General features: G+C 32.7%; 8 protein-coding genes, 1 long non-coding RNA gene and 5 pseudogenes across 14 annotated transcripts; 6 read left to right on the top strand and 8 right to left on the bottom strand.

The window, feature by feature from the left end:
* Window positions 1-6,316: 6,316 nt before the first annotated feature.
* On the top strand, window positions 6,317-14,429 carry LOC100810288 (DNA-directed RNA polymerase II subunit RPB2). Its single transcript, XM_003547434.5, has 25 exons — window positions 6,317-6,777; window positions 7,004-7,225; window positions 7,333-7,623; window positions 7,733-7,930; window positions 8,552-8,616; window positions 8,707-8,793; window positions 8,874-8,994; window positions 9,086-9,130; window positions 9,206-9,343; window positions 9,440-9,512; window positions 9,706-9,782; window positions 9,884-9,991; window positions 10,074-10,190; window positions 10,391-10,546; window positions 10,628-10,732; window positions 10,846-10,971; window positions 11,053-11,130; window positions 11,229-11,324; window positions 11,413-11,528; window positions 11,616-11,685; window positions 11,795-11,848; window positions 11,926-12,069; window positions 12,521-12,820; window positions 13,222-13,644; window positions 13,734-14,429. Exons 1-25 carry the CDS (start codon window positions 6,523-6,525, stop codon window positions 13,848-13,850), a joined length of 3,582 nt encoding a protein of 1,193 aa, XP_003547482.1. The 5' UTR covers window positions 6,317-6,522; the 3' UTR covers window positions 13,851-14,429.
* Window positions 14,430-27,155: 12,726 nt separating this feature from the next.
* LOC121173527 (peroxidase 59-like) lies at window positions 27,156-31,510 on the bottom strand (annotated as a pseudogene).
* Window positions 31,511-31,986: 476 nt separating this feature from the next.
* LOC100787291 (glycylpeptide N-tetradecanoyltransferase 1) lies at window positions 31,987-33,900 on the bottom strand. Of its 2 annotated transcripts, none has more exons than XM_003546419.4 (2): window positions 33,679-33,900; window positions 31,987-33,575 (listed from the first exon to the last, which is right to left on the bottom strand). In XM_003546419.4, the coding sequence occupies exon 2, from the start codon at window positions 33,422-33,424 to the stop codon at window positions 32,123-32,125; it is 1,302 nt and encodes a 433-aa protein (XP_003546467.1). In that variant the 5' UTR covers window positions 33,425-33,575; window positions 33,679-33,900; the 3' UTR covers window positions 31,987-32,122. The 2 variants fall into 2 exon arrangements, with proteins under 2 accessions (XP_003546467.1, XP_003546466.1); XM_003546418.4 differs by having other exon boundaries at window positions 31,987-33,452.
* Window positions 33,901-36,417: 2,517 nt separating this feature from the next.
* Window positions 36,418-40,358, top strand: LOC100786735 (eukaryotic initiation factor 4A-15-like). Of its 2 annotated transcripts, NM_001377520.1 has the most exons (6): window positions 36,418-36,591; window positions 37,519-37,588; window positions 37,735-37,841; window positions 38,036-38,466; window positions 38,837-39,517; window positions 39,977-40,358. In NM_001377520.1, exons 2-5 carry the CDS (start codon window positions 37,521-37,523, stop codon window positions 39,470-39,472), a joined length of 1,242 nt encoding a protein of 413 aa, NP_001364449.1. In that variant the 5' UTR covers window positions 36,418-36,591; window positions 37,519-37,520; the 3' UTR covers window positions 39,473-39,517; window positions 39,977-40,358. The 2 variants fall into 2 exon arrangements, with proteins under 2 accessions (NP_001364449.1, NP_001242064.2); NM_001255135.3 differs by lacking the exon at window positions 39,977-40,358 and having other exon boundaries at window positions 38,837-39,736.
* Window positions 40,359-41,534: 1,176 nt separating this feature from the next.
* Window positions 41,535-43,122, top strand: LOC121173591 (uncharacterized). Its single transcript, XR_005888707.1, has 3 exons — window positions 41,535-42,006; window positions 42,321-42,374; window positions 42,486-43,122. It is a non-coding gene; the product is annotated as an uncharacterized lncRNA (long non-coding RNA).
* Window positions 43,123-45,641: 2,519 nt separating this feature from the next.
* Window positions 45,642-57,555, top strand: LOC100785693 (glutamic acid-rich protein). 4 transcript variants are annotated; one of them, XM_003546416.5, is made up of 9 exons: window positions 45,642-45,839; window positions 45,929-46,070; window positions 54,231-54,360; window positions 54,449-54,562; window positions 54,667-54,720; window positions 55,117-55,163; window positions 56,076-56,186; window positions 57,175-57,229; window positions 57,367-57,555. In XM_003546416.5, exons 2-9 carry the CDS (start codon window positions 45,963-45,965, stop codon window positions 57,381-57,383), a joined length of 636 nt encoding a protein of 211 aa, XP_003546464.2. In that variant the 5' UTR covers window positions 45,642-45,839; window positions 45,929-45,962; the 3' UTR covers window positions 57,384-57,555. The 4 variants fall into 4 exon arrangements, 2 of the variants coding, with proteins under 2 accessions (XP_003546464.2, XP_040866019.1); XR_005888861.1 differs by lacking the exon at window positions 57,367-57,555 and adding an exon at window positions 55,679-55,939 and having other exon boundaries at window positions 45,666-45,839; window positions 57,175-57,205; XR_005888862.1 differs by lacking the exons at window positions 45,642-45,839; window positions 45,929-46,070; window positions 57,367-57,555 and adding exons at window positions 53,555-54,148; window positions 55,679-55,939 and having other exon boundaries at window positions 57,175-57,205.
* On the bottom strand, window positions 46,703-47,793 carry LOC121173631 (protein E6-like; annotated as a pseudogene).
* Window positions 47,930-48,863, bottom strand: LOC100809220 (casein kinase 1-like protein 12). Its single transcript, XM_041010086.1, has 4 exons — window positions 48,669-48,863; window positions 48,490-48,553; window positions 48,324-48,407; window positions 47,930-48,239 (listed from the first exon to the last, which is right to left on the bottom strand). The coding sequence occupies exons 1-4, from the start codon at window positions 48,688-48,690 to the stop codon at window positions 48,179-48,181; spliced, it is 231 nt and encodes a 76-aa protein (XP_040866020.1). The 5' UTR covers window positions 48,691-48,863; the 3' UTR covers window positions 47,930-48,178.
* A 214-nt stretch (window positions 57,556-57,769) lies between the features above and the next one.
* On the bottom strand, window positions 57,770-59,686 carry LOC100808682 (dnaJ homolog subfamily B member 1-like; annotated as a pseudogene).
* Window positions 59,687-65,392: 5,706 nt separating this feature from the next.
* LOC100784627 (casein kinase 1-like protein 1) lies at window positions 65,393-77,613 on the bottom strand. The gene is made up of 14 exons (XM_003546414.5): window positions 76,165-77,613; window positions 76,000-76,040; window positions 71,228-71,297; window positions 70,950-71,098; window positions 70,663-70,758; window positions 70,508-70,578; window positions 67,854-67,915; window positions 67,676-67,739; window positions 67,509-67,593; window positions 67,298-67,424; window positions 67,078-67,160; window positions 66,918-66,981; window positions 66,260-66,402; window positions 65,393-66,184 (listed from the first exon to the last, which is right to left on the bottom strand). The coding sequence occupies exons 1-14, from the start codon at window positions 76,238-76,240 to the stop codon at window positions 65,945-65,947; spliced, it is 1,371 nt and encodes a 456-aa protein (XP_003546462.1). The 5' UTR covers window positions 76,241-77,613; the 3' UTR covers window positions 65,393-65,944.
* A 6,763-nt stretch (window positions 77,614-84,376) lies between these two features.
* Window positions 84,377-88,136, top strand: LOC100808158 (UTP--glucose-1-phosphate uridylyltransferase-like; annotated as a pseudogene).
* A 5,248-nt stretch (window positions 88,137-93,384) lies between these two features.
* LOC112999582 (protein DETOXIFICATION 21-like) lies at window positions 93,385-97,377 on the top strand (annotated as a pseudogene).
* A 4,595-nt stretch (window positions 97,378-101,972) lies between these two features.
* Window positions 101,973-106,101, bottom strand: LOC100784098 (IQ domain-containing protein IQM1). The gene is made up of 9 exons (XM_003546413.5): window positions 105,828-106,101; window positions 104,881-105,390; window positions 104,415-104,529; window positions 104,263-104,328; window positions 104,054-104,142; window positions 103,855-103,942; window positions 103,529-103,759; window positions 103,042-103,143; window positions 101,973-102,937 (listed from the first exon to the last, which is right to left on the bottom strand). The coding sequence occupies exons 2-9, from the start codon at window positions 105,330-105,332 to the stop codon at window positions 102,497-102,499; spliced, it is 1,584 nt and encodes a 527-aa protein (XP_003546461.1). The 5' UTR covers window positions 105,333-105,390; window positions 105,828-106,101; the 3' UTR covers window positions 101,973-102,496.
* Window positions 106,102-139,606: 33,505 nt separating this feature from the next.
* Window positions 139,607-140,095, bottom strand: LOC121173526 (secreted RxLR effector protein 161-like). Its single transcript, XM_041009574.1, has one exon. The coding sequence runs from the start codon at window positions 140,093-140,095 to the stop codon at window positions 139,607-139,609; it is 489 nt and encodes a 162-aa protein (XP_040865508.1).
* Between the last annotated feature and the right edge of the window lie 4,084 nt (window positions 140,096-144,179).

Genomic DNA, 144,179 nt, shown 5'->3' with positions numbered 1-144,179 from the left:
CTCTGATATACATATTATGCTTTGATACATCATCTTACTATGATACATGTTTTGCATTTTAAGAAAATTTCTTGTACATAGTTTACTTACACATGCTCTAATATACCCCTTTGATAAATCATCTAGGTCCACTATCTTGCATTTGTATGTGTTCATGGAATTAGGGTGACTCTTTGGTTTATGCTATATATTTAACGTATTACGTATATTGAAAATTTTTATAATGTTTACCATAAAAAGGAGATTATTTAAATCAAAGATATACGAAGCTTTAACCCTTAAAAAATTTCGATGATAACAAAGCCTATTAAAATTTATGAATCAAATAACAATATGTTACATGTGTAGTTATATTTCTTAATAAAAATGCTTTTATAATTGCTTTCAAGAATTGCTTTAAAACTTAACTAGGTTTTCTAAAATAAACCTAATTCATCCAAAGCATGTGAACTTTCATATTCTTTTGTTTTCAAAGCTTTTATTTGAACTTAAGTTTCAAATTGCCACCTATGTGAGTTGCTTAACAAAAACATGTGAACTTGTGAAAACTTGAATATGCTTACTGAAAAAGGATTTGGCTAGGGTGGGAGACCTTGGCATGTCTCCCACCATGAGAAACTACGTTTTCACCATTAGATATATTCATTTTAAAATGAATGGTTGAGGCCTATTCTTATTTTTTTATTTTCTTTTTTTCCTTTTCTTTACACTTTTAGCAATTTATCCTAAAACCCTAATGCCTCATCTTCTCACTGACTGCTTAATCTTGGTCCTCTTCATGGCAGAAAGACTCTCATTTCACCACCTTGTCGGCTTGCTTGCATTCGCTCTCTGTCAACATTGCGACATGCCATTTTTTATGCTAGCCTCACTCTTGCTTATTGGAGATCACATCTCCCTTCAACACACTGTTTTTTACGAAATGATGGGTAAAGGGCGGGAACTTGTGTGGATCTGGTGTCATGGTGGTTTTGGGTGTGGGTCCACAGCTAATTCAGGTTGGTGGTTTGTGATAGGTTGGGTTTGTGATGGTGGTTCCCAGTTGTGGTTCATGTGGTTTAAGTGGGTCCATGGTGGTGATTTGTGGTTCAAATGGTTTAAATGCATTTTTTGCATTTAAAGGGGAGCTAAAGTGATTCTTGGGTTTCGCTGAACTGATTTGGTGAATGGAATTTATAGATGCGAATAACAAGAAAAAAAAATGCAGAAGAGAAAAAGAAAGGGGGAGGAAGTACCTCCTCCGATGGAGAAAGGGAGAAAAAAGAGAAAAGATAAAGAAAAATTGAATTGTCGTCGCCAAAAACCACCTCTAGTGATGGTGCGAGAGGTGGTCCATGATGGTTTACGGTGCTTGTTGTAGTTCAAGGATTGATGTTTCAACGATAACCATTGATTTTGTGATACCATTGATTCAACATGTTTTATCCTTGTGAGGGTCAATATATAGGATGATACCATTGATTCAGTGAGACATATTAGGGATGAATTGTTACGTTGGAGATTAGTGAACATATTATAAGCATTTCGTTGATAATAATATAAGTTTGGCATGTGATTGACTAGTCCTTAGCTTGTGACATGATTAATACTTGGGAATTCGACGTTTGGTAATTATAATTTGGGACTTAGAATTAGGGATGTTTGCAGATTGAATTAGATCAATTTTAAAGAGAAAAACCATTCAATCCAATCATTTCAGTTTTATTAATTTATCATTCAATCGATTTAGTTAAAACTTTTAATCTAATCCGATCCAATTTAAAATGGTTTGGATTGGATCAATTTTCAATTTGAATCCCACTTTCAACTTTTTTTTAGAAAATACTCAATAAAAGGTAAGATATATAATAAAAAAATAATTTAAAATATCAAATATTTTATTTATATGTCATTATATAACTAATAATAGAGTATTTACGCATCTTAACTCAAATAATTAGTACAACTATATTCAATTAAATATATTTTTCAAAAATAGATATAAGTTATATGATAATTTTATAAATGTAAAAGAAATAAAAAAATAGTAATAAGTGATATTATAAATTTATGAATAAAAAATATACATATGTATAAGTTCATTTTGAATTGTTTTCTAAAATTAAATCCAAAATCCTATCCGATTCAATAAAGAATTTTGGATTTCCAATTTTTTGATCCGTTCAATTTTCAGTTTATTTGATTTTCAATTATTTGGATCGATTTTTTAGGGCCATATTGGATTGGATTGATTTATGAACACTTATACTTAGAATTCAACCTAAAATTTAAGAAGATCCAAAACCTTTCATATTTCTATCCCCAAATTGATTGAAAGTTTTTAAATTGTTCTCTTGTTAGATCATACCAAATATTACTTCAAAAGATCATATGTATTTTTAACTATTTAATTATTACAATAATACAACTTATATAAGTTTAGGGAATTCAACAAATGACTTACTAACACAACACATTAATTCGATAATATTATCATTACCAAATCAATAATTTATCCAAGTTTTTTTTCTATTATCATATTTCTTGAACAAAATATTTATTATCTTTGTTAATAATTGTTCTAAAAACTCAATTCACCACTTCTAATTTATCTTGAATAATGGCTTCCACACCTTTTTGTTTACAATACTTCACACCTAATGTATCTTCTATTAAAAATGCATTAATTCTCCATTTGCCAATCCATAATAAGATTTTATGCTAAAATCTTGTCATTTCTACTTTTTTTCTCTCTAAAAAAAACTTCTTACAAATATTATTTGGGTCACTATAACATTGATGCGGAGTATTTAGAACAATCTATTTTTTAATATGAAAATTTGTAACTTATGATTATTTTTCCACAATTTTTTTAATCCTTTTTGGTTGTTTTCATAATTTTTTATTATATAAAAGTTAACTTGGTGTTATATTCAAATATAATTAATTATTTTAAAATCACTTTTCAACACACCTATCCAAATAAAAATTGATTCTGATTATAATAATTATAACCCCAACGTGTTACTAAAGTTATCACTTCATTTTAGATCCAATTAAACTCTTAATCAATTCTAAATTAATTTTTTCACATCACGGTAATTAATGGCAACACAAAAATATAAATAACTGAACATGCATAAACCTATTTTACATAACATACGTCCATATCCTAAGAGATGTGAGATGACATCTACATCATGCCTATCTAGATATATATACATGCTAGGAAGTAAAAAGTATCTCTAAGAGTAAGTGGAGTGTGTGTCATACACTCATTAGTGTAGCCTCTACCATATATAAAACAACAAAAGGAAAAGGGAATACAAAACTCACTCTCTAACACTAGCTTACTAACAAACCCCTATAAATCACAAGTATCACTAGTCCTGTGAGGAATCCCAAAGAAGGTATGTCCAAGCATACACATCATCTCCTTGAAAGTCACAATAATATCAAGGAGATGGGTCATAATAATAGTATCATTGGGAACATAATGTATCAAAAGTAACTTGTCATAACGAAATAATGACACATTAGGAAGCAACATTCATCCTTGCTCAGGGCCCTAGATAGTAGGGCATAATTCCAAAGAGAAAAGGTCACAAGGTCGAGTTTCTGTCATATGCTCTCATGAACACCACGATCATCGTAGTCACACACACTGACAAACAATGCAAGGATAAGCTAACCAAACAAACAAAACATATATAAAATGAAAATCCATGCAATACATAAATTTAAGAAATTCTCATATTAAACAAATAAGAAAACATATTTTTACAAGTCAAACAACAAATACAAGCTTATTTTGGCAATTTAGTAATTGTTTAACAACTTCCAATTTTTGCTTCTCACAACGACTTAAATCATTATTGTATGTGGTGGTTAAAGATTTTAACTCTTGGTCTCTCACATGGACTTATAAATTATTACATCTTTCATTATAGCTTTTTATAAGGACATAAAAACAAAGGTTACCCTCTCAAAGGGTCAATAGGAAATATTGTACAATTTCATCCAAAGAACGACATGTCCTCTCACAAGACAAGGTCCTTTTAGTAGGACTCTATGAATGTGCCAAATCACTAGTACCTCTAGAGAACGACAAGTTCTCTCATAAAACAAGGTCCGCTCAATAGGACTCTATGGGACATGTCCTTTCATCGGACAAGGTCCTCTCAGCAGGACTCAAGAAATCCCTAAATGGATTTTCGGAGGGTGACAAGTCCTTTCATAGGACAAGGTCCTCTCAATATGACTCTACGGGAACCACATGTCTCTTCAATATCTTAAAGTTTCAATTTTCACTTCTTCTTATTTATAATACAACCACATCATCGCATACTCATCAAATTCATAACCCATCAGCAACAACATAACTTTCATACAATTTACACAATTATTAAGTCAATGAAGTATTTTATTCACAAAGATTTATATTTATGTTAAGTTTATTATGATATATATTATATTCAACAAGAAAATATTTCAATTTACTCACATACATATATAGATCAAGTTTGGAAATCATTTACATCAAAATAGTCGACTCTGTTGATAGAACTATGCAAATTCATTTTAAAATTTACTTTGCAGTGGCAGTTAAAAGATACTAACATTTTATACCTTAAATGATTTTTGTTTAGCTCATGCTATATCTTGATGGAAATATAACTAAGCCTATTTTCAGAATAGAAAATTTTAATTATCAAACAAAAATCTACAAAAATTATAAAAAAATCAAAGAAGTGAGTGTTTCACAGTATTGACAAACAAAACATTCAACAAGATTAGTGTATAAATCCAATTCTTTGAAATATTTATGCAACTAAATTTACGTCAAAGTAAACATACACGAGTCTAGGTTTTAAATTCTTTGAAATCTCTTAATAACATAAGATTCTATTTATAACAATTTTTCTTTTAAAAACTATTTGAGAAGTCGACGCAAGCTAAAATTAGTGCACATCAAGCATCTTGTTAAAATTATATAAATTGAAAAATTTATGAAAATGAGCATATTTTTACATTTAAAGAAAGCTCAGGATGTGTAAATTTTAAATATAATCAAACTCATTCCAATCCCATGTCCATAAAATTTTGAAAATGCAAATCAAGCAACATAACTTATTCAACATTTTTCTAGCAACAAGACCAACTTGCATAGGATATAACTCACTCATTTCTTAGTGTTTTAATATGAATCTTGAGTCCTTTCAATTGGGTTTTGACTCAACTTTCCAATGAGACAAAAATCAACACAAAAAGATAACTAGAACTCAATGCTCAAGCAACATCACAAGCTATCAACAAGCTTTTGTATCAACTCAAAACTCAAAAAATCACAACTTATCACCAAAACTCTAATTTACATAATGAGTATCATTCAATTCCAGTATAGAAACATCCCATAAACACAACAAAAAAATAGCTTTCCTTACCGGTCTTTAGCACAAACAGAAGCAATGAGGGTTTTAAGAACTTTCTCTTCCAAACTTATACCTTCACCATTTTCCACCACCAAAAATAATTTTTAAAGCCACCAAGATTACAAACTCAGAATAAATTGAAGAAAAGAAAAGAAAAAAAAGATGAAGAAAAGAAAGAAAGAAGGAAAACTGAAGAAAAAATGGAAAAAAAATGAATCACTCTCACCTTTACTATGAGCTTTTCCTCCAAGAACTTAGGAAACAAGTGAGAAATTAAAAAAAAAAAAGGATGAGAGACTTAGACATTATGATGGTTACAAAGAGGCTGGTGCGTGTGTGAGTTATTATTATTTTTTTGTATTATTTGACTTGGGTAAAACTTGTAATAGTAAAAAAAATAAGGATAAATGTAGATACTTCTGTAGGAAAAAGAAAAACAACTTAGCTTTTCCTCCAATGAAATGGGACGTGCAGGACCAGACATAACGAGAAAAATCAGATCCAAATTTGTGACTTCATGTACTTGTGTATTTGCAAAGCCATTATAGTCAATTTTATCGATAAAATGAGTTTGCATATGATCTTTATAGCATATTTTTGTAAATTTTCTTGAAAGAAATTCACACAAAAGCAGGTATATATATATATATATATTTTTTTTTTTTCATGAGAAAATTTTAATTTAATTTCTCTTTTTAAATTATTCAAACCTTATTAGTGATTAATAAACATTAAAATAATTTAATTTTGACAGCTCTTCAAAACAAGCTCTAAAAAGAAAATCATTTACTTGTTTTAAGTTTTGTTTTTGACTGGAATAATATTATTTCCCTTTCTCACCGCCTTGTGAGAAACTCCAAGTCCATTGGCCGCTCCTCTCGCCTATATATAGCACTCCCTCCCCACACCACATCTCATTTTTCCGACACAATTATTTGGGTACTCCTCCCTGCTAGGGTTTCACTCTTAGCACAGTCACACTTTTGAAGTGTTTTTCTCTCTCAAAATCCCAACACGCACAACAAAACAACACAAAATTCAATTCAAAACCTTAATTCAAACCTAATTAACGTAACGTAAACCTCTCTCGAGCGAGTCTCTCGAAGAAGCCATGGATTTGGAAGAGGAGCAGGAGTACGACGAGCAAATGATGGAGGAAGACGACGACGAGGAAGAGATCACACAGGAAGACGCGTGGGCCGTTATCTCCGCGTACTTCGAAGAGAAGGGCCTCGTTCGCCAGCAACTCGATTCCTTCGACGAGTTCATCCAAAACACCATGCAGGAAATCGTCGACGAGTCCGCGGACATCGAAATTCGACCCGAGTCGCAGCACAATCCCGGTCACCAATCCGATTTCGCCGAAGTATGCACCTTTTTTGTCTCTTTTTTCTGTTCCATTTTGCACTCTTTGTTAGGTTAACAATTAACAATATCGGAGATATAAGGTTGGTCCACGGGTGAAGGGAAGAGGGGAGAGGTTGCGGGCTTGAATCCCACTAACAAAAACTAACAATACTAACAAGTAACATTTGCCAATGATAAAAAACAATTAACAATAACGATTACTTGATTTGATTCAATTTGCGCAGACCATTTACAAAATCAGCTTCGGTCAGATTTACTTGAGTAAGCCTATGATGACGGAATCTGATGGTGAAACCGCCACGTTGTTCCCCAAGGCTGCTAGGTTAAGGAACCTTACTTATTCTGCTCCTTTGTATGTTGATGTCTCCAAAAGGGTCGTCAAGAAGGGGCACGACGGGGAAGAGGTCACCGAGACTCAGGATTTAACCAAAGTTTTCATTGGCAAGGTATCTGTCTGTCTGTCTAAGTTTAATGTTGTTATTCAATGCTTAGGCTCAATGACTTGATTAGTTAGTGATTATTTACTCTCTTTTTTTGTTATTGTTATTGGTAGGTTCCTATAATGCTTCGGTCTAGTTATTGCACGTTGTACCAGAATTCGGAGAAGGATTTGACTGAGCTTGGGGAGTGTCCTTATGATCAAGGCGGGTATTTCATTATTAATGGGAGTGAGAAGGTTCTGATTGCTCAGGAGAAGATGAGCACCAACCATGTCTATGTGTTCAAGAAGAGGCAGCCCAACAAGTACGCCTATGTGGCCGAAGTTCGGTCCATGGCAGAGTCACAGAACAGACCTCCTAGTACTATGTTCGTGCGCATGCTCTCTCGGACTAGCTCCAAAGGGGTAATGCTAATTGTGCAATGTAGACTTTTTTGGGCAAGTTATTTTTTGCGGTTGTGTGTTTTATTTATTTTATGCTATGTCTGAGATTTATGGATTTTTACCCTTTCAGGGTTCTTCAGGACAATATATACGTGCCACTCTTCCTTACATTCGAACTGAAATTCCCATCATTATTGTGTTTCGAGCATTGGGTTTTGTTGCCGATAAAGATATTCTAGAGCATATATGTTATGACTTCTCAGATACTCTAATGATGGAGCTGCTACGTCCTTCCCTGGAAGAAGCGTTTGTAATTCAAAATCAACAGGTGGGTTATGCTAGTTTTATTCTTGATTGCAGCCACAGTGGTACTTTCTTATCTAGTCTATAATTTACTATAATTCCTAATGAGATCATTATACAGTCCCATCCCATTTCAGTCTCTGACTTGTTATTCCCTTGCTCAGGAGATCAAATAGTCTTTTCTTCATGAATTGCAATATTTTTTGTAACCCAGCTCAGTGAAGTTTTCACTACTTCACTCTGCGTGTTCTACTTTTAGATTCTTTCCTTTTATATGTAGCAATATGTTTCTCTTCCTTACTGCACTCCCTTTCCATATGCCATCATCTTATTTTGCAGTGGAATGGTTATTTTTAATTTCAGATGATTGAAAACTTATATTATTAGTGAAATATGGTATCATTTTATACACTTTTTTAATACTCTACTAGTTGAAAACAGACACTTTTTGCCTTGTCACGATTGCGTTATCTTTTATAATAATAATGGCTGTGATTGGGGAGGTAGATTTTAGGTCCAGTTAAAGGTAAAACAGTCTAAAAAATGTATACACAAAAGATGGGTATCACCTTTATTATAAGTATAGAAGATGTATTTAGCATTAGGTAATTTTGTTTTATTTCTAATAAATTTATCTTAACTGCAGGTTGCACTTGACTACATTGGGAAAAGAGGAGCAACTGTAGGTGTAACCAAGGAAAAGAGAATTAAGTGAGTTGAGTTGAATTTCTATACAACCTGAGTATTATTTGCGTGACACCCTTTATTGAGTAAGGGTTACACTTGTGTGATACTCTGCAGGTATGCTAAGGAGATCCTTCAAAAGGAGATGCTCCCTCATGTTGGCGTTGGAGAATATTGTGAGACCAAGAAAGCCTACTATTTTGGGTAATTTTATTCTTTTTCAGATCCTGTATTTTCATTTTGATGACTTAGTGAGTATTTATTATATTAACATTACCCCACAGATATATCATTCATCGGCTACTGCTGTGTGCACTTGGGCGGAGGGCTGAGGATGATAGGGATCATTATGGAAACAAGAGGCTGGATCTGGCTGGTCCTTTACTTGGTGGTCTTTTTAGAATGGTTTGTTTATGATATTACCCAATTTCATTTGTCTTTTTATGTAGTAACTTTCTGATTAGTGAATTCCTGGCTATTGAAACTTGTGATGCAGCTATTCAGAAAGCTAACGAGAGATGTCAGGGGATATGTACAGAAGGTTTGTTCTGACTTCAAGTTACATCTATTACTCATTTTGCATTGCCTAAACCTATGTACCCCATGAATGGTGCAGTGTGTTGATAATGGGAAAGATGTTAATCTGCAATTTGCTATCAAAGCAAAAACCATCACAAGTGGACTTAAATACTCACTTGCCACTGGTAATTGGGGGCAAGCAAATGCTGCAGGGACTAGAGCTGGTGTGTCACAGGTGTGAATATAAATTATTACATTATGATTCAAGTAACCATTTTGCTATGTCTTGTATAGAAGAAATAAGACTGATCTTTTCGATCTTCTGCTTCAGGTGCTGAATCGTTTAACTTATGCATCCACTTTATCTCACTTGCGAAGATTGAATTCCCCAATAGGTCGTGAAGGTAAACTTTCTTGGCTATCCAAGCATGATCCAGCCTTCAATCTCTCCCTCCCCACTTGTACATTGCTTGCATAAATTAATATCATTAATGCAATATGGTAATGTGTTCTCAATTATTTCTTTAGATTAGCACTATTGCTTGTTTGCCTAAGTTGTAATTTTTATTGTTTCCTTCCTTCCCCTTTTTATTCCAGGGAAGTTGGCCAAACCAAGACAGCTGCATAATTCACAATGGGGAATGATGTGTCCAGCAGAAACACCTGAAGGACAAGTGTGTATTTTGCTTTCCAAGCATACTCCTATATTACTACTTGTTATGAAGAACTCATCTTTCTCTCTGGTATTTATGAGTGTGATTGGGCTATTATATAGGCCTGTGGACTGGTGAAGAATCTGGCATTGATGGTCTACATAACAGTTGGTTCAGCAGCATATCCTATTCTGGAGTTTTTGGAAGAATGGGGCACAGAAAATTTCGAGGTTAATGGCTTTCCTGCATGAAGTTAATTTGTTTCTCTATATATGTTTCTTGTTTAAATTTGTTTATTCTCCTTCCACATAGGAAATCTCTCCTGCAGTAATTCCCCAAGCCACAAAAATTTTTGTAAATGGTTGCTGGATGGGGATCCATCGTGACCCTGATATGTTGGTGAGAACATTGAGAAAGCTGAGACGTCGGGTAACTATCATTTCACTTTTGATTTTTTTACAGTCTTTTTTTTTTCAATGCATCTGTCAGCAAATAGCAACCCCCTTGCCCGAATTAAAAAAAGATAGCATGATATAGTAGATAAGAAATGATAATGGTAGCATTATTTTCAATGTTATTATAGTTGCTTAGACATTTTGCTGTGATGTTTTAATTGTGGTGTGGTGCAGGTTGATGTGAACACTGAAGTTGGGGTTGTCAGAGATATCATTCTTAAAGAATTGCGTATATATACAGATTATGGTCGTTGCAGTCGTCCTTTATTCATCGTGGATAAGCAAAGGCTTCTCATAAAGAAGAAGGATATTCATGCCTTACAACAGAGGGTGAGTCAATGGTAACTGCAGTATATCTTAGGAGCTGATATTATTTCAGTAATTGCTTAACTCATTATTCAATTGCTTCAGGAATCCCCCGAAGATGGCGGATGGCATGATCTAGTGTCCAAGGGCTTTATAGAATATATTGACACGGAAGAAGAAGAGACTACAATGATTTCCATGACCATTAATGTTAGTTCTATAATTCTTGATTTGGGAAGTGTATACCCTTTATATATAGGTTCCTAAATGCAAATTAAGAGGCTATAAAGCAACAAAAAATGATTATTGAATAAATGTTACAGGATCTTGTACAAGCTAGGATCAATCCAGAAGATGCGTATGCTGGTACTTACACTCATTGTGAAATCCACCCATCACTGATTTTGGGTGTATGTGCTTCCATCATACCATTTCCTGATCACAATCAGGTAAATATGGTGTTTTTTTTGTGTACTCATTCTGATTAATACACATTATCCATCTCACTTACCTTTGGCTGGTGAAATCAGTCCCCACGTAATACTTATCAGTCCGCAATGGGAAAGCAAGCAATGGGAATATATGTTACCAACTACCAGTTTCGAATGGTATTGTTTGCTTCTTTTTAATGATTAATGTGTGCCTGTTTTTCTGTTTGTGTATTTTACTTGACACTGGATTTTAATGTTTTTGCTCCATTACTTAGGATACCTTGGCCTATGTTTTATATTATCCACAAAAGCCACTGGTCACTACAAGAGCCATGGAGCATCTTCATTTCCGTCAACTCCCAGCTGGAATTGTAAATTCTTGCTTCCTTTATTTATATAATTTTATCATTATGTTGATAATTAAAATATTCTAATACATTTACCACCCATGTGTCTTAGAATGCCATTGTAGCCATTGCCTGTTACTCTGGTTATAATCAAGAAGATTCCGTCATCATGAACCAATCGTCAATAGACCGTGGATTCTTTCGGTCTCTGTTTTTCCGTTCATATAGGTATGTCTGCCAATAATTAGATATTTTCTCCTTTTGATTGCCATGTTTGTGATTTTTATGATATGCTGTATTCTTAACTTTTTATAGAGATGAAGAGAAGAAGATGGGAACCCTGGTCAAAGAAGATTTTGGCCGTCCTGATAGAGCTAACACCATGGTGAGAAATTTGGGTTTGGTAGCAAATAACTATTCTTGCTTAACAATTTTTATTTGGAAAAGAGTATTGGTTTCTTGTTGGTGGTTTCTTACCAAGTTTCATTTTTCAGGGAATGAGACATGGTTCTTATGATAAGCTGGATGATGATGGTCTTGCCCCACCAGTAAGCATATCTGAATTTATGCCTTTTTGATCTATCCTCAAGGAATTTCACAAGAACTAATTATTATTATGAAATAGGGCACACGAGTATCTGGTGAGGATGTTATCATTGGAAAGACCACCCCAATATCTCAGGAGGAGGCACAGGGACAAGCTTTACGTTACACAAGGCGTGATCACAGCATAAGCTTACGTCACAGTGAAACTGGAATTGTTGATCAAGTAAGTTTATCATATTCATTTACTTTAATGTGTGGCCCGGCCCAATAAGGATAACACCTTAAGGGTCTACTCCTGTAGGAAGAGTTAGTTAGAGTAGTTAAATATGTATATAAACAGTTTGCTAGATAGTCAGTTAGTGAATAATCAGATTGTAACCTTGAGCAATTGGCTCAGCTGAAGGGAAAGACCCTTTGTGGAGTCTTGTCTCCTGAGTGCATTCCTTAACTCTCTTATAACCTGGGTGCCTACATACACACATGTTGAGTTTGAGCCTATGTTGTGAATGATTAATGAGTGGGAGGTTTTAAATTCTAATTATTAAATAAGAATTGCTTGACAAAATTAATTTAAAATGTCTATATGTGAAGAGTGTATTAATGTATTCTAGAATCCTGAATTCTTAGCATTACTTCTTTCATTACCGGATTATAATATTTTTTCTATTTTGTAGGTTTTGCTGACCACAAATGCTGATGGATTGAGATTTGTGAAAGTAAGAGTGAGATCTGTTCGTATACCACAGATTGGTGATAAATTCAGTAGTAGACATGGTCAGAAGGGGACAGTTGGTATGACTTATACACAAGAAGACATGCCCTGGACTGTGGAAGGCATTACCCCTGATATTATTGTCAATCCACATGCTATTCCTTCTCGAATGACAATTGGTCAGCTTATTGAGTGTATCATGGGGAAGGTGGCAGCCCACATGGGAAAAGAAGGAGATGCAACTCCTTTTACAGATGTTACTGTAAGTAGCATTCTTCCATCCAATTTTTTTTTTCATGTAACAACAAATACTTGCTAGAAATTAGAAATGCTTATGCACCTAGTTAACATAAGAATAACTAGTTGACAATATGCGCTCTTGTGGTATGTATTGTGAGTAAGCTGTTATGGCTATGAAAAATTGTCTGCCCAGAAGTGAGCCAAGCAATTTGCTATTCACTATTGAACTATGAAACCTAATATGTAGACCAAGTGTTTGTTGTGGTGGGTAAATTGTATCTTTCTTATAAAAGACTTGGTCAAAATGATTCCCCAACTTAACCTGTTGGAAAAATTCTTGTTTTGTAGGTTTATCTCAAGACACATGTGATTGAATATATATTGTCTATGTTTAAAATTCTATCTTTTGTTACTGTAATCCAGGTGGACAATATCAGTAAAGCTCTACACAAATGTGGGTACCAAATGCGTGGTTTTGAGACTATGTACAATGGTCATACAGGGAGACGTCTAAGTGCAATGATTTTCCTTGGCCCTACATATTACCAAAGACTGAAGCATATGGTTGACGACAAGATCCATTCTCGTGGAAGGGGTCCTGTGCAGATCCTCACTAGGCAACCTGCTGAGGGACGCTCACGAGATGGAGGTCTCCGATTTGGAGAGATGGAACGAGATTGCATGATAGCTCATGGAGCTGCTCACTTCTTAAAGGAAAGGTTGTTTGATCAAAGTGATGCATACAGGGTCCATGTATGTGAGCGTTGTGGGTTGATAGCTATTGCAAATCTCAAGAAGAATTCTTTTGAGTGCAGGGGATGCAAGAACAAAACTGACATTGTTCAGGTGAATGATCATTTATCTTTTCTGGTAACACAGTCAAACTCCAAGCTTTTCCATGTGCTGAATTCTTTTGCTTTTGATTGTCCGTGTAGGTTTACATTCCTTATGCTTGTAAGCTCCTCTTCCAAGAGTTAATGGCTATGGCAATAGCTCCAAGAATGCTTACAAAGGAGGTCAAAACTACAAACCAAAAGAAGAAGGGAGCCTGATAAACATGTTTGACCAAAGCCACTTGTCTTATATTCTGATTAAAAGCTCTCGAGAATATGGAACAAACATGGTATCTAAATATACAAATTTGATTTGATAATGTTTTTCAAGTCTCAAATTACAGGAACCTTTCAAGTGTTGGGTAATTCACAAGCAAAAATAGCTTTGATACCTTCATTATTGATGTTTCCCGCTGCGTTTTCTCTATTCAAGGGTGCTCATTCCAAGCGACTAATGTTACCGACCGAGCATTGTATATATAATGGAAGTTTTTCAATTCCGAGAGCTTGTTTCTTATTCACTAAGCAGAGATGGGTTAGCAGAAGTTTCTGTCGCGTAATTCTAGTGAGCCCCGTCTTAAATGCTGTGAAAGGTCTTATACCCAATCAACCGAGAATTCCAGCTCCAATTTTGGAAATCCTTTTGTTGGTTTAGGGGGAGGTCACCCGAATTGGATTATTTAAATTTAGTTGCAATGCTTGAGAGCTATGGTATATGGTACTTGTAACTCGAGACTCTGGCAATTTTAAGTTCAATTCTTGTACAATATAGTGAAATGAGAGAATTTATTTGACAAAGTTGATTTGTGAGTTTTCCATTTACCATCGAATCCGGTTCCATATCAACAACATTTTTGTTTTTGTACGAAGTTTAGTTATAAACCATGTCAACAGTTTGGTTTCGTACCAATAGCAGCAGTCAGCATATGCTCTTCATTGACTTCGTTATCTCAATGGCAATCCTGGCTAAGGAGTTTTCATTTGTGCCACTTCTTCCTTATCCTTCACGCAGCCTATGTGGACGCTGATTGGGATAATTGCTTAGATACACAAAAATGCACTATCTTCGATAATTGGCCAACCATTTGTATCACGTAAATGAAAAAGCAAGTAATCGTATTACGCTTCTGTTGAAGCTAAGTATGGAGCATTAGCCTCAGTTGGGGGTATTTCATCCTGAGGGGGGAATATTGCAGCTAATTTCGATGTATTACGGTTAGTTACTGAGTAACTTATTAGTCTTAGATCAGTTAGTTACTGAGCTAATTTCAACAGGTGGCCCCTCTGCGGAGGGAACAAATGAATTTGATAGGAAAAACATGTTAAGAATTGAGTTTGAGGAGGGAGATCGATCGGAGCCGAAGTGTTTCTAGGATGAAAATAAAATGGAAACAGTAATGCTATACAGTACAAAATATATAATATAATGAAGAAGATTACTATTTACCTAATTGCTCTTGATCCCTACTAACAATCCTAAATTTCAAATTTATTCTCACCCAAAAAGCAAAATGGAATTACAACTTCATGGCTTTAGGCGGGTGCAAAAACTGTTACACAATGGAATAACGATTTTATTGTGTAACAGTTTTTGCATCCCTTATAGCAACAATTGTGATTTCGTTTTTTGGGTGAGGGAATAAATATACAATAAAATTAAGATTCTATTGTGCAAGAAAGCTAAATATGACATGTACAACGGAAATACAATTAGGTTTCACAATGAACAACAGATGCATATTTTCATTTTTTTTATAGAAAAAAAATGCACAATAAGATTGAGATTTTACTGTACAATTTTTTTTTTTTTGTAAAACAAAAAGTACAACTGAAGTATGATCTATTGTACAATGTGCAACAGAATCATACTCCCGTTGAACATTTATTTTTTGTTTTTCTAATGGGTACATAGATAGGCTCCACATAAAGCAAAAACTTGTGTATTATATGAAATTTCATATAAATGTCTATTACATACTGCAAATTGAGATACATATCCATTAAATTAATTGGATACACATTAAATGTTTAAAATTATTTCAATCTTTAGAACGGTCTATAACATATTGAGATCCTCTAACTGATTGAAATTGTATTGAGTTGAAAGCTTGAATGCATCTCATGTAAGGCATTTGTCATGAACAAACATTGTAACCTCATCAAATATATATGTATTTCAATCCATTGACCTACACAATCAACATAACAAAATTCGGTTATTTCCAAAAAAAAAAATTGGTTGTTGCATAATTTGTAACAGACAAAATCATAATTCCATTGTGTTACACAAACATAAAAAAAGAATTATAATTTCATTATGTTTTCAAAAATGAAAAAAAAAATACCTTCAACAGCATAAGTGCAGAGAGTGGAGAGAGGGGAGAAAAAGAGGAAATGAATGAATGAAAGAAGAGAGAGAAGGATAAAAAAATGAAGAAAAAGGAGGAAAGAGTGGTGGGATGGGGATGGGGTGGAGTGAAATGTTTAAAGGTATTTTAATAATTGCTCTTGTCTGGTAGGGCCAAGAATAATTTTGTAGGAACCAATAGTAGCACCCTAAAATGAACGGGGTTGTGTTTGGATACATGTTTCACTCACATTGAACTTAGAAATTACATGTTCCAAAACAAAAACGCCAAAGAAATAAGGTTGTTGCTTTTCCGTTGGGTCAAAGGAGAGGCGAACACGCAATTTGTTTAAAAAACTACAAATTCCAAGTTTTACGCGCAAAAATGGGTATCAACAATGCAAGTCAACTTAGAGGTCTTTGTGCAAAGACCCAAATCCCTAAACCAGTCGAAGTCCATGGCTAGCACTCACTTTCTTTCCCACATGCAACTACTTGCAACCACTTTCAAGACACCAATGTTAGATTTATTTTGTTTAACCACTAATAACACTTTCTCATGCTCGACATTATGCACTATATTGGCAAATGAATATGAACCAACAAAATCATTTTCTACAATAGTGTATAAGACTTTGTTGATTTTTTTTTGTACATATGAGATTGGTAGATTAGGTAAAATTAGATTATTTGTAAATCAAGACACTTATGTCAGTACTAATTTGTTTAATTGATAATAAAATCCTCTCAAGCTTAATGTATTAATATTATGCAATGTAACAACAAATAAATATGCACTAACAAATCCATTTTTTATGATAATATGTAAGAATTTGTGAATTAAGAAAAGATAAATCATTGATTAAATTGTAATTTGAGTCTTCCTTTAATTTTAGATTCGCGATTTTGGTTTCTATTTTTTTTTTTTTTACAATTTTAGTGTAACATCCCAATATCTTAGATTGGGAAGTTCAGAGTAAAAATAGCTTGTTTGTTTTGCTATGCAATATAGTAGCACTATCTTTAGTGCAATAATTAATATAAAAGAATTGACCATCATTGGATAGTCAAATGACCTAGATTTTAAGTATTAAGTTTAGGAAAACATGGTTTAGATGTAAAAAAATCCTTGGTCAACCCAACAATCAACAAAAGTAAACTATAGTCTAAAAAATCATAGTAAGAAAATTTCTCATCAATGACAGTTTTGTAAATAAGGATTTTTTAGACTAAAACGAAAGATTTATACTAATTAATGAAAGTTTAGGACATTAATGTATCTAGATGTGAGAAACTATCAGTTTAGTTAATAAGGGAAGAGGAAAATTAATTCCTCACTTATTCTAATCATTTTTTTAGTTAAGTCTAATTAAGGGAGTTAATAAATGAAGTAATTACTCTAGGATCAATTTAGAAGTAAGAACTTAACTAAGGACTAAGTTGGGGGTTTAGAGTCATTAAGGGTAGTGTATTAGAAAAACCTTAGAATGACTAAAGTGTGGGCCCTCCTTATAAAGCATGAAGGACCCTATAAAAAGAGAAGAAAGACTCATTCTTCCCTCTCCATTTCTGCTGTTTCTAGAGAGGGAGAGAGTTTCTCTTTCTTCTTCTTCTTCCTTGCTTGGTTGTGGCGTTGTGAAGTGAATTGAAGAGCTTTAGGTGATTTTTTCAAACCATTTCTCATGCTCTTCTTCATTCTTTTTTTCTTTACTCACTAGAGCCCACATGTTATTCTCTTAGTTCATTTTCCATGTTATGCTCAAGGAGGTGCTCAAGGACTCAACCCACTCCATACTCATTTCTTTGCTTCTTTGTATCAACCAAGAGGTAAGGGAGGAGTACTTGGTTACTTAGAACCTATGTTTTGATTGTGAGAAGTAATCTTCATTTATGTTGAGTTTTTGTATGTGAATATGTGAAAATTCAAATTTTGTGTTGTATTTGTGAATTATGGGCATATCAATGAGTTCCTTGACACCAAAAACCTAGGAAGGCATATATGATATGTCTCATTTGGATTTGTATAGCATTTGAAAATAAAATTTTAAGTTAGGGAAAGTTATGTATGCATACTCCTCTGTTTTGGAAAATTTTGAAGTTGGGGCCGAAATCTATGTTTAAGGACCTCACAATTCAACTCAATAGGTCTAAAAACCTAGGGTTAGACATAAAATACACTCCATTTGAGTTAGTATAGCTTATAGAATCATGATTTCAAGTTTTGCTCTTTATCGGTAAAATCCACTCTGTTTTGCATGAACTGACCTATGGGCTTGGTTTCTATAGATTTTGACCATGGAAAAGAGTTTCTTATGCTTAAAAACATAGAGTTTGATATAAATTTTGGGTAAAACGGATTTGTACAATTCTTGGAAATTAGAAAACATATTTTGTGAACTTTATTGATAAGTGCATGGAAGTTCGGGTATTAGGGTCAAATAAGAGTAGTTTCAGGAAATTTTGAGTCCAAAAATGACTTCCTTACATTTAAAAACCTTGAGATACATATATGGTTTGTCCTAAATGGATTTCTACATCAACGAAAAAATGGATTTCAAAGAGGGCAATGATGTACATTTCCAAATGAGAATGAGGCATGAATGTAGAAAATGCATGGAATAAATATGTGAATTGTAGAGTGTGATGTTTACTTTGATTGAGACTTTATAATGTGAAATTATGAGAATTGTTATGTTATATGTTATAAGACCAAGTGAGTGTGACCACTTGGCAAAGCATCTTGCTTGTTATAAATGTGATTTTATTAATAATGTTGGATTATGAACTGTCACGCTTTGGGATTGGATTCGAGGGTGTTCGATCCTCGAAAAAATTTACTTTGAATTCATGTAATGGTTTAGTGATTTGATATATAGTGGTGTGTGGTTTTGTAAAGTTTACTATTCCGCTTGAATGGACATATTAATGGTGACCTTAGAGATGGAAGGGGATTAATTTCATTCTTCTCTTGATACGTTTATGTATGTTTGTGTGCATGACAAAGGATACTTGCATAAGGTAGCCAGATTGTGTTAGATTTAGAGGGATAGTTGTGTCGGGAGTTGGGACATGACCTTATATACAGTGGGAAACACTCTTTATCATTTATTCACATGTACTAATGCGACCATCATTTGAGAATCGATGCTTCTCATCATGAAGGATGAGTGATGATTCGTTAAGAGAAGGTGGATGACATACAGTAAATACACTGGGGGATGGTTCGAACGATTCAAAGGAACCTAGGGGGATGTTGAATGGTGATAAACTGACTAAGGGAAATTTTAGTTAGTTCAGGGGACTCGCGGTTTACTAGAGCATATCTGTATCCATGATCGGTGAGAGCGCCATGTCTTATATTGACATGTGACATGTGATTCCAGTCATCATCCATATGTTGCGTAAGACCATGAAGGCTTGGGAGGCTTAGTGGCAATATTGGGCCCAAGACAAGGAATGTGTGAGAGTAGAATTACGGAATAGAATGTCATGAGTGATGTATACTAGGAAAACCACAAGTGGTGGTTGGTTAGATCATGCGTGGGACTTAATGTTCATGTTTGTGGCTTTTAAAGGATGGGGTACTCACTCCCTTATTACCATTTTTAGGATCCGATGTTGAGCACAACGTCGACTCCCTTTTTCTTCATTAATGCCATCGAGACATGGTGGGAGCATGATGATACACTTCATGTGGATCCCTTCAATGGTTTCCTCCGTTGTCGTGGTGTGTCAATGGATGCACTAGAGTATAGGCCTTGTATAGTTGATTTTTATGTTTGGTGGACCCAATCCACGTCATCTTACTATTGTTTTGGCATACCTCGTCATTCCATCTAAGTCTCATTCACTGCTTGTGGAGGATGCGATGTCCTCTGTAAAACTCCACTTTTCGTAAATAAATTAAAAAAAGTTTTTTATTTAAAAACTAATAGAGTTTTTAAAAAATGATGAAGTTTTTATAATTAAATAAATAAGGAGAAATAGCGTTATTAATTAAAATAATAATTTGAAGGAAAAAAAGATATTTTATTTATTCATTTGATAGGAAATAAAATAGAGTTCTTGTTTATAAAATAATAAATATAAAAAATAGAGTAAATAATAGGTTGTGAGTACCCTAGCTATAAATAGAAACATGTTAGGTTAGTTTTCAGACTGACAATAGGTCTTTACACTTTCTCTTCCTCTCAATTTCGTTTTCCCTTCTTCCTCTTCCAAAATCCTCTTTTTTTCCCGCATACACCCAAATCTATCTCAGTAAAATAACGATCTCAGGTTTGCTAACCGTTGGATCATTGTGAAATTTGAGAACATGGTTTGAAACCAATTTTTGAACATTCGCACCGTTGGAATTTATTAAAAAAATGTCTGAGAGGAGAGAAATGCCCTTTGCATCATAGCTTCTTCTTTTCCCATAGAGACCCAAACTTGTTTCAGTAAAATTATGATCTCAGACTCGTTAACCGTTGGATCTTTGTGAGATTCGGATACCGGATTCAAAATTCATTTCCTCACATTTTCACCGTTGTGATTTTTAAATTAATATTTGAGGAGGTAGAAATACTCATCGCATATAGACAGTGGAATGAAGGCTTCAATCTCTTCTCCTTCTCTTTAACGCTTGAAAATCCTAGCAGAGCAACCAAAGGAAAAGCTTGAGGAATCTCAAGAAACCGCTAGAGATGCTGCTATTGCTGCTGCAATACACACGTGAGCCCGCTTAGAGGTAAGAGATGTGTTTATCGCAATCGGGGGTTAGAATGAACATGTGTAGGAATCCTTAGAGGATTAAATTGGGATTTATTTTTGGATGTTTATTGAATTATAATTTTCCTTTACGATTATAAATACGACATTGTTGTGTTTGATGGACCAATTGATGTTCTGATGCGAATTGGTTGATAAAATTGAATGCTCTTGGTGTTTATGTGTTTTTGACCTATGATTTTGATTCATTGATTTTAATATGATTGTGTGAAATTGTTTGAGGGATTTTACTCCCTATGTTGTGAGAAGCATTTTTGTATAAATTGTTATATTGAGATTATGAAATTGGGATTCAAATTGTGAGTATGTGACAAATTAAACCTGTGATGAATGGTGAAATACATGTGTATCAAGTTGTGAGCTATGAATTATGCAATCACACAATTTTAAGACCCTTTAAGGGTGACGAGTTTTTACACAATGAGTATTGTGATGGGATCCACTATGGGAATCCGACGAGTTTAATCACTTTGAGGCGCAACGAGTTAAAATTATTTTGAAAACAATTGAGTAGTTGTGTGTATTGCATAGTTCATAGGTAAAATGTATGATTCATGAGGTGTGATAACATGTTAAATTAGGATTATATCATTGTGATTGAGACTGAGTGTATGTGATATATTGAGTATGTATTGACTTGTAATATATATGTGCATTGAGATATTGTGTGCACTGAGTTGTGAGCTATGAACCATACAATCACACGACTATAACACCCTTTAAGGGCGACGAGTTAATGCACGACGAGTATTGTGATGGAAACCATTATGGGATTCTGACGAGTTTAATCACAAGCGCGATGAGATAAAATTATTTTGAGAACAATTGAGTCGTGTGTTTTGTACAGTTCATAGATAGAGTCTGTGTGCTAAAATATTCTCTGGGTTGGACCTGAATCAGGAGGGAAAGACCCTGACAGACTCTTCGAAGTCTAGGCCTTGAGGGTGAATACACCCGGTTTGAGTGCTCCTTCAAGCCCATGTCGATCCCACATGGTTGGAGCATTCTCGCAAAACAACGTGACCCTGACTGGTCTCCCTATGATTTTACCTAGTGAGAGTGACCTAACTTTCTAGTGTGTGATTTGTCTTGTCATGTACTCCTAGGCGCCTAACGAGATTTTTCAGTAACATGGTACCACATTGCATATAGGATTGAGTTTTAGTATATTTGTTGCATAATGCTTGTGTATTGATCGATATTGATTGATTTAGTGATATTGTGTTTCGATCCTTGAGTACATGAATGATGTGAAAATGAATAAGACGTGTTGTGTTGTGATGTGATGTTATGCGGCAAAGTGGTGGAATGACGTGAGTTATGTTTAAGTAAATCGTATTTCGTTTATATGATATGTATATCTACATGTTGTCTTGTTTCTCTCTATTAGTTAGGAATGTGATAACTTACTCCCCATGTGTTGTTTGTGTTTGGATCCTGTGATGATCTTGAACTTTGTGTTCATGGGAGCAGATGACTAGGTGAATTGCTTTAAGGAACCTTGTGTTGAAGGACTTTGGGACACAACGCTCTGTTAGAATGTGGCATTGGGATATAGGTTTCTATATTAATTGCATGAAGTCTTGAACGACCTTGTTTTGAGCCGAGATGATTTTATCATTTATTGGAAAAGTTATATTATGATGTTATAAAAGTGAATGTGAGCCTTTTACCCTTTTGAAATGTTTTTATTTAAATGTGTTTTAAATTTTTTTAATTAATTCTGATTTCTTATTTTTTTATTATTAGTACATATATGTGTGGGGTAGATGGTGTCACATCCTCTGCCGGATTTTATTCTTCATCTGAGGACATTGAGGCTACTTTCTCTACTATGATATCTCCACGATTGGTGTTACCTGAGTCCTGGATACCACCTAGAGTAGACTTGGTGAATCTTGTGTTTGAGGATGAAGGACGAGGATACATCTATTGAGGAGGAAGATCTCGTCATAGAGTCGAATTTGATGAAGGGGGACTCTTTTGATGAGTTTTACCAAGAGACCTCTTTTTTCTTCTAACTGTACTTCTTTTTGGGTACAACTAACTTAGGTTTGAGTATAGGTGATTGCTCTTATATGTATTTTAGGATGGGTAGACCTAGGCTTAAATCTTTTGTACCTATTTAGTCATTACTTACTTTATATTACTTTACTTGTTACTTTGGGTTGTATATGCTACTTACTGATTTCATTGAGACACTTATGTTTTGCTACTCTTTATGACACATGAAACTTATCTATCTATCTTTGGTGACCATGGAGGTTCACCTATTTACCATTACTTATTACTTGAGTATGTATGATTTATATATGTCACAAATATTTGTGTCTACTCACTGACTTGTGGTTTTTAACATGATAAGCAATTACTATGGTTTATTGTGCATGTTTTAAAAGCAAAAATGATTTTTAAGAAATTGGAATAGAAAGTTCATATTTTTGACAAAAATTTCCTTTATCTTTAGAAAGTTTATTATGCACGATAATCTTTTAAGTTAATAATAAAGAGAACTTTCATTAAGGAAATGAATAAGTTATTTTGAAAATCTATATTTAAGGATGTTATATTTAGTCCCTACATTTTAGAAATTATACAATTTTGTTTCAAACCTTAATTTTGCATATATTTATTTCTTTTATTTTATATTTTAATTATTTAAATTATTTCTTAAAAATACCTTAAATAAATATGTTAGGTCTAAGGTTCAATGAGACAAAAATAAAAAAATGTATGCAAAATTAAATATTAGACTAAAATTACATATTTTAAAATTTAGGGACTAAAATTGTGAAGAAGAAAAAAAGTGGACTAACATTACAAATCAAGAATTAGAGGGATCCAAAATTACAATTTAACCTAAATTATTTGTAAATTAAGATACCATCCAGTTTTAATTTGTTTAACCATTAGCAAAACTGTCATGTTTATTGTTTTAGCACTATGCACTATAGTCGCAAATAAATATGCTATAACAAAATTGTTTTCTATGATAATGTAGGATACTTTTGTAGTTAGGTAAAACCAGCTTATGTGCTTTTGCTAAGATCAAGTATAAAATGTAAATGCAGAAAAGAAAATAAAGTCTCTGCAAGTATAAGAGTTTATGCATTTAGAATCAATCCTAATGTACCATTTCATAATTATTATTTTTTAAATTAAATAATTTTTACATTCAAAAGGTAGAAATCAATGAAAGTTTAAAAAATAATCATTAAAATCAAATCCGTGATGAATTCATACCATAGTTAATTAAAAGTTCAAAGTAGCGAGATTTTAAATTTGAAGTGGTTTCAAGTTTTTAGTATTTGACATGCATGTAATATTTGATGTCATTAATGTGAAATTTACGGTTTGCTATAAATATTCAAGTACATACACATTAAAATATTCATTATGAATTTTATTATATATTATATTGTATAAAAACAATAGCATATAAAATATATTTTAAAATAGAAAAAATGTAAGTACATAAATATAACATTAAAAAATTCATATATTTATATATAAGTATGGACTATAACTTTCAATCAGTTTTTATGTTTAAGGATTTGACTACCATCTATATTTAATCAATATAGTATTTAATATTTTTGCTAATCAATATAACAAAATTATTACATGAAATAGTGGGCTCAAATCCCACATTGAACTTTTTCCCTTTTAATTTTCAAAACTTATTTTTTAGTGTCAAGTAAACATGTTAGTTTCATATCATCTCTAATGAAATTCATGTCTCATATCGTTAGAAATTTGAAGAAAATTAAGTATTAGGCCAAATTTCATTAATTTTTAAAATAATAAGAACTTAATTTGAGCAATTCAAACTAAAGGAACTAATTAAAATCGCCATTTTGATAAACTACAGGGGCCAATAACACAATTAAGCCATGATGTTTTAAGTATTTCATAGGCATTTGCTTATAATATAATGTGGCCTACATTAAATGATTTTGACCCAAACAAGCAATAACATTGAACCTATATTATCAATTAAATGTTTAATAATATAATATTGGACTACATTAAATATATTTTTATTTTTCTAATATTTGGCATGTAATGTTTCCTGACATTCGACCTGTTAATATTCAATTGATCAATATGATTACAAGAAACATTTGGTTTTAGAGTTCATTGATATATCTTAAGCTTGTAATCTAGGAGATATGTCAAGAGGAAACATTCAAATTAGTCTTTTTGTTTGTGATTCTAGCCTTTTTAATTAACTATTTGTTTTATATTTATCTCTTTTTTGCTACATTTTGATGTTTTACTCATATACATGTATTAAAATTATAAACTTAATTTTCTAGGTCTTCCATCTTCGCAAGAACCAAATATAAAGGTAAAAGAGATAGATTATACATGTGTTAGAGACTACGATTGTAATTTTTATCCTCCCCATCTGAATTGTAATTTTTATCAGGGTACTTGTTATTGTTATTGGGAGAAAAAGTATGAAAATTAAAATAAAAGAAAATAAATTCTATGAAGGAAAAAAAAAAGTTAATTGTTTTTAGCAATCATCTAGTTTTTGATTTCATCCCTATCATTATAATATCTATATTATTCAAAAAGATACTAAATTTTATTAACAAGCATCTGATTTTTTATTTCATCGTCGTCATATCTTAAGATTTTCAATCTAGGAGATATGTTAAAGGTTTGATTCAAATTAGTGATTTTGTTTGCCATTCTTGCCATACAAGCTTGTCATAGTATTTGATCTATATTTATTTGTTCCATGTTACATGTGATGTTTTACTCATATATACTCATATTAAAAGCATACACTAACTTTTCATGTCTTTCATCCTCGCAGTCACGAGAATCAAATGCAAAGGCGGTAGAGGTAGCTTACAGTAAATGTGTTAGAAATTATGATTGCAATCCCTACCCTCCTTATTTGGATTGTATGAGAGTTTCAGTTGGTTGTTATCAAGACACTTATTATTGTTATTGGGAATGATTTGAGGTTGTAAGAATCAAGACTCCAACAATATGGTCTTTGCCAGAATAATAGTGTGATCATACATGATTCATGTTTAAAATGTATAAAAGTAAAAAATAAAACAAAGATTCCCTTTTTCATTTTATGTGAACATTGAGTCTTGGGCAAGCAAATTAATAAAGTTATAAATACATGAAAACTGTTGTGGAACAAACATTTTTTTAATTTGTGTGTGATTTTTAGCCGTTTTCTTAATACGAATTCAACTATTCAATAATAGGTAATATGTTGTGGTAGAATTTTGTTTTATAGCAAATATAAGAATAAAAAAATTACATCATACTCCTTCTGATCGTTCTTATAAAGAAATAAAAGGCAATTCCTCCACAAAACAAATTCAATCACTTTTTTTTTTTTACCAACTTCTCAAGATAACTATATTGAAACAAAATAAAATAGCTACCGTAACCCGAAAGCAAAAAAAAAAAATTGTATTCTGTTGGCCTTATATTATTTATTATTTCAATAAAATATCAACCACCTTATGTACAGTAATAGAAAATACAATTTTGAATAATTGGAGTCTGCGTTTGAACTCCCACACAACCGTCAACAAAAATTTCCACTTGGCATCCTGGGATTGGGTGTGTTTGCTTGTATGAAGAAAGGAGAGTAAAAAGTGCTAATTGGAGTACAATCCAAACAGTCAATAAGCAATGAATCCAACGGTGTTGATCTTTCGAGGGAAAAAAATTTACACTATTAATTTTATATTTTACCATTAAAATTTTAATAATATATTAAAATCATCCTTCTATTTATTTAATTAGAAAAAAAAATTGAACAAAAATACTTTTAACTGTTATTTTTTAACAAATAGCTATTTTTCTTTGATAAGAGCATTTTCTTAAAAATAATTTATTAGCTGATAAACTTATATAATTATATACTACAAAAATATATAATTAAAATAACAATTTGTGCAACTTGTTGATGGGAACAAGCAAACACAATAGTCATCTCTATGGGAAACTTTTATTCATCACAACAACTTGATAAAACAAATAAAAGTATGTGTGCTTTAGATTAATCTAATGGCTCATAAAACTTATGTTTGATGGACAACGTACTTGTGATAATAATTCACCCTAAAAGTCTTCTAATTAATAACTAATATCGACTAATAAAAAACTTGTAGAAACAAATAAGTAATTCATCACAATAGTAAAATCTACTATGCCAACTTTGTTAAAGCAAATAGCAGTAGACACTAGCAACTACACCCAACCCAACACAGATCAGTTCATCACATAAAACACAATAATTATATAATAATGTAAAAGTTTAAGTGTATTTAAATTAATTAAATTCATTAAGAAATTAACTGAACTTTCTTTCTAAATTTATTTATGTAAAACACAGCAAACCATGAAATACACATCAAGCACGCACAAACCCTTTCAAGCTACATACATAATTCTTGTATCTGTCTAATATTTATGATCTTCATATCATTATATTAAGAATTAATTAACTACTCTGCAGTTCCTCCGAATCTCACCCTCATAACCAGTTAGAGGATTTATATTCCCCATCTTGATCATGGCATAGGCAAATTCTACAAAGAAAACTCTCTCATTAACACTATAAAATTGGACCAAAGGCTTAGTAGTTGCCGTGGCATTTTCACTGGAAAAGAGAATCTGGTCAGAGCTAAGAAGACCCTTCCCATCGAGCAAGTTCTTGAAGTAGTGGTTAACAAATAGATCCACTGACCCTTGGTCTAGCACACTGGTTGTGTTCCCATCACCGTTTTGTAAGCACAAATTTTGCAACTCACTCAGCATAGTGGTTTCTATTGTACTGTCTGGTGCTTGTGTCCCTGAGAAGTTGAACAATCTAACACTGAAAAAAGTGCACTTCCTCGTCAAATAGTGTGGAAACCTGATACATATAAATAGATAAATAGATATTAGTAATAATATATTGAATTATAAGAAGCAAGCAACAAATGTACTAACATTTTGCTAGACTATAGAGTAGCTTATCATGTTGAGCAACAATTATACAATTTTGTTAGCGTCTTATAAGATAATTATCACTAACAAATTCTTCCTTTAAATATCAATTAAGTTGAAATAATTTCGTACTTAAATCAGCATGACGATTAATAGGGAGAAATCATTGCCAAGAGGGTTTTTTTTTTTTTAATGAATGATCAATATTTTATCATTGAACATACAAGGAGAACAGAATCTCTGGCAGCTATGGCTAATATATCAGCACAGGACACAACTCCACTACATGCACGCTCCACTGAACTTTTGATTGTATCTATAACTTCAAATCCTCTAGCATAATTCAAATTAGGAGTAGCAAATTTCTCGCTATCTTGGCCTCCATCCAGCAGAACTGAACCATCACAACCCTGAGACCCAAATATATTAATTAGATAAACAATAAAGTAAAAGAAGAGAAAAAGGTTGACAATTCCTATTACATAAATTAATTAGTACTATATTATATCCATCCAAATGTTTTCTAGCGGAATGACCAAGTTTTAAACAATTCAATATTGATTATATCAATCCACTGATGAGTGTTATTCACTTCTTCCAAGACACTATTATTAGTTATAAGTTATTAAAAATTACAAAATTATGAGTGAGAATAATTACATAAGAAGTGAAATTCAGAAAAAAAAAAATGTGATTTCTAATCATTTTCGTTTAATAAATCAAAAGGGTGTATTCAAAAGTTCGTTGCTAATATTCTCTGGGTCCTTAACAAAAAAATCAATGAATAGGCAAATAACTGCCACATGGACTTACATTTACAAAGAAATCATGGAAGTGAAGCCGAAGCAAAGAAGCACCCATTCGCATCTCATATTTTAGAGCTTTTTGAACCTCGCTTCTAACTATTCTATAAAGATCTGGGCATGTAGTCTTATAAAAATCTGGGGTCAATTCACAAGCCAAAATGAAGAAATTCACAAGCCAGAAATATGCATTAGAGGACCTATATACATCGTCACTTTTGTTGTTATCAACTCAAGATGTGTGTAGCGAACACACCAAACAATGGCTTTATTTATAGCCAAGAAATGAGACAGCAAAAAAAAAAATATCGATTATTTACGCAACTTAATCTGCTGCTTAGTGCTTCTGCAGCAATCTTACCGTATTCAAATTAATATTTCATTGTAAGAAAGATAATAGGCAGATGTTTGAATACTACACATGACATGTTCATTTGAAAGTGGTTGGTGTCATTCTACTCCTGAAAAATGTATGCCTCCTATTCAAGTTTGAGAACGAAGAAAAAAAAGTCAAAATCACTCTCTCCTATGGAGCACTACAAAGTTGTGCACGCATTAAGAATTTATAACTTTTATTTTTTTTCTGGAATCTACTCAATCAAAACACAAGTGCTAAATAATTGTTCTTGTTCCTAATTATTCTTACTTGTGGAAGGGAATGAGTTATCAGTTGTCCTGGTGTCAGGGGCATAAGCTTTTTTATAGAAGGGTAAGAAAGTTGATAATGTAAAAAATGTTTATACTGAAGCTTGGTTGCTGGACCATCAAATTAATTGCAGACTTATCCTTACCTTCTCAATTTAATAAACACAGCACTCCAATGCCGTTGAAATTAATAATTCAGAGGTATGCAAACAAGAGACCACCTCTATTGTTGGTCCTAGATCTCCACGTTTTCTTGATTCTTTCAAGTTAAATTCAGTTTGTTCCCTATTGTTTAGGTGCATATATTATGATTGTGAACCATGTATATCATGTTTGTGTTACAGTTTGCACATATTTTAAACAATATGCCTTTCTTAAGGATAAAAGCTTATGTGTCTATCTATATTAAAGTAAAAATTATCATAAACAATATTGATTAAACCAACTTACTTTTTAGTTAACTTTTTTTTTTTCTCTATGTTCTAACCGATCACAAAGCTAAGAAAAAACCAGTCCCTGGCTAACACGTGAGCATGTTAGATCAGAAAATGCTTATCCCTGCTGTATTTTCATTAAAATAAACAAATAAATAAAATAAAAAAGTGTTTGGATTTATGTTTTAAAACCACATCTAACAAGAAAATCGCATTACACAACCTAAAATAACGCAGAAGCTACAATACCATGTGTCAAAACAACCCGGTCGATATTGACATTTGAAGCGATGTCCCTTGCATAGAAAGCCAACTTAACTGATGGGTCTTAATGCACAGAAATAGTGATAAAATGGATATAACAGTGTAATATAAGTAATGAAACTGCAATGGTATTGCTGTGAGATACACAATTGCAGGAAGATAAGAGCAGAAAGAAAGAAAGAATAACAAACTGGTAGTAACAACCAATTTCCAAGCACGCAGTGCTCCCAAATCACCTTGAGGTGACCCCACCAAGTCCTAACTGAATTCCCCTCCCCTTTATTCCCTTCCAGCAATAGCTATCTATAGTCACTCTCATACGATCACAGCCACTTCATCATCTTTCATTTCTTTTGTCTTTTTCCTAGTATAAACTCTCCACACCCTTGGCCTAGGCCCCACTTCACTAATCACATTTCTATCATTAACCGTTCCCTAAGAATGAAGTCTATTATAAAACAATGGTAGATGGTGTTATATCCCATGCTAAAACATTCAATGAATTAACCACACACACACACACACAAATCTATTTACAAAGGTATCCACAACTATTAAACCTTAAATTGGATGAAATGAGAGATCATATGAACTCATCAGCAACAGAACATATGCAGTCAAACAACAACAAAAACTTGACAGGATAAATTTTGTAAGAATTTTGAACTACTTGGAAATTTGGGAAGGAAAAAGAGCAAAAAGGAAATCAAAGCAGTAGATAATATCAACTTTAGAATTATGTAGTGCAAGCTTGTTAGCAGAAAGTCTGCCATACAATGAGATCTCACACACCCTGCAAACCTAATATGTTAACTGACAATATATGAAACAAGAAATAATCTTGAAACAAGCACCTAATAAAACAAAAGAAAACAAATCAATGGTTTTGCCAATTACATAGCAAAACCAAACTGTATAATGTCAAACTACAGGAGCACAAGCCCACCCCTCTCCTTTATTTTATCCAAGAACACTCAAGTTTCTTTTTTTCCTTTCTTTACATTGGGGGTTGCAAACACAAACTAAATAATTCACAGGTAGTTCTTACTGAACTCTACACAAGCTAAAACCAAACACAAGTGCCAAAATCACAATAAAAGGAAAGAAGACAATACACATTCTTTATAAGTCAGTTAAACAAGGTATGAAAAACACATTATCTTCATGACAACTGGTTTCTGCTCTTGCCTAATATAGTCATAGAACTGAAATAGGGATTCAGTCAGCAGCTTCATGTTGGGATGGTTTCAGTGGCTGTTGGTGGTGGCAAAGCTGAGAAGGATGATGGTTGGCATTTCAATGTCTTTTTTTTTAAAACTCGTGTATTTCTTTTGGCAGGCGGCTTATGGTTATCACAATTATGCCCCCATCTGGTGGGTGGCTTTCTCTTATTTTCACAAGTTTCATTCGCACAAAAATTGATGTGGTTAGTTGAGTAAGCTCAAAAACATAGATTTTCCCCCCTGTTTTCTGAGTACAAATTTTTTAAAATAAAACAAAGTGAAACAATGTGATTTGCATGCAATTATTTGTGACAGAAAATGTTTACCCAAAGTACAAACCAATCACGAGACATGTGAGAAAGTTAGGTCGGCTCTGGCTAACATGTGAGTGAATTAGGTCAGAAAATGCTTACCCCATTACCCCTGATAGCCAGTTAGTCCTGTATCTTCATAAAAACTAGCCCTTGCATAGAAAGCTAACTTAACCGATCCTTAAATGAAGTCTACTATTAAACAAAAGTAGATGGTAATATATCTCATGGGAAAACATTCAATTAACCACTAAAAATTTCTATATAGATAGACATCCACACCTACTAAACCTCGAATTGGATCAAATGGAAGATTATATGAGCAAATGCAGACAGACAGCCATAGTCATCAGCAAAATAATAATAAACGACCAAACAGCAATAAAAACTTGACAGGATGAATTTTGTCAGAATTGTGAACTACTTTTACATACAATCATGCATAGAGAGAGAGAGAGAGAGAGAGAGAGAATTCAGAAGGAAATAGAGCAAAAAGGAAACTGAAGTAGCAGACCATAACAACTTCAGAATTTTGCAGTATAAGCACATTAGCAGAAAGTCTGCCATAAGATGGGCTCTCACATACCCTGAAAACCTAATATGTTAATTGGCAATATTTGAAAGGAACACAAAACAATGTTGAAACAACAAGCTAATAGACAAAACAAATGAATGTTTTTTCCAATTACATACTGAAACCAAAACTGAATAGTATCAAACTACAAGAGCACAAGTCCAAGTCCAGATGGTTTCAAGGCACTACGAATCCTATAATTGTACAAGTAGTAATGGAGCTGTCCATCTCCCGGTCCAAACTTGAGCTCTTTGAGGAAACTCTCATTGTGCATTACATCCAATGCATTGAAAACATCAAAATCCTTTTGCTTTGCTACAATCAGCACATCATTCATCAACTGAGTCAGTGGAGTTTTGGTGGAGACATTATAATAAGAATAAGCAGCTTTCAAAATTGAGTAATTTTGATTTCCAAGGATGGAAGAAGGGAGAGTATAGAAGCTGCAGAAGTCTGTGATCTCATGATTCTCTGGACTCTCCACCAAGAAACTATCCACCACATTCTCATTGGGAAGAAGCCAATGTTCAACATCATTTTCATCAAAATCAGGTGCAACAACAAACTGGCTCAAGTAGTTCCTAAGCAGCCGAGTAACAGCAGGGACATCCCGAAGCTCCATTTTCCTGAATCCAGGAGTAACCGTTGAATCAGGCAATTTGTAAAGTTTTATAGTGCGGCTCATCGTCATCCTAGCCCCAAGCCTTGAAAATCCAACATCAATTAGCTTCTTCGGATTCAACGATCGGTGCCAATACTGACAAGTTGTGATCGGCGTTGGAAGAACAACTCCTGCCGTATAAGCCGCCTGCCAAATATTCTCCAAATGAACCCTCCTGGTGACTTCCTTGATCATAACAGGCGCAAGTCTCTTTGACCTGAGCTTCTTATGAACACACAAGAAATTGATCTCAGCCATCTTCACAACCTCCTCATTAACCCTGATCCTGGCGGGGATGCCACTGATGAAAGCAACCAACTTCTTCGATGTCTTGGCTCTCACGCCAATGTGCCAACTCTGGTAATAGCCAGGAACCCGCAAAGCCCAACTTAGAAATTCCTTGGAATAGTTGAACCTGAACATGTTCTCATCATCCTCAACATAGTTATTCTTGAGCAGGACATAAACTTCATCACAGATTTCCTCAGAGTCCATGTCACATGTTGTCCACTCATAAGCATTAGGAAGGTTGTAAGGCTCCTGCTTGACCTCAGATAAAGGAGTTGGGGGCTCAATCGGGCCCTCGGGCAAACTGGAGTCCCCAACATCCTTGTATTGCCCCACAGGCTGAGTTTCCCAGAACTTGTGTCTCTTACCAAGAGACATTGAATCTTGGAAACTTTGAACAATGGTTTCCAATGTCGCGTTATTGGAAACCGCCGAGTCTCCGTCAACAAGATCTGGTTTTGCATTTGGAGACCCAGATTGAACACTGCTATCACCCATTATCAGTTATATAAAAAAAAACCCAACTCTGCAGAAATATCAAATCAAAAAAATAAAAATAAAACACAACCCTGGCAGTGAAAACGAGATTAACTGAAATTCAAATTCGAATCCAAATTGAAACAGAGAAACAAGAGAGGATCTCGATCCACTGGAAACAGAAGATGAAACAATAATGCAATCAGTGGCTAATTAAAATCAAGTTATGAAAGGTGAAACAGGTTAGAGAGTGGATGAAAATAAGATTAACTCACTGTGCCGGGCGAAAAAAAATGATTTCGATCTAAGGAGTGGCGAGGGTGAATTGGAATAAGGGTTACTTGGTGGGCTAGCGAAAGTATCTATGCGATGAAGAAAGGGGATTCCGAGATGCGTGTGGAAAGAAGCATTGGGGAAGACGAAGGTGCGGCACGAGTGTTTTTATTATCGGCTACTTCTCCCTCGCGACGGGTTAACCAATGACTCATTCTTGGGCTATGATGAATTATTGAATTTAGGCTTAAATATTTAATGGTCTCAAATATATAAGAATAAAATAATTAATTTATATTAATTAAAAAAAATTATTATTCACATTAAATACATTAATTTTAATTAAAAATTAATTTATTTTTAACTTTTTGTTTATTGAAATTTGATATTAAGAATAAAAATAAGATAAAAACTTGATTTAAGTGTTTATTTTTTGTTTATATTTTTTATTTTTATTTTCAAATTTTCAAAAATTATAAAACATGTATTGAAAAGAAAGTAGTCTAAGGTAACACTTCATTTTTACTTCTTCAAAAAATGTTAATTTTTTATTTTCAGTTCTGGGTTTATTTTTGAAAATATTTTTAGAGAAAATATTTTTAATTTTTAAACAAATTTATTTTCACTCTTATTTTATATAAGTTAGTTGAAATTTTTTTATATTTGAAACAAAAAAAATATATTTTTTCTTATATTTATGATAGAAGGGAGTATCTTTTTAGGGCCAAGTGGAATTTTTAGACAACAATATTTTTTTTTAATTCCTTACTCTAACTCTTTCATTAACGCAAAACACCTCAACAAACCATCACATCTCCACTTTTGATAGCCCTGAGGTATGCTTCAGGCTAGATTGTGTATTTGGATAGAAGGTTGCAAATATATGCTTGAGGCAAACTTACATATGTAGAAACATCACTACCTTTATTTTTACTTTCAACTTACTTTTATTTGTTAGATTTGCATAAAACCACGTGCATTGCATTTCCAACTTAAATCCAAACACACACTCATCTAAGCACAAGCAAACATGAAACCTTACGTAAAATATGCAAAAACCCACATTTAATGTGCAAATCAAATGCGAACCAACCAAACAAGTGTCCAAGGATGGGAAACACATAAATGAAGAGCTTCAAAAAGCGATCATTATAGAGCATAGGCATGAGTGAGAGCGGTCCAAACAAAAGAGTTTACGATTTGGACATGTGCGAAAGAGATGGCGAGAGTAGCCTCACTCGTGATGATTATCTTCTTTTGCGAGATTATAGTTTTGTGGCATGTTGCACCATATCTCAGCCCATGTCTCCTCGCATAGTTTATCTTCCTTTGTGATGATCAGATAAAAAACATAACAGAGTGAGAAATAACCTTGTTTATGAAAATGTCATCGCTAGAAATTGTCAATGATGACAAACGATGATCGGCGACAATAATGGCCTAGAAAGGAGTCATGGGAGGAGTAATCTTGTAAATAGGATGTAATATATGTTCCATAGGATGAGATTAATCTAATGGTTCAAAGTTATGATTCATTTTGGATCACCTATCTAGATGGTCCCACCTTAGACTTTTCCATATTTTGGTTACATGAGTGAATGTATAATTATTCAATATAGAAAGTTATTATTTTTTAGATCAATTGGATAACTAATATAGAAAATGAATTTCTACCTTTATTTTAGAGATAGTCATTCATTTTTTTTTTACATTGAATGTGATGCTAATTGATGTGAAAATGATTTTCTGTCATAGCTATGGTCACTCAATGTTTATTTTTAAAAAGATAGTATTACAATTAATGATTATCTCAATAATATAAAAGAAGTTTTGATAAAAGTACAACAATTTTGACAATAATTTGTAAACAAATGCCACATCAGGTTAAAAATAAATAAATTTTAATAAAAAAATAAGCAAAACAAGTTCCCATATTTGTAACATCGTTAGTTTCCTTAATGCTTGATTTACTATTTTAAATTGAATTTTAACTTAATTTTCAAGGGAATTGTTTTAGTTTATTTCATGTAAATACAAAATAAAAATCTAAATTTATATCTTATGTGTTTGGTTGTGTTGATAGACTTAGGTTGTTTAAGACCTTTTGGATTTGGGCTTTGAGTTAAGAAAGTGTGTTAGGAATTTTTAGATAAAACATAAACCTTCGTAAAAGAAAAAAAACAAAATCTGAAAGATTCTCTTCCTTCCTCAAGCCACACTCTTGAGTTATGGTTGCTTGGTGGGACACCAATCTAATTCTATTGGAATTAGTGAAGGCTAATGCTGAATATAAGAAAACTTCTACTATTAATTTATGTATTAGTTAATTTTAATTTACATATAAACTTATTTAATTTTTTTTATCTTATTCTAGAAGTATTTACAAAAAAAGTTTATCCAAACATACTAATATATGTAGACAGATCTTTCTAAATTTATAAAATAAAAAATAATATATTTAATATCTTAAAAGTATAAAATATTATATATATATATATATAATTTTTTTTAATAAGTAGGAGGATTTATAAAAAAAAATTGTACTAATAAATATACACTTATTTTTCTTACCATGGGCCGGAGCCCAAGAACGGTGGATTCTCAAATCTCATGGCGGTTTGACCCATGCCCGTTGACTGGGTGTAAAGTAAGTAAGTGGAGGGGGTAGGGGCAAGGGCAAAATGGGAATCGCAAGAAAAAAGAGCACACTCCGAAAGCCAAAAAGGAGAGGGTCGTGTGTTGCTATAATCTTTCGATTCGTTTGTTCTAACAGTTCCCACTCACTTTCGCAAAAACGCATTGTGTTTCTCTCTTTCCGCGGCGTAGATCTGAGCAGTTTGGGAAACCCTAACTGCTCTCACCACTCTCTTTGCTTTTTTTCCTCTCCGATCAACGACCTCTTTCGTCGCCCTAAGGTTCCTCTCTCTCTTCTTCCATCTTCTCTGATTCGATGCTACCTCTCGCTCTCCTTCACCCTGTTATTTTTTCGTATTCAACCGATGTAGTTGTTATCGCTATTTTACGATTGGATCTGCTTACGCCCCTCTGGTTTGCTAGCTTTTGTTCGTTTTGAATCCTATGAACCTTTAGGAAGTTACTTTTAGTATCGTTTTTTTTATGCTCTCGATAACGATGATATCATACGGAGATTTAGATTTATTTCCTTTTCGCTCGTGATATCTAGTTTATTTTCGTTGATCTTAGGTTTTTTTCTGACAGTTCTTTTACGCTAATTTTTTTGTTCCTTTAGTTTTTTTTTGTACTGATCTGTTTAGCGTGTGTTTTGGCTCGCTTGGAGTTTAAAAACTTGATTTTATTAGAAGTGAGATAGAGTGAAGCGCTATAAATAATTATTTGGAAGTGGTTTCGTTGTAATGGAATGTCTTTCGACATATGATATAAATTACTTTTTGATGTGTTGTTAACAGAAAGGGTATGAGCTATGTCTTGAGTTAGATTGAAAATAATTTGATGTTAAAAAAATTGGTGGTAAAAAAATTACTTTAACACTTGTTTGAGCGGTATTAAATTGAATCAGTTCTGGAGTAAAACTACAATATGTTGAAAACGTTATTGAGTGTTATATCGAGTTATTAGTGTATTTTTGTCAATTTACAGACAAACTACCGGATTTTTGTTCCGTAATGGCCAAAGCACAACAAAATTTGTTGCCTCTTTGGCTGCAGTGAGAGAATAATGTTCACGTGCAAACATGTATTTGCCTTTGCCATACATGTTGGCCGCATTTTATGTGGTGCATTTGAGCTGCAAATGGACTTTGGATTGGCTGGACACCAAAATAAAAACTTGCCTTTGTAATACTATTTCTTTTCATCTTGCAGTCATGGCAGGACTTGCACCCGAGGGATCACAGTTTGATGCTCGTCAATATGATACCAAGATGAATGAGTTGTAAGATCTTCCACTTATTTTTTGTTTTATTTTTGTTTATTGTTCTTCAAAGTAGTTGTGCAGAATTTTGTTTCATTAACATTTTAGTTAATTGTTTTTCATGTTTCAGTCTAATATGTTTGATTTTGAAAACTTGATGGCTGCAGGCTTACATCTGATGGACAGGATTTTTTCACATCTTATGATGAGGTTTATGACAGTTTTGATGCTATGGGCTTGCAAGAGAATCTCCTGAGAGGCATTTATGCATATGGTAGATTTAACTTTCTTTATGTCCTCTATTACTTTTTTAATTTTGTTTTTCAAACCAAGAGTTATTTTGTATTTTATCGTGATGACAATTGTATTTTTTGTTATTTGTTATGTTTTTATTGGACTGTGAAATTTCATTTTTTATTGGTATCAATCTTTAACTATACATTTAAACTTGTTTGATTTGTGTTTTAGGTTTTGAGAAGCCATCAGCTATTCAGCAGAGAGGAATAGTTCCTTTCTGCAAGGGACTTGATGTTATACAACAGGCCCAGTCTGGAACTGGGAAGACAGCAACTTTCTGCTCTGGAATTCTGCAGCAACTTGACTATAGTGTGACTGAATGCCAAGCCTTGGTTTTAGCACCTACTAGGGAGCTTGCTCAGCAAATTGAAAAGGTTATGCGAGCACTTGGAGATTATCTTGGTGTGAAGGTGCACGCATGTGTGGGAGGTACCAGTGTTCGTGAAGACCAACGCATTCTATCGAGTGGTGTTCATGTTGTTGTTGGTACTCCTGGTCGTGTATTTGATATGCTGCGCAGACAGTCACTTCGGCCAGACTACATCAAGATGTTTGTATTGGATGAGGCTGATGAAATGCTTTCCCGTGGTTTTAAAGATCAGGTTCTTTCTAAATCATATTCCTTTTGTTAATGAAGAATTACTGATTGGATTTCTTGTTTATGATATGTAATGCCCCACGTTTCTGTATTTTTGTACATTGATGATAAACTCATGCCTTCTATACATGTTCCTTGAATTTCTTAGTTAACTTTATTTTATTTCCTTATTTGTATTTTTTTAACTTCATCTTTTAGTTGAGATGTATGCTTGTCATGCATGTGAAATTCTTATATTATCAGCAGTAGAACTAAAATGTGAGAGTAAGTTCCTTTGAATTATCCTGGAGATTTTATTTATTATTGGCCTATTTGTTTAGTTTCCCAAACAAATTTATTCATAAGTGCTTTAACCTTAATTTCATTTTTATCAGATCTATGATATATTCCAGTTGCTTCCATCTAAGATTCAAGTGGGAGTTTTCTCTGCTACAATGCCTCCTGAGGCACTTGAGATCACAAGGAAGTTCATGAACAAACCTGTGAGGATCCTTGTGAAGCGTGATGAGCTCACCTTGGAGGGTATCAAGCAATTTCATGTCAATGTTGAGAAAGAGGAATGGAAGCTTGACACACTATGTGATCTTTATGAGACATTGGCAATTACTCAGAGTGTCATTTTTGTGAACACCAGAAGAAAGGTTGATTGGCTGACTGACAAGATGCGAAGCCGAGACCACACAGTCTCAGCAACCCATGGAGACATGGACCAAAATACCAGGGACATTATTATGCGTGAATTCCGTTCTGGGTCGTCCCGTGTTTTAATAACTACTGATCTTTTGGCCCGTGGTATTGATGTCCAGCAAGTGTCTCTAGTTATAAATTATGATCTCCCAACACAGCCTGAGAACTATCTCCATCGTATTGGTCGTAGTGGAAGGTTTGGTAGGAAAGGTGTTGCCATTAACTTTGTCACAAGGGATGATGAAAAAATGCTGTTTGACATCCAGAAGTTTTACAATGTGATTATTGAGGAGCTGCCTTCAAATGTTGCTGAACTCCTTTGATGAGTTTTTTTGTTCCATCATATTAGAGGAAAGTTGGTTTCTGAGGTAAGTGTTATGTAATGTTTCTTGTTCCTTTTTGCCCCTTTTGTTGTATTTCTGCTCTTAAACCTTGTTTGACCTTCTTAATAGGTGTAGTTATTTAATTTACATATCAGTCGTCTGAATGTCCCAAGTGATGAGTACTTGCAATGTGGAGTCACATTATTTTCTGAATTGATGTATTGGTAGTTGTTGCACCTTTCTAACAAGCAAGGTTTTTTTTCATACACGTTTTGCTTATTCTAACATAAGTAGGGATAATTTGATTTATTATTTTTTTTCAAATGTATTCAAAGGGTTACATATTATTATGCTTTTTAAAGTTATTTTTCTTGGTTGTTTCGTTTTCTCAATTTGAAAATGGTATTTAATAAAATGAAACCGGACATTGGTAGCGTGATTCTAGTGATTTTTTTTTATCCCCATTTGAAATAGCTATCAACTTACATTATTCGATGTTCCAAGGATTGGATGATCATTGTGTGAGGGAAGATATTCGGGTTGTGGTTCTCTACTCATAAAACAGCTATATGGATTGCAATAATCGTAGATTTCGCTGAATCATCAGTCGGAGGTTGTTTTTTCTGGTTTGTCTGTCACAATGTTGTAAGCATTGATGGAGCACCTAGTTAACTTATTTATGAGCAGGATGTTATTGAAATTGTAAGATTTTAAAATCATAATGTTTGACTCTTTTGACCAACTTTTCAAGTAACTTGAAATATTGAATTTTGTGTTGAGTATTGGAAGTAAGTCAGTGACGGTAATTTCTGTTGCCATTAAACTTATATGTAATTACCTCTTAGAGGCCTGTTTTGTCGAGGCAGAAAATTACTTTGGGTTATTATGTCGCTGCTTCCAGTTGTATTCAATGCGTGATGAGTAAAGAGCCTGAGATGTGTCCATTTTGTGAGCTTTGTCCTGCGTCCAAAGTTATTTTAGCTATGCCAACTGTACTTTAAAAAAAGGTTTTATATTTGTGATTAACGTATTTACTAAGCAAAGAACTAAGCACGGAGGTCATAAGTGGTCTTTGAGCATCGCCAAAATAAAATCGAATTTAAAGTTAATAATTAAAGATCAAGAATAACAAGGAAATCGAAGGGAATAATAGCAAGAGCTTATTCATTAACCGACATTCAAAAGATCCTAAAACACCTTTTGAATGCTCATTATTCAGCAGCCACTATGGCTTTTTCAGTTGATATTTAAGAATACCACAAACAGAATAATAGTCTTAGATGTTTGGTTTATCTTATTTATTCTAAAGATAATAGGAAAGTGTAAATAAAATAATAAATAACACATGGATTATAATAATTTTTTTAATTCCTTAATTAATGTCTCAGGTACATTGGGTGGGTTGATTTTATCTCAAAATTCGTATACAACAAACAACTGCATTCATCACCTTCCCCTTCCCAACGTCTAAATTACTCCAATCATAAACGAACAACCGCACCCCAAATCAAGCAACGAAAAACTCAAATAATAATAAAAACAGAAGGCAAGACAATATTCCAAAGTCCCTAACTAGTTACTAAGAGTAGGCTTGTTTGAATTGCTGCAACTAAAGAATTCACCATTGGTGTCAAGAGAGGTTACTACTGGTATGATTGTCATTGGGTAGAAAAGTCACAGCCAGATTGATTGACAGCAGGGAGATTTTTCACCATAGGAATGATTAAACTGTTGTTGAAGACAAGGTTTCTGGAAAGAAAAATGGCACCGATGGACAGTGACTCCCCCATGAAGGCATGAAAAAAGGCCTCGTTAAGCTCTAGAGAGAAAGCAAGAGACATGACTGAATTCATATGTCAATGTACACAGCTGAGTGTAAATCCTAGGATTTCCTAATTACCATAAATATATCTAACTTTCTTTTTGGTACCCTTGACAATGGTGTGGAGTATTAATTAATTTTACTTATAATTAATCTTCGTCGACAAACCTAACTGATTACTTTTAGTAGAATCTTTCCTCCTAATCATATTTTTTTCATCTACAAAGCTCGAATCAAGACTTTGCTTAAGAGGATCGAACCTAGTACAACTTGCCCCAAGGACTTGTTAGCAAAGATATCTAACTATATCCAACAATTGCCTAATTACCATAATTAAAGATATCTATATAAATACTATTATGTTGGAATAGTTGCTTTTTTAAATCTCTGTGAAAAAACCTTAAACATCAATTAATTTGGAATAGAGAGAGTCAACTATATAGTGAAGCAGCCCCTGTAAATTGCTTAATTAAAGATGTCCTTATATGGTGTTCAGACACTTGGAAGAGTGTTATATTTCTAGTTTCTACTAGTGTATTCATACTTATTGTTGTCATTGTTTTCTTAGTTGAGTTGAGTCATTTGTTGTACAGCTTTTCATTTTTTCTTCCTTTAGCAATTTTTCTCATAATTTTTCATTTGACTGCAGTTATGCATTGCCGTTCCTTGCCACATGTTCAAGTTGTGAGCTGTTATAGGAATTATGTTTCAGGTAAAGGCTTATTGCCATATTCTCTTTTTGTCCATTTAAGTTATCTATTTTTAAGCTTCAATTGTTCAAGTATAAAATTTGCACAAATTTTCGTAGAACGATAAACTTCACTCCATATAAGAAATGAAAAAGTTGGAGTGAGAGTTTAATTCCTGTTATATGGCTAAGTGAAAGATATTGTTCTCTAGACAAATTTGTGTTATCTTAAGCATAGTTAATAACTTAACTATGTTTAAGATAACTTGATAATTATGATATCTGTATTTTTAGTTCACTTAACATGATAATGACAAATGTCTTTTCCTTCTATCTAGGTTCCTTTGGTCTTGATCACTAATTACCTCCAAAATAAATACAGAAACTCAATGGTATGCCTCTAAAGTGTCCTATTTAAGAATTTTGGTCTATTAATAAGGTATCTTATAAATTATAACCTTCATGTTTATTTATTCGTTTTCATTGTTATTTTGTGCATGCAGGTTGGAAATATGATTTTTTGGTTCATATTTTGTATTCTTGGTCAACCAATGAGCGTACTATTATACTACCATGACTTGATGAGTAGAAAAAGGAGAAGTTGACTAAGGTAGCATAACAACTGTTCATGTGGATGAGCTTGTGCGTTTTCTGAGTAAAATCGATGTTGCTATGTTGCCTTCTGGGTTAGGCATTTCCATGTGATTTGCTGAGTCTTTCGAGCTTAATTTATCTTGATCTATGTATTTATTTAACTTACTTGCTTTGGCGCTTTTATCAATATGAAAGCAATTTTGGAAGCAAACTAACAAATTGTCTAACGCTGACTGCTAAGGTAACACACACTGGTTTCTGATAGTTAGTTGAGTGATAGCTGTAAATGCCAAAGTTGGGTTTAACTGTATCTCTGCTTTCTGGAAGTTCAACCTATGAATGATGGCTATCATGCAATATGAAACTTGTTATTGGATTAATAGCATGTTGTTTGGATATAAAGGTAGAAGTGCTTTTGAGAACTTTTGAAAGTCTAGATATTGGGAAAAAAAATATATATTTCTTGTAGAAAAACTCTCAAAAGCACGTATGATTTGTATCCAATCAGACAATTTGTTTTAGCTGATTCTTTAATCATTTAAGGCAGTTCCATGAGATCACTTACTCCTTATCAAACATGGTTTGGAATTCATTGATTTATTGATGGCGGTGTGGCTGACATTTTGAGAGAAACTAGATTTTGTAACTGTGCACCTGTAAGTATTTTTCTGTGGTGATATCAATTTATTTGATATTAATTTTAACTTTTAAAAATCTACTATATCAAGTCATTTTTTTTAAGATTAAAGAGCAGTACTGTTGCATTTTTTCATATCACAAGTTGCAAGACTCATTTGGTAACGTGAAAATTAAAAGATAATATTAATGTCAAGTGAATATTCAATTAATAAAATTGATAGTCTAATCTTAAGGTCATGATTCTTTTTACCTGCTTTTATCGAAAGTTTCACATTGGTATTTTGTAAATATATAATATTAAAAGATATTTCTATTTTATACAATTTTTTTTTTTTGAAAAAACAAACCCCTAGTTCTACAAACTAACCAAATCATACATTACAAAATTATCATTATCTCATTATTCTAATAGATAACATTTTAATATCCTAATTTCGGCTTCTAAAACTTCAATTTTCTATGTCATTTTCATTTGATACATCTTCCATATAAAAAATATTAACATCAAATGACATACCTTGTACTTAGAGCATCCGTAGAAGAGTTTGCCAAGATTCGTTTCCTCACAACAATACCACAATGGCAAATCTTCTTCGTATCACTTCCCTAATAATAGAGATTATTTACCTCTAGAAACTAAACTTGTGAAACAACTTCGTTCGTGATTGTGGGTTAATGGCTCAATGCAAGTAGCTTTAGACTCGACATCTACATCAATTATGGAGACAGGAGAGATGAGGCTGGAAGAATAACAAGATGTACAGAGGAAAAATAGAGGTGAAAGAATATGGACAAAGATGATTGAATTTAGAGTAGTGATACATTGATCACTCTCTATTATAAACATCTAATTAACACCGTTTTTTTTTCTTCCTATCCCATTATTCTTTTTTATAAAAATGTTTGTGTTATCTAATACCTAAAGAAAGAGAAGAAAAAAAAGAAAAAAAAATATAACTATGATAGAATTTATAATATAATAGAAAGATAAAAATAAAAAAATAAAAATATTAGAGAAGTGTTTAAAATAAAGAATATTGAGTATCATTATTTTTTTTATCAGCAAAAGTAAAAGTATTATTGAGAAGGAGGATGGGGGCAAAGGTACAAGTGGTAGCCACCCAAATACAAAAGATCAACATATACACTTCCAATCCTCTAAGGCTCTAACCCAAAGTCCCTCAACTAAAAAACTGCTAATTAAAAAATCACGGCTTCATAAATTATCCCCTGTAACTAGGGGTGGGTAAGCGGGCCGGCCCGCCCACGTAAGGCCCGTCCGTATAAGTCCGCATTGGTAGTGAACCGGGTCAGTCCGTCCCACTTCTTACTCGGAACAAATAAATTGGCCCCCGCCCCGCGGACCCCGTGGGTCAAACGGGCCGGTCCGCGGGCCTAGTTTAAAAGAATTTCAATTTTAATAAAAATATAATACAATCAAATTAAGTTAAATACAAATGTAAATAAAATCTCAATAATTAGTCAATTACATCAATAAAATAAATAATGTCTTAACAAAAGAAAATCCAAGCAATAAATTTAAAATATGAAATTTAAACATCTCCAACAACAAATGATTTCATATTTGAAGTAGCTTGAGCCTTCTCCATCTCCATATCTTCATCTTCTTTTCCTAAAACTCGAAATAATAATAAATATTAGAATAAAGTCAAGTTAAGTGATTAAAAGACAATAATTATTACATATTATTTACTTACCTTGCATATCAAGGCTTGTACGTTGTCAACAAGAAGCCAAGTTCAATATTTGTTAAGCACAGTGAGAAGACAAAATGTTCTTAGCCTGCTACAATGATGATATGAACTATTTTTTATAATAAAAATATATTGAAATATCTTTAAAAATATTTATTTAACAATTATTTTTGGCTGAAATGATAAGAATTGATATTTTTATTATTTATAACTTTCAGATATGAAAATGATAGATTAAAAGAGAAAAAGATTTGAGAAAATATCAAAAAGGAAGATTTTGAGCAGATTATCACTTATCTATTTTTATCTTAATTTTTTATTTCTGTTATTTTTTATTTTTCTTATCTTATCCTTTTTTATCTTTATCATCTTTTAATTTAAATATTTTATTTTTATCTTTATATCTTTATCTTATATAATATATTTCTTAGAAGAAATGTTTAAAGTGAAAAAGAGAAAATCAAACCTAATATAATTGGGTCAAAATCACATAAATTAAATCTAATGCGGATTGTGGACAATCCGCGGATCCCGCGGACCAAACCCGCATAGTCCGCGAATTAAGTGGGACGGGTCCAAAAATATGACATAACTATGGACCATTTGAAAAAATTGATCCGTAACCCGCGCGAACCACGAGCCCCGCGGATCAGTGCATGAATCTGAGCCCGATTACCCACCCCTACCTGTAACAGCCGAAATCAACATATACATTTCCAATCCCTGCTCATTTATTATTTTTGCTTCAATTTCTTCGAGCGAGTAAAAAAAAAAGAAAAGAAGAGCAGTGTAAGAAATTAGAAAGGGCGAAAGGCGCACTTTATCTGAAAGCAAAAACCCTACCTAGGGTCAACCGTGACGCCATAATCGCTCTTGCGCGTTTGAACGCCTTCAACATCTTTGCAACGGGTAGCACATACCTTGCATTTCAAACCCTAGCCTAGATGGTTCTCTGCTTCAGTTCCTAATCGGTAATAATTCTCTTTTGGCTATTGCAGGATCAGGTGCTCTGATGGTCGGAACCTGAGGGAGATGTCAGGCAGAGGGCGGGGACGGGGGGGACGGGGAGGATGGGGATGGGGAAGAGGAGGTGGATTTAATACATTTGCCTCTCAAGTTCCATTTGATCTTTTTCCCGAGGTACCTATCTTCATCCCTCAAATTCTCCCTTCTCTGTTTCATTCCCACATTAATATAGTAGTTGCACAATTTATTCTCACAAATTTTCCACCTACAAGTAATTTGCATCAGCCCTCCTACAAGTAAGCCACAAGATTATCTCAATTTAGTAGGACATATTATGTACTCTCTATGAAGATGCTCAAATCTAGCTTGTTCTACCTTATTTGCATATAACTAGATAGTAATGCACCAAATTACAGTTTCGAGTCACCGGATTTGTATTTTTAGCAAATTCAGCTGCTGGTAAAACTGAACTGCCCAATTCAGATAAGTTAAAAAGGGAAAATACTTCAATGAAATGAATGAATGAACCCACTTGAACAGTTGGTCTCGGAAAGGGTGTATACCACTCAACTTCAGTATACAATGTTCAAATTAAAAATGGTATCCATCTGAATTTCAGGGTAGATAGAGTAGTTAAGGAAAAATGGGATTTTTGAAACTATTCTCTTGTAATTGCTGTTTGTCTGTGTGCCTAGTCTACCCTCGTATTGTGCTGCTTTGAAAGACAAAGAAACAAACGGACAAAAAAGGTATAACTTACCAAAAAAAGGGGAACATAAAAGAAATAAAAATGAGAGCAAGACACATACAAGCTTACTTCACAATATTTTACAACTTATTAATATGTTATAAGCAAAAATTACTCATGCTCTCGCAATGGTATTTCCAGATCATAACAGCGACACTGCAATCCGGAAGCAAGACTTAATAGAAGTACTACTAAGTAAAAAATAAAATAAAAGCCCTTCATAGTTAACATATCCTTTAACTTTGTGTTTTCTTGAATCTAAAGCACAATAAAAACATTAAACACCCATAGTGGATACTCAAAATTAAGTATGGTGAATTCTTCACTTTGCCAGTGATCCAAGCTCATGGCTCAAAGTTCTCATGTTCATCTTCAAACTCCTCCTGGTTCTGGTATCCATTGTAGTTGACACCTCTGTTGTTGTACCAATTGTTAGTGTTTACTTCCCTAGACGAGTCACCATAGTTTGTTGGATTGTACATCTCCATGCCAACGTCATAAAAGTACTTTCCACCCTCCAAAAACCTTGTGTCACTTATTCCTTGCCTCTCACCATTGTACCTGCTAACAGCATTGCTGTTGTAAGTATTGTACCTGTTATTGTGAGCATTGTAATTTTTGTTGTTGTTGTTGTTGTAGGAGTATTTTTCATTGGCAGCATCGTTGTTGTAGTTGTTCTGATAGGAGTTGTGATACTTGTTGTTGTATCCTTCTTCTGTGTACTTTGTGTCACTTAACTCATATTGGTTACCCTCATAAGAATCCTTGTTGTAATACTTGTTGTTGTAACTGGTTTCGGAGAACCTTGTGTTATAGGCATCATTGTTGTAGTTCTTGTTGTTGGAGTTCTCAAACTCGGTCTTGTAGGGGTGGTAAGAAGTCGGGGTGGTGGAGGGGACTTGGTTAGACTCATCATGATGACCATATAGGCCATAGTCTCGGGAATGAAAGGTGGTTGTTGCTCTGGCTTGTTTACTTCTGGTGCTTCTTTGTTGGGAAGTTCTGTCACTTTGACATTGTCTTTGTCGAAATGGGTGACTTTGCTGAAGAACTGGCTGTCTCTAACAGTGATTTGAAGAGCAAACAAAAGCGTAGTGAGGAAAGGAAATAAATGTAGTTTGATGAGGGAGCCATTAGTAACAGAAGAGAGGGGAAGGTGGTCTATACTGATGAGAAGCTGTGATTGCCTAACTATCTTTATATAGAGGTTCTTAAACCCTTGGTTTTCTTTTCTCCTTTCAAAATTTTCCCACTTATTAGGTGTAAATGGGACGAAGTTGGATGGTTGTGGTCCTCTGAAAGAAACCATGTATTTGGATCCCATCCATATAGGATGTCATCAAGTAACTGCTAGATGATTTTGTTGTATCTTGATTCTTGAGGTGGCAATTTGTTGATAAACAAGTCGCAAAATATTCTTAAGGACAGAGACAAAAGAGATGGACTCTATGTCAGATTAATTTCACACCTTCACAAATAAACAAGTTGCAAAATATTCTTTTGAGGTAAGCATAATCTGGCCTATCATCAAACCTTAATGTGCGGCAGTAATGGAAGTATGATGCAAATTCTGTTGGATAACCTCGACACTAGGCCTGGAATAATCAATAAGTTATCAGTATAGTTCAAGAAATAGTGCAAAATATGGATTCAAGGAGGCCAATAATAACAGTATCCACCTCAATTGAGGTAGAAACCTTTTTTCACTGATTCTCTCGTACTTGTGTTTCTTTGTTCCTGCTTTAAGTCCTTGCCAAGGGAGACTACATATAAAATGAATATCAGGTCAAAGGCATTCAGCATGGTACTTGAAGATAACAATGCAAGGTAGACAGCAATAATCACCTTCCTCTCAAGAAATACATCAAGACATAACCAAGAGACTCCAAATCATCTCTTCGGCTTTGCTCTGTGCATTGATCATAAAAGAAGGACCAAGCAACGTGTATCTGTTAGATGACACAACTTTGCCTTTTTGCTACACATTAATAAATTCCAGGTAAGAATCATACAGCCATACATACCAATGCCAAGGTGGGTATTCATACTCGCGTATCTAGCAGTCCCAGTTAAATTCTTATTTTCCCTGCAGTTTAATGATCAGATAGAATGTCACACTTACAAATTAAAGTAATATTAAAACAGCACTAGCCAAGTCTGGGGAAGGTTACATAAACATAAAATCAGGGTGACATGAATGCAACATCACTAACAAGAATCACAACATTATCCTTTAAATCACAAAACAAGGATGATATGGCAATGCAAAAAAGCATTCTACACAATCAAATTTCATACACTTCTGACAACCTTATCCTATAAATCACAAAACTAGGATGATATGGCAATGCAAAAAAGTATTCTACACATAATCAAATTTAATACACTTCTCACAACCTTATCCTATAAATCACAAAACTAGGATGATATGGCAATGCAAAAAAGTATTCTACACATAATCAAATTTAATACACTTCTCACAACCTTATTCTATAAATCACAAAACTAGGATGCTATGGCAATGCAAAAAAGCATTCTACACATCAAATTTGATACACTTCTCATCACCTACCAATCAGGTGAATACATTTCTTCTGAATAGAAAATTATACAATGGAATCAGTGCAAAATTAAAACTAGTCTGCAAATAATAAATAATGCAGGATTCTGCATCAATCATATATATATATATATATACATATACATACCATGTTTTGGAAACTTGGCAGATTCTGCATCGAAAGGAAGAATCATAATTTCAGTAAAGGACAAGAAACGGATTATAATTTTCAGGACTCTAGGTAGATTATTTTATTATTAGGAGACAGAGTATTCTTAAGTATTAGTTTAATATCTAAGTGTGTTCAGTAACTTTCTTTGAAGAAATAATTGCTTATTTCTATCAGCTTCGTGAGAGAATCTTTGAAAAAAATGTGATTATTTCAAAGAAATAAACTGTTTCCAAACACCCACTGTCTCTTTAATGCGTCATGATTAGAAAATTAGTGCATAAAGAATATATTTGCCCATACCTTTCAGAGGTAGGAATGCTACAAAGATGCAACTTCACAATCAAGTTACCTACTACACAGATTCAGAGGCGAGTCCTTTCAGGTGTTTTAATATAAATCTTGTGTTAGAAAACTTTAAAGTTAAGATATGGTATCCTTTAATCTCTTCCAATCCCCTTGATTTTCATGCTTTATTATTTCTTAATTCCTGTTTACATTTGTTTCCGTTAACAGCCATACACAAGACACAGTTTCTAGCTCTCTTAGAAGCATCAAACTATATTAACCTTCTTACCCATGGAAGACACTAAATTTCACTTATAGGCATAGTGGATAACCAAGCACAACATAGCTGGTTTTAAGAAGTCTTGGTACAACAACCAAAGCATCTTCCTAACAAGTGAGGTGCACTATATGGATCAAATGATGTTATTGTGTTTTGTCCATAACCAATTCTGCAATTTTCATAGAGAACATTTGATTCTAGATCTTTTATAATAGTTTCAGCAGGAGTCTATCTAGGTCTACCTCAACCCCTTATTATTGGGCCATCCTCCAAATGATCAACTTATTAGGGCTTCTAATTTTATTGGTCTTCTTATCACATGTCCAGACCATCTTAGGCAACAATTCTACCATATTTTCCTCAGTAGATGCCACTCCAATTTTCCCTCTAATATATTTATTCATGAGACATGACTGATCTTACCCTTTCTTGTATAAGCAACCATCCAAGCCTTCCAAGGCATAATTCTCATCTTTGTAGCCAGAATTTATAGCCAGAAACATAAATCTTTCAGAAAGTTGATTTCAAAATTAATCAGTTTTTATTTGATATAGAATTTTCCTGATTTCCCTGTCCTCTTTTCCTTGTATTTTATATAAAACTTGAAAGAGGAATCACCAAATCTTAGCCAAAAAATAATATTTGATTTTGATAATTGATACTAATATAATTTCAAACCAAATTCAAAACAAGGAATTATTTAAGTTAGAAACCAATGCAAATTCACGTAGATTAAGAACAACTCTAAACTTCTTTCAAGTTTCCATCAAAACCTTAGTCATTGTCTCTGCTAGCATCCAAATCTCAGTTTTTCAGCTGCTAAAGGCACAAAATCCAGAAAGAGTACCGTATATAAATATACTGGCAATTCAAATCATCATCATACCAATTAAAGACACTTGATGTGTGAAAATCTAACAAATATTAGTCAATTGGAACATGATTGGGTTATCAACTTTTACTGCCACCAAAATGTTTGATAATGCAGACATATAATTTTGCTCTGAAGAAATCATATGAATACACCCTCCCTTAGGCATCTAAATTTGCTAAACTTTTCCATGAAGATGAGGATGAACACTAAAATGACATTGACAACATGAAACAACATGAAAAGTAACAACAACCACCACCCTAAACATGAAAAGTTACAATTACAATGTCAAAATTAAGTCATATCAATTCCACTAGGCAACAAGGTCTAACAAAAGGAATGACTTAGATTAGTATCTGAATCCTTGTACCTGTAAGGAATGTGTTGATGGGTTGAACTATCTCTATATTTCTTTGCCAAACCAAAATCAATACAGTAAACCTACATGTAGATTCAAATGGATTAAATACATAAAAAATGAAAATACAATACATCAAAAGCTAACAAGTAAACAGGATCAGCCACCTGGTTTACCTGCCAACCCAAGCTCATGAGGAAATTGTCTGGTTTGATATCCCGATGAAGAAATGATTTAGAATGAACAAACTCAACACGGTTGATCTGACCAAAAATCAAAATACAAGTAGTTACTATTAGTTTATTAGTTAGCCAACTAGGTATTTCTAATCGGTTGCATAAACAGGACCTAGAGGACCTATATAAGACATTAATTAATAGTATCATCTAAATGAAATAGTTAATAGGGATTTTCTCTCATTCATTCACTCAAGAGATGGGGAAGGCCGGTCTACCATGTGATCAGCAAGCATGAGAACTGTCTTTAGTGAGAGCTTTCTACTGCAGAAGTTAAATAGATCTTCAAGACTAGGTCCAAGCAGATCCATCACTAGAACATTGTAATCTCCCTCCACTCCAAACCATCTAACATCTGGAATTCCAGCTGCCAATACCAAATTTGTATAGGCATTGTTATATAAGTATAAATAAGATCAATTACTAAAAGTAGGTGTCATTGCACAACGTGAAAATAAAAGAAAGACAAAAAAATTAATATGACAAGAGACATTACTTCCTCCCTGGAGAACTCTGTACAACTTGGACTCATATAGCAACTGAGGATGCTTTGTCTTGACATTTTCCTAATAAAAAGGGCAGAAAGCAGCAAAGAACAGGAATGAGAGGGAAAAGAAGATCAAGAAAATAAGCTCTGGAGCACTCAAAGATATACAAAATCTAGTAATTACCTAAGAACAACAAAGTCCTAAATGACCAGCAAAATCCTAGCAGTGACCATGTCAGGATTAAAGTTATGCACGCTATATATATAGGATTAAAATTGCTCTACGTTAACAGTAAATCCCACAGGCTGCATAAGTATTAAACTAAATTTTACGTACACATACCTTTTGTACTTTTTTATTTTATAGGATTTACTTTCACAGACCAAGAATTGTGACTAATCATCGAATTGTTCCACACAATACACACTTTCTAGACAAAGTAAATGCTTCAAAAATAACAATTGAGGGGAAAACCAGTAAAAACTCCAATATAAAGAAAGCAGGATCTAAAAGGCTTAATTTGTAAATGATTGTGATATGATTATGAATTATTATCTTCAATACTGAGCACAAAAGGGACCATTTATAAACCTCTTCAAAATTTAGTCTGCTAAAAGAAAATTATTTCTTAATGACCATTGGATACAAAATTTCCTAAGAGTTAATATCAGTACATAAGGAATGTTTCAAGCTGTAACCAACCCCCTATCCCAAAGTTTTGGACTATCAGCCTATCAAATTGAACTCTTCCATTGATCTCGCAAAAAGTATGCTAGAAAGATCAATTAATATGCATTTTGGTATCATGAAGCAGTTACATCACATGCATAATCATTTTACGGATAACTAATGAAAAAATTCACTATGAAATGAATAAAATATGTCACAAAGTAGAGTCATGCAGATCATAGAAGGTAATGAGCAATGCTGGCCATGAAAATCCCATAATAATAATAATAATAATAATAGTCTACAATCTGAATTCTGAACCACCCAATAATTAAAAAATAAAAATCCATTTCTTATTTGAAAAGATTACTATAAGCATAAAACACTAGCTTTTGAGTTTTGACAGTCATTAACATGATAGGAACAGTGCACCAGTTGAAGCATCTTCATTCCTATGCCTACAAAATGTTATAACATGCTGGACAAACCTACAATCACTTTAATCATTTCCAATTTTGTGCATGACAGCAAAATTCTGGCTCACACACCATAAAGATTGGTAACTAAACAGTGAAAAATGTCTCTCATAAGAACCCCTTATGCATCCACCTTGTCCCCTCCCAAAAAGAAGCATACAACATTAGGCTCAGTGAATGAAGACACAGTCACAGACACCCAGAATAGAAGCACACACAAACCTCGATCAATGACATTAAGAACACCAGGGCAAAATCCAACCTGAACCCAATTTTGACAACCCCTTGCAGAAACTTACTTCACATGTGAAACCCCATTTCCCAAACCAGTTTCATATAACTCATGGCTACTAAGAGTGATAAATTGCCCTCTCCTTCAGACTTTAATAGATACAAATAACAAAAGTATTCTAATTCTAATATAATACAAAACCTAATTGGTTAAAAGCACTTACAAGCTTAATTGCAACCTCTTCATTAGTTTGAATATTAGTACCTGCAAAATAAATAAATAAATAAATAAAACGTTCATCACCATCACCATCATCCTCAATACAAAAACCCGTTGAGAAATAAAAAAGAATAATAATTATAACAACAGAAGGACAATAAATCAACCTGAATAGATCTCTCCAAACGATCCGCTACCAATCTTACCGATAAAGTTTACATATTTTTATATTTATGAAAATAAAAAATATATTTAATTCTTTTTTCAATTAAATATCATGTCTCTCAATTCAGTCGATCAAATATATTATACCATTATCATCATTACAGTAATAATAACCCTTATCATCATCAAACCAGAAGGGTATAACCGTAATAATAATTTAGATAAAGACGTGTTCTACGGGGCTATCAAGCCAATATTAAATTACTACCGTGTTTGTTTTACGGAACATTTGAAAAACCTAATTAAACTTTTAACTATATTTGAGATTTATTTATTTTCGGGTGCAAGGGGCTAAAGCCCCAACCCTCCAAAGAACAAAGATCCAAAGTGAGTGGAGATGTCAGGCAGAGGGCGGGGACGGGGAGGATGGGGACGAGGAGGTGGATTTAATACATTTGCCTCTCAAGTTCCATTTGATCTTTTTCCTGAGGCATCTATCTTCATCCCTCAAATTCTCCATTCTCTGTTTCATTCCCAAATCACACTCTAATAAGTTTCATCGCTTGTTGCAGGCTGTTACTTTGCCTGATGTTAACCTTGATGATATTCATGATGATACCAAAAAGTTGCTTCGTTGGGATAGTCACCTTCAAAATTATTGGGAAGCCTCTCCTTATTTTCTCGAGGACAAAACCTCCAAGAGTAACCATTCTCTCATTGTCTTTTTTTTTTTCGCTGTCTTTTAAACCTTCAATACAAGATACTATTATTTTTCTTGTTTTGTCATCAGAGAGACAAAGTATGCACATAGCTAAATTCTCGGACAGGAAGAAGAATGATTTCACTCGTGACTCTCTCTCACAAGTTTTAATGTTCAATGATTTCCCTCAGGAGTTAGTTCAAGGTATTAATAATGGAACGGCCTGTCAAGGCAGTGGTTATGTTTTTTAGTTATGCATTTTGTGGTTCCCTTTGACAAATGATTTAAACTTAAATTGGTGTTTTCAGGTGCATCTAAGCGTGCGTCGAGAAGAAAAAAGTTTCGATGGAACCCAGAGTCAGGTTTAATCATTTCATATGACCTTTCCCCTTTTATGTGGTATTAGCTTTGGTTAAATTTCTATTGTGAGTACGTTTTGAGATTAGCACAAAATAAGCTTAATCTTCCTAAATAACTTCCACTCTTTTGAAAGAAATTTATGAAATTCTCATTACTTAAAAGTTGCATAATATGCTGTTTTATTGGGCAGTATATGTGCATATGGATGCAACATTCCATTCTAGTTTGTAATATTTTTGTATAAATGATTGATAGCTTCAGATACTGAAACTAATTTTTATTTGATTGTTGAACTTGGTATTTTATCCATGTGTACAAAGTGGATCATTGTATACTTATAATAATGATGATCAGCTTTAGATTTGTCTTTCTGATTAATTAAGATGCTTTTGTGACAGAGATGAAGAAACTTGATTTCTTTGAACAACAAGAGAAAACAAACCAGGTAGAGCATCTATGTTTGAAACTTCTTCCTTTATGTGTGTGTGATAACAAGACACTAACACTTCCATTCATTTCATTATGGAACATATTTATTAAATACAATTCAATTTGATTTAAATTACTAAGTTCAATATTTATTGTTACTGTATGGGGATAGGGTTTTAAGTTGTGGCAGATGTCCTGGTTGCAATGAAGGTAGATGTTATCTGCAATTGCTGCCACATGCAGTTGTGGCCACCACAACATAGATAGGACTTTCTGTACACTTTAAGGTTCTTTGTGGCACATAGAATGGAAATTGAAACTACAATTTTTAATTTCAGGCTTAGTATATCTTTTAAAATTGGAATTTTAATTCCTAATAACATTTTAAAGGAACTGAGCTATAACTAGCTGAAGATATTCTCAGTTCTTAATCTAGATCCTAAGATTTGTAATTGAAAGAAGCCAAAATTAATAAGAGGTGGTCTCTAACCCACACATATAATAAGGTGTAATAAGTTACTACAACCTCAGATTGATACTTCAACAACCTCCTCTGCTGCTTTCATCATCACCACTATTTATTGCCACTGTCATTGTGAACACTGCCACAACCTTTGCCACTCCACCGATGCCATTATTGTTGTCACCACCAGTGCTAATCCCGTTAGTATTGCCTCCACCACCGTTGCCATCAATTTTATTATCACTACATCCAGTATCATTGCATTGTTACTACCTCCATCACCATAACTACCATTGCTGCAACTCTCCATTAGCAAACTTCAAGGAATGGTGAGCACTAGATCATTAGTTTTGGGAGTAAGATTGCATTTGATCCAAATGAATATTGTATTTCTTTTCAGATTCTAGTGTCGGGCAAGCTTTACTTTTCCAATTCATTCTATTTTGATGATTTTTTCACATGCAGGGCAAAGAGGAAAATGATGAAAATGAAAAGAAAGATGGAGAAGATGGAGACGAGGATGAAAATGCACAAGAGGAGGATGAAGAAGATATTAGTGATGATGATTATAATCAGGTTCCACTATAACCTCTACTTTAATATGTAAATTTTGCCATTCTAGGACCCGAGATGGTTCTTTCTCATTCTCATCTTTATGATGTAGTAGTAATACATTTTTTATTCTCAAAAACTTACCCAGAAAAATTTTCAAATGGAATTAAAGAAGCTATAAACTAAACCTTCCAGCTGTATGGTTTACTGTGTCTAAATTAAAACCATTTTGTTGAAATATGTCAAGGGTTGAGCATGACCTTTAAAATTTTAAATTTTAAAATAGATATACTGAAAACACCTTTAATTTTTAAGTTGATAATGGAGGCAAGTTTCATAGCTGTGGCAGTATAGCATCTTGATCTTTCCCCCTTCTTTATAGGAGAAATTAAGTGTCTCTCGTTAACATATATAACCTTGGCAAATTGAGCTTTGTGATTGTTCAAGATCCTGTAGACCCAACTGACGATTCATTAGTTATCCACAATTGTACTGCCCCTTCTGACCCGAAACCAAAATATAAAACTGAAAAAAATAGAATTAGTCTATCTTTTGTTTTGTTAGGTTTCTTTGAAATTTTAAGTGGATTCCATATCAAACTTGGCACTTAGATGACGAAAATTGTGATGTTTGGTTTATCTTGTTCTTGCTCTGAGATTTGTTAGGTTTCTTTTAAATTGAAGAAGTCAATTCTATATTAAACGTGGCATTTGCTTAAATGTTGCATACACATATTGCACTTTCTTCCTTTGACAACAGGTGGTGGTATGAACTTTTTTCAGCATTCAATGAAATTGTTAGTAAAATTGGATTTTTTTTGAAGTTGCTTAATTTTACCTGGTGTTAGTAGTTTGAACTTTGAAGAGTTATTTTACCGTTTTCCCTTTCTTGTTACGGTTCTATGTTTTGTTTTATGTTATGAAGCATACTGTTGCTAAGCTTTGTTTTTTCGTTTCCCTGTTTAAAAAAAAAACTAAAAATTTAAGTGCCTAACTCAATTAAAATCTTGCAGAATATAGATTTTGATGACGATGAAGATGATTATAATGATGTAGATGACGGGGATGGTATTGTCACTTTACTTTTCCAATGCATTTCTCATTTTTCATTCACTTCAATCATCTTAATCCAAATTCAACAACTGTGGCAAATTTATTCAACTTATCAATTCTTCTGCTCAACTACTATTTTTCCTTTATCGCAGATGAACCTACCTATTAGATATCAGTATGGAGAATGTTCTTCTGCTCATCCCGTGACAGCTATACAAGCATGGACTGTTGCTCCTTTAATTTTACAGTTTGGAAGTTAAAATTGTTCGTTAGCCTTATTTGGCTTTTACTTTGTCACTATTTTAACTTGTTCAATTACTAACGGATGTTTTCCTTGTAAATGTTTAGATTAAAGAAGTATACCGCTTGACGAGAAAGAAAATATGGTTGTAGAAAACTTGAAAGAAATATCTTTTTTAGTGATGTGTTATTTTTCAATCCATTAGACGAATTGGGAAGGGAATAACCAATTGGAACACGTAATTTTAATCCTGTTGTTGTAGTTTGCTGTGAACAAAATCAACGTCACATTTTGCATATTATGGAGTCAACCCATTTTCAGAATCACATAGCTATTACGTCCAAAGTTTAACTATCAACACATGCTAACACAACTTTAAGTATACCATCAAAATCAACCGTTTTTCAACCATTGCCTCTCCCAACACTAAACATATTACACGCAAACTACACAAACGAAAGCCACCTAAAATAAAAGAGGAGACAGAGAAGAATGAGAGCAAATTGGAAGCCTATACACAACAAGATACAGTTCAATGCGGCAAAAGTTTCTTAAATCCGGCTTGCTGCTCTGACTTCAACTTTGCTGGGAATTTGATCCTAAGATTACCTCTCTTCAAAGGGTCTTTTGGAATTGGCATACCTTCTCTGGGGACCACCTCTTCATAGGTTGGATGAATAACATTGTTTATGGGAATTTTGAGAACCCTGCCATCAAGTGTTGTAAGATGGATAATATAGCCCGTTAGAGCTTCCTCAAGTGACACCTTTTGTGTCACAACCAAATCATTACCATCTCTGGTAAACACAGGGTGGGGTTTCTCGTCAATGACAAACACAAGATCCGAAGCAATAACATTTGGCTGCTCATTTCCTTTTTCAGGGAATGTGATCTTTGTCCCCTTTTTACACCCGGGTTTAATGTCAATGGTCAAGATTTCTTCCACCGGCAAAGTTTTCCTGCAAACAAAGAAAAGAAATCCAAAACATAGTAGCATATGTTAGTAAAAACTATTTGCAATGTATTAAAACAATCGACCTGACTAGAGATGGGTCAATTATTTTCATTTCTATATCAACTTCTTAATATGAATGTATTTGATATATATGCCAACTTAGTCATTTAGGTACATCTTTTGTGAGTGCATGGATCAATGTAATAGTTCTAACTAAATATTTATGAGGTGATTTTGGGTTTAGAGCAGCAAGTCATGAACGTATTAAAACTTTAACCGAATCCACCAACATAATTCATGAAATTGATTTTATAGTATATAATATTGAAATGGCAGGCAAGGCAAACAAAGAAGAGGACTTAATTACCCGCTAGCATCAGCAATTTCCCTAGAGATCTTCATTTTTTTCGCAGTGCCCTTATAGAGTTCCTCAAGGGTGCAAGGCAATGTCTTTTCGATGGGATGTGGCTTGCGTGGACCTTGCTGACTCATGGTCCTTCCTTCTCCAAATCACCAAAAATTCCACTGAAGGAACCACCCCTCATGCCATTGCCGCAGCCACCACCACCAAACGGGCTTGAGAACCCGAAAAACTCGGCAAAAATGTCATCTGCGTTTCTTGGATTGAACCTGAACGTTGTTGGGCCATCTCCAGTTTGGAAGAATGTATGGCCACCGGCATCTGGAGGTGGCACTTGCCCTTTAAGCCCTTCTTCTCCGTATTCATCATTGCTCACTTGCCCTTTAAGGTGACATCTACATCAATTATGGAGACAGGAGAGATGAGGCTGGAAGAATAACAAGATGTACAGAGGAAAAATAGAGGTGAAAGAATATGGACAAAGATGATTGAATTTAGAGTAGTGATACATTGATCACTCTCTATTATAAACATCTAACTAACACCAGTCTTTTTATTTTTATTTTATTCTTCCTATCACATTATTTTTTTTAGAAAAATGTTTGATAGATATCTGATGTGTTATCTAATACCTAAAGAAAGAGAAGAAAAAAAAAATATAAGTATTATAAAATTTATAATATAACAGAAAGATAAATAAAAAAAATAAAAAATGTTAGAGAAGTGTTTAAAATAAAGAATATTGTGTATCATTATTTTTTTTTATCAGCAAAAGTAGAAGTATTATTGAGAAGGATGATGGGGGTAAAGGTACAAGTGGTAGCCACCCAAATACAAAAGATCAACATATACACTTCCAATCCTCTAAGGCTCTAACCCAAAGTCCCTCAACTCCCTGTAACAGCCGAAACCCATGTCCTAATATAACAAAATATGTTTACTGAATGGACTTCAAACACCAAGCTGGGTTAACATACCATTCGTAGAACAAAAATGAAGCATTCTTCCATTTTGCTGAAATCCACGCACAAGCTCTATACCTTATAATTTCAACCACTGCATCAAAGTCCAAACTCTCCTCATTAACAACTATCTTAATCCTGTGGCACCATAGAGACCATAGCACCCCATACCACTTTCCAAGCCTTCCTAGTTTCTTCTTCCAAATTTTTTCTATCTCATCATAATATCTAGCATGTTTATATTTTATTTCTTATCTGGTTAAGTGTTAAATAATATATGGGTGTTTATTAATAATTTTCTTTGAATTTAGGTTTCTCGTGGGGAGAAAAATCCAATAAAAGAAACGTCTTACTTTAAAATGTTATCCTTTAAACATAAAGCGTGGATTGTATCGCATCACGAAATGTATCATATCATTATTTCATTATTAGTGTTTTTATGCCAACTAAGTGACAAATGAAAATGGTTGATGTTTTATAATTTTAAAGACTAAAGTGTTAAAAAAGTCAAAGATGAACAAGGATGACAATTGAACTTTAATGAGTATCCACAAAAGTACTCATAATAGAAAAGGAAAGTATCCGAAATGAGTCTAGGTCTAGATATAGGTAATTTACTTGCATAAATTAATAGGGATGGTTGTCAATACTTTGAGTTCCATCATGCTCCATAGCCTACAATTTTGAGTATTAAATTTAAAATAAAAATAAAATTACACTTATAGTCTTCATAATGTATACTACTAACTTTATGAATTGGTTAAGTTTAATAATAGTAATAATGTAAAATAATTTTATATAGTCAATTAAATAGTCTTATATTGTTGGTGCATCACTTATTTTCTCGTTCGTTATTTCATTAGTTTATTATGTAAAATGAATTAAATTATTTTATTTGTTATGAACATTAATGCAACTAATTTTTTAATTAATTACTTTATTATATATATATATATATAATATATATTTAAAATTTATCATTTTATCCAAAATTAAATTATTTATTTTGATAAAACTCTTCCTTATTATTTGTTAACTAAAAAATTATTTTTCAGATTGACTTAATTAAGTTTTTCATACTTAAAATATAGACCGTTTTCAGATTACTACCTAATATTCATTTTTTTTCAACCAAGTACCTAAAAAATTCTCCAAATTCATTTTACTATTTATCGTTAGTCGCATTTCGTTAAGTGATTATGTTACAGATGGAATGCCACGTCATCATACCTTGTCACAAACACCTCATTGTCATGTCATCACTTTCAATGGCGTGACAATGACATGTCAGTGATTGGACGTCATGACACTCCGTTTGTCACGTCATCACTTAACGGAGTGAGACTAACGAAAGATAGTAAATTGAAACAAATTTTTTTTAGGTAGTTATTTAAAAAAAATGAATTTTTAGGTATTAATATGAAAACAGTCTATTTTCTTGCTATGAAAAACTTAATTAAGAAAATCTAAAAAATAATTTTTTTAGTTAACAAATGATAAGGAGGAGTTTTATCAAAATAAATAATTTAATTTCAAATAAAATGATAAATTTTATTATTTTATTGAAAATAAAAAGAAAAATGGTATTCGTAAATTTAAGTTATGTTTAAAAGTAAATTTTATAAGTTAATAAGAAAAAATCATTTCTGTAACACTTTTATTTGACCAAATATTTATAAACTTGTCAAAAAAACTAAAAATTAATTGAAATTACTTGATGAACATATATGTAATTTATTTTTATATAGACTTAAGAAACTTTATCCTATTTATTTTTTAAAGATAATTCCTCATTCAAAATAAGAAATACATTAAATTAATAAGATTTTTTATTAGTAGGAATAAAAAAAACTATTTGAAATTTACAATAACTTACCTATTAATTTATCATGTTTAATCAACTCAACTAGATTAATAAGATAATATTAAAGGTGGAATTAAAGAGTTAAGATGCATACATTTAATACCTGGACAAAGCTAAAAGAGAACCAGCAAGATCAAATGGTGGGATATATATTTTGGGTTCAAAGAATAATGAAGGAAGAGTGAGGAAAAATATAACATGTTACATGTATACATTGATCATAGACAACAAAATACCAATTATATATGATTTACATAAGTTGTTCATACCTGAAAAATAGGTTGTTGGAACAAGTGGCTAGGGGTGGGAATAGGCCAGGCCAGACCAGGTTTTGAAAGGCCTGAGCCTAGCCTACGATGAATCTTTGAGACCTGAGCCTGGCCTATAGCCTATCAAAGGCTTTTATTTTGGCTTGGCCTGACCTTTTTAAAAGTCTGGCCTGGCTTGATAGCCTTCTTCACAATAAATATTTAATATTTTATGGAATAGGAACGTAATAGGAAAGTTAAAGAAAAAGGAAAGTCAATCAAAATAATGAGGAATATAAAATGGCACATGACTCACACCTAAATGGTAATTAAAGTCCTTGATTATAGGAATAGAAGTTATGGAGCAGTAATGTGTAATCAAAGTCTAATAGTTTTAAAAAAAATTAATTGTATCCAAAAAATAATATATATATATATATATATATATATATATATATATATATATATATGCCGACCTATCAGACTTATAAGACTTTTTAATAAGCCTAAGCCTGGTCTATATAATTTAATAGGCTTTTAAAAAAGTCTAGGTCTAACCTTTTAATTAAATAGGTCAGTTCAAGTCAGGCTTTATGTAGGCCAGGTCGTAGGCCGGCCTGGCCTATTCCCACTCCTACAAGTGGCCTCAGAATAATTAAGAAGGGGGGGTTGAATTAATTATGAACGTGTCTTGACTAATTAAAAATTTATTCTTCTTAATGTCACTAGATTCAATTAGGCTTTACTACTAAGTTATGAGAAAGTAAAGAACAGAAACAATAACTTAGACAAACGTAAAGCGGAAATAAAAAGTGCACAACGGAAAAGTAAAAAGTGTAAGGAAGAAGAAAGCAAACACAAGTTTTATATTGGTTCGGCAACAACCCATGCCTACATCCAGTTCTCAAGCAACCTCTTGAGATTTCCTTTCCTTGTAAAAATCCTTTACAAGCAAAGAGCCACAAAGGATGTACCCTCTCTTGTTCTCTTTGAACAACCAAGTAGATGTACCTTTTACTTGAAGCGAACCACAAAGGATGTACCCTTCCTTGTGTTCACTATTACAACCAAGAAGCTACCTGCTTCTTACACAGAATTCTCAAACGGTTAGTTCTTTGAATTCAGTGTTTGGGCAAAGAATTCTCAGACGGTTAGTTCTTTGAATTCTTTGTTTGGGGAATCAAAATAATTCTTAAACGGTTAGTTCTTTGAATTCTTTTGGCAAGAGGGAGAATGAATGAAGAAGAAAAGAAAAATAGAAGGATAGCACAATTTTTGTTTTTGCAGAATTTTCCTTTCTTCAAGGAAAGATTGAACAAAAACTTAGAATGAATTTGGTAAAGGTTTTTTTGTATTATTGTATATTGTGTTATATATGTAAAATGCGTGTCAAGGTCATATATTTATAGAACCTTGATACCTTTTGAGAAAACCATGTTAAGAGTTATAACTCTTAACATTTTCTTCAAAAACATTCACTGGTAATCGATTACCATAATGGTGTAATCGATTACACAATGTATTTTATAAAAAGTTGTGACTCTTCACAATTGAATTTGAATTTCAACGTTCAGATTCATTTGTAATCGATTACTAATATAGTGTAATCGATTACATTATTTGAAACTCATTTTGGAACGTTGCAAAGCATTGATACCAGTTTGAAAACCATCCTAGTCACTGGTAATTGATTACTACCAAATGGTAATCGATTACCAGAAAGTAAAAAATCTAATAACTTAGAAGATTTTAGAAGATTTCAGAAAATCCTTTTTAAAACAAAAAGTGTGCTATTTGATATTTTTTGAAAAATATTTTTTACTACCTACTTTGACTTGACTTGATGCTTCTTGATTTCTTCATTTGATTCTTGAATCTTTGAGTGGAATCTTGAATGCTTGATTCTTCAATCTTGAAACAACTCTTTGAGCTTTGGCATCATCAAAACATCTTGGTGAATCGTCATGGTAGCTTTGCTTCCACATAGGTCGTTTCATATTACTACCTAAAAATTCATTTTTTGTCAAATACCTACTAGAAAAAATTTTGTTTCAACTTTCTACCTGTCGTTAATCTCCTTCCATTAAGTGATGACGTGAACAGACGAAGTGTCACATCATCACGCCCAATCATTGACACGTCATTATCGTGTCATTGGAGGTGATAATGTGACAATGGGGTATTTGTGACAAGGCGTGATGACACGTCATCACTTAATGGAAGACGACTAATGACAGATAGTAAAATGAAACTGAAATTTTTTTCAGGTACTTGGTAAAAAAATGAATATTAGGTAGTAATTTGAAAACTGCTTATATTCCAATTATGAAAAACTTAATTAAGCTTTAATACAAATAATTTTTTGTAACTAATTACTTTATTATATATATTTGAATTTAGTTCAATATTTTGTTTGTTATGATTTACCATTAAGATATAAAATAGTACTTTTGGTCAATGTTATAAAACTCAGATTAGTAATTAGCTAGGTAAGGATGCTTAATTAATGAATCTCTTATAGAACTAATGAGTCACTAATTAAACTAATATAAATTATAATTATGTAAACAAATAAAGTATATGAGTGTGACCTAGTGTACAACGAGCCTTGATTGACTACACTATTCTTAGGATGGTTTCACCTATTTAAAGTCGGTTTGATTATATCATAACCAAATCATTTGCACATCCAATCCAATTGTAGAACATAGCTCAAGTTTTCATCGAACAGACCGATACATGTCAGATTTAATAACAATATTTATACCAACCAATATGGTATAACATAATTGATAGATAATCTTGTCCATTAAACATATGATAAAAAATTCAATCCCTAACACATGCGTATAAAAAAATTTGTTGGAAGAACCTCTTAAATAAATCTTAAAACCTAGACAAATTAATTCTTGTCTTTCGACTAAGAATTACACAGGTTTACTCCCCAAAATAATACGGATAACCATTTCAAATATGAATGTGATAAAATATAAAAATGAACAGTAAACTTGTCAACAATACAGATAAATTTGAAGAGGGGAATTTCAATAAAACATAATAAAGCCCGGTAACATAATCTTATCCAAACTTAAGCGCATTGCATGCCTAATGGACAATCAACAAATCAAGTCCAGCAAGACATGCGACTTTCTTTTACGATATCTTTTTGTATTTAACAGCAGATATGATATGATGGTCTTAACAGATTTTCAATATAAGCAATACGAGCTAATAAAATAACGTCAAATGGACATATGAATCTGTTTAAATAAGCTTCTTTAAAAAAAAAAAAAATAACTTTTAACTTCTTCATAGGTTAAAATTAACTCTTGATTAACTAAAAGTTCGTTAATTGGTAAATATTCTCTGGTTAGTTAATTGATAAATATTCTCTCATAGTCTCAACAATTTTGCACACTCAGTTTTAATAAGACAAACGAGAGCGAATAGTCAACCTATTCAAATAAGGAGCATCAATATTGGCTAGTCCATGTTCAATCAACCATAAGGATCAGGAGTAAGAATCCCAGACACGAGCAAATCCGAATTTAAAGAAAACCTTCCAAATTATTGGAATAAAAATTTACAGATATTATTACGAGATAACATTAAAGACAAACTAAAGAAATACGAGGATTCAAGCTTATAAGAATTTCACAAGGTAGAAACATTTCAAGAACCTTGAATATTCCTAAATACCGCAGTAATCTCCAGAAACATCTTGGAAACTTTGGTCTTATCCAAAACTTGAGTAGATATTTTTGCTGGTATTTGATAGTTTTGAACAATGTGATCCACATGACACTTTAGACATCTGGTAAATCAATAATAACTCACAGGAAAAGGTTACAAAATTTAGGGTTCCCGCCAGAAGACTAGTGCCAGCGTAAACCCTGAGCTTCGAAGCAAGAACAATCCCTGATTTAGCTCAAATTTTTTCAGCTTCCATGCTTGATCAGCATGAGCACAAGGGTTAAACAACACAAGCCCAGACTTCTGAGTTCAAATTCACGTCCCTTCGCGACTCACCTTGGCAACATGCAACTATTGTAGTGCCCGTCAACCAAAGCTTATATTTACAACATGAAAAGGTTAGGAATCAATAATGTGCCTTCTCATCATTTTCTAATTGCAAACCCTCAATGCCCTTGATTGCAGTTTCATAGTTCTTGACATGAGAAGCATTTCTCGCAGATGATGTTTTAATTGCTGTTCCAGGGTTAGCCCCAGTAGAACGAGTACGAAGATCCAAATCCGAACCAACAAATGCATCACGCCTACTAGAAACCGCAGCTCGCCTTGATCCACTTGACTGCCCCAAGACATTGGGCCTTGATAACTGCATTATTTGAGTTAAGAATGATCTGATCTTTAAAAAGAACCCCAAGGAAACTGTGCACTCCAAACAACTTACCATGGCTTCCTTATTAAGGGCAGCATCCGTAGTGACTGGATTTTTCTGCTTTGAAATATTTACAGAGTTTGTGATGGGCCCTGACATTCTTCGCCTTGTGGAATCCCCTGAAACCAGACCAGGAGGTCGCCCTTCTTCCTCTCCTGTAAGAAAGGGGTAAAATATTAGCAACAGAAAGCTCAAGAGCTAAACTTAGAGGAACAAGACATAAAAGCTACTAAAGAACCTAGGTTAACAAGTTGCTGAAAGATAAAGATAACATTAGAGCAACAACAACCAATGTGAGGATGCAAAAAGTAATTACTTTTACAGAATGAATTGAATAAAATAGGTTTCTGAAGAGGGAGACCAAAAAGGACATTGGAGGAAATCATCAAGAGAGATCTCAAACTTAATATTTCTGAAACTTTAGTTTCTAACTGTGCCAAATAGTATCATGTGATCCATGTAGCCAACCTCACCTAGTGGGATAAGGCTTTGTTGTTGTAGTGAACTAATAAATTACACATAAAATTTTAAATTTTAAAAATGAGAGAAAAGGTTAGATCATACCAAGAACAGCAAGCTAAACAGCATGTATTGGACTTGAATACACTAAAGAAAGCAAACTGCCAAATTTCAATGCCATAAAGAAATATACAGACAACAAAGAAATTACCTGTCTGTCTATCAGCATTAGTCACAGCCGGTGGCATTGCAGAACTAGTTCCAACATTAGGACCCTAAAATACAAGCATCTTGCCATCTCAGAATTCTATCCATGGCTGAAGTGAAAGATCCCAAAGGCAAAAGCAATCAAGAGTATAGAAACCACTTACAATGGCACGTGCTGGAGGAGCAGCTAGCTGTGATTGCTGATACTTCAAGATTGTCCAATCAAACACATAATCAAACTGGAATCCTGTCCACATGCCAATGTAATGATAAAATACACATGGTCTTTAATAAATTGAAAAGAAAATCATATAAGAGTATATACACAATAAACTTAAGGACAGAGACAAAAGAGATGGACTCTATGTCAGATTAATTTCACACCTTCACGAATAAACAAGTCGCAAAATATTCTTTTGAGGTAAGCATAATCTGGCCTATCATCAAACCTTAATGAGCGGCAGTAATGGAAGTATGATGCAAATTCTGTTGGATAACCTCGACACAAGGCCTGGAATAATCAACAAGTTATCAGTATAGTTCAAGAAATAGTGCAAAATATGGATTCAAGGAGGCCAATAATAACAGTATCCACCTCAATTGAGGTAGAAACCTTTTTTTCACTGATTCTCTCGTACTTGTGTTTCTTTGTTCCTGCTTTAAGTCCTTGCCAAGGGAGACTACATATAAAATGAATATCAGGTCAAAGGCATTCAGCATGGTACTTGAAGATAACAATGCAAGGTAGACAGCAATAATCACCTTCCTCTCAAGAAATACATCAAGACAAAACCAACAGACTCCAAATCATCTCTTCGACTTTGCTCTGTGCATTGATCATAAAAGAAGGACCAAGCAACGTGTATCTGTTAGATGACACAACTTTGCCTTTTTGCTACACATTAATAAATTCCAGGTAAGAATCATACACCATACATACCAATGCCAAGGTGGGTATTCATACTCGCGTATCTAGCAGTCCCAGTTAAATTCTTGTTTTCCCTGCAGTTTAATGATCAGATAGAATGTCACACTTACAAATTAAAGTAATATTAAAACAGCACTAGCCAAGTCTGGGGAAGGCTACATAAACATAAAATCAGGGTGACATGAATGCAACATCACTAACAAGAATCACAACCTTATCCTTTAAATCACAAAACAAGGATGATATGGCAATGCAAAAAAGCATTCTACACACAATCAAATTTAATACACTTCTGACAACCTTATCCTATAAATCACAAAACTAGGATGATATGGCAATGCAAAAAAGTATTCTACACACAATCAAATTTAATACACTTCTCACAACCTTATCCTATAAATCACAAAACTAGGATGCTATGGCAATGCAAAAAAGCATTCTACACATAATCAAATTTGATTCACTTCTACCAATAAGGTGAATACATTTCTTCTGAATAGAAAATTATACAATGGAATCGGTGCAAAATTCAAACTAGTCTGCAAATAATAAATAATGCAGGAAGAAGGGCATCGATCATATATATATATATACCAAGTTTTGGAAACTTGGCAGATTCTGCATCGAAAGAAAGAATCATAATTTCAGTAAAGGACAAGAAACGGATTTTAATTTTCAGGACTCTAGGTAGATTATTTTATTATTAGGAGACAGAGTATTCTTAAGTATTAGTTTAATATCTAAGTGTGTTCAGTAACTTTCTTTGAAGAAATAATTGCTTATTTCTATCAGCTTCGTGAGAGAATCTTTGAAAAAAATGTGATTATTTCAAAGAAATAAACTGTTTCCAAACACCCACTGTCTCTTTCATGTGTCATGATTAGAAAATTAGTGCATAAAGATTATATTTGCCCTTACCTTTCAGAGGTAGGAACGCTACAACGATGCAACTTCACAATCAAGTTACCTACTACACAGATTCAGAGGCGAGTCCTTTCAGGTGTTTTTAATATAAATCTGGTGTTAGAAAACTTATAAAGTTAAGATATAGTATCCTTTAATCTCTTCCAATCTCCTTGATTTTCCTGCTTTATTATTTCTTAATTCCTGTTTACATTTGTTTCCGTTAACAGCCATACACAAGACACAGTTTCTAGCTCTCTTAGAAGCATCAAACTATATTAACCTTCTTACCATCAAACTATATTAACCTTCTTACCCATGGAAGCACCACATAGCTGGTTTTAGGAAGTCTTGGTACAACAACCAAAGCATCTTCCTAACAAGTGAGGTGCACTATATGGATCAAATGATGTTATTGTGTTTTGTCCATAACCAATTCTGCAATTTTCATAGAGAACATTTGATTCTAGATCTTTTATAATAGTTTCAGCAGGAGTCTATCTAGGTCTACCTCAACCCCTTATTATTGGGCCATCCTCCAAATGATCAACTTATTATGGCTTCTAATTTTATTGGTCTTCTTACCACATGTCCAGACCATCTTAGGCAACAATTCTACCATATTTTCCTCAGTAGATGCCACTCCAATTTTCCCTCTAATATATATATTCTTGAGACATGACTGATCTTACCCTTGTATAAGCAATCATCCAAGCCTTCCAAGGCATAATTCTCATCTTTGTAACCCTTATGCTCTTATTGGTCCTTTATCACCCAACATTCAGCACCATAAAGCTCACTCGTCTTATGATTGGGCAATAAGATTTTCCTTTTAGCTTAAAAGGCACCTTCAACCACAAATAACACCTAGAGCACTCCATTTTATCCACCCAGCATGAGCTTGAATCCTATGATTTACATCTCCCATTACTAATCCATCACTTTGATTATAATCTATCTTGGTAACCATAAATTTTTTTTTTTTTGGGGGGGGGGGGGGGGGGTCAGGGGGACTTGTAATAGTTTCTCAAGTCAGAATTTATAGCCAGAAACATAAATCTTTCAGAAAGTTGATTTCAAAATTAATCAGTTTTTATTTGATATAGAATTTTCCTGATTTCCCTGTCCTCTTTCCTTGTATTTTATATAAAACTTGAAAGAGGAATCACCAAATCTTGGCCAAAAAATAATATTTGATTTTGATAATTGATACTAATATAATTTCAAACCAAATTCAAAACAAGGAATTATTTAAGTTAGAAACAATGCAAATTCACGTAGATTAAGAACAGCTCTGAACTTCTTTCAAGTTTCCATCAAAATCTTAGTCATTGTCCCTGCAAGCATCCAAATCTCAGTTTTTCAGCTGCTAAAGGCACAAAATCCAGCAAGAGTACCGTATATAAATATACGGGAAATTCAAAACATCATCATACCAATTAAAGACACTTGATGTGTGAAAATCTAACAAATATTAGTCAATTGGAACATGATTGGGTTATCAACTTTTACTGCCACCAAAATGTTTGATAATGCAGACATATAATTATGCTCTGAAGAAATCATATGAATACACCCACCCTTAGCCATCTAAATTTGCTAAACTTTTCCATGAAGATGAGGATGAACAGTAATATGACATTGACAACATGAAACAACATGAAAAGTTACAATTACAATGTCAAAATTAAGTCATATCAATTCAACTAGGCAACAAGGTCTAACAAAAGGAATAACCTAGATTAGTATCTGAATCCTTGTACCTGTAAGGAATGTGTTGATGGGTTGAACTATCTCTATATTTCTTGGCCAAACCAAAATCAATACAGTAAACCTACATGTAGATTCAAATGGATTAAATACATAAAAAATGAAAATACAATACATCAAAAGCTCACAAGTAAACAGGATCAGCCACCTGGTTTGCCCGCCTTCCCAAGCCCATGAGGAAATTATCTGGTTTGATATCCCGATGAAGAAATGATTTAGAATGAACAAACTCAACACGGTTGATCTGACCAAAAATCAAAATACAAGTAGTTACTATTAGTTTATTAGTTAGCCAACTAGGTATTTCTAATCGGTTGCATAAACAGGACCTAGAGGACCTATATAAGACATTAATTAATAGTATCATCTAAATGAAATAGTTAATAGGGATTTTCTCTCATTCATTCACTCAAGAGATGGGGAAGGCCGGTCTACCATGTGATCAGCAAGCATGAGAACTGTCTTTAGTGAGAGCTTTCTACTGCAGAAGTTAAATAGATCTTCAAGACTAGGTCCAAGCAGATCCATCACTAGAACATTGTAATCTCCCTCCACTCCAAACCATCTAACATCTGGAATTCCAGCTGCCAATACCAAATTTGTATAGGCATTGTTATATAAGTATAAATAAGATCAATTACTAAAAGTAGGTGTCACTGCACAACGTGAAAATAAAAGAAAGACAAAAAATTTTATATGACAAGAGACATTACTTCCTCCCTGGAGAACTCTGTACAACTTGGACTCATATAGCAACTGAGGATGCTTTGTCTTGACATTTTCCTAATAAAAAGGGCAGAAAGCAGCAAAGAACAAGAACGAGAGGGGAAAAAAGATCAAGAAAATAAGCTCTGGAGCACTCAAAGATATACAAAATCTAGTAATTACCTAAGAACAACAAAGTCCTAAATGATCAGCAAAATCCTAGCAGAGACCATATCAGGATTAAAGTTATGCACGCTATATATATAGGATTAAAGTTGCTCTACTTTAACAGTAAATCCCACAGGCTGCATAAGTATTAAACTAAATTTTACATACACATACCTTTTTTACTTTTTTATTTTATTGGATTTTCTTTCACAGACCAAAATCCTGCCTAGGGTAGCTTTGCTATTCTTAGCCGGTCCCAAGCCCAGATAAAAGGAGAGGGTTGTGTTAGGCTTTCGACAGCCAACGTTAAACTTTGTCGAATCTCTATGACATGGATCAATTACGTAATAATGTGAATGCTAGGTCGTTGCCCGGAAGCAACGCGCTGTATGGCTCGAGTACAGTGTCAAAAGAGCAAGGGCCGCTGCATCGCCGCCCGGATGTAGTGAAAAGTAAGCAAGGGTTCCCACATTTTCGTGAACGGGTGTGGGTAAAGAAGCTAGTTCATGACAGGAGGATTCGCTTTGGTACATGGAATATAGGCACACTTACTGGAAAATCTATGGAAATAGTGGATGTTATGGTGAGGAGGAAGATCAATTTTATGTGCCTACAAGAAACTAAGTGGACAGGTGAAAAAGCGAAAGAATTAGACAACTCGGGATTTAAGCTGTGGTATACGGGAAAAATCAGATCAAGAAATGGGGTAGGGATTATTGTGGACAAGGAGTGGAAGAAGGATGTCGTGGATGTAAGAAGAGTAGGAGATCGTATCATAGTCTTAAAATTGGTAGTGGGACAGGACACCTTTAATGTTATTAGTGGGTACGCACCTCAGGTTGGGTTAGCAGAACACTTTAAGGTAAAATTTTGGGAGGATCTAGAAGGGGTACTTCAGGATATACCCCAAGGAGAGAAAGTTTTCCTAGGAGGGGATCTCAATGGACATGTAGGTAGCGTGGCTAGAGGTTTTGAGGGGGTGCATGGGGGTTTTGGCCTAGGGGAGATGAATGGGGAGGGTAAATCCATCTTGGAGTTTTCGGAGGCTTTGGATCTTTCTATAGCCAATACATGGTTTAAGAAAAGAGAGGAACATCTTATCACTTACAAAAGTGGAGGGACATGTTCTCAGATAGATTTCTTCCTTATCAGGAAGTCTGATAGGAAGTATTGCTTGAACTGTAAAGTTATCCCGGGAGAGAGCTTGACTACCCAACATAGAGTTTTGGTTATGGATGTAAGAATTAGAGATAGGGCAAAGAGAAGAAGTCCTCTGGTAGCACCAAGGATCAAATGGTGGCACTTGAAGGGTGAGAAACAAGGAATCTTCCAACAAAAGATATGGGAGGGTTGGTGTGGACAATCACAAGGAAGTGCAAATGATATGTGAACAAGATGTCCCAAGAGATTATTAAAGTGGCTAAAGAGACGTTGGGTGAATCTAGAGGTTTTGGACCTAGGGGTAAAGAATCGTGGTGGAGGAATGAAAATGTTCAGAGCAAAGTTAGAGTAAAAAAGGAGTGTTTCAAGGAGTGGTCTAGGTGTAGAAATTCTGAAACTTGGGATAAGTATAAGATAGCTAGAAATGAAACCAAAAAGGCGGTGAGTGAGGCAAGAGCCCAAGCTTTTGACGGACTATACCAAGCTCTAGGAACCAGGGACGGAGAAAGATCTATATATAGGCTTGCTAAGGGTAGAGAGAGGAAGACTAGAGATTTGGATCAAGTAAAGTGTGTTAAGGATGAAGAAGGCAAAGTCTTAGTGCATGAAAAAGATATCAAGGAAAGGTGGAAGGCGTATTTCCACAACTTATTTAATGATGGATATGGATATGACTCTAGCAGTCTAGACACAAGAGAAGAGGACCGGAACTATAAGTACTATCGTCAGATTCAGAAACAGGAAGTAAAGGAAGCGTTGAAAAGAATGAGTAATGGTAAGGCGGTGGGGCCAGACAACATACCTATTGAAGTGTGGAAAACTCTTGGAGATAGAGGTCTTGAGTGGCTCACCGAACTCTTTAACGAAATTATGAGGTCAAAACGCATGCCGGAGGAATGGAGGAGAAGCACGTTAGTGCCAATCTATAAGAACAAGGGGGATATACAAAATTGTGCAAATTATAGGGGAATCAAGCTCATGAGTCATACCATGAAATTATGGGAAAGAGTGATCGAACGGAGATTAAGAAAGGAGACTCAAGTTACTGAGAATCAATTTGATTTCATGCCGGGAAGGTCGACCATGGAAGCGATTTATTTATTACGGCGGGTGATGGAGCAATATCGCATGGTCCAACAAGACTTGCACTTGATTTTTATTGACTTGGAGAAAACGTATGATAGAGTGCCTAGAGAGATTTTGTGGAAAGCTCTAGAGAAGAAAGGGGTTAGGGTTGCATATATTCGAGCTATCCAAGATATGTATGATAGGGTATCGACTAGTGTTAGGACACAGGGTGGAGAGTCAGACGATTTTCCCATCACAATTGGTTTACATCAAGGGTCAACCCTTAGCCCCTACCTTTTTACCTTAATTCTGGATGTCCTCACGGAACAAATCTAAGAGATAGCGCCGAGATGCATGCTTTTTGCAGATGACATAGTCCTCCTTGGAGAGTCGAGGGAGGAGTTGAATGAGAGGTTGGAAACTTGGAGACGAGCTCTAGAAACACACGGCTTTCGCCTAAGCAGAAGCAAATCGAAGTATATGGAATGTAAGTTCAACAATAGAAGGAGGGTTTCTAACTCAGAGGTGAAAATAGGAGACCATATTATCCCTCAAGTCACACGGTTTAAATATCTTGGGTCTGTAATACAGGATGATGGGGAAATTGAAGGGGATGTGAATCATCGCATTCAAGCAGGATGGATGAAATGGAGAAAAACATCGGGGGTGTTATGTGATGCAAAGGTACCGATCAAGCTAAAGGGAAAGTTTTATCGGACTGCGGTAAGACCGGCGATTTTGTACGGAACAGAATGTTGGGCGGTCAAGAGCCAACATGAGAATAAAGTAGGTGTAGCGGAGATGAGGATGTTGCGGTGGATGTGTGGTAAGACTCGACAGGATAAAATTAGAAACGAAGCTATTAGAGAGAGGGTTGGAGTAGCGCCTATTGTAGAGAAGATGGTGGAAAATAGACTTAGGTGGTTTGGGCATGTAGAGAGAAGACCGGTAGACTCTGTAGTGAGGAGAGTAGACCAGATGAAGAGAAGACAAACAATTCGAGGCAGAGGAAGACCCAAAAAGACTATAAGAGAGGTTATAAAAAAGGATCTCGAACTTAATGATTTGGATAGAAGTATGGTACTTGATAGAACATTATGGCGGAAGTTGATCCATGTAGCCGACCCCACCTAGTGGGATAAGGCGTTGTTGTTGTTGTTGTTGTTCTTTCACAGACCAAGAATTGTGACTAATCATCGAATTGTTCCACACAATACACACACTTTCTAGACAAAGTAAATGCTTCAAACATAACAATTGAGGGGAAAACCAGTAAACAGTCCCAATATAAAGAAAGCAGGATCTAAAAGGCTTAATTTGTAAATGATTGTGATGAGATTATGAATTATTATCTTCAATACTGAGCACAAAATGGGCCATTTATAAACCTCTTCAAAATTTAGTCTGCTAAAAGAAAATTATTTCTCAATGACCATTGGATACAAAATTTCCTAGCAGTTAATAGCAGTACATAAGGAATGTTTCAAGCTGTAACCAACCCCCTATCCCAAAGTTTTGGACTATCAGTCAAATTGAACTCTTTCATTGATCTCGCAAAAAGTATGCTAGAAAGATCAATTAATATGCATTTTGGTATCATGAAGCAGTTACATCACATGCATAATCATTTTACGGATAACTAATGAAAAAATTCACTATGAAATGAATAAAATCTGTCACAAAGTAGAGTCATACAGGTCATAGAAGGTAATGAGCAATGCTGGCCATGAAAATCCCATAATAATAATAATAGTCTACAATCTGAATTCTGAACCACCCAATAATTAAAAAATAAAAATCCATTTCTTATTTGAAAAGATAACTATAAGCATAAAACACTAGCTTTTGAGTTTTGACAGCATCAACATGATAGGAACAGTGCACCAGTTGAAGCATCTTCATTCCTATGCCTACAAAATGTTATAACATTCTGGACAAACCTACAATCACTTTAATCATTTCCAATCTTGTGCATAACAGCAAAATTCTGGCTCACACACCATAAAGATTGGTAACTAAACAGTGAAAAATGTCTCTCATAAGAACCCCTTATGCGTCCACCTTGTCCCCTCCCAAAAAGAAGCATACAACATTAGGCTCAGTGAATGAAGACACAGTCACAGACACCCAGAATAGAAGCACACACAAACCTCAATCAATGACATTAAGAACACCAGGGTAAAATCCAACCTGAACCCAATTTTGACAACCCCTTGCAGAAACTTACTTTACATGAGAAACCCCATTTCCCAAACCAGTTTCATATAACTCATGGCTACAAAGAGTGATAAATTGCCCTCTCCTTCAGACTTTAATAGATACAAATAACAAAAGTATTCTAATTCTAATATAATACAAAACCTAATTGGTTAAAAGCACTTACAAGCTTAATTGCAACCTCTTCATTAGTTTGAATATTAGTACCTGCAAAATAAATAAATAAATAAAACGTTCATCACCATCACCATCACCATCATCCTCAATACAAAAACCCGTTGAGAAATAAAAAAGAATAATAATTATAACAACAGAAGGACAATAAATCAACCTAAATAGATCTCTCCAAACGATCCGCTACCAATCTTACGGCCAAGCCGAAACTTATTCCCAACGCGAGGTTCCATTCAAAAAACAATTTTTAAAAGAGAGAGAGTTTTTGAAACCCTAAGCAAATCCCAACGCCGAATTCCGATCATTTAATGCCAAAAATTCTACAAACAAAGAAGCCGCGTTCATCGATCGGATTCAAAAAACATAAAAAAAGGAAGAGGAAAATGCAGCTCCGATGGAAAAAATAAATAAATAAAAATATAGAAATAATAAAAAAGAAGGATGAATTATTTTAGGCTAAAAGAAAAGAAAATGATGGTTAGAGAGAAAATGGAGGAATGAAATCTCTCTCTCATGCATTATGATTATTATGGTTTGGATTTGATGGAGTGGAAGCAGGAACATTCTTGTAACCGTCGGTTATTTTGGTGTGTTGCAAAACAAATATATACGACCGGGCACACCACCAAGCTTTCGCCGGGTTGTCATTCTTCACTCGGCTCCACATCACGTGACTTTCATCTACCATGTCATCCGATCATAAATATGAAAAATTTTAGATTTAGTCCAGTAAAATTTTGTTTCATTTTTTTGTCTTCGATTTTTAATTTAAATTTTAAAATATGATTTTTGAGGATTAAAAATCATCAATCACAAATGTAAAAAGAAAAAAAAAAAAACTGCCACAAATTTTTTATCCCTCTTCCTTAATCTTCTTCGAACCCCATTCAAGCACGGAGACAAATCCTCTCGATTTGCATGCAATTGGAGAGTGTCAAGTTTAATTAATGTGCACCCTTGGATTAAAACAAAACGGCTGAGATTTACTCATCAAAATCCATTGTTTCATTCAACACATCAAATCCTTAATTTTCTCTTTTCTGCCGGCAAACAACACCGCTTCACCATCGCCCGCGCCATCACCACTATAGCCCCAGTCACCGCCCGACCAACCACTCTATCCCGTCTCCTCCGCGTCGCGCCACTGCTTACACAACCTCCTCCACCGCACACACACCGCACCATCCAGCACCATCTTCTGTGCCGTCACCGCACGCCACTGACCCATACGCCACCAGATCTACACGTGACTTCCCTCGCAAACACTTTCTCTTTCTCCCTCCTCGTGTTCTTCTTCGTGGCGGTTTTGGGGGGAGGGGGATTAACCCAAGAAATTGTATCAACCAATGAAGAAGTGACTTGTAAGAATGAAAATGACACATATAGCAACGGAAATCTCCTGGTTGGAAAAAAGTAAGACATTTTAATTTTACGAGAATACTAAAATTTTATAGAAATGAATTTTAAATACTTTTATAGTTATGGAAATAAAAATATATGGAAGTGGAGGGTGAGGGAAGGGTGATGTTGTGGAGCTGGAGGCTCGATGAGGGTTTCGAAGTGAGAATGAGAAAAAACGGTGGAGGGATGACCAAGAGAAAGGGCAAGTTTGTTTAGGGTTAAGTTGAGGGTAAAGTAAAAAGGGGGCAAAAACACAAAAAAGGGTCACTTTTACATTTTATTTATCAAATAGGGGCTGTTTTGCAATTATTTACCTAGGGGGTCTGTTTTTTTATTACAAAGCGCTCCCCAGGAAGGCGCTTCCATGGAGCACGCGACACGTGGCACAGCGCGGCGCACGAGGCAGCAGGGTAGCGCCCCTGACACGGGCGCGTCTGGTAGCGCCCTGCCGCTGGGCGCGACTGGTAGTGCCCTGTCGCTGGGCGCGACTGGTAGTGCCCCTGACGCGGGCACGACCCAGGTGCCTATGTATTTTTTAAATATATTTTAATAAATTAAGCTGATTAACGATTAAATAATTTAAAAAAATATTTGACATGTATATAATAAATAAATAGTTATCACTTAAGGTTTATAGAATACTTATGTCAACATTTAAAATTGATCACAAAAATTAAAATTGTTGATTTTTTAAAAGTAAAAAATAAAATATCTCCATTAAAAAATAATGGGACTAAAAGTACAAATATAAGAGAATAGAGGAACAAAAATTGTATTTTAACAAAATTAAACATTTAAATTAAAAAAAAATACACGCCCCCCTTCCCAGTTCCGTTGAGTCTGGGAGAAAATGTATTTTTTTAGTGGGTCTAAATCTAATTTCTTTTTTTTTTAATGTTAAGAGACGTTTAAACTAAACCAACGTACTGAATCAATATTTTACTATCAATTCAATGAGTCATCTGTTATATGCTATAAAGTTCCAAAAGATCATAACTTTTTTATTTTTTTTTAAGAAACAAAAGATCATAACCTGGAAATTTCATATTTTATAAAGTTATAAAATTCATATTATACCATAGAAAACTTAATTAAATGACAATTTAATTGAGTTTCGTCGTAAATTAGAAAACTTAATTAAATGACAAATATTTTTTTAAATTATTTAATCGTTAATCAGCTTAATTTATTAAAATATATTTAAAAAATACGCGCCTGGGTCGTGCCCGCGTCAGGGGCACTACCAGTCGCGCCCACGCGCTAGGCACTACCAGTCGCGCCCAGCAGCAGGGCGCTATCAGACGCGTCCGCGTCAGGGGCGCTACCCTGCTGCTGTCTCGTGCGCCGCGCTGTGCCACGTGTCGCGTGCTCCATGGAAGCGCCTTCCTGGGGGGCGCTTTGTAATAAAAAAACAGACCCCCCAGGTAAATAATTGCAAAGCAGCCCCTATTTGGTAAATAAAATGTAAAAGTGACCCTTTTTGGTGTTTTTGCCTAAAAAGGGACAAAAATGAGGAACAATTTTGTTTGTTAGCTTAAAAAACAAAACGTTACTTAACACTGTTTGCAGATAGGAGGCAAAAGTAATGCTAAAAAAAGAGGGGTGCATATATAATTAGCACAAATCTTAGAGAGTGTGAGTGTAGTTACGTCTAATAAATTTGATTCAATTTTTTTTATCCATTCTTAGATAGATACTAGAAGTTTGTTTATAATAATTCACACGCTTAGTCAATTAGATTAGACTCTTTTGATTAAATTTGGCTTAATTTGATGTTTAACATAATGACATTTAAAAACTGTAATAAAACAATACATATGAGCTTGGACATGTTTGTGCATGCATAGTTAACAAAGTAGCAGTTTTTAGCCTTCATTCATAATAGTATTTTAAAATTATAAAATTTTGAAATTCCTCTGCATAGAAAATCAAACTTTTCGTGCTCTATTTCTCTTGTACGATTTAGTGAATCTTAAATTTGATTGAGGGTTATTCTAGATCAATGCATTCCGATCAAAAAATCCTAATTTTTATGAGAAACGAATGCGTAGATTGAAAGAATTGAGCAGGTCACGTTAAACTCATGCAAAAAAAATAGTTTTTTCTAACTCAAAAACTTACCCAGTTTGTTCTCTTTCATTCTTAATCAAAATGAAACAAATTTTGAATATGTTGATTGCATGAGAGAGGTGACCAGAATCTCTCCATCAATTGTAAAAAAAGTGAACTCAAATCATAGATAAAAATAAACTAGATTTTATAAAATTCACAACATAAAAATACATGAAGAGTAACAATCTCAATCAATTTTAAGATTCATAGAATCATGAGATAAAATGTTAATCCTTAAAGAATTTTAAATTTTTTTGTAATTTATAAATATTATTGTGACAACTAAAAATCATCACTTTGTTAATTAAGCATGGGAAAACAAAACATGTCTAGGCCAATAAGTATTACTTTGAGGCGATTTTTAACCATTATGTTAAAATCATTAACAACCTTAATTCTAAATTGACAAAAACAAACCAAATTTAAAAAATAAAGAATCATATTGAATTTTTTAAAAGAGAAATGATCAATTAAATCTAAACAAAAAGATAAAGACTATGTTCGATAAAAGTAACTAAATAGTTGGCTGATGTTGAAAGCGGACAAATTATCTTATTAAATTATAAGTGTTCGGAAAAATTATTTGTTAAAATAACTGAAAAATATAAAATGATAGAAATAAATATATTTATATAATAATTTTATACAATTTTAAATTTTATTTTATAATAAAAAATATATTTGATTTATTATAGTTTTGTTTTTAATTAAACTAAACTCTTGTAATGTTTTTTTAGATAGATTATTTTCATTATATTTTTAGTTTTAGTTATTACATTTTTCAATATTATGTATTCTACTATTTTTAAAATATTTTTAATCAAATTTGAAATAAAGAAAAAACAATACACTTAATTAGACATTATACTTTTTATGTTAATTAACAGTTAAAATAAATCATATAATATAATTTTTTTTAAAATAATATAAAATTAAAATAACATAAATCTAACGTTTATTATTGTAAATTTCATAAAGTATGATGTTAAAATAATAATAAAAATATCATAAATGGTACACTAATTAAAATAATATAGTATAATATAAAAAATGTGCAGGAGGAATAAGTGAAAAAACAAACAAATAAATTCATGTTTAATTTAAAAAGGATAATAAAAATTTAATACATATTTTAAGGATAAAAACGAAATTAAAAAAAAATTAGTATTTTAAAAAATGTTTCTTCAAATAATATTTTAAAAAATATTAAAACAATTTATTTACTAAGCCATCAAACAAATTTTCCGGCTAATAAAAAAATTAAAAACTAACCCAAATAACTTAATAAATATAGACAAGGAACCAAAAATTTAATTATGATCTTATATATAAATGAATATAAATAATTTTCACAATAAAAATGCTTACAGATAAACAAAATATATATATATATATATATATATATATATATATATATTAATAGTGTATATTTTTTTTACACTTTTATTCAATTATAAATTGTAACACCTTCAAAGATATTAACATAATATCATAAATAATAATAAATTCTTATATAGTGAAAAAATAGGAGTCTTTTTTTATACAAAGTCCAGGTTTTTATTAATTATCAGAAACAAAATTAGATACGTCATTCTGAATAATTAGGCCGAGTTGATGAGGCACCTCTTTTACCCAGTACTCTTCAATAACATCAAAAGCTAAAGAAGCCAGAGAATGGGTAGCTTTATTTCCTTCTCTCATAACAAAAGTTAAAGCACTCAGGGAAGCATTTGGCATCAAAACATGGTAATCATCCATAATTCCATGAAAATAACTTCTCCCCGCAACTTGTTTCTATCTCCACAAATGAAGTAGAGCTAAACAATCAGTATCAAAAATAAAACTGATGAAAACAGAGATCCATCGCAACTTGTATAGCCCACCTGAACACCAATGCTTTAACTTCTTTTGGAGACTACTGCACTTTGTCAAAAAATTTAGATGCAGCTACCAAAATCTGGCCTTCATTGTCTCTGTAAATGACTCCAATGCTTGTACCAACCTTTTTCCTCAGCGAAGCATCAAAATTTTCCTTCACATATCCATTCGGTGGTGGTTTCCAGATTCCTTCATCTCCCACTAAATTTTGATTTTGCTGATTAGATTTTGGGTTGGGGGGATTAGGAAGCACCTAACTCATCTTCATGAAACACTGATGGATTTTAACCTTGAAAAATAAATTGATTTCTCCTCCACCATATGGTCCACAACATGGATATCAAATATGAGATCGAAATTTCCTTAGCATTTGTCAAGACTGCAGCGTAAGATCTTCCAGTGAGTGAAACTGGCCAATTATAATGCTAAGGCCCAAACTAGAGGCAAACTGGAGGAGACTCAACAAACTAAAACATGATAGACACTCTCCTCACAAAAGGCATATGGGGTCATTAATTATTCTCCTCATCCCCAGATTTCTCACGATTGGCAAAATATTCGACGCCGCTCTCCAAGCTAAATTTTTGCATTTGGGCAGTGCTTTTGAGTTCCAGATCAAGCTCCAGACCTTGCCATTGGCTGAACTCGACAATGCTTCATTTGCCTTTGCTCTATCATCAAGCAACTTATACCCAGATTTGACTAAATATTCCCCATTTTCCACAAACCTCCATATCAAGCAATCGGACGAGTTGGTTACCCAAAGGCTTATAGCTTTAATGGCCAAAGTTGTCTCCGTGGAAAAGAGACTACTACAAAAAATACTTTCTAGGACGCTCTATCAACATTGGTTCAACAAAAACCATCAATGGTTCTCCGTAGCATTTTTGAAATTAAATCCAAATTGTCGACATCGATTATCAAAAAACCGTCATGGAAAAAGCTTTTCAACATCAGCTTTTATATAACCGATGTTGAAATGAGATGGTCAACATTGGTTTATTTAAAACCATCGTTGAATGGGCTTATGTAAATACTCATTTTCTCCCTAGTGCTCTTTACTCTCTTCGAGCCCTTCCAATGTTTATCTCCCTCCTAGAGGTTGAGAGGAGTGACACCACCAACAATGTGAGCAGCTTCCAATTCCATTGAGTTAAGATTTAAAGAGTTTGAGAATTTGAATCAAGTTGACCCTTATGAAGTAGACCAGAGAAGTTCGCACCATTGTTGTCGTCCTCCACCTTCAAATTTGTCGTCTTCTACCTCTTCCACGGTGGCGAGATCGTTGTAGAACATGATGGACACAAGCAAAGCCTAGAGCACACTCTTTTTGTCGCTCTTATTCACTCACAATATAACATCCCCAAACTTTTTATCGGGATCCTAGACTTTCTCTTCTTCGTCTCTCTCGCGAGTTCATTTCTCTCTTGCGGGTTTGTCTTTCTTTCTTGCATGTGCATTTCACCTCTAATTACTCTAGGGTTTTTTTAGAAGCTTGATTTTGTTTCAATTTTGATTTGTGTTTGTCTTGATTCTGCATTCTGGTGAACAAAATGGTAGATTTTTCTTTACTAAAATCTGGTAGTTTTACTCTATGTAGTAGCCTAATGCCTAATGCCTTGCTTGGATTTATGGTTCACTATGTAGTAGTTACAAACATGACATTGACATGTATTATTGTTGTAGGTGCCCAAATCTGAACTAACTAGTAAAACCATAGGCCTGTATTTTGGTGCTTATTGGTCTCTTCCTTGTTTTGCCTTCATTGTCCAACTTACAAATTCATACAACAATCTCAAGGCAGTAAAAGACGATTGCTTTGAGATTGTTTTAATCTCAATAAATAGGGACCTTGAGGAATGTAGACAAAGGATCAAGCTGAATGTTTTGATGATGCCAAAGGGTTACATGTTTCTCAAAGCTTTATTCAAGACAAAGAAATCAAAGATATTCAAGATGGATGATCAAGACAGTTTCTAGAGTCTTAGGAAGAGTATATTAAGTAGGAAGGGAATTCCAATTGAAGTAGCAAAAGGTTTGGCCAAGAAATTTAAGTTAAAAAGTTTTTTTTCAAGAGATTTACTCTCTGGTAATCGATTACCAGAGGATGTAATCGATTACCAGTGGCCAAAATTGATTTACAACAGCTATTAAAATTTGAATTCAAAATTTGCACTGTGTAATCGATTACAAATATATGGTAATCGATTACCAGCAGTTATTGAACATTTTAATTCAAAATTTAAAGCTTGTAATCAATTACACATATACTGTAATCGATTACCATAGGAGATTTTCAGAAAATATTCTCAACAGTCACATCTTTTTCTTTGGTTCTTGAATGGCTATCAAAGGCCTATATATATGTGACTTGAGACACGAATTTGCTAAGAGTTTTTCAGAACAAAAAGGTCTTATCCTCTTAAAAAGCAAAATCGTTTTATCCTCTTAAAAATTCCTTGGCCAAAACACTTGTGATTCAATAAGGAATTATTTGAGTACTCAAATTGTTCAATCTATCTCTTTCAAGAGAGATTGCTTCTTTTCTTCTTCTTTATTCTGAAAAAGGATTAAGAGACCGAGGGTCTCTTGTTGTAAAGAAATCTGAACACAAAGGAAGGGTTGTCCTTGTGTGGTTCAGATCTTGTAATAGGCTTTTACAAGATAGTGGAACTCTCAAGCGGGTTGCTTGGGGACTGGACGTAGGCACAAGGGTGTGACCGAACCAGTATAAATCTGAGTTTGCAATCTTTCTTCCCTTAAACTCCTTTATTTATTATTGTTTTATATTCATATTCAAATTGCTCTATTTGAATCAATATTTAAGAAGTTTTTTAAGGGAATTTATAACTTGAATAGAAATTGAAATAAAATTTTAATTGGGGAAATAGTTTGTGATATCTTAATTCAACCCCCCCCCTTCTTAAGATATCTGAGACCACTTGTCCAACAAGGAATTCAATGTCAAGACAAGTACTATGACATGGCTTGATGTCCCATATGAGGACCATACAAGGCATGACTTTCAAAGAATCTTCGATGTAAAGGGCATTCATGCTTTGGTTCTCATTGGACCAAATGGCAAAGTAATTAGTGTGAATGGGAAGTTAATGGTCTCCTCATATGGGTTGAATTCATCAAAATTCAAAAATTTGACTGTTTGTAGATTGTTGAGAAATATAAAACTCAAATATTGAGATTCATACGTTTAACTAGGTTTGTACCTCTATTTATTGCACTAATATATTATTAATTTGTTGGACTTTGAGATTTAGTTTTTTATTTGATATTTTGTTGCATGGACTCAAATGTAAGCAGAGTCAATATCCTCAATTGGTTGTTGATGAAATTTTTCCATTCCCATCCAAGGGGCAGACAAGCAAGGATAGGTGGTATGAATTCATTTGTATTTTGCCTCTGCTATATTATTGCATGACTGTACGTAACTAGTTTCACTAGAACTATGCACCTTATTTATTTATTTTTTGAATTAGCAGTTTAGCACTGATGTGAAGTGTTGTGATAAGACAAATAATTCAAGAAACTTATCCAGAGGAATTCATGTTAATCTTTTTGAAAATTATTTTGTGAATGACATTACAATTTTGCAATTGAATCCTAACAAACCTTGAGCATGTCTATGCTAATAGTAATAGTTTTCCTTGTTTGGCTTATGATTTATTCCTTCATGCATAGGTACCCTCCTAGCCATGGAGTCGTCTTCCCATCATTAGTGAATAGTTGAAAGCTTGATGTGCTATTATCACGGGTTGACACCAAAACTTGATATATTTCTAGTTGGGCTTTGTCTTATTTTGTTTCTTTGGTGAGTAATTACCATTACTGTTTTTTCTTTTTCTTTTTTTTCTCTTACAGGGTAAGAAGTATGTGTTTTTTGTCAATTCAGACAACTTGGGTGTTGTAGTTGACTTGAGTATCCTTATTTTAAGTTTTCATTCTTTTTTCTGTTATTTTGATTGTATTAATGGTTTATTTATTTGTGAAAGTTGGTCACTAATGTCACCAATATCGTTAATTGGTTAATTTATAAATCTTAAATCATTTGATTGAGCACAAGAATGAATATTGTATGGAGGTAAAGAAAGACTTTTGTTCTCAAACAAATGCATTTTAGCTTTAGACTTGCATATTGATGTTTAGGGTGCTTGTAATGTAGGTCGCTCCCAAGACATTGGCTGACGTGAAAGGTGGCACTGTGATTTCTTACAAAGGAAGGGTTCAGGCTTGTAACAATTGCTAATTTTATTTCTTCTCAATCATGATTTAACTGATTAATTCAGTACACTGATTGTAGCAAATGTCTCTTTAATGTGGATATATTCCATGCACAATTTTTTTCCCAAAAGGAAACAAAAAATTTGAATTCAAAGTTTGATAATTATCCAACTCCCTCCCTCCCTCTTTGGTTTCTGACCCTTAAAAGAAAATATAAGTATGATCATTTAGGATTATAAGAAATTGGCAAGTAAGTGACATTTAGCTTTGATTGTTTGATGCAACTCTTTGAAATTGCCCAAGTCTCAGATGAACATGTAAGCTTCTAGATCTATCTTTATTCTTTCATCAGTTTCATGGATCTCTTCCCCCTTTCCCAAGTGTACCCAATTGTATGCATTTGTTTAGTAGATTATAAAGTATCATGATTAACTATGTGTGCATTTGGCTAAGAAGGTAATGACTTGCTAAATGTTAGAACATGTTTTTGCTATTTTCTATTGTTTTATATATTATTACAACTACCATAAGAAGTATAATCATAGTAAGGTTTATACAATGATGTAGTATTGTAAACAAAATGAAGTTATCCCCTCATTCTCCTTTCTTTTACACATGAATTCACCTTTTTCAAGTTGATGCTCACTTTGTAGCAGTAAGTCAGACTTTTTTTTATCATAATATGTTCATATTTGTTCATAATTCATGGTGAAGTTAGGAGCATAGTTTTATTTATTAGAAGTTCTTACGGAATTTATAAATTATCATTCAGTGTTTGTCTTTATTCAGGTCAGTGAAATTAAGTCTATAAAGAAATTCAAAATTTTCAACACAAATAATTTGTAAGTTATGCTAGTTAGTGCCCTGACTATTTTAAATTGTATACTCATTTGGTATTGACAATGTATAATCTACAGGTGGGTAAACTTAGAAGCAATTAAAAGTCTTGTTGAAGCTGATGATGCTCTGAAGATGGAAATTATTCCCAATCCAGAGGTGCAAATTGGACATTTTTTACTGATAATTTGATAAGAAATAACCTATCTTTTCCTTTTTGTTTTTCTTGGACATGTGTATTATATTGTGGGTTAATTGTTATACTGTAACATTAAGTTGGAATATTGTTGACAAAATTTGTGAATTTTATGAAGTTGTTGGAGTAAAAGTTCTTCAACTGGAAATTGTAGCTGGTGTAGCAATAAGGGTACTGAATGTTTATTAAGATATTGCTTATATGTAGTTAATGTTGAAACTTCTATTCTAGAGCTCTTAACATGATACTAGTATCTTTTAACAATTCTTTGACAAAGCTATTGGAATTAATGTGCCTCGATCTCGCTTCCTTCCCGTGAAAGCAACTTCAAACTTACTTTTTGTCCAGGTTATAAGATTTTCTTATTCAAGCCATGAGAACTTGCTTCGAAGTTGATATTTGTATTTTGTTAACACAATCAGTTATTTGTTGTGCAGTCGTACCTTTACACTTTACAAGATGGATTGGTTATTAGGAACCAAGCTAGGGCAAATCCTAAAAATCCTTCCATTGAATTGGGGCCAGAATATAAGAAGGTTAAGAGTAATATTACTATTAACTTTGTGTTAGGTGGTGAATATGAGTTTGACTTTCCCAATCTCCTTCACAAGTTAGCAACTTCTTGAGCCGATTCAAGTCAATCCCCAGTATTGTTGAGCTTGACGGTCTAAAAGTGGCAGGCGATGTATGGTTGGGAGCTGGTGTAATCCTTAAGGTTTGGGATTTAATTCCTTACTTATATCTGATTTTTTGTTTATTTTTTCCTTTCATTCTTATGGTAGGAGATTGGGTAAATGCATATTGTTACTGCTATGATTACTAGTTGTAGAATTTCTCTCTTGAATATTTAATTCCTCATGTAATGATTTAAGTGAAAGTTGCATGAAGCATGATAGTGCCGTAGGAGCTCGGAATTCTTTGCAGAAAGTTTTTTTTCTTCATGATTTGAACCTATAACCTAGACACTAGGCTTAATGTTGTGTCAAGCTCACTCTCAACCAAATAGAGTCGAAATGTTCTTTTGAAAAATATTTTTGTTGATTTTGAAATTTATCTAATGCTTTTGTTTGTTGCTAGTAAAACTACTCACAAAGGAAACCATGCAATTATTTATTGATTTCCAAACTAACCTTGTTCATTTTTAGAACTTGGCTCCATATTTTTTTTTCTCACTATTAGTCATTTATTTTGTCTTCATGTTTTTTATGAGTCAAGATTTATCGAAAATCTTATTATTTTGCTTTTTAACATCTATCAACCATTATCTTTTCGATGCCTTAACAGGGAAAAACAAGTTTCTTGCAAAACTTGTTGTGAAGCTGGAAATACCTCACGGAGCTGTGATCAAAGACAAGGTATTTTACTTTACATGTTGGCCTTATTAGTCAACATGATCTACTAGAGCTTGTCATTAGGCCTAAAACATGAATTTTCACGCGTAGGAAATTAATGGCCCTAAGGACCTATGAGAGAAAGCTGATGATGAGTTTTGAAATCCATGTGATTGCAATCTTTGAGTCTTGACAACCTTAAACTAAAATTTGTGTGTTACTTCTAGTTTGGTAGGGTAAAAATAAGAAGGCAGTTTATGCTAAGGATGTTTGAACACTAAGCTTTGTATTTCTCATAATTTTGTTTTTAAACATTTTTTACAAGGACTCAAGGAGGATCCAAGCATGTTTTCTTTCCATATCATATTAAGCGTTTACACCTTCATTTTTTGTTGAGTAATTTGTGTTCCTCTATTTTATTGGGTGGTTATCGTGAGGTATTAAATTAGTGGTGTGTGGAATAAAAAAAGAGTGAAGTTAATTCGTCTGAAGAAAAAAACAAACCGAAAACTAGTGAGTGTTTTAGTTGCCTCGTTCAGGGTGGTTGTGAGTTTGTGGTTTATAGCTTTGAAATTCTATTTTAAAAATCATCTTAGAATATATACTTTCTAAGGCGGTTATCTGCAAAACCATCTTAGAAAGTAAATATTCTAATACGCTTTTTCAAAAAACCATCTTTAAATCCTCACATCTTTAACATTTTCTAAATAAAAAATAACATATTCTAAGATGGTTGCTAAAGAAACTGGTGTAGAAACTGAGATTTTAAGACGGTTCAAAAACCTTTGTGGAAAGTCTTAACTTTCCAACACTTTCCATGATGGTGGATTCCAAGACGGTTGAAAACCGTCGTGGATAGTCTTATATAACCATCTTTGAAAGAATTTTTTTTGTAGTAGTAAGAGTTGATCTATTATAGCATGACTCCAGGACTTTGACTAATGACATTATATCGCCAACCTTTATAGTTTCTTCAATTTGATTTCTCTCGATAGTGGGGATTTTTCCATTGGCAATTATGGAATCCATTTGTCATTCAACACATTGATGTCTGCCACATTACCAATCCTCTAATAATAGCTTACCTTTAGCACCCATTTTGGCACCCATTTTGCTCCTCGTAATACTAGTCCACCCAAAATTGGGCCTATATCCTTTTCCTGCATCCATGAATGGCTTGTGTTTGAAATATTTGGCCTTTAACACTCTAGCCATCAAATAATCTGGCTTAGTTGCAAGTCTTCAACCCTGTTTCCCCAAAAAGAGCTAGATTAAAATCATGAATGAAACGGAAACTCAAACCTCCACTCCTTTTATTTTTTGACAAGTTTTTCCAACTCATCCAATGAATTTTTTGGCTCTCTATATCACCTCCCCCCAAAAAATCTTGTCATAAGGATTTCAATATCATTACAAATAGACCGAGGAAGCATGAAACATCCCATCAAATATGTTGGAATTGTCTGCACAACATACTTGATCAGTACCTCTGTTTGAGTGAACCAGTATAAACCTAAGTATTTTTACTTCTCTCCAAAGTTATTTTATTAGTATTCTCTTGTGTTGATTTTGATACACTTCATTACACAAGTCTGCTTTTGAAAAACCTTTGTGAAAATTCTATTTTATCAAGCATTGGACGTTAGTCTTTTGTTTTCAACAAAACTATTTTTCATTCACTTGACGATACTTTCAATATCTTGGCTTTAGCATATCTTCATGTGAAAAACTTATTTTTGTGAAAAAAGTTTTCATATTTATCTAACATTCTATTCAACTCCTCTTTTAGTGTGATATCTGTTATTTCAAAAAAGAAGATCAAAGGAAGATAGACCTAAAAATACTTTGGAGAAAACTTTTCACCATGATATAATTCTCTCGACAAAACAATTTTTGTTCAAAATATTTCATCCTTTGCATTACAAATTCATTCCTAATTTGTGCTAAATTTCTACATCCTCATATTGTGAGTAGATTATTGTAATCTTTTCAAACACTTTGTATTTTGTGAAACCTAGGAATGACTGTGTTAAAGAATACTCAGGTTTTTTCAATCTCAGATTGAGATTGTGTGTTGTAGTTAGGAGTGATATTGAGAATACTTATTTTGCAATATTATTTTGGTTAGTGGAACCCTTCTAAGGTTAAAGGAGAACTGGACGTAACTTAATTTGAGTGAACTAATATAAAAACTAGTGTTCTTTTATTTTTCCCTCATGCTCTTTTTGGACGAAATGCTTACGAACTTTTTTTTATCTAAAGCTTTGTGTGTTAGAACCTAATACATTGGATGATGTCAGGTTCCTAAAATTCTATCATTTTTTATGATAACAATTATATTAGATTTTTTATGGACTAATGGATTTTACTAAGTGTTACAGGAACAACAATGTCCAGTCATTGTTGGGTAACAAAATCATTCTTTAAGATTTAATTGATATACTCTTTCAACATCCAAGGAATTGATACTTGTTTTATTAAGAGTTAAATTCAACATCCAATATGTTATAACTAAAACAAGTGTCCAAACCTTGTTTAAACAAGCTTTAAAGTATTGTGTTCTTTTGAACGTTCAATAGAAGCTAACAAACTTACACAAAATATTTATATCTAAGTTGGTTAACGCCCAATGATAAGTTTTTTCTTTTGTACATTTACGAGGTTCATACATGTTATAGAAATTATGAAATATTTTTGTTTCCCTCGTATGATTTGAATTTTAATCATTTGAATTTCAAGTGTGTGCAAGAATTGCTCAATAGAAAAGGATATCCTCGACAAAATCATTATAGCACAAGTAGTGAAGCAAAATATCATGTATTGCTAAAAAGGACAATAATATTGTCCTTTTCTCTCCTTTACATGCTAGCACGTGACAAAAGTTGACACCTATATGACAACATATATTTTTGAGAAGCCATTGATCACACAAAAATACATTCCATTGAAGCCTATAAACAAAAGACCAAGGAACTGGAATCAATAACAAAGCTATCATTATGCTCTAAGTGCTAAAACTCTACTAAAATCTCTAGACTATGAAACACTGAGATAAAAGAACAAACCGTTGCATAACGAAGTTATTATGTTGTACTCATGCTACATTGTTATTCTCTCTTTGAGACTTTTGAATCTTGTATTTATTTCAATTTGTTGTTTGAAAAACTAAGAGTGACAAAAAATACTTGAGTGTTCTTTAATCTTAGGGAAGATTAAAGGTGTGACAAAAGTGACCTTAAAAATACGTGTTGTAGCTAAAAGTTACAGGATAAAATAATTGTTTGTAATGAGTTATTGATTAGCATAACTTTTCAAGGATTTGAAGGAGAATTGGATGTAGCTTACAAGATTAAGAGAACAATTATACTCTGTGTTTTACTCTACCTTCTTATATAACTTGTTTTTCTCTTAAGTTATCTCTTTCGCACCTTGAAAACACAAGCTTTTGAAAGCCTTTTTGTGAAAATCATTTATAAGTGAATGGACGCTATCTAATCAACTTGGTTTTTGTGAAATTGTATTTGGTGTTGTAGGACGCTTTTTCAAGAGCTTTGTTTTTAAACCCCTTGTAAACCGCTTTAAGAAAATTTCCATCTTGTGAAAAAGATTTCAAAGTTTATATTAACACACTATTCAATATTCCTTCTAGTGTGTTCCTTGTATTTTATTGTGAATTTTTTTTTTTAATTTTAAAAATTAACAAATACACTATTCAACCTCCCTTCTAGCATGTTTTTTTAATGCAAAATATCATCTAATAGTATTAGAATAAAAATTAGTCTTCATATATTATATTTATATTTTAGATTAGTTGTAAATTTTATCTTGTCTTTGTTTTTTAGTTTGGTGTTTTCTTAACTTTTTTATAGGTAAAAATTGTCAAACTGTAACAATATTTATTTATTAGTGGAGAAAAATGTAATCATAAAATCACATTTTATTCATCAAAATGATTTTGGATAAAGAAATCAAGTTTTGTTAAATTAGATTACTTTATTCTCTATTAAATAAATAGATTAATAACTCATGAACAATAATATAATTTGGTAAGATCCTTTTATTTTAGTAAATTTTTGGATTAATTATATTTTTATTTCATAAACCTTTTGAAAATTTTAGTTTTAGTTCCTAAACAAATTTTTTAGCATTGTTAGTCCTATACTATTTTGTATTTGATAGAGTAAAAACATTAAAGAATTATGGCGAGTGACGACAAGGTGATTTCCGGTGAGAGACATTTCTCCTTCCCACCAAAACCACCTAATTTAAGGGTGGTGATTCTAAACCCAAGTCTTTTAGGGATCTCTCCTAATGGATAAAAAAGTTCTAGTGCCAAGAATGGAGAAGACCAATCTTATTGGTCCGAATCTGTTCAAGATTGAATTCGAAGAGGATAATCACTTGCGACCTTGCTGCTTTTTAGATGATAGTGTTGTGTAAATTCGTAGGGCACTGTGGGTGGAATCCGTTATTGTGAAGCTCTTGGGGAAGTTTATTGGCTACCTAACCATGAAGGAGAGATTGAAACGGGTGTGAAAGCTAACAAGAGTATACGATGTGATGGACATAGGACATGATTTCTTCATGGAACAATTTGATTTAAGTGAAGCTATAGAGGAGGTTATGGCGGGTGGCCCCTGGATGATGTTTGACAACTACCTGGTGGTGCGGGAGTGGGTTCTAGACTTTGTCTCGACGGAGATGGAAATAGACAAGACACTCATCTAGATTAGGTTCCCAATTTTGGGCATGGAGTATTACGATGCTATCGATGGTAGTTGGGAAGCTTATAAGGGTGGATATGATGATGCTGACACTACTACAATAATAATAAATTACGACGCATTAATAACTACGGTCGGCATAGACCCGTCTTTGAAAATGACATAGTGGCAGTATTGTAATTATGTAAATTAAAATTTTGAATTTAAGTACGGTTATTAAAAAACCGTAGTAATTGAGTTATGTACAAAGGCGGTTTTATACAAAACTGTCTTTAAACGTTTACACCTTTTCACTTTCTCTCTTATTGGACAGCGTGCTTCGTCGCCTCGACTTCTGTGATTGGTCACTCTTTCTTTCTCTTTCTTCTCACACTCAGACGCTCCTTCACTCTTAACACAATTTCAAAATCCCTAATCCATCCTTTACGTTGCATTCTTCTCATATGTGTGTGTTTGGCGTTCCGCATTTGGCTGTGTTGAGGCGTTTGGTTTCCTCAGATGCCTCATGTGAGATGAGGAAGAAAATCATAGATCCCTCCTCTGAGAAGAAGTTATGCGGCGTCCGGCAGCGACTGTGGGGGAAATGGGTGGCGGAGGTTTGGAATCTGGCAAGATGAGTGCATCTCTGGTTGGGAACCTATGGCATTGCCGAAGAAGCTGCTATGGTTTACTACGATGTCGTAATTCGTCTTCATGGCCCTGACGCATTAACAAACTTCACGCCGCCGCAAAGAGATTCTCCGTCTCCATCTCCACTGCCGGCGGTGGCGGAGACTCTAGCAGAGGTTTGTGAAATGAAGGTGTTGGTCATCAAAGAAGCCTTCGGCTCCGGCTATGATTCCAGCGAGTATCATTGCTTTCCTAGCTCCACCTCACCGCTTCATATTTTCAGGTTATTGCTATATTAGATAAATTAAAGAATGACAAGAGCCAAAACAAGGAGCTGTTGGATTCATCACCAAATGAGGATGACGATGATTGGGATGGTGAAGATCCTGAAGAAGGCATCATTTATGTGGAATAGATGCCTCCCACTGTATCAGTATCACTATTGTGCCTCTTTCATATTGACAAACCTTTCAGTATTGATAGGTATGTTTTAATGAACCTACGTCGAGCATTACTTTTGATAATCTTACTTAGTGCTTAATTATAGTTTTATTTTAAGATAAATAGTTAGTCTCAAGCTTTCAACAGGATTTGTCCCAAGTTTGGTTTGCTTCGTTCAGTTAACAAATCAATTACTTATGTGCAGTGATTGGAAACACTTCACTAAAATGCTTGCTGGAAAGATGTTGTTCTACTCTTGTAGTTGTGACAACATTATCTGAACACAAAAGCCTTGCGTTGCTGGAAAGATGTTTTTTGGATCTCTTTTTTTAAAAAGTATATCTAATATAAATTTGACAATAAATTTGTGCTATAAACAGAGTGTTGAAAAGGAAGAGTCATTGAGGAAAAGGGCATGGGAAGAAAGCAAGAAGATGTGGGTGGTAGCAGGCCCAACCATATTCACAAGGTTTTCAACGTTTGGAATCATGGTGGTTAGCCAATCCTTCATTGGGCATATTGGGTCAACTGAACTAGCAACCTATGCCATTGTAATGACTGTCCTAGTCAGGTTTGCAAATGGTGCATTGGTTAGTGTCTCTCTACCTTTGGATGAAATTAAATTACTCAATCCAAACAAAAGCACCCAAAAATGAATGAAATTTAAATCATAGCAATTCGAATTTTATGTATTTTAATTTCCTTGAAATATTAAAATTCTCCATCCAAATACAACATTAATTCTCTCTTCACCCAATTCTCTTTAGCTAGTTATCTAAAATGTGAAATCCAAAAAATTTCAATAGGTATAATATTTGCTTTCTCTGTCTCATTCACCTGCCAAATGTTCCTACAATCACAGAGCAAGAACAAGATCATTGCCTACCTTGCAGCAGTTTCAATTTCAATTCATGTTTTGTTGTCATGGCTTTTAACTGTTCAGTTCAAGTTTGGGCTCAACGGTGCAATGACATCAACACTTTTAGCATATTGGATTCCAAACATTGGCTAACTTCTGTTTATAATGACTAAGTGCCCTGACATAAACTATGGTTCCTTTTACAGTCTTGAGATCTGGTACAACACTGTTTTGATTCTTCTTGCAGGCAACATGAAAAATGCTGAAGTGTCAATTAATGCTCTGGCCATATGGTAATCTTGTTCTTTTACTTTTGCTTCTAAATTTCATAATAAGATATAAGGGACATGATATCCCTGATTGTTCATAATGAAATTAATCTATTTATTTAATCATAGTATAAATGCATATTTGAATATTTTTTTGCATCCTCAACATTAGTGGGTGGGAAATGATGATAACCCTTGGTTTCTTTGCTGCAACAAGGTACTTCTTTTTCACAATCTCTTTTTTTCCTTTCAAATGTCTGAGGAATAAAACAAAAAGGATTGGAATTTTGAGTAAAACATAAATAAAGTTTTATAATAAATAAAATAAGAGTTTAATAGACATAAGAGTGGAAATGGATTGGGAAACAAAGTTTTATATAATTAGACCTATCTTATTTTAAAATATTGAAAACATAAACCTGACTTGTTATTTGTTATAGACTTCTTTTTAAGCTTGACGTAACCTAATCTTTTTTAACATCCATTTTGGCCTTTAAGTCTGACTTGTTACTTGTTATAGACTTCTTTTAAAGCATAAATCTGACTTTTTAATTCACAATATATATTTTTTTTACTTAGGTGTGGCTTATAAAAATAAAATAACTACTACTCAAGGCAGGGAACTAGGGAAAAAATAGGTACGTTAGACTTTGGGCAAATTTGTCTAAAGTAATTTTTTTAAGAATGTTTTTAAAATGTTTTTCTAAAAGTAGATAAAGTTTGTTTATTAAAAAAGCAATTTTCTGTTTTCTTAACAAAAAAATAATTTAGACAAACACATGAAAAACTGCTTAATTATTAATTTTTAGTATGTTTTTTTTTAAAAAAAACAAACAAATGAACCTTTTATAAAAAATGAGTCTAACTTATGTTTTATAAGCTTATCTTTAAGGTCTAATATAAGATACACGATAACTTATTTAAAAATTCATTTTGCAATCAGACTTCAAAATAATAATAATAATAACATAAAGGTTTATATAAACATTTACATTTATATAATAAAATAATCTGTTAGGCTTTAAAATATTTTTTGAATGACTTAAGGTGTAACATTTTTAACTAGTTATACTTTTATAAAATCATTAAGCTAGTTTATTTCCTAAAAGAAGTGTGGTATGACTTGACTGGACGTAGTCTATGTATAAACTATTATTTACATTATCAATAAAAAATTATCCTTTATATGACTTTGTTGGTAGTTAATTAAATTACTTATCATATATTATTTGTAATGAGATAAAAGTATAAAAAATGTGCATATATTATTTATTTATTAATTATATATCTTATTAGATTTTTCATTCTTTTTCTACATCTCTTGTGTTTAATTTGTTATAACAAGAGTACACCTTACTTCAAACAAATGTGAAATGGCAATTAGGTTGGCCTGTTGGTGGCTATCCTGGTCCTCAGGTAATGTCAATTCTTCATAGTTTTCTTTTGGTTTTTATTCACATTTCCTTGGAATATGTCAATTTCACAGTGTGAATTCAATTACTTATTCCGTCATATTTCAGTGTCCTTATTTCAGGATCTTGTGACCGAAAGTGATCAATTCAGGTGCACCATTATCTTAAGTCTATATTATTTGTTTCTCTGCAATTCTTTGACTTGATAGTAAACCATTTGCTCTTATAATACTTTATGCTTAGTATTGGCATCTCTTCAAAGCTAAAAATTCTTTCTATATCAAAAAGAAAAATTATTAGTTACTGTTTTGTGATTCATTTGCTTTTTATTTAAATTTAAATAATGTTTGTGTTCTCATTTTTACAGATAAATGAGTTTGTCAAGCTTGGTGGAGACCAGCTTGTTCCATATTATGCTGACATTCTTGGAGCCATTTTGCCTTGTATAGCAGATAAAGAAGAGAAAATTAGAGTTGTAGGTTCTCTTGAGAATTTCTTTTTTTCATTCCTCATCTATTGTTTTGCTTTCAGTTTTTTTTTTTGTAGCTTTTTTTCTTTCCCTTTATAATAGCTGTAGTAATGACATTGCTAGCAAACTTCTTTATATTTATTATTTTATTTGGTCTTTGTTCATATTATACCTGCTTGGATCTCTCAAAGTTCTGCCATATATGCTTTCTCATCCTCATTTTGCAATCTATTTATTATCCTTGTGCTCATATATATATACACATACAAAGCTTTCATTATAATTTTTGATTGTAGAAACTTTGCTGCAGTATGTTTTGTCTGTAAGCTTGTATCTTATTTCAATGGTTGTGTTATTCTAATGTTCCTCAATAATGTTAGATGAGTTCAATTTAAAAAGAAATTCTCTTGTGCAGACTGAAATTTTATATTTATGGAAGTGGAAGTCTGTGTCAATTTAATTGTATTCCTATCATAATCCTATATTTTACTTTAATTTCTCTTTTTTTTCCTCAGACTGTATATGAGCCTCTTCTATATATGTATATTGTTTTTTCAGGTGACACTCTTTCTGATATAGGGCTTTACTTGCTGTAAGGTCAGAACCTGTCGTTTCACTTTCATGGTTGAATACTCACTTTTTTCATTTTTTTTCCTCATATTAGTAGTCAAATTTATGTATACAATTATTATTTAAATGAATTAAATACATTATGATAATAATTGTTAATATTTTTATTTTTTTTTATGGCATATCAATCAGAACAAATAAAAATAATTATTTTTTTTATTCAATAATGGTGCTAATGTAAGCACATCTTTGAAAGGTACACCTTCTAAGACGGTGCTTACATCAGCACGTCTTAGAAGGTCAGCATTCAAAGACGATGCTAACATCAGCACGTCTTAGAAGGTCAACATTCAAAGACGGTGCTTACATCAACACCGTCTTTGAAAGGTAGCATTCTAAGACGGTGTTGAGATCAACACGTCTTAGAAAGTTACGACCTCTAAGATGGTGTTGCTTTAGGAAGATCGTTGAAAACTGCGACTTCTAAGACAGTCATTGTTGCACCGTCGTTGAAGGTTTCGACATTCCACAATGTTGGAATCTACGACGGTCATCCACCGTCGTTGTAGGCCGTATTCAACCGTTGTAGAATAGCGTTGATATGGGTACGAATACAGGGGTGACATTTGAGACGACTCTTGGGTGGACTGATCAGGTGTGTAATACATTCCATGTTGGCGCTCTGGCATCGCAGGAATAACATGTGCTTCTGCATCCATACTTTCCCTACGTTGCCCTAAACCTTGGGTCTCCACACTCCTACCCAACATATCAAACTGTTGACTTTCAAATTGTGGAATCGAAGGAGAAGTTTCTTCACGTGCCTCAATAATTCTATCCTCTTCCTCAGCTAAAAGAGTCATCTTATCAAGGCACGATGCCAAATCTTCCAAATTTGACACCCTTCTCCCATATGGGGACAACATGAACTGCATTGTTTCTATAATTTCACCCTGCATATAAATTCTTGTTAAATAATACATATATTTAGAAAATGTATGTAAATAATAACCACTTTTTAGAATATTAAAATAAATAAGTAAGACCTACAATAATTAATAAATATCATTAGTCCTATTCTTGCATGTTGTCGGTTGATATACAATTTGGTTTTATGCCTAAACCACTTCATATACTCAGAATTCACACTGAGGGGCCCAACTTGTGGTGGCGTTTCTTGAAACCGTCTTTCATAGCGACTATTCCATTCATTACGCGCTGGCTGCAGTAGTCGCCTCCAATTATGTCCACTTTTTCCTTTTAGTGTTAGGCCATGTATATTGCTAGGTTGCAATGGAGGGCAAGGTATAGGTTGTTGCAATCCAAATTGGCTCATGACTCTATCTGGCTGATGTCATTCAACAACATTGAAATAAATCATCGGCACTACACATCTCCAAATTGCAGACCCAACAAAACATAAATGACTCAACAACTCTTGGACTTCTTTGGAGTAAGGGACACACAAAAACTACAAGGCAATTTAAAAATTCGTTAAATAATTACAAATAATAACATTGTTCATTTGAAAAATGTATACTTAGTTACCTCGCCCTTTTTCATGGTGTCTAATTTAAAACGACAGTGTTCCACACTATCACTGGCCATACGAGGATTTCTATTTTGTAACCATCTGTATAACAATTATGCAACAATAAATAATAATGTGTTACATACAATAATAATTAAAATTATAAAAATTGTGTACCTATAGCCAAGTGGATTGTTTTGTTGTTGTGGAGGCACAATCGATGGGACTAATTTAGGGCATCGTTCCCATGCCCACAATTGAATTAAGAGAACGTAACCGCTAATAGATTGCATATTATAATCTGTTGCGTTTCACATCTCTCTGTATAAATAACTCAATGCAGCAGCTCCCTACGCATAAGTGTTGCACTCTTCAAAAGCTACCAGAAATTGCAAATATCTCATGGGGACTCTTTTACTACTTTTATCCACCAACAAGACACCTCCAATAAATCTCAAAATCCAAGCACGTGCAAACATTTTGAGGTGCTCTTCGTCGTCCACATAGTCCTAGATATTTGCGAATTCTGAAGCCAACCAACTTAATTTCAATGTGTTTCCGTCAGCCAATGCATTGGCATTTGGCCTGACTCCAAGGTATTGTTCACACATATCAATCACATCAATATTTGTGCTGCCAATTAAAGGATTGTCATCCACAGGAAGACCTAGCAACACAGACACATCTTGTAGTGTGATGGTGGCCTCCCCATGTGTCAAATGAAATGTGTGTCTCTGGCCTCCACCTTTCAACAAAGGCATTTACAATTCCTCCATTTATTTTGATTCTACACAATTTTATTTATGTGTATAATCTAGACTGCTATAATAGAGAAATAATTTCTGCTGGTGGTTGTTCTATACCCTGATAAATTGGAATCGCTCGCCTCATTCTTAATTTTCTATATGCATTCCCGTTCCAAATATGTTGGGACACATGTTGCTTTTGCATCCACAACACATCATTTTCATGTGGTCCACATACCACATCAAAACTGGATGAGGAGGATGGTGAACTTGTCATATCAAATATATTGCATATTACACAAAAAATTAAATTTATTTAAAACCTTATTAATAACAACAAATATCACAAACAATTTAAAAATTCCATTTACAATCTCAAATATAATAATTAAGTTACATAACAACTTAAAAAAAATCACAATATCATATATTACAAAAAATTGTAAAAAGCTAATATTCCAAATAAATTTCTAAACCAAAAAGGTTAATAAAATCATTTTGTTAAAAACTACACTTATTTATAATTTTTTCTATTAATTTTTCTGTTATCATAACATGCATCAAATGCCATCTTTATATATAAATCAGAATAGTCATGTTAAACGAGAATAAAGACTTTTTTACAAGAGTGTTTTTACATTTTTTTATATAAAAACCAAAGTATTTTTTAGATTTTTTTAAACTTTTTATCTCTTTTGATCTATTTTTAATCTTTATTTCTAAATTTAATTTCAATATTTTTTTTAAATATCAATAGTTATAAATAACCTTATCTTAATATAAATTATTTATCATAAATTTAAAATATTATTTACAAGTTTAAAATATTTATTTATTATGAAATTTAATAATAATATAATTTATATATTCAAAAATATTTATTTATTATAAATTTTAATTATATAAAATAAATAATTATTGTATGTATTGGACAAATTAAAACATTAATTATCTATCTCTAAATAACTAGCATTTGATGTCAATTAATTCTCCGTCCACATATAATAATGCATCCGTATGAAGGCTTATTTTCCTTTGTATCTATAACAATATATAATGAGAATAATTTCATTTGGTCTCCACACTTTGTCACGATTATTTTACACCCATTAATTATTCTGAACAATATCCACTACTCCCTTTTTATCACTTTTTTTCTTCTCATTTTCTATTTATCTTTCTCTTTTATCGTATTTTATTTTATAAAAAATGTAGAGACACAAACGTAATTTTCCCTAGGCTCTCTAGAAGTGAAATAAAATTAAAAATAAAGTAAAAACGTGTTATGGGGAATCATGCATGTCACAAGGTAAAATTATATTTAACTTTTAATTTTATAACGTTAGTATTATATCTAACAATAAAAAAACAAATTGAAAAAATTGAGGGGGGCCAACGTGCCCCCTGAACATGCCGTACTCATTAAATATTTTAAATATACACATAATATCACCTACTTTAATATATGTAAGTGTCATTAGCAATAATAAAAAAATATGAGCTAAAATTATTATGAGAGACATATCAAACTACAAGACAGAGAGAGCAAGTTGGGATGGAATGGAGTAAAAAATATTTACCGGGAAGAAGGAAGAAAGAAATTGTTGGAAGAGTGTTTGCTACAAGTGAAGAAGTGAGCGAACAACATGCATTTTCACTTTATAAATGGGGAAGGAGTAAGGAGTATTGCTCCAGGAGGTTTGGCGCAACACACCCCTCACACCCATTGCGCAAAGGTTTTGGCACAACAAATTCATGCCACTCCCGGTTGAATTGACATCCCGCTTTAGTGCAATACAAATAAAAACAGACTCCCCAGTAAATAGTTTCAAAACAATTCCCTTTTAGTAAATAGTTTTTAAAAAGACCCCAACTAATGCTTTTGCCTCATTTCTGGGTTGTAGATATATATATATATATATATATATATATATATTCTAATTTGTTGGAATGCAAAACTTCCAATCTAAACTCAAACGTAACTTCATTTCAGTCATAATCTAAAACTTGAGTTGATTTCAGACCAAAATATTTTAAAGTACAATGTATGCAATACTTTAGCGAAAATCACCTTTTAAGCCTCAAAATTAATTTTAACCCATAAATTAATAAAATTTTATTTATTGCATTGTTTGAAGCCAATGATATACAATATGCAATTTTGTCTAAAACTTTTGCCATTGGAAAGTATAGAATTCAAATTAGTCCGAGTAGAATTAGATAAACTTACTTTGAATCATCCATATATTGTTAATTCATTTAATCATCAATTCCAAATTTTATATAATTACTAATATAATCAAACTTATTAAATAACATCAAACACCTTTATTAGATACAAGTATAAAAGCCAGAAGTACAATACCAGATTGTTATTAATAGCTGAATTTTTATTACACAAACAAAAATTGATCTCATGTTTAATTAGAAATTTTGTACTCTACTTACAATGAAGAATTGACTGAATGGTCTTTCCAAAAAAAAAAAAAAAAACTAAAGACAAATAGGGTTAATAAAATGTTCCTCAGTTAACCCAAGAATAAAAAAAATTAAATAAACAAATTCTAAAACCGAAATAGAAGCTAGAGAGAGACAGAGTTAAAAGTCTCTATTGGTGTCATCTCAACTGTGGTCATAGCTAACACATTTTTTGTCACTAGGTAGACAGATGGATACATGGCGTGAGCTTAGCCATATATAATTCCCTGCCAATGCTTTTGTTGTTTAGAGTATGTTTGTTTTGAGGTTATTATCATTTTTCACTCTTTCCAATGAACAAAACAAAGAAGTAAAAAACTTGGGTCTCTTGTGTTTTTTGCCTCGAAATGATACAACAAACTCCGCAGAAAGGTCTGCACAAGCATGCACTTAACTTGCAGCAGGAATTGAGATCCTTGGGCTGGGCAAGCCCATGTAAGCAAGCCTTGGAGACATCCTAACTTTTGGACTGGGCCTTGGAGAAGGAATTGGACCATAACTATATGGGCGTGCAGAAGCAGGCCTTGGAGATAGGTTAACTTGCTCCAAGGCCCTTGTTTGAAGGTGTCCAGGGTAGTCACGCACACACCCAATCCTGGGCCCAGCCCCAGTAGACCACTTGCATGTTAGCCTCTTGGGCACGTCAAGAACTGGAGCGACCACCTTCTTTTCAATCTCTTTGTTAATTGCTGCATTAATAGTGACACTATTGTTGTTGACATAATTGGAAGAAGAAAGAGTAGGACCCTTATTAATTTGTTGTGATTCATTAATGTCAATAAATGAATTGGACCCAACAATTGAAGGAGCATCGTCATCTATGGCACATTTCTGCAAGGAAACAAGTAGAACAACCATTTCAGCTTAATTTATTCCACAACCAATTTTTCTTTTTTCACTATCAATAATAACTTCAGTTGGATGAAATTTTTTACCTTGACATTAGAAAGATCCACATTGTGCTCGTCAAGAAAGCTTATGAATTCTTTAAAGTTCTCTTCTGTAGGGTGATAGTGACCACTATATGGCCAAATAGCCTGCAATGTTCATTAACACTTTTTGTAAGTGACATTACTTTTACAACAATAATTTGAGTACATGATAAATGAATTTAATTCTGCTAAATTGATATAACGTGTAAAGTGAAAAAGTAAAAGTGTCTCTGATTTAAATCATAGTATCTTATGAAATTATCCCATTTAAAAATAAGATAAATAAGTTCAATGGTTATGCACTGCCACTACCAATCAATTAAAAATCATTGTTGGTATCACTTTTAAAGTAATTAATAAATTATTATAAAAGCCAACAAAATAGGATGAATTGAGATTGGATGAAAATATATAGCGTATTTTTTCATGTCATAAACCTTAAATTAGCTAAATGTAAATGTAGATATTATGTGTTGTGTATGCTATTTACCTCAAGTACACCTTGTTGAGCCACTAATCTTCCTGCAGCTGTTGTAGCAGCCCCAGCTAGAAAGCTAGAGTGTTGAAATGCACCTTTCTGCTTGCGCCCCACATACAAGGACCTTGTGGTGCTAAGAACAAATATCCATTTGGACTTTCCGTCAGTATCCACAAGCCTCCCATCTTGTTTGTACACCAGCTTCCCTTTTTCAACAATTACTTCATACTCTTCCCTTTCTTTCTGCAATGGTAACAACAAACACAAACATTAGATTATATACATGAGATAGGTTTTTACAATTTTACAAATGTGAGGTTGTTCAACGGATAACTTACTGGTCCAAGATATTTAATGCACTGGCGTTGTAGGATGGATCTTGGGCATTTCTCAAGATTTATTTCTTTACCATCTCCAACATCCAACCTGCATATTATATAAACCACAAGGTTATCGTTAGCTTCTATAGCTTTTAGCAGCACTAGGTAATTATAGTCAAAGATATAGATAATTAGATATCTTAGAATAAGACTTTACCAGTAGAAAAATGGTTGGGTGCTTTGGCTCTCAAACCAAATATCGTAATACATGTGCAAATTGTGTCCATAGCGATGACGTGGGTCAATCTGTGCAGAAAACAAGCAAGAATGGGCATTGTTGATATTAGATTAGACCATAAACTAAAGTGTAACATTATTTCAAGCCTAAGTAAGAGTTATTAATGGAATAATGGGTAGGTAACTTACAGCTTCTAGCCAATGTTGGAGGGCTAATTTTTGAGCCTTATCATCCTTGGACAAACCTTTTCCAACCTGCAAACATCCCAAATATGAATATGAATGAGAAAATATATGAATTTACTTTCATTTAGAGAAAGTTGAATTTCAATGGAATATACCTTAGCTGCTCTTGTCCTTGCTCTTGCCCACCGTGACACGGCGGTTTCTTGTTTCTCCACATCAAAGAATGAAACAGAGCTCCGTTTAAGAGCAGCAAAGTCTAATGCCTTCCACCTACATCAATTAAGTATCATCATCAATTAGTAACATCCATAGCATAACCTTAACCCAATATCCAAATTAAAAGAAAATGAATTTGAATCCTCTCATATCAATCAGAATTAGAATTTCACTCCCATAACTAAAGAAAACTTTTATCACGAGGATTTTCTAGGTGAAACTCCAGTTCTGATTGGAGAACAACACCAAAAATACATACTTAAGGAACTATATCTAAGTTTTGTCGCGCCATTATTTGTTTAAGGTTGTTAATTTCATTTGTGTCATGAGACATGATAATGTTAAGCGACTTGCTAGCTCAAGAGGATCCTAATCTAAAAATTATTGTTTTTCATTGAGACTTACCAGAGCTCTTCCACCACAACAGCACAATCTGCAAGGTTTCTTCTAGTGCGGTAACTCTTGTACACTTTTTGAAGTTTAGTTGCGGCAGCATCAAGCTCACTAACCGGTCTTGGCGAAGAGAAAACGACTTCTTTAGGCAGAGAAAGAACAGGCACAGGCTTGTGCTGTAATTGTTCACTTCTGTCTGATCCCATGATCTCCATATCTTTAATGCACGAAAGGTTTCTTTCGAGGACCATGTGTTCGGGCCTGCAATCTTTCAACTTGCTTGAACTGTTGGTAGTAGAGGTACCCTTTGAAGTAGTTTCTGATTCTCTTTTCTTGAAGCTGCCTGATCTCAAAATCACAGCCCCATCTTTGGAACCAAAAGTGAAGTTCAAAGACAGACCAAAGAGTGAATGCCTAACGATTTCTTCCCAGGCTGATGAGAGTAACGAAAGTGATGATCCCATAGAGATGTAGATCCCCCCACACTTCAATTTTTTTTAAAGAAAACTATTACTTTGAGTCCTGCACATATAACACACATGTTAGTGTTAGATGAGTTATATGTAATTAGACTACAAATCCACCATAGAAATTTTAATTTTATAGAACTACCCATTTTGTAGGGTTAATTTCATTCCATAATTGTTCTTGTTTCAAGTGTCTTAGAACAAAAGAAGGAAGAATCTATCACAACCAGGATCGCAATGATTTGAAAGAAAACTTTCTTTCTTTGTTTTTTGGTGCAAACTTCAAATGAAGAAAATGAAATAGATGATGCATATAATATAACTCTAGTGATTCATATTCCATCATCTCTTAGTCTTTCTTTCTTTAACCTTTAACCATGTAACCCAATGAATAAAACAAGTTTGGTTTTGATGGGGGCACCATGGAGATATGTTTATGTAACAAACAACTTCATCAAAAGCAACAGAAAAAATCTTACATGAATGATTTACCTTTGCTTATGAAGATAGTATATCTTTGGTTTATATGAATTGAAGTCTTGCAAGATCAAAGCACACAATATAAATGAAGAAATTAAGATGGGAATATCTCAGTGGCTTTGCCTTGCTTATATATAAGCTCCTAGGAAGATAAAAATTCCACACAGCAGGCAGAAGACTTTCAAATACGTGTCAAAAACAGGAAAAAGAAAGAAAAGGAGGTGGTCTTTGAATTCCACAACGAATGTGCTTACGCAACTTCGAATGGGAAAATAAAGGGTGGGTGTGTTCACAAGGTTCCAAAGTTTAGTTGGGTTTTATTATTATGTTATTCTTCTAAAGTCCTATCCACGAGTTGGTTTGAGTGGTTCAAAGATTTACGGTTTGAACTCGACCCCGTTTTGTTCTTTTAAAGGTAGATAGACCCTTATAGAGGATAAAGCTATTTTTATAATTCTTGTATTAGGGGCCATAAACAGAGAAAATTGGAAAAAATTCTTTTGAAGAAAGATGGTTAGCTAGGCTGTCGGTCAAAGAAAGTTAGCTTCTGTGAGGTTCCTTTGGAAAACCCGGATGCTTTTAATCTAATTAAGAAACTTTAATGTTCGCTAGATCATTAATTAATTCAAAAAATAAAAGAAACTTTAGCATTGTATACGGCTTGATGACACTTTTTGTCATTTTTTTTATATTTTATGGCTTAATCTATATATATATATATATATATATAAAGTTCTTAAGACTCTAGTAAAATTTTCCTTCCAAAACCTTCAACCCCTTTCACCATACATTTTTTTCTTTTCATATTCCTCTATCAATATTTAATTTTTTTATTGTTTTTTTATTTTCATCATAATTGTCTATTCATATTCAACTATTTAAAACTCTTTAACTTCTTTTTCTAGCCTATTTTTTTTTGTTATTCATGTCCATTAATGCTAATGCATCTATCTAACAGAGTATCCATAACCATTCAACTTGTTACTTCTCCCGTCTCACCTTATTTCACTGTGTATTCAATGGTTTTTACCTTATCTTTTCTTTTCCATTTGATGCTCCATTTTCTCCTCAACACCCTTAATTATCAACTCAGTTCATTTCTTCTTATCTTTGTGTTATGCTCCAGTGAGTTTTTTCCATCGACACCCCATGGAGGTATTAGTCATTTTTTCTTCATCCTTTGCATCTCTTCAATTAATTCTTTGCAACATTTTTTCCTCTTTCAAATAAGTTAGCTACACTGACTTTCACAAGATTGTTGGGTCACCAACTACATCTCAATCCAACATTGCAGGGCATGCTCTCACATTATGGTCAATAAGAGGAGGTAGAACACCACCGGCAACAAGAGAAAGCATGTTGAAATATGAGAAACAAAAGACACTTTCACATTTCTTAGTTCTTTTCTGAAGTTATTTTTATCGGTTAAATATTGTATATTTCACTAAGTCATTGATTTGGTGACAATTTGAATTTGAAATTTAGACATTTAAGTGTATCAAGTTGAAGTTAGGTAATGCATCTTTTTTTTTTCATTTATGTATCATTTCTTAGATTTTTTATTCTACTAACCTTCTAACACCTATGTTTTATTAATCTCCATATTATCTTTTAATTTATTTGCAATACTTGTCTCTCCACTTCTATCAAATTGCATTATCAAAGGCTACTCAAGTTATTTAATTATGCAATTTTGAAGACCAAAATGGATTTGCAAATTCAAGCCATTTGCATTTTGATGTTCCCTTTGATCCCAACATCAGAATGCTTGATTATGCTTTTTCCTTATGTCCCCTTTAATTAAAGTTCAAGGTTAATTTTTTTTATCTTTATTTATATTACTAAGAGTTTTATGAGATGCAATGAGTAGCAATGCACGTGTCATGAGCCAATTTTAATAATAGACAACAAATGCAATTCACAAAATTGAGTTACAATATGTCTTAGAGAGCTTTGGACAATGAATTTATAATTCTAAAATATTGCACAAGTGCATACAAAGATATTGGTTGCGGTATAGTGTGGGTGTAAAGTGAGAAAAATATGATTTTTGGGGATTTTTTTTATGGACTTGATAATAATGGTGGTTGAAAAATGGGGGAAAAAATGGTTTGTTGTTGGAGGCAAGTATGCAATACACAATGTATGGTTTTGTACTTTTTTGTAGGATATAATTGAGACTGTGTTCATATTTAAATTTCACTTAATGATGTATTATGTTACATATTTAATTGTTATTGTAAAATAAATATTAAAAAAAATAGGTCAATCTAACTAATAAGGTTCAATTGTTTATACTCGTTCATAATCACTTCGATTCAACGGTGGAATTATGATAATATACATAAAGTTATAAGTTTTAACATCAATTCTTAAAAAAAATCTAATATGAATAGTATTATTTATCCTCATTAATGATTAAGGACATTATGTATTAAAAAAATTAATGTAAGAATCATTATAAATTGAGTCTTATAAAAGAACTAAACATTATTTCTAATTCAGGTCTTGTAAATAGACCTAAAGGGAGTCATAAATTGTAAAAATACAAAAATTAGGTTTTTACTATTTTCTAAAATAAAATAATGTTATATTTTGTTATCATTTATGAAAAAGAAGTTTTTTTGGGTCCAAAACCTAGTAGACAACTTGAGTATAAACAATACCTTAGAACCTCTAACCATATGGCATGGGAGTATTCATTATTCATTTTTTTTATAACTAAAATAAGAAATATATAATGTTATATTATTGATAAGGTTCAAATTTAACAAGATGAAAGATCATATTAGTATTTAATTAAGATTTCATTATGTTGAATCTATTAATTCCATTTAGGAATTGAATTTTGGTCTATGCATAAGAATGCAAGTATCTTTATTAATTATTATTTTTTTATTCATAGAAATGGAAGACAATACTAACTATAAGAACTAGTTACATACTATACCACTTGTACAATTTTTTTTATATCCTTACCTCTTATTATAATACATACTTTATTTTGCTGTAAAAAAAAAAAAACACCCACACACTCTGTTCAATCATAACTAGATCTCCTTAATCTTTATTAGTTGTTCTGTGTGTTGAAGAATTTTTTTATCATATTTTGCTTTTTAACTTTTAATTAGGATATATAAATGTATTAATTCAATAAAATTTTAAAGCAACTAATATTATTAAACATTACTTGAAAAAAAAAATCACCAGTATATCATTACGAAAAGAAAGCTATATATTAACTGTTAGGTATTAAGATTGTCTTTCTTCAAATATTTTTTATAAAATATAAATTAAATTATTAATATAAACACTTTAAATTTATATTAATAATATAATGTATTAGACTAGATTTGAAAATGATTCTCATTTTAAAAATATAATATAATATAATAATAATAAATTTTTATTTCTAATATTTTGCAAGAAAATATTAAATAAAAATAAATATATTTAGTGCTGTTTGTTTCGGCATCACACTGATTTGGATCTAGGTCCTTGATAAACATGCTATTATAGAATGTAGGTCATTTTAGCCTATTTTATTTGACGTGATATTTGCTATAGATGGCTGTGGTGTAAAGAAGTTGCAACCACGATCTATCAATATTTTATAACATAAAAGATGTACTAGTAATATTTTATTTGCCTACTAGGAAGATTAATAAAAATATATATTACAAAATTACTTAAAATTAGTCTTCTTGTCTTGCTAAAAGTTCTTGTTAGAAAATTACTCCAATAAATAAGTTTTTATATTAAAATTTAAAATTACATTAATAATTATAAGAAAAAAATAATTTTAGTAATATTTTTAAGAAAAACATATTTTTATAGATCGCTATCCAACGTACGCACACTATATTTATTGTACAATATAGAGTGAAAAAAAAAAATATCTGTGTTTAATTTCGTGTTTTGTATTTGGAGGAGTGAGCAAAGCAAAAGTCAAGACCGCGTATCGTAAATTGTGTGGTTGGATTACGACAAACAGTGACTTTCATGCATACAGGCACGGACTGTCGTGGGTCTTTGCGACTTTGTTACTGTCTTCATCTTCTTTGCGTTTTGATTTATGACTTTTTCCAACCGTACATGTCTGTTTTACCATTCTGTCCTTTGATGTACTACTACTATACTAGGCACGGATAAGCTATCACGTGTGAGCAATTTTATATCATGATTCAGTGCAAATTTGATTTTTCAAGTAACACCATAATAATATACCTTATTGTTTTCCGTTCCTAATTATAGGATATTTTAACTAATTTATATTATTAAAAAATTAGTTGGTTTTATTATGTCAATTATTTATATTATTATTTTAAAATTATTTTTTTTATTTTTCTATCTACTTAATTAATAATTAAGTAAAAATATGTAAAAGAAGTAATTAACACGTCTAGAAATTAAAAAATTATCTTATAAAAAGAATAAATAAATTTCTAAAAACAACCTTAATAAGAACGAAGAGAGTAATTAAGATATCGGTCTCAAGTGGTACTTGATTTAAACATCTTAAATATCCTTTAAAAATTGATTAATCAAATCTTTTGATAAAAATTAATTATTAAAAAAGTGATTAATAAAATTATAGGATTAATTTGATAGTAAAAGGAGAAACGAGAGGGAGGGAAAAAGATTGTTGATCTTATTCTTCTGCTAATAAAAAATTAATCATTAATAATTAATATTTATTAATAAAAAAATTGGTGAATATTTTACATTTATATATCATGGTAATCAAAAGTATAATATGTACACCTGTACTTAAAATTGATTCGATAGTGTAATTAAACTAATTTAAACATACATTTTAATTATATTTAGCCATTAATTTAAAATAAATAGAACTATGCTATGTTCGTAAAGTACCATTAATTATGAATAAAAAAAGCACCAGTAATTAAAATTTTCAGATATTTTACAATAATAATTGCATTATTAAATTATTTTAAATGGAAAAATTATTTGATACTTCTTATATAAGGTTATTTTTGGTGAGTTGATACTTCTTAAGGTGAATACTCACAAAGTAAGAAATATTTAATTAATGTAATTGTTGTTATAGTTGACAAAAATATATCCATTAATGAATTAACTAATTAATAATCGTTAGGAGACAAGGGAAAATTCATAACTATTAAAGGTAATTACTCCTATTTGGTGTACATATTTTCTTAAATCGTTTTGTTCTCTAACTAATTCTAAAATTACCTTTGAATCAAATAGTTATTAGTATTAGAAAAAATAACTCCACAAACATGACAATTATTTACATCTTTTAATTAATTTTTATTTTTGATTTAAAACAAAATAAAAAAATGGTAATTGAAGCACGTGGCACCTGTTTCCAACTAGTATGAAAATAGAGAAAGATAATAATAGATTGAAAAATAGAGTGGTAATAGTAAGCACATATTATTTTAATATAATAATCAATAAGCTAGTAAATAAGTAGATAAATTTGTTATTTCAACATTTTTTTCCCATTCCTCACTTTTTTTACATCATTAATGCACACATTGGAATAGCATCACCCATGCATTAGAAGGTCAATGATAGAAAGCAAGCACCGATTTTATTTGTTTTTTTATTTTATCAGCAACAACAAATATATGAGGTAGTACACATTTTATCGTACTAACTTATATAAGTAATAAATTTCTAAAATAAATATTTTTCTTAGAAAGTGAATAGTATGAAACGAAAAGAATATCATAAAAGATAAAACAATATGTACTTAAGTTTATAAGTTTACTAAAAATTATATAAATCCATTCTGAAATTTCAGAATTGGTAGAGGAGCCATCTAGTAGTGGGGTCCTAATGCCAAGAAAGGACCACACGAATGTAGGATTCCAAATCATAACCGCATGTTTTCTTTTTCATCGTACATCCATAAAGATTAAACTTGATTAATTGATCTCCACCACCGGGCATGTTGGATCCTTATACGGAGAAAAGGATCATACCGTTATGTACTTATGTGATTTAAACTTTAAATAATTGATTCTTTTTCATTATAATTATTTTTAGTTTTAAAAGTTAAAGGTAACATTAATTGCTAGCTATTTGTTTTATTGTAATGTCATCTTATGAAAGAGATGATATTAATTATCATTTTCTTAATTAACAAGAGAAATAGTTATAAAATTCTAACATGTTAATTATATTTTAATCTATACATAGAAATCTTAAGCAGTAAACAAAAATTGGAAATAATAGGGTTACGTGAACATAGATTACAAAGATTTAACTAAGGAAGAAAGTGGAGTTATAAAGATTTTACAGGGAAAGTGGAATAAAAGGTTTTGTAGCCCACCCGTGGAGTGTGAAGCAAGTACATACGTAGTGGAAATAGTACGTACGCAGCTTATGTCAAGTCATAATTAATTAAGGAGCCAACCCATTAATGAGTTGTAGGATAAAGGTGCATTTTAACATGGTTGAGCTGAGACTTGGTCCATGGTGGACCCTGCCAGGAAGGAAAATTATTCATCTACAATTCATTTTTTAGATGTATGAGTTAAAAGAAAAGAAACGAAATTAGAAAATAAATAAATATAATAAATCAGCTGATAAAAGAAATATAGAATGTATATGAATAATAATCCTTTTTTTTATCAGAAAAGTTGTATTGATTAAAGACAATGTTAAATATAAAGTATAAATATTTTTATTGTTTGACCAAATATTATATTGTTTATGATTTTTTCGTATTTTTTAATAATTTTTATAATAAATATTTTTTATTTTAATTTTTTAATAAATATTTTAAAAATACTAGTTAAGATGCTTAATAAACTGGTTATAAGAAATACTGATCCATTTACAAAGTGTGAAGCAATTAAACTTTTCCCCCTATTTAATGAGTACAAGCACTAAATATCCAATAATAACCCTAATAACCCTGTTTGGAAACACAGGTGTTACAGAATGTAACTGTAGTTTTTAAATAATTTCGTCTTACCCCTTGTAAGATATGAAATTGTCGTTTGGTGTAGTGAATTTTAATTAACATGCTGTTTAATACCTTGCATCTCTATTTTGTAAAACCTGGTGAAGATTCATTGCATTCCTAGCTATGTAAATAATCTGACACATTGAAGGAGAGAATGGATTGTGAAGTGTCATACACTAGCCATTATGGCATTGTCCTAACACATGGCCAATTGCTTCCTCAATTCTTCCCTTTCCTCCACGCTACTATTGTAGTTGTCGTACAATAACTCTATCAGTGCATCCCACTGGGTTAATTGATTAATTGGCACAATCACTTCCAATCCATTGGATTAGTTTGCAAAACTTTTCAACAACTTATCTTTTCTACGAGCCATGAAAGATTTTTTTTATATTCTAAATTACATGTATTTTCCAATCAATTCAAATTAGATAGAATCATTGTGCCATAAAACTTTTTCTGAGTATTTAATGTAATTATATATCCAAGATTTAAATTCAAGATCTCTAGTTAATTAATTAGTTAAAACAATCCTATAGCGATCAGTTGATCCACACATTTAGTGATAACCATAAGAGGATTAACTTGCAAATACTCATAATCTGTTCTTTTAAATTGTTAACTAGGTTATAGGTCAAAGATGATCCTAACCACATGTTTTTTGCTATATATCCAATTGTCATATTTGAGTCTAACCATCACTGCACCATGGTGGACTAGTTCTTAACTTTCCCCATCACATGGATCGGATATTTGGTCTTTTTTACTTTTAAAAATTAAAAACTTCGTACAACAAATATTAATCTGAAAAAATTGGCTTAAGGATGCGTGCGTACCAAGTGGGACAAGATGGTCAAAATCTTGACCATTCAATTCAACAATGTCTCTTCCCACATGGATGAGCACTATGTATCCCTTTTCTCCAGCCACGTTTTGAATGGTTTGGTCTTTTCCTCATGCCATCATATAGTCTTCGTATACGTTCAGAAATGTTAGGATCTAGAGCGCTAACTGCGTTAGAATATGAATCTGAATAAGATTATTAGTCTATGGTCATAAAGTATACTTCCTTTTTTTTTTTTTTTTTTTCTCAAGTTTACGCTTTGAGATGTTTAAATTTCAGGTCAAAGTGTGCACTATGTTTCGAAATATAAAATATTGTCACCAAATATCATTATCAATGCATAAACTTGTATTGAAACTGGTAAATGTATTTGGCTAAGGTGTACCTTCAAGGGGACATTACATTATACATATAATTAAACATCATGAACAACTCCTTTGACTTCTCAGTTTTCATCCTTTATTATTCTCCAAACTTCATAAACTCTCTTTCGTTTTTTATTTCAATACGATCAGTCGTTTGCATTATAAAAGTATTTTGAATTAATCATTTTGGTTCAAAAGCAGCCATGTATTATTTCACCCATTCGTATTAATTAAACCTGTTTGATTGAATTTTTTGTAAGTCCAAACGAATCTGTCATTATCTTAAAATGTGTACTATAAAACAATTTGTTGCAACCAGCCGTTGGTTTGGTATACACAGAGATTAAAAACGCTCAACCATTTAATACCTCAATCAACGCTATTACCCATACCTACCTTCCCATAACATCTCTTCAATTTTAATATTTTTTTAATCGAATAGAAGTAATAAAAAATTTATAATAATTTACACATCGGATTAACAATAGAGATAAATCTTTTTAATTTTAAATAAGTTGTTTATCTTAGTTTTATAAGTCTTATAATCGATTAATTTTTATTTTTCAAATTAAGTATAAAAACTAATTTTTATTCTTAACAATTTTTAAGTAATAGTGCTAGTATAAACAATTTTAGGTCATGTATTTCAATAATAATTTTTGTTAAACAGCATTGTTTAACTTCAAACAATTCTTGTATACAATAACATTAAAGATGATCTAAGAGGACCACAAATTTTTAGATGTTATAATTATATGACAACACACATGATTGAGACAAAATATATATATATTTTCCTCTATAATTTAACCACATGTGACTGAACTATGTCAAATTTAGAGTTCATGGAAATTTGATTAAACTCTTACATTAAATCACTTCTAATTTAAGTAGTTTAGTTTAATTAAAAGAAAACGTGGATGACAAAACAAGCAAGTAATGACAAACTCTTACTTGCAGCTCAAGGATATTATTAATTTACATTATGATGAGTCATATCCACGTGACCTTTTGACAAGTCGATCTTGTAACGAAATTCATTACTTTTCCTTCTGCACATCAAACAATCTAACAAAAAAAAGACTATATCAATAAAAAATGAATTAACAGAATAAATTACATTTCATTAATACTCTAATTTTGTTAATATATAGCATTTAACTTTACACTAAAAAAATGCATCTCATGTTAACTAATAAAAGGGATGATTATGAGTCTTGTTGACTAACAAATTCAACCTGAGTCAATCATTAAAATATGGGTCGGATTAATTAGATAGTTTCAGGTTAATTTTTTTTTTATTTTAACACAAGTTCAATTCAATATTTAATTATTTTTTTATACCAACGGGCCAAAGACAAAAAAAAAAAAAGAGAGAAAATATTACAACGAAACTAAACTAGGAGTAGAAACTCCTCTAAAATCATCTAAAAGCAATGATCTCAAAACTGGTAGGTTGTTCAAACATCATCAGACCCTCATCAGCCACACAAGCAATACTAAGCCAAAGTATCTGCACTTCTATTTCCTTCTCTGTAGGTATGCATGGGAGACCCTCACTCACCAATCTTCATGCAAAATTCTTTGGATTTGATGAACCAGACTCCAATTGGATGAGCTACCTTCCTCACCTCCAGAAATGCTCCTCACTACACTTTCAGAATCCACACGAAGTTCCACAGTCCGAAACCCCTTTATTATGGTCATCTTAAGTCCTTCGTACACGCACACAACTAGTTAACCCCTTTAACTAAGATATCAAATTTTAATTTGTTGCTAATTTATTATCAAACCATAAATATTTGATCATAAGGAATTTTTTTTTCTTTCTTTGTAAATAGTAAACACCAACAATATCACATTGTTTTTAAAAATGAAAAGACGGATAGATAAAGGTTTAATGTTTTTTTTTTAATTTCAATATTTTAACATTTCTACAATTTTGGTTCCCTTAGTTATAAATTCTCACATTTAATTCTCATAGTTCCACAGTTGTTCAAATTAATGCCTCATTACAAAAATTCATTCAATAATTAATGGAAATGTAACAACGATATATACAACTGATTTCTATTGTTTCGTAAAGAAAAAAATATAAATACATAAATAAAAACATCTTCTGCAAAATACAGAGAACGTAATAAGTTAAAGTATATATATAGAATAAAATTTAAAATGCTTATTTATTTAGTTTTTAAATTTTTTAAGTACCCTAAAAACATTCATTTGCATTGTTATTTTTTAATAAAAAAAATTGGTTTATTGCAATTTTGTTAGTAGGGTACATTGCAATTATGAAACATTTTATTTATGATTTGTCAGTGGTGGTTAAAGTTCGTGTTAAAAATCACCATTTACTACTATACTTTGGTTAAAGGAACAGTTTCTTTTTTTCAACAACAAAACAAGTATATCAAAATCTCAAAAGAGAAATACCACAATATGTGACCTTCTTACAAAGTACTTACAACCATAAAAAAAAATAAAAATAATAACACCCTTAAAGTATTACAATGAACCTAAAACCAAACCAAAACCGATTATTTTCCCAAACAGAATCACGGAAACCAACCCCTCAAGAAAATGGCGTGAAACCGCAAACATAAAAAAGCCATGATAATTGATTTTCAAACCACAGCGCGCTATCTGACCGTGATCATTATAAAATACATGAACTTGGTTCACCACACCAACATCAGAAAGGATATGAAAACTACAACTCATGTGAAACCCATTTCCGCCAAAAAAATTGAAAAGATTGAAACATCTCAGCTGCATCTTACTTCTTGTTTGAGAAAATAATTTGGTTTCTACCCCCATAGAACCCAAATAATAGCATACCAAACCAAACGTCAAACACTTCAAACACAAACCCCATATGACAACTGATTTGTTGGGGAATAAATTTGTATTTCCACGATTCAAGTTATCATGTAATCAATTCTAATTTTAATAATAAAGTATTATTTTATTTTCATTATCATATTTCACTATTTGATTAAATGATCTATTTGATAATGTCATTGATTAAAATTAAAGACTTGCTACTATAATAGAGATTATGATAATGAGAAACAAGTTTGTTCTAATTTTAATTTAAACCGTTCTTGATCATAGGATTGTTATAAATAGGATATCAATAATTCGAATAAATTAATATATATGTGATAGTATTTATTGGATAAATATTAATAGATCTCATTTATTAATTTGCATATATAGATGAGTCACATGTTGATGTGATCATTGAACTGACTCAATTGAAATTTTCTAATGATTAAAATTTACCATGAACTGTCAACAGAAAATTTTGAAGAAGAGGTATAATAGATTTCTTTGACCTGAGATTGTCATAGTAATTAACAAGTTATTTGTTATATTTTGATTTCGGACAACTAATGTTTTAGAGCACTTGTTGAATGGATATTGGATATGATTAAATACCTCTAGAATTAATGATTAATCAAGAAAGAATCCATCAACTCTTGGTAATGAGTTTTAGCTCTATGAATAAAATTATATCCTGCCCAGGAAAATTAAATGAATGAAGAAATGAGTTTCTTAAGTCATTATGAGTTAACTCAAAAGGGTTTGACACTAATACCATACTCTAGAGTTAACCCAGAGCTGTAAAGATGGAAGAAATTATTACACTACTCTTCTAATGGTTCTTGAAAGTAAAATGCTACTTCATGCTATCTGGACGTTAAAGAGTGTTGTTAGACGCTTACCTTGATTAGTATATTAATTTGATTAATATATTAACAGCTTAGTATTGAACCTACGGGGTCACACACAAACGAGTGTTCTAACCTCTGTTAAAGAAATTATTTTAATATTTGATGATTAATTAAATTAGAAAAATTAATATGATCAAATGATTAATTGATTTCAAAAAGGTGGAATATTATTATATTTTTGCTAGCACTGAAAATATAAATAATATAAAAGATTTTGTGAAAGAAGAGAAACAAATATGTATGATTTTGTATTTGGAATTTGTGTTGAAAAGGTGACTAGATACAAGTTTGACTTGGTCAATTATTATTTCAATTTTAAATGTTAAATGGTTAGCAATAAAAGGTAACAAGAAATAATATAGCTTAAAAAAAGATACTATCAATAATGATTTTGATTTGATCAGAAATTTGGTATCCTTAGCGTGCTATAAATAGAGCTTTGGGTTGCACGTTGAAACAATCTGAATATCACTTCTATATTCTTATTTTTCCATTTGTCAAAGTTGTTAACGAATAGAGGTCAGTCTCGGTGTGGATACACGTAGAGTCTTCACACTATTGAAGAATTTTTTATGCTTCAAGAGCTCATCAACAAGTATACTTTTTAATATGTCATCTGTTTATAATATAATTTAAATACAAAATAGATCTTTTTATTCCGCAATGTGTGTTTTTGAACACCTTTTTTCTTACATGCTTCACATACAAGAAAATTTGATTCGTATATTCCACTCCATTTCTACACATAGCACATGTAATATCAGCAACGGAAAGGACATTTCGCCATACAATTTTGCCAAGGGACATTTCGCCACAACTTAGACTCAAAGTCAATTAAGAGCACAGAGAAAACAAAAGGTAAACAGAGAGTTATATTGGTTTGTCTCTATCATTGAGACTAACTCCAGTCCTTGGTAAACCACAAAATTCCACTAATTTTACACAAGTTACAAGTATTATATCACATATAGCTACTTTTAGTTAGTTAGTTACTATTCTGTTATGTTAGTTAGTAGACAATTATTATAGTTAGTTGGTAATGGTTCTTGTGTATAAACTTCATCTTCTGTACTTTGGAAATTCTATTGAATCATTTTATTTAATTCACTTATTCATTGATATGGTATCAGAAGTAATCTTTTTGTACCTATTGTTCTTTTCTTCTCTTTGAAGCTTTGTCTTCTTCCTCGGGCTCCATTTTTATTTTGTTGAAGCATTCTTCTAGTCTCTCCCATGGCGACCATGGATAATTCCTCGGGCAGATAGCTTTGACTAACTGCACCTCATTAGGACACGCTAGTGAAGATAATTGAAATCATCAAGTTTTTTGGCAATGGAGTTGGGAAATGACTGAGAAATTTAATTCGAAGGAGTAGAAGCCATGAATGCAGAATACTAGACCTTGCAAAGGAACCACAATGATGAAAAAATGGCTCTAGATACCATGTTGAATAAACCAGAGAGAGAAAAAAAAACTGAAGAATAGTGAAACTAATTTTTATTGATCTGGAAAGTTAATTACAATTAGTTACATACACCTCATTAGGATACAACGTTATCTAGTTTCTATTATTGTTTAGTTAGAATCTATTTTTTGTTAGGTTAACAGAACAGAGGTCTATATATACCTATGTATGTAACTAACTTTTTAGATCAATAAAAACTTGATGAGAGTAGTTACTCTTGACGGCAAAATGATTGAGGAGTACTTGTGCAAAATAAAAGGGTTTGTTGATGAACTTGCTGGCATTGGTGTTCGTGTTCTTCATGAGGAATACGTTGATGCACTCCTCGAAGGACTACCGTCTAATTACGCATTGGTGGTTTCCATTATTGAAAGCAAAAAGCGCACTCCATTCATCGAAGAAATTGAAGCTTTGCTCTATGGTCACGAAACTTGACTCGCGCTATAACAGAGATGCACAAGTGATGAGTTCTATTTCGTTAAACTACACTCAAGGCTATTTGCATCCAAACGCTTATAAAAATAGTGACTATGGTGGTTCTTGAGGTACATATAGTCACGGTGGTGGTCGCGGTGCCTTTTCGGACTGAGGTAGCCGCGGTGGTGGGGGCTTTAGCAGAGGATGCGGTGGTGGACGATTTGCAAACTTCCAATGTCAAATTTTTCTTAAATTTGGGCACAATGCTAATGTTTGTCATTTTAGGTTTGATGTGAACTTTCAGCCTCATGAGTCTTTAACTTTCATTGATCCTACCACACTACAACACATCCCCTACTCCACTAGTTCAGTCAGAACCTCCAACACCTAGGTTAATTCGAATTCTAAGAATCTTGCTCCAGGCCACAACCAACCCAGTGCAATGCTCACTAATTCAACCCCTCATGGGATTGGTCAAGCTGGTACCTCCTGGATTCCAGATTCTGGAGCCAGTTTTCATGTGACTGGTGACTCACAGAATATCAAACAATTCACCCACTTCGATGGACCCAATCAGATATTCATAGGCAATGGTGAAGGTTTAAGTATTTCTAACACTGGTTCCTCATCATTTGTCTTTCTTAATGATGTTGGAATAACCTTTAAAGTTCACAAATTATTACATGTTCCTTCAATTTCAAAAAACCTGTTAAGTGTAAGTCAATTTGCCAAAGATAATTCTGTTTTCTTTGAATTTCATCCTCATTCGTGTCTTGTGAAATCTCAGGAGACAAATAAGATTCTTCTTAAAGGAGTTGTTGGTGTTGATGGACTTTACTCCTTTCATAATCTCAAGCTTCAAGATAATCTTTCATTGCTGATGTTTGCATCTACTGTTTTAAATGTTGACTCACCTAGTTCAACTCTCACTGTTAATAATAATAGTTCTACTGTAATGTCTAATTCTATTTCTTCTTCTCTCAATGTTGCTAATCTCTGGCATGCTAGGTTAGGGCATCCTAATGATCATTTACTGAAAATTGTTCTCACTCATTGTAACATTGATTCATTGAATAAAAATTCCATAGGATTTTGTTCTTCTTGTTGTATGGGCACATCTCATAGATTACCTTCTCATGGCTCTAGTTCTGCTTATTCCTTTAGAGCTTATTTTCATAGATTTGTGGGGGCCTTCTCATATTACCTCATATTCTGGTTATAAATATTATGTCTCCTTCATTGATGTTTTCTTTAGGTATACTTGGATATTTCCTATAAAGTCCAAGGCTGAAACCATTTCTGTTTTCCAAGCTTTCAAGTACATGGTTGAATTGCAACTTAGCATCAAAATTAAGAGTGCTCAGTCTAATTGGGTGTGGAAGTAATGTCTTCCAAGGTTATTTTGATGATGCCAAAGAATCAAGAGTCAAGCAAATTCCAAAGATTCAAGAGTCAAGTTTCAAGAATCAAGATTCAAGAATAATCAAGATCAAGATTTAAGACTCAAGATTCAAGAAACAAGAGAAGATTCAATAAAGATAAGTTCTAAAAAGTTTTTTCAAAACATTAAGTAGCACAAGAAGTTTTCACAAAATCATTACCAAAGAATTTTACTCTCTGGTAATCGATTACCAGTGTTTTAAAACGTTAAGATTTCAAATTTCAAGAGTTACAACTTGTGTTTAAACATTTTTAACTTGTGTAATCGATTACACAATACTTGTAATCGATTACCAGAGCTTCTAAACGTTTTAAATTTCAAAATTCAAAATAAAAAGTCGCATCTGTTGATGTGTAATCGATTACACCTTAATGATAATCGATTACCAGTGACTGATTTCGAAAAATACATTTCCAAAAGTCACAATTCTTCAAGTGACTTGTTTTTGAAGATTTTTTCAAAAGTCACAACTTTTTAAAGTGACTAGTTTTAAAGAAATTGCCAAGAGTCACAAGCTTTGACTTGAGTCATCAAGAGATTATAAATATGTGACCATGGCATGAGTTTCATTATCATCCTTCAACATCTTTATAAATAATCATCAATAATCTACCTTTCAATCTTCTCTCAACATCATTAAATATCTTTCAACTCTTTCTACAGAATTTTCTGATTCATTTCTCTTCATCTTTCTAAAAGTTTTTTATCAACACTTTCTCTTTCAAGAAAAGTTCTTTGTTCAAAAACTTGTGCTATTAATCTTTTTCATTCTCTTCTTCCTTTGCCAAAAGAACGAAGGACTAACCGCCTGAATTCTTTTGTCTCTCTTCTCCCTTACAAAATATTCAAAGGACTAACCATCTGAGAATTCTTTTGATTCTTCCCTTTCCCTTAAGCAAAAGATTTCAAAGGACTAACCGCCTGAGATATTTTTTGTTTCCCCTTTACAAAGGTTCAAAGGACTAACCGCCTGAGAATTCTTTGTCCCAACACATTGGAGGGTACATCCTTTGTGGTACAAGTAGAGAGTACATCTACTTGGAGATTGTTATATTGAGAACAAGAGAGTGTACATCTCTTGTGGATCAGTTCAAGTGGAGGGTACATCCACTTGGTTATTCAAAGAGAACAAGGGATGGTACATCCCTTGTGGATCTTTGGCTTGTAAAGGATTTTACAAGGTTGAAAGAAATATCAAGAATTGCATGTTGCTTGGGGACTGGATGTAGGCACGGTTTGTGGCCGAACCAATATAAATCTTGTGTTTGTCTTCTTCTTCCCTACACTCTTTAATTTCCGCTGTGTACTTTTAATTATCACTTTTACTTTTGGTTAAGTTTCTATTTCTGTTCTTTACTTTCTTAACTTAGTAGTAAAAGCCTATTTTAATCTAGTAACATTAAGAAGGATAAATTTTTAATTAATCAAGATACGTTCATAATTAATTCAATCCCCCTTTCTTAATTATTCTGAGGCCACTTGATCCAACATTGGGGAGGTGAATACAAACCTTTCTCTACACTTCTAGCCTCTTTTGGCATCTTTCAGAGACTAAGTTGCCCCCATACTCATCACCAAAATGGTGTGGTTGAAAAAAAACACAAACATATAGTCGACTTAGGTTTTACATAGTTGCATCATGCATCTTTACCCTTGCAGTTTTGGGATTATGCCTTTACTACAGTTGTTTGCCTCATTAACAGGCTTCCCACCACTTCCCTAAAATTTGTTATTCCTTTTGTGATCCTGGTTATCATTGTCTTAAAACATTTGGATGTGCCTGTTTTCCTTTATTGAGATCATACCACACACATAAACTGAATTTTTTATCTTAAGAATGTTTATTTCTGGGGTATTCTTCTTCCCACAAGGGATACAAATGCTTAACCTCTTATGGTAAACTGTACATTTCTAAAGATGTTTTATTCAATGAATTAAGGTTTCTCTATTCTGATCTGTTTCCCTCTTCCACTAATTCAATCACCAACTTTGATTTCTACTTTAGTCTAAATCCTAATCTTTGTCCACCTTCTGTCACTTTTGTCCCTCAAACATCTCAAATGTCACCTGCTGATACAACTTTTGTTCCCCTTGTTCCCCCTGGGTTTTCTCCTTTACCAACTCATTCTCCTAACACCACTATTTTTGTACCTCAAAATTCTACTTCCTTTGTATCTGTCTCAATTCAGCCTCAAAGTTCAAAGTCAACTACCCTTGCTACATCCTCTTCAGAGTCTATTTCTATACCAAATTATGTACCAGTAAATAATTACCCTATGCAAACAAGGTCTAAATCTGGAATTCACAACCCTAGATTACATCCATTATGTTTCTTACCCATTATGAGCCTAAAACTGTAAAACAAGCTTTGGCAAATACAAATTGGCTTACTACTATGCAACAAGAGTATGATGCCTTGCTGAAGAATATGACTTGGGACTTAGTATCATTACCTCCTAATAGACAATCTATTGGTTGTAAATGGGTTTTCAAGGAAAATGTTGATGGTTCCATTAACAGGTTCAAAGCACGGTTGGTAGCCAAGGGATTTCATCAAGTTCATGGTTTTGATTTTCATGAAACTTTTTCTCATGTGATCAATCCTGTTACTATTCAGATTATTCTTACTTTTGCTCTGTCTCATAAGTGGAAATTATTTCAACTTGATGTAAACAATGTTTTTCTGAATTGGTCACTTGAAGAAACTGTTTTTAGGGCACAACCTCCTAATTTTGAAGTTGCAGATAAGTCACTAGTCTCCAAACTCAACAAAGCTATCTATGGCTTAAATAGGCCCCAAGACAATGGTTTGACAGGCTAAAGTCTACTCTGTTGCAGTTTGGTTTTGTTGGCAGCAAAAGTGATTCATCCATATTCATCTTTCGCCAACAGATGCATGTTGTTTACCTTTTAGTCTATGTAGATGGTATAATTCTAACTGGTAGCTCAACGTCTCTGATTCAACAGCTTACATACAAACTAAATACTGCCTTTCCACTCAAGCAGCATGGTCATTTAGGTTATTTCTTGGGTCTGGAAATCAAGTATTTGTCCAACAATTCTATCTTGATGACTCAAAGCAAATATATTAGAGATTTACTTTAGAAAACTAACATGGTTGAAGCTCACTCTATTTCTTCTCCAATGGTCTCCAACTACAAGTTGTCTAGACATGGTGCTGATGCTTTTAATGATCCAACTCTATACAAATCTGTCGTTGGTGCATTACAGTATGCTACCCTTACTAGACCTGAAATATGTTTTGTTGTCAACAAAGTTTGCCAATTTATGGTTGTCCCTTTGGGTTCTCACTGGACAGTGGTGAAAAGAATATTAAGGCATTTGAAGGGCACCTTGTTTCATGGTCTGCTTCTTCAACCCACTTCTGTTACAAAGCCCTTAGCTATTCGAGCATTCTATGATACTGACTGGGCATCTCATGTGGATGACAGGCACTCTACCTTAGGGACTGTTATTTTTCTTTGTCCAAATTTAATATCTTGGTGGCCTCGCAAGCAAAAAGTTATTGTCTGGTCCAGTACATAAATTGAGTATCATAGCATAGCTCAGACTTCCATTGAATTGACTTGGATTCATACCTTGTTGACAGAATTAAAAAATCCATTCACCATTCTTGTTATCTTTTGTGATAATCAGAGTGTTATCTCTATTGCACACAATCCAGTTTTTCACAGCAGTACAAAACACATGGAAATTGATGTCTTTTTTGTAAGGGAGAAGATTCTGGCCAAGCAACTTTCAATTGTCCATATTCCAACTCTTGGTTAGTGGGTTGATGTACTCACTAAGCCTTTTTCTGCATTAAGATCTGAAGTTCTCCGAGGCAAACTCAATGTGAAGAGTGTTTCTTCTTAAAACTCTTCCTCTTGAGTTTGACGAGGGTATTGGAGTATATTATTGTACAACTGTGAAAACAGTTTTGTAATCTAATTGTAAGGTTGTTAGTTTTTGCTAACAACACCCATCTAGTGATAAACAGTTGTAGTATGATGGTAAGGGCAGTTAGCTTTGACTAACTGCACCTTATTAGGATACAAGGCTATATTCTGTTAGTGTTAGTTAGAATCTGCTTTCTGTTAGGTTAACAAAACAGAGGTCTATATATACCTCTGTATGTAACTAACTTTCTAGATCAATAAAAATTAGTTTCACTCTTCTTCAGTTCTCTCTCTTTTCTTTCTCTCTCAGTTTATTCAACACAATTCTAGCTTACAGCACAACAATATCAATAGTTGATGAATGAGTGAATAGGCAATTTAGTCCCTGAGATTGTACCTATTTTGCATATTAGTCCTTAACTTAATATTAAATTCAAAATAGTCCTTATCTTTGCATAAGTGTTGCAAAATAGTCCTTCCGTTAAATTTTAAAGTAACGCCATTAGTGAGGTCAATTTTAGTGCCACGTGGACTATCCACGTGGCACTAAAGGATGACGTGGCATGACACATGGACGTGCCTGATGCCACGTCATTTGATGATAACAAAGCGAGTAAATAGACAATTTAGTCCCTAACTTTGTACCCCTGTTGCATATTAGTCCCTAACTTAATGAAAAATTCAAAATAGTCCCTATCTTTTACATAAGTATTGCAAAATAGTCCTTCCATTAAATTTTAAAGTAATGTTGTTAGTAAGTTCAATTTTAGTGTCACGTCATTTGATGATGATAGAATGAGTGACTTCTTCAAATTTGATGGTTTTAAACCAATTGAGGCATATATACGAAAAAGAACTCACACACACTTGCACAAATAAAAAGAACCAAAAATCCACAGCAACAACCTTATCTCTGTAGCTGCCAACACCAATGGGCGAGGTCTGCATAACCATTCTCTTTTCCTCTTTTTTTTACCTCAATTACCATCAATGTATCATTCTGGGTTCTGATTTTTTTTGTGTGTTTTGAATAGGAAGAGAAAAAAGCAGAGGAAAACAAAGTGGAGGAGAAAAAAGCAAATGAAGAAGAAAAGAAAGAAGAAGAGAAAAAACCAGAGGAATCAAAAGATGACAAGAAATCCAAGGAGGAATCTGCGCTGCCAGAAATCGTGCTAGGCACAACCTTTGCAATGCATGGACACTTTAAGCATGATTTCTGGCATCTTTTAAGTTAGGGACTATTTTGCAACACTTATGCAAAAGATAGGGACTATTTTGAATTTTTCATTAAGTTAGGGACTAATATGCAACAGGAGTACAAAGTCAGGGACTAAATTACCTATTTACTTGTTTTGTTATCATCAAATGACGTGGCTTCAGGCACGTCCACGTGTCATGCCACGTCATCCTTTAGTGCCACGTGGATAGTCCACGTGGCACTAAAATTGACCTCACTAACGGTGTTACTTTAGAACTTAACGGAAGGACTATTTTGCAACACTTATACAAAGATAGAGACTATTTTGAATTTAATATTGAGTTAGGGACTAATACGTAAAATGGGTACAATCTCAGGGACTAAATTGCCTATTCACTCGTTGATCAATCTATTGAAACCTTTTTCCTCTACTACATCTCAACTTCCCAATGACTCTAGTGGTAATGGTATGATTTTATCTACCAATACTCATGATTTTTTACATGGTTGTTGGTTAGTAGATGCAGGAGCTAATACACATGTTACTTTTTCTTTAAAGTTCTTTTAGTCTTATCAACTTGTGTCTAATAAGACTATTACCCTGCCTAACAAATGCATTGTACCTATTCTAGTTTTTGGCACGGTTTCTTTGTCTAGCAAATTAATCCTCCACAATGTTTTTTGTGTTCCTTAGTTCAATTTTAATCTTCTGTCAATTAGTGCCTTGTTGCATTAGGGCAATCTGTCCATAAATTTTTCTAAAAATATTTCTTCATTCAGGAGATGACACACTCCTGGAGGATTGACACTGGTGATCTCATTGAAGTCTTGTATGTCTTGGCTCACAAAGATTTTTTTAGAGTCTATAGCTAGTGTCCATCATACTTGTAATTTTGTTTCTTTTAATTCTTATTACAATTCTGATTCTCAGAATTCTAGAACATGTAATATTGCTAATGTATGGCATTCACATTTTGGTCACATTTCTAATAAAATTCTCAAGATTTTGAGCAATGATATTCCTTTCACTATGTCTTTAGGATTTTCTACTTTTGCTTGTCTAGTTTGTCCACTTGCCAAGTTTATACGTTTATCTTTTGTTTCTTCCAATCATATTTCTGATTCAGTTTTTAGTCTTGTGCAATGTGATAATTGGGGACTATATGCCAAGCCTACATATGATGGAAAAAGTTTCTTTCTCACATTGGTTGGTGACTGTAGTAGATTCACATGGATTTTTTTTACTTCAACATAAATATGAAGCTTCTTATGTCATAAAATAGTTTTTTCAAATGCTAAAAACACAATTTGGGGTTACCATTAAATGTTTGAGATATGATAATGCTAAAGAGTTAGCTCTTATTGATTTTTTGGCCTTACAAGGCATTCTTCACCAATTTTCTTGTATTGAAAGACCACAACAAAATTATATAGTGGAAAGGAAGCACCAACATCTGTTAAATGTAGCTTGGGCTTTGTTTTTTCAATCTATGGTTCTAGTCACATTCTAAGGTCAATTTGTAGCCACTACTACCTTTTTTATTAATCATGTTAATTTTCCCTTATTGGATAACAAGTCACCCTATCATCTGTTATTTAGATCCGAGTCTGATTATCAGTCTTTAAAGAGTTTTGGCCGCTGGGCATATGTAGCGACCCTTTCTTCTACAAGAAACAAGTTCACCCTTAGAGCAATTCCTTTAGTTTTTGTTAGTTATCCAAGAGGATATAAGGATTACAAGCTATACAACCTTCAAACAAAACATTTTTACATATCAAGGGACATTGTTTTTCATGAGGAGATTTTTCCTTTTAAAATTGTCACCAATGACCAAGAAGTTCCAAATTCATTGAGTGACTATGTGGTTTCTATGCCACTTCTAGATTTTCCTTACTTTGCACCTAATGATGATACTTCTATTTTTGCATATAGTGTATCTACCACAACCATAGATGTTGTTCTTCCACCTATTACTGATGCTTCTACTCATGATGTTGCTACTAATGAAGCTTTTGTTCCAGTTATATCTGAACAATTGCCTTCCTTGAAAAGATCCTCTAAAATAACTAAGGTGCCAACAATTATATATGTTTGACTTTGTTTGCACCAAGCCAACACAATCATATCCTATTCAACAGTTATGTTCTATGGTTCATTTAAATCAATATTATCACCATTTTATCAGTCAAATATCCACCACTTATGAACCACAGTACTACCACTAGGCAGTTTCTTATCTTGAGTGGAGATAGGCCATGAGTGAAGAAGTTTAAGCTTTGGAGGCCAACAACACTTGGTCTCTTGTCCCTCTCCCTGCTAATAAGCATTGTATTGGATGCAAATGGGTTTATAAGTTCAAACACAAAGCAAATGGAACTAGGGATATATATAGAGCCAAATTAGTGGCTAAAGGCTACACTCAACAAGTTGGCATTGATTTTTCAGACACCTTTTCACATGTTGCCAAACTTACTTCTATCATAGTACTTCTAGATGTGGCTACTGCTAAGATTTGGTGCTTGCAGCAACTAGATGTCAATAATGCTTTCCTCAATGGAAATCTATTTGAGGAAGTCTACATGGATTTACCTCAAGGTTACAAATCACCTAAACTAGGACTTGTTTGCAAACTAAATAAGTCTCTTTATGGACTTAGGCAAGCTTCAAGGCAATGGTTTTGCAAGTTTTCTTCAACTTTGTTTCAACAAGGTTTCACTTAGTCTAAAAATGACTACTCTCTCTTTACTTATGGTTCTAGATCATCACTAGTGGTTCTCCTAGTGTATGTTGATGACATAATTCTTGCTGGTCATAGTTCTACATGTGTTGCCAAGGTTCAGCAAAAACTTCAATCCATGCTTAAATTGAAAGTCCTTGGTTCTCTAATATATTTTTTGCGTATGGAAATTGCCAAGTCCAACAAAGGTATTTCTCTGTGTTAGAGGAAAAACGCCTTGCCTTTGCTGGATGACATTGGTTACTTAGGTTGCAAGCCTGCCTTCCTCCCAATGGATCCTAACTTGAAATTAACCCTTCTTGATGGTGAATCAATTCTTGATCCATCATTGTATAGGCGTCTCATTGGCAGGCTCGTGTACCTAACCATTTCAAGACCTGGCATTACCATTGTTGTTCACAAGTTGAGTCAATATATGTAAAATCCCATTACTACACACTTGAATGTTGTTCATCATTTACTTCAATATCTCAAATTTTCACCAAGACAAGGTCTTTTCTTTCTTGCTACTAATTCTCTTCAATTGTCAGCTTATGTTGATGCTGATTGAGGTAGTTGCTTGGACATTAGAAAGTCTACAACAAGTTTTTGTATTTTTCTTAGTGATAGCTTTAATCTCTTGGAAATCTGTTAAACAAGGGACAATTTCCAAATCTTCACCTGAGTCAGAACATAAAGCTCTATCTTTTGTTGTTAGTGAAGTTATGTGGCTAAAACGCTTGCTCACTCATTTTTGAATCCTCACTGACTCAGCCATGTTATTCTGTCATAACAAATCCGCTATACACTTAGCTTCCAATCCACCACTCTATGAAAGGTCCAAGCACATTGGCATTGACTACCACTTCATCCGAGAGCTAGTTCAATCTCGTGTTTTTAGCCTCATCCATGTCAAGACTCAACATCAAATTGCAAATGTCTTCGCTGAAGCACTTCCTACTTCAGCTTTTAATGGTTGTACATGCAAGTTGGGTCTCATTAACATTTACTCTCCAATTTGATGGGGATATTACAAATAACTATTAGTTAGCTAGTTAGTTACTATTCTGTTATGTTAGTTAGTAGACAATTATTACAGTTAGTTGGTAATAGCTCTTGTGTATAAACTTCATCCTTTTGTATGTTGGGAGTTCTACTGAATCATTTTATTCAATTCACATATTCATTGATATATTATGTCACAACTAATTTTGCTCTTACAAATCAAACTCTACCTCAAGTTTGATCAACACTCTTTATTCTGCTAAGGTACTGTTGACTCTAAATAAATTAGAAAAGATTTATGGTTGAGGATTACTTAGAGACTAATATAGAATCGTCTTACAGATGCATAAACAAAATCAATACTTAATCCTTTTCTCTCAAGATGTTCAAGACATTTTGAGAGCTTTTTCTAATCTTACAAGAGTATACAAAAAGTTTTGTTGAAAAAGAAGAGTAAGAAATATTTGCACGAGATAAACTACTTCAATCTTCAAAACTTCCAATTTTGATAGGCATCGTCTTCAAGTATCTCTTATAACGTGTAAATCTTCATTTAATCTTGGTTTGACAAAAGATCATTGTTGGGTGCATTTGATGCATGTCCTTTCCTCGTACAAAGAAAACTTTGTTTAAGGCTATATGAGAGATTGCAACAAGTAGTCACATCTTTGTATTAGGGCAAGTCATGCGTAACAGAGATAATGAAGATGACGTATTAGATATTGATTTCATTTATTCTTGGCTACAACATGTTTTTCGTTCCTATAAATATCAAAAAGTTTGGAATTCCTCCAAAAATTTTGGTATATTTTTCATGTAAAACTGAAATATATCATTTTTTTTTCTCAAAGTCAGACTTAGACGAATCTAAACTTACATAACATTTTTTAAATATTAAATTATAGAATAAAATATATTTTTCATCTTATAAATAAATGTTTGAAATTCATCATGTAAAATTAAAATATGTTAGTCTAAAGCCAGGTTGAAATGTCTATCACTCTTTCATTCCATTGATAGATATGAGAGTCATTGATTTTTAGGGATTAAGAATCACCATAAAAATATAGAAAAAAAAACCCCACAAAGTTATAGACAGCCATTATTCCCTCCCGTAATCTCCTCATCCTGCAATATTTTATATTTCTGTTTTATTTTGAATATTTACCATTAATGCATCATCATTTTGAATCTTAAAATTCTCCTCATTGGACTCTCCATCCCACTCTGACCCGCCATTATCAAACCACCATTCTTCCGATGAGGAAGACAATGAGCCCTCATGCATAATAACCATTTCCACCTCCAGAAATGCTGTTAACAACAAATATCTCTTCTATAATACGAATAGCATACACAGACCCATTAACACAAATCTTTTGGACCATGTTAATAAAGTCCCATGCTTTAACACGCACCCCTACTCTTGCAACATACAACCGCTTCATCAATTGAGTGTCTACATCCAGTGATATGAACTCACCAAACCTATATACACCAAAAATTCAAAGAACTCTTGTCGCCACGCCTGCATAGGAACTTTGGTGCATCTTACCCACATGTAACGTTCCCTCGGAAGTTCCGTTGGTGACCATGGTGTAATTTGATGGAAAATATTTTCCATGATGTCCTTCGTCTCTTTCACCAGCTCTTCCACATTTTCCCCATCCTCCGGTTTCAATAAGATCATATTTCTGCCCATTGGTAGAACCTCCACCGTTTTAATGCCCTCTACTATAAGCCTTTCTTGAACAAAATGACTATTATTCGGCGAATTCACTAAACCCACATAGCATTGCTCAAGCCATTTCATATCATCCTCCTTTACAGTAAAAGACCTTCCCTTCCACTCCTCATCGCCATTCTTGTTACAAGCGATCTTCTCCTTCGGTTTCCATATTTTCTTGTTTTGATTCCTCAATGCATCAACATACGTAACCCCAACCTTCCACAAAGATCCATCTGTGACCCCAACCCCATCTGCGTTCTGCCATGAATAAATCTTGCCACATTAGCACGTAATTTGTAAAGGCCAATCCAAATATTATCAAGTTTCCTCTCCAAACCCATTTGATCCTTCACCCCTATAAATCTCACAAAACCAAATCTCCCTCCCTGAGCATTCCTTTTATGCAGAATAAACACCTAAATGCCCCCATCTTCGAAAACCTCCTTCGTGGCCTCCTCTCCAAAAGATTCTGGAAAATTCATGAAAAAAAATATGTGGTGTTGCTCTGATCTGTCCCTGGTGTCACTTTTCTTGATCCATTTGCTTTTTCTCTTCTTGATTTGACAACTATCTAGCCCTGTTCCTCTCTGACTCCCTCTCTCTCATCTTCTCCCTCATCTTTCTCTCATTTTTTTTAAGCTAAAGTGTTAAAGGGATGACAGTAAAAGGTAATATTCATAAAATCCTTGGTTTAAAATATCTTTCAGCAAGATAGCGCATAATAGTTAAGCAAATTACTTGCCCTAAAAAAAATAGTTAAGAAAATTACTAGTAATTAAAGGGCTTTATTTTTTTAGAAAAATATAATTTGACTAATTATCACTTTATTTAATCTCATTTGAGAAGGGAAAAGTTAGAGAATCATAATTAACCCTTTTTTACTTCTAAAATGATAGATAGCTAGAAATAATATTATAAACTGACAGATGTATTTCAAACTAAAGGCAAAATATATGTTTGAAAATGTAATAATGTAATATTTTTATGTTTGTGACAAACATTTAGAAAAATTATTTTTAGCTATGATTTATTTTCATTTCAATGATGTAATAATGTAACAATATCATTTTTTTATATTTTTATTCCTATGATGATGAGAGGTAGGAAAATGATATTTCCATTAAAATATGGGAAGTTATTTTCTTATAGTTATAATTTTCAGTCATATTTTTTTAATTATATAATTGATCCCTAAATTATAATTTAAAGTTTAGTTGGCTCCCTTGATTATAAATCAAGTCTTTTAATTATTTAAAACACAATAATTATATAATTTTCATCCAATTGGAGTTCACAAGTTAAGTTACAAGTTCCAAAGGTCAATTTTACGAATAGGGATGGTTTTTTAACTGTCACTGTATTTATTTTTAAATTAAAAATATAATTAAATAAAAGAAACTCAAGAAAGTATTTTTTTTAAAAGTAATAATTTATAGACACCACTTTATTTTTTTTATTATCTACAACATCAGACGCAAACTTTACAAAATATGTTTTAATAGTGCATAAAACGCGACTTTTAACATGTATTTGTTTACAGTTAATCAAAATAAATCTAATTAAACCATTGCTTAAATTTACTTGGCAGTCACATTTATGATTATATGAGTTTGATAAAGGTTATTTTGAGCTAACAAAATTATATACCTTGGAAAATACTAAGAATAAACACACGTAGATACAATATTATAGAATGTGATTTTAGTACAACAAAAATATTTAAAGGTTGTTAAATACTAATTTTAAAGCTTGTTAAATACTAATATGAATTCGCTTTCATATCCATGAGAATCACTTGGTGGTAGAAATTCTTATAAAATGTTTGGTAGAGTAGAATGAAATGGAATGAAATGGAATGAAAGTAAATTAAGATAAAAGTTTTGAATTAGAATATAAAAGTGTGGATGACTCCTTACAAATAGTGGCTTAATTCAAGTTGAGAAGATTTTTGTCTATTTTCTAAAAAATTGTTTAGAGAAAGTGTAAGACTATAAATTTGCTTGAGGAAATAACAAATTTATAATCTCTTATTATTAGAGAGACCTCTAATGAGTTATGTTGTATAACTATAACTATAATGGATACTGTTTGTATTTGTGGTACTAGTAGAACCTTCATTGATAGATATCTTTTGATTGACTAATATATTTTTTTTTACTAATGATTGACCCAACACATCAAAGGATCAATCTTATCATAATCTCTCATTCAAATATTCATAATCTACTTATGATAGTTAAAATATCTTTAATTACTAATAGATGATACAAAAATATAATCTAATAATTATTAATTGATCTTGATCCACAATAATTATTTTAACATTTTCTTACTTGAATAATATTAATCAATAATTAAGATATGAATCATTAGCTATAATGACAATTTTAATTATATGTCAAACAACAATGTAAGAAATATGAGACTCTTACACTGCAAAATAACATCCAATAAGAATACATACATATCATGTGCATCAATTAATCGGTTTTTTTTTTTTTTGCAAGAGTATTTGAAATAACATAACTATTAAATAGTTGAAATACGCTACATAACAATTCAAGCATATGAAAATGTTATAAAAGATATGTTACTAAAATAATATTACTTTATACATATCTCATAACAATATGTTTCGAGACTCCCTCCAATCCAAAGCGTCAAAACTTAGGCAAGTCATGTGAATAGCAATATTTCAACAAACTCCAATAGTTACGTCTCTTTGGTAAGTGGATCTACCAACGTTTTCTTTTAACATCATGATCAATTTAATTAACTATGAAAAATTGTAAAAGTCAGAACATAATCTACATACATTTAAGTGTGCTCACGAAACCCAATAACAAAAATGATTACATATGTGCTAATTAAATCAGCAAATACTCTACAATATTTAACATTCAATATTTAATCGAAATTTTACAAAATAAATAAGTATGCAAACCCAAAAATAATTAATTACCTTCATTTTTTATAGAGCATGTTTGACAGATCTCCTAAAATTTTTCCTTACTAATACCCCTCCATTTTTGAACCATGTAGAAAATCCCTTAAATTTTTTTTTCTTTCGTTACATTGGCTTCCCGCTTACACCGACTCAAAGTAACATAAAAAAAAATATTAGGTACAATTTATATATATATATATATATGTAAATTAAACCGTTCCGTGTTTATATCTGTCACCTCCACATTATTTTAATGATGCCATCCAATTTGGTGCCATTAATTTTTTTTTTTTTTTTGGTTAAAAGTAGCTTAAACAACTTTGCAAATGTTTTTACCTTACAATATTTTTATGTGAAGTGTTAGAATTTGAATAAAGGTAAATGAAGTGCATATGACAGAATCAGGATCTTCCATTGAATAAATTGCAAGTTTGAGCTGTCACTTGACTCTTTTCAGTGAGCTTTCTTTAATTTCGAATTGGAACAATCTTCCGATTCTTCTCTCACCTTAAACGTTTTTCCATTAAAAAAGTGGTGAGACAATTTTATAATAACTAATAAGAAAATAAAAAACTTTAGAGAAAATATGCTTATAATAAAAACTTGCTTATGACAATTAGAATATAATTAATTGAAACAATTGAATACAAGCCTAAGCCTTGGATTCATCCATAATTAATTATCTTGTATTTGTTTATGCGTTTTATTCTATTATTTATTGTTTTAATCTTTAATTTTACATTTTCTTACTCTACAGACTCGTTATTAATCTAAATAGCACAAGAGTCTTGCTACCTAAGGAATTACTAATTGATTTCTATTATTTAAGATTTTTTTTTCTTAATACTCGTATAGTCGTATGTACAAGTTATACTAACCCTTTTTGGTTTAGTACAAGCGGAAGCAATCCCGTTCGATATAAGTAGTTCATTCACCGAAAATTTAAACCTTACGATTTGTATATGATGAGACAAAAACACAAGTTACAACACAAAATTTTATTCTGTACATCATTTAATAAATGATGGGTAACACAATTAAAATAATATAAAATTTATTAAAATACCTAATATTAATTATCTTAATATAATTGATATCAAATTTAATGAGTTTATTGAAATTAAACAAAAAAATAAATAAAGAGAGGTTAGAATAAAAAAATTCAGCATTTCATTATAATTGATTGTGTTAGTCATTATTTTTTTATTATTAAAGAAATATAAATAAAAATATATGCATCTTTTTAATACTTTGTACTTGTGTCACATGAGCTTTCTGAGTAACAAAAATTAAAAATTTTATCATGTCTTTGCTTATTTGATTTATGTTATTTCCTAATTTTTTTTAAAATTAAACTGAAACAAAAATATTTATTCTATTCAGTATTATAATAATTTTGAACAAATCAAATAGATCCTATAGTTCACCATATCGTGAGAAATGAGCTCCTTCCAATTACTGTATTTTCTTAAATAAAAAAAAATATAGGTAGCTCAACTTGTTAACCCACTAGTTTGGATGAGTTGAGTCACATTGATTTTTCCCCCTTACTATATATTAAAACCAGCCAGACTGGATTGACCTATTTCGAGGTTAATATGTGACGAACTGATGATCAACTACGTACGGTTAAACAAGTTGAGTTTACAAGTTGAAACTCGAGTACGTAGTTGGAATAAAGTCTACGAATGAATTTAGACATAAATTAAGTCAATACATGCATTGGTTCATGTAAGACATGGCGATATATAAACACGCATATGCCGTTGAACGTACGACTGAGGGCTTGTTATAAATTATTCCTAGTGATAGCTCCGTAAACATATTGTAATCCAAAATAAATATATACACATGAATATATGTAATTGTTCGATATAGCTAGAGTGTACAGATTAAAATGGCTATTACAGATGGAAAGGATGCAATAAGTGTAGTGTTAGTTGGTTTGCAATTGATTTCACTCACAACCTCTAACATATAGCCTGACAATTAATTAGGTAGCCAATCAAGAATTAATGGAGACAAGAGAGAGATCCCCAACAGTATTAATATTAATGATTTGTTTGTTAAGAATCTGACAAATATTTTTTCATCTAAAAAATTATAAATTAATTTTTAATAAAATTAGAGACAAACTATGTCCATCTTTGGTGTGTAAATGATTTAAGTTAGATTTCAATCCAATCCAACCTAATCCAATCCAACTTTAACTGGATTGATTTGGATTAAGTTTATCTTTTGTTATTTTGTTAATTCAATTCAACCCAATTCAATCTAACTTAAATTAGATTAATTATCCGGTTTAACTATTTAAAAATTATCATTTTTTAAGTCTTAGAAAAAATTAAAGAAATCTTCAAATTCAAAGATAGTAAGAATTTTTTTTCTTTAGAAAAGTAAGTTTATTTTTAAAAATCAATATTCATAAAATATTGTACTATTCACATGATAAACAAAAAAAATAAATTATAAATATATATATATATATATATATATATATATATATATATATATATATTCACAGTACCATTAATAAAAAATTGTATTACCTTAAAATAAACTCCAAAATAATGTATTACTTTTATATAAAGATGAATTATTTTGAGAATGAGATGTGCTTAATTTAAGGTTTCTATTAGTAATTCAAATATATGCGAATTGGATTGGATTAAATTGAGTTTTACTCGAATGCAAAACTCTACCCTTGTCACCTAATTCAATTATAATTAGGTTCATTAAACTAAAATCAATAATTCAATTCAACTCACAAAATTTAACTGTATTATATAATTGAGTGAATTCATAAACTAGGTCTATATATATATATATATATATATATATATATATATATATATATTCCAACATGAGAACACATGTACTCGGAGATATAGTATGTGTTTGTTTTTAAGTAGGGGTGCTTATTTGTCACGTCATTTAATGACATGTAGTATGTGTTTGTTTTTGAGTTTTGGATTTCTCAAACGAACTTTAAAATCTCAAGAGGAAACCTCAAGTAAGGACTTTCTTGCTGAAAATCTCAAGAGAAAGAGTTAGACCTTGTTCAAAGGTGTCCCCTCTAAACCTTACTAAATTTAAAAGACTAGATAATGAAGCAACTTTGAAGATACAAAATTCAAAGAAAAAAATGTCTCTTTACTTGGTGAAGGCAAACAGACACAAGATGGTGCTCCTCCAAAAGTCCCAGGTCCTTTACAAAAGGTTTCAATTTGCAAGGCAGAGAAGGTCTTGATGCCAGAATTGCAAGGATGTTTTTCTCTTCAAGGCTACCATTTCATTTAGTAGGGAATCCTTATTATAGGAGGCATTTTCTTATGCTGCCAATACTCTTTCATGGATGTTTTTTTATTGTAGGCATGTCCATGTCCTTCTCATGTTCCTTTGTCTATGTCCATGTCATGTCCAACATCGTATCTGAATTCGTGCTTCTTAGCTCTCCACTCACCTCTCACTTCCTCCATCCATGAAAGCAAAGTTGCACAGGCACCAATGTTCTCACAACATCAGGCAAAAAGTATAAAATGTAAATCATCCTCCTTGGTGCCTCCCAAGCTCATTTTCCTCTTCATCTACTCTCATCGACGCAAAAGGCATTCCTCTTCTAGCATCGTTTAACAATTTGTTCGTAGACGTCGGGCTAAGCTCATGAACTTAAATCACAGAACGAGAAGAGGAAAATTGGAAGGATTGAGTTGGAGTGGTTGGGGATGAATTTGAACACTGCGATGGGAAGTCAATCGAGGGAATTCCGATATTAATTTCGGAATTTTGTCCAAATGGGCTAAGTAATTCACTTTTGCTCAATACGAGGCTTAGAAATTTTTCTAAGGTCAAAATGTTTGGAATTTTAGGGATCTTAATAAAATACCAATAATCACCGGAAACACATTACGTTAGATTATCAAGAGGGGTTGTGAAAAATACCTGAATCCATGATAAGCAGCGGAATTGATGAGTCTAAGGAACTGTTGGTTTTGTGTTCTTCCTTAACCAAATCATCATTTTCCTTTTGGGACCTTAGGTTTCTCGTCAGACTGGGAGAAGAGAATACAATTTCTGATTTTTGTGTATTGGGGACCACAACCTTGCTTTAGGTTTTAACCCGTTAGAGTTCTCATTATTCCCTAACTGGCCAAACTAGTTTCCACTTATCAAATCCATATTAATTTCTGATGATAGTCCAATAGGCTCACCAAATTAAATCACTTTTATTGAGCCCATAAATATAAATAACTAATATAAATGATAAATATAATATTTAGCCCACACTAATTATTTAATTAGAAATTATAAAATTCCTAACAATCTCCCACTTGAGCTTCATATTAACCTTAATCATTTATATTACAAAAGTCTTTAGGCACACAACCGTATGTTATTTACTTTTAGACTTTCCTTAAACAATTTGGTCCATCTTATATAGTAACACAGAGCCATTGTAGTTTTCCTCACAATCCAACATGATTGAGCCACAATGATCACCAATGTCACATATACTTGATGACATATATCAAATATGGATAAGAGACATGAAAATAACATGCAATGTGATCTCATTCATATTCATTTCCAACTAGTCCAAACTTTATTCTTTATAGAGATCAATCCAAACACAATATAAATATTGAAACAAAACAAGATCAAAATGAAATGATAACCTTCAACTTTATTTTATAGAAAATCAATCTATACAAATATCTGAAAAACATAAGGCATATATAGAACATAAATGAGACTCCCACTAAACTAAGGTACTATAAGGAGTCACTCCTATATGAGCAGTGTGCTCATGAAAAACTTTAGGTACCAAACCTTTCATAAGTGGGTCAGCTAGCATATCATTAGTTCTTAAATGTTCTATGGAAATATATCTATTTTGAACTCTTTCTTTAACAACCGAAAACTTAATGTCAATAAACTTTAATTTGGTTGCACTCCTATTGTTGTTGGAGTAAAGAACTGCTGAGTTATTGTCACAGTAAAACTTTAATGGTCTTTCAATACTATCAACCACATACAAACCAGTGATAAAATTTCTCAGTCATATCCTATGGTTGGATGTCTCAAAACAAGCGATGAACTCCACGGCCATGGTTAAAGAAGCTATGAGAGTCTGTTTAGCAGACTTCCAAGAGATAGCTCCTCCAGCCAGCATAAATATGTATCCAGATGTGGAGCGTTTTCTATCTTGACATCCAGCAAAATTAGAGTCTGAGTATCCAATGATCTCCAAATTCTCAGACTTTTGATAAGTGAGCATGTATCCCTTTGTTCTCTTTAGGTAACGCATCACACGTTTTGCTGTTTTCCAATACTGCATTCCAGGATTACTCAAATATTTGCCCAGAACTCCTACTACAAATGCTATATCGGGACAAGTGCAAACTTGAGCGTATATTAGACTTCTTATTGCTGATGCATAAGGAATCTTTTGCATCTCTATTCTTTCAAGGTCATTATTGGGGCATTGTTTGAGACTAAATTTGTCTCCTTTAGCTATCGGGGTATCTCCTAGTTTACTATCTTTCATGTCGAATCTATTTAGGACCTTATTGATATAACTCTCTTGTGACAACCTTAGGATACCTTGAAAGCGATCTCTTAGTATCTTGATTCCTAATACAAAAGAGGCTTCCCAAGATCTTTCATCTTAAAAAAATTTGTCAGAAATTTCTTAGTCTCTTGTAAGAAGCTTATATCGTTGCTAGCAAGCAGTATATCATCGACATATAAGACCAAGAATGAGTATTTACTCTCACTAAACTTGTGGTATACACAATCATCAACTGGATTTGCCTCAAAATCATGAGGTAATGACTTGATGGAACTTGTAATACCATTGATGGGAAGCTTGTTTCAAACCATAGATGGATTTATTTAGTTTGCAAACCATAGACTTTGAGTAACTTGATACAAAGTTTTCTGGTTGCATCATATAAATTGTTTCTTCAATGTCACCATTTAGAAACGCAGTCTTAACATCCATCAGATGTAGCTCTAAATCATAATGAGCTACCAATGTCATTATTGTTCTAAAAGAATCCTTTGAAGATACTGGAGAAAAGGTTTTTTTATAGTCAATGTCTTCCTTTTGGGTAAATCCTTTAGCGACTAGATGAGCCTTATACCTCTAGACATTGCCCTTTGAATCCCTTTTGGTTTTAAATATCCATTTGCAACCAATAGGTTTCACACTTTCAGGAAATTCGACGAGATCCCAAACGCCATTGTCTTGCATAGATTTCATCTCATCCTTCATGGCATTGATCCAGTTTTGAGAGTTAGAACTACACATGGCTTGACAGAAGTTAATCGAACCATCCTCTGTTAAACCAATGTCATCCTCATGTTCTTGGAGAAAGATAATATAATCATCAGGGATTTACTTCTCCTCTCTCTATCAGATCTCCTTAATGGCACTTCTGGAGGTTGTTGAGGTTGCTATATAGGTATTTGAGAAAGAACCTCATCATTGTCTTGTTCTTGAACAATGTCATCAACAATAGTTTGAACATTGTTTTCTATTACTCGAGTTGTTTCTTGAACAGCAATAGGTATGAGGACTTGAGCACTATCAATAACAGGTTCTTCCTCAAAGACAACTTTCCTTATGTTCTCTTCCTTCCCAAACTCAACTTCCTTAAGAAATCTTGCATTTCCCATTTCAAACGTTGATCTTAAAGTGGGATCATAAAACTTATAGCCCCGAGAGTGTTCAGCATTGCCAACAAAATAACAGCTAATTGTTCTTGAATCCAGCTTTCTTTCATGTGGCCTATAAGGTCGCGCCTTAGCCGGACAACCCCAAATATGCAAATGCTTAATGCTTGGCTTTTTTCCAGCCCAAAGTTCATAAAGGATTTTATTAACTACTTTACTTGGCATCCTATTAAGGATGTAAGCTGTGGTCTTTAAGGCTTCTCCCCAAAGTGACTCTGGCAAAGAAGAATGACTAACTATACTTCTCACCATATCCTTAAGATTTTGGTTTCATCGTTCTGCAACACCATTCATGCTAGGTTTGCCTTGCATAGTGTATTGCGGAAAAATTCCAAACTCTTTGAGAAAAAGCACAAAAGGTTTTGGACATTGTTCTCCTGATCCATCATATCTACCATAGTACTCACCACCACAGTCAGATTTGACAGTCTTAATTTTCTTTCCAAGTTGAAGTTCAACTTCAGCCTTGAAACTCTTAAAAACTTCTAGGGATTAGGACTTCTCATGTATCAAATAAAGACAACCGTATCTAGAGTAGTCATCTATGAACGAGATAAAGAACTGTTGCCCATTCCAAGAAGGTGTTGGAAAAGGACCACAAATGTCCGTATGTACTAATTCTAAGATGTCTTTAGCTCTTTTGACACCTAATTTCCTTATGTTTGTTCGTTTTCCCTTTATGCATTCAATAGAGACTTCAAAGTCTGATAAATCTAAAGGTTCAAGAATTTTATCCGACACAAGTCTCTGAATTCTTTGTTTAGATATATGACCTAAGCGTTTGTGCCATAAAGTGGTTGAATTCTCTTTTAATTTCCTTTTTGTACCACGTGAATTTGTTTGCAGTATTTCATTATAGGAACAATTAACATCCAATATATATAGATTATCAATTAAGGAACTGGAACCAATCAAATTTGAATTCTAGTAGAGACTAACTTTATTATTTCCAAATGATCAAGAAAAATCAAATTTGTCCAAACTAGAAATAGAAATTAAATTCCGTCTAAAAGACAGTACAACAAAAGTCTCAAACAAATCTAAATAAAATTCAGTCTTTAACTTCAATCTAAAAGTTCCTATAGCCTTCACCGCAACCTTTTTGTCATCGCCAACAAATATGAATCTTTCATCATCACTTGGCAGTCGACTCCATAGGCAACCCTACATGGTTACACTTATGTGAGTAGTAGTACCAGAATCTACCCATCAAATATCTTTAGGTACAAAAGCTAAAATAACTTCAGAACAAACAAGAGCAAGAGATTTACCTTTCTTTACACACCATGTGCGTACTTGGGACACTCTTTCTTCATGTGTCCTGACTTCTTGCAGAAGTAGCAGGTAAATTCCTCATCCTTCTTTGGTTTCTTTTTATGAGAAGACCCTTTAGCAACACCCTTAGTTTTCTTTCTTTTCTTATTCTGAGAGGTGGAGCTTAAATGAGCATTTTCAGAAACAAGACATGTGCAAAATAGTTCACATAAACCAATAGCAAAAGAAACTGAATAATAATAAAAATAAAAATAATTACATGCTCACAAATAAGACCATAAGTTATATAAAATATATATATATAACAAGACATGTGCAAAATAGTTCACATAACAAACCCATCACAAGATACCCAGCACAACATTAATTCATAGTCTTTGGATAGAGAAATTATTTTGTAATTGGTACTTTCAACGCAATGATCAAATATTGACAATAAATTCTGTCAAATCATAGTCTTTCTGTGGACCGACTATAATTCACATGAAAATACCTTATAATTGTTACACATTTATCATCACAAGTACAAAATTATTTGGCCAAATTGTGTCTTCCTTTGGGCTGAGCACAATTCGCATAAATAATTTTATACTAATATCTATGCAATTTTAATTAAATTAATTTACACAATAGAAATTGCTTTGACAATATATTGTTTCAATCAACTCAATCAAAATTACCAAACATAAAAAAAAAGGAATAATTTTGAGGATTTGTAATTTCTGAATTTACACCAAAACATAATGAGAATCACCAATTAATACACATAATTCACAAAAAAAACAAGGAAAACAAAAATAAAATGCAAAATCCAAATTGCATTTAATGGTATGCAACAGGGGTTTTCTTATGATGATATAATAAAGCCAAAGATTATATATATATCACATGTATATCATGTCATGGCATGGATTCATGGCATGCATAAGGAAACAAAACCAACAGCCATAAAAAAAAAAAACAACAAACACGTGAATGAGAAACAAAAATGGATGACTATTCTAGAGCGAGAAAAAAATAGTTTTTTTTTCTCATGGAATCCGAATGCAAAACATGAACAAGCATATGATGATTATTATATCGTGATCGAAAAAAAAAATTCCAAACTTACAATCATAATTATAATTGCAAAGATAAAATCCCAAAATAAAATTAGAGTTCATGTAACAAAATAATACATGTATAACACAAACCAAATAACTTTAATTCCCAATAATCTAACAATAATGGTGGCTCTGATACCACTTGTTTGGAATTTTAGGGATCTTAATAAAATACCAATAATCACCGGAAACACATTACGTTATATTATCAAAAGGGGTTGTGAAAAATACCTGGATCCATGATAAGTAGTAGAATTGACGAGTATGAGGAACTGTTGGTTTTGTGTTCTTCCTCAACCAAATCAATGTTTTTCTTTTGGGACCTAGGTTTCTCGTCAGATGGGGAGAAGAGAATACAATTTCTGATTTTGGGGTATTGGGACCACAACCTTGCTTTAGGTTTTAACTTGTTAGAGTTCATATTATTCCCTAGTGGGCCAAATTGGTTTCCGTTTATCAAGCCCATATTAATTTTTGATGATAGTCCAATAGGCTCATCAAATTAGATCACTTTTC

This window comes from Glycine max, chromosome 15 (genome assembly GCF_000004515.6).
Source record: "Glycine max cultivar Williams 82 chromosome 15, Glycine_max_v4.0, whole genome shotgun sequence".
Lineage (NCBI taxonomy): Eukaryota > Viridiplantae > Streptophyta > Magnoliopsida > Fabales > Fabaceae > Glycine > Glycine max.
The sequence above is the reverse complement of the archived record's forward strand: the minus strand, read 5'-3'. Positions and strand labels throughout refer to the sequence as shown.

Coding starts and splice junctions, on each gene's coding strand:
- LOC100810288 (XM_003547434.5), top strand. CDS start 6,523: ATGGATTTGGAAGAGGAGCAGGAGTACGACGAGCAAATGATGGAGGAA. Junction 8,995..9,085: donor TTGGTGGTCTTTTTAGAATG/GTTTGTTTATGA, acceptor CTTGTGATGCAG/CTATTCAGAAAGCTAACGAG. Junction 9,783..9,883: donor CAGAAACACCTGAAGGACAA/GTGTGTATTTTG, acceptor GCTATTATATAG/GCCTGTGGACTGGTGAAGAA.
- LOC100787291 (XM_003546419.4), bottom strand. CDS start 33,424: ATGGGTGATAGCAGTGTTCAATCTGGGTCTCCAAATGCAAAACCAGAT.
- LOC100786735 (NM_001377520.1), top strand. CDS start 37,521: ATGGCAGGACTTGCACCCGAGGGATCACAGTTTGATGCTCGTCAATAT. Junction 37,842..38,035: donor GAGAGGCATTTATGCATATG/GTAGATTTAACT, acceptor TTTGTGTTTTAG/GTTTTGAGAAGCCATCAGCT. Junction 38,467..38,836: donor CCCGTGGTTTTAAAGATCAG/GTTCTTTCTAAA, acceptor CATTTTTATCAG/ATCTATGATATATTCCAGTT.
- LOC100785693 (XM_003546416.5), top strand. CDS start 45,963: ATGTCAGGCAGAGGGCGGGGACGGGGGGGACGGGGAGGATGGGGATGG. Junction 46,071..54,230: donor CATTTGATCTTTTTCCCGAG/GTACCTATCTTC, acceptor CGCTTGTTGCAG/GCTGTTACTTTGCCTGATGT. Junction 54,361..54,448: donor CGAGGACAAAACCTCCAAGA/GTAACCATTCTC, acceptor TTTTGTCATCAG/AGAGACAAAGTATGCACATA.
- LOC100809220 (XM_041010086.1), bottom strand. CDS start 48,690: ATGAATACCCACCTTGGCATTG. Junction 48,408..48,489: donor ATGTATTTCTTGAGAGGAAG/GTGATTATTGCT, acceptor TTTTATATGTAG/TCTCCCTTGGCAAGGACTTA. Junction 48,240..48,323: donor AGGTTTCTACCTCAATTGAG/GTGGATACTGTT, acceptor TGATTATTCCAG/GCCTAGTGTCGAGGTTATCC.
- LOC100784627 (XM_003546414.5), bottom strand. CDS start 76,240: ATGGAACCTCGCGTTGGGAATAAGTTTCGGCTTGGCCGTAAGATTGGT. Junction 70,759..70,949: donor TCATGCTTGCTGATCACATG/GTAGACCGGCCT, acceptor ATTTTTGGTCAG/ATCAACCGTGTTGAGTTTGT. Junction 66,982..67,077: donor CTCCTCCAGCACGTGCCATT/GTAAGTGGTTTC, acceptor CTTGTATTTTAG/GGTCCTAATGTTGGAACTAG.
- LOC100784098 (XM_003546413.5), bottom strand. CDS start 105,332: ATGGGATCATCACTTTCGTTACTCTCATCAGCCTGGGAAGAAATCGTT. Junction 103,144..103,528: donor CTCAACAAGGTGTACTTGAG/GTAAATAGCATA, acceptor TGAACATTGCAG/GCTATTTGGCCATATAGTGG. Junction 102,938..103,041: donor TGGATCTTTCTAATGTCAAG/GTAAAAAATTTC, acceptor GTTTCCTTGCAG/AAATGTGCCATAGATGACGA.
- LOC121173526 (XM_041009574.1), bottom strand. CDS start 140,095: ATGAAAGATAGTAAACTAGGAGATACCCCGATAGCTAAAGGAGACAAA.